This window comes from Apteryx mantelli, chromosome 12 (genome assembly GCF_036417845.1).
Source record: "Apteryx mantelli isolate bAptMan1 chromosome 12, bAptMan1.hap1, whole genome shotgun sequence".
NCBI classification, from domain to species: Eukaryota; Metazoa; Chordata; class Aves; order Apterygiformes; family Apterygidae; genus Apteryx; species Apteryx mantelli.
Window position 1 is genome coordinate 8,416,721 of NC_089989.1, and position 117,114 is coordinate 8,533,834.

The window sequence follows — 117,114 nt, forward strand, 5'->3', positions numbered from 1 at the left end:
TTAGAATTTAGAGGCCTTGAAAATTAAAAGATTTGGCAATACAAAAGGCTGGGGGAGTGTATTCTTTTTTCCATGCAGAAAAACAGCAACTTCTGCTTATTCTGCTCAGATATATGTATTTTTTTAAGGAAAAGGTAGCTTAAAACTAAAAACTAGTAAGGCTTTCTCAAGGCATTCCAAGTCTTATAAGATATTTGACACTTCCTTATAAATGGAAACAGAATTAGTAAGAAAAATCAGCATACAGGCCTATGCACTACTACTACTACTAAAAATGCAAATAACCGAGTCCAGCAATTTGTATGAGAACTTTGGAAATACCTTGTTACAGACTCCAGATTCACTTCATACCTGCACAGATGAATAAAGTCCATAAATAGTTTTAAAGCTGCATCTGCTGCTGAATGATAACATTATGGAGACCTGTCCTAACTCCTGCTGAAAATAAACAGTTGGAGATCTTGGAAGGATAGTGGAATTGTAATTTAGCCTTTGACTGGCTCATAAATTGTCACACAAGCAAATAGCAAAACCAAGTCACATTTTCCTTTATTCCTTCACTATCACTCCTTTTCCAGTCAATACCACACAAAAATTCCAATACAACTTATATCTGCTATTGGCACATGAATGCTGACAAGTCACTTTATGGCCCTACTAGCCATGTTACAGTGCGAGAGAGCTGAATAGATCCCCCCCAAAAGGTCTTGGGAAGCATTTTACACAATTACGAGAAGAAAAATGAAACATAATGGACAAATCATTTAGATTAAATTTTAATTTTTCATAGTAATGAATAGCCAAGAGTACCACAGAAAATGTCCTTAGCAATTGATAGGCTGTGTTTACACACATGCCCACTATAATTAAACAGAGTAACGTTGCCATTCAAATAATCTGAACATTGTATGTTCATATTTGTTCCGTTTAACCACCAATGATAATGTAATGATGAATTCCTGCTCAGTCATATCTACAGCTCTTAGCCACTCATTCAACCCCAACCTTTCCCAGTCTCAGGCCCTCCAGTATTTGCTACTTTCCTAGTTTTTGTTTTGTAAGTATAGGGGCTTTTTGCCTGGCAGAAGACAGGTGAGGGATATTTCCCAATAAACAGCTTTCTACATTCTCTGATCAAGGGTTCTTACCTGTGCCAGTGCTTTATCCCTGCTTGGTGCTTTTAATAATTTTTTCATTTAACTTTGTGCTCTAAAGGGCATGTGGCATTTATCATGAACCAACTCACAAAACTCCTACTATCTCCACAGTAAGTTACATGGGGAACTGGTTCCTTGAGAGGGAAATCCCCATGTTTCATTGTGTTTACCAGTCCATATTCACATATTTCTCTGGATGAAGTAAATATTGGATATGCAAGAGTAAGGGAGCACTTCTTTTCATACTATGCGTAGAAACAGTACTTCAGAAGCATAACAGTCAAAGATGTTTGCATTTGAAAAGTCAGAGGCACCAAGTGAACTGATGCAGCTTGTAGCCTAAAAAAGCTTGTTGAAATTAAGAGCTGTTCTTTATGCTGATCATCCAAGCCCAATTTTGCTAGGCACATATAGCTTGGCCAGTGCTGACTACAAGTGGCATACTGAAAAGTCCTATTCATTTTACAGGTACGCACAGTACGGGAGAGGAATGCCCCAGGGATTCCTTCAGGGAGTTTTCTGTGCTCCAGTAAGCTTCCCCGCCTTCTTTCAGCTGAGTTGCTGAACTTGTTTGTCCTTCTGAATACCTTGGGGAATAACGGGAAAGAACTCAAGGACGGTCAGTACTCACCCCATCTACCTGGCATCCTCAGGGCACAGGGGATAGTCCCAGCTACTTCAGAACAGCAGCGAGGCTGTGTGTGAACAGGGTGCAGGGGCTTTCAGGGCATCAGCCAGTTAAGGGCAGAGGGAACCTTAAGCTGTCTCAGCTTGGGTGAGAATAACATCATTTGTTTACGGTTAAAAAATTCTTTGTCTTGAACAATGGAGAGGGAAGAAATCCATTTTCCTTTCAGAAAGTTCCAACAAAACAAAAAAGAAAACAATCCCAACATTATCAGACAACAGAACAGAAAATAATGGAGCTATTTGAATAGACCTGACACTATAAAAAAATTGAGGCTGGAAACTGAGCGCGCCCTACCTAGAATGTGAAATTAGTCCTGCACATGGTAACAATTGCTAAGCACATCACTATGGAAATTGAGAGCTCACAGCAGGCGCAGGGAGCCTCAGAAATGTGGGAAATCAATGCGCTGTATGCTGTGGCAAAGAACGATTCCAGCAGAGTGACCTTTAAACAACTTCATATATTGTAAGCAAGTAAAAGAGAAACATAATGGGACAAGTGGCATAAAATAAAAGCACTAGGCAATTTTGCAGCACCTTGGCCAGCAACAAAAGGATCTCGAAGGGTTTTACAAATAATTCAGCCTCACAGCATTTCTGAGAGATAGGGGAAGAATAACAGTAAGCACCATCTACCCATTTTTAAGGTAAAAAGGGTAGCTATTTAACAGTAATGCTACATAATAATCTGAGAGGAGAAATAGAAAGTACCATATACCATGGAAACTATATAGCATATTAAAATAAAAAGAATACCATTGATGAGCTTGGTCAGGACATCAACATTAACAGCTCTTCCTTTTGGAGTGTGATGAGGACCCAAGGCCCCATAAAGTGGAAGTGCTCAGGGTGGCAGAGTGAAGAGGGGATGACATTATCATTCCCTTCACACAACCAGAGGAAGGACAAATTTAGCAAGCAGAATAGACCAGGAATTTTCTGGTGGGATACTTTGGTCAGAAAAGTGCACTTAAATTGAAACTTTCTGCGGTGATACAAGCTGCTTCATGAGCTCTGCAGTACAACCAACAGTCCAGCAGATACGGTACTCTCCCAGGAGGTGGAAGATTGAATATAATTGAGTAGGGACTTAGCTTTGGTCTCCCGTATCATATGAATTCTCTAACTGCTGCACTATTGACCTGCTGGGTTCTCGCTAAATCTCTCCTGTTGGAGCTGCTCCACTTTGCATAAATAATTGCATGTTACACAAGGAATTAAACCCAGTTCTCCCATGTCTTAGATGAAAGCCCTAACCAATGGAGTATCCACTTTGACTATACTGATTTATGTATATCTCTTGGGTTAAAGCAGTTCAGATCTGCAATTTTAATAAGGCATAGGAGTTGTTTGAGCTGGTTTAGATGCATCTTAAACAGATCTGAAATAAGCAATTTACATTCAATCTTCCCTTCTTGTCCGCAGAACAAGAAAAACTACTCAGTCTTTTGCATTGGTTTAATTATAGTGGTTTAAAATGAGATCTTAAATAAGAACAATGCAAACCGCTAGCACAGGAAAGATCTAATCTGAAATGAGTTGTCCCCTGTCCCCAAAACCACTACCAGGCACTGTTGCTTCCTCGTGCTCATTGTAAGAAGGGGGCCGGCTATTCAGCGGTAAGGAAGAGCACATTGCCCCTGCGTCCTGTGGTGTGGGGGATCTTTCAGGGCACAGCTGCGAAAGCTGAAGGGGAAGAATGGAAAAAGCTACTTGCTGAGGCCTGTATTTTACCTACTCTGGGTATCCAGCTCCTTCGTTAGCATTACACTTGCTTTTAGAAATCCAGCCACATTAACTCTTGGGAAAAATTTGAGCATATTTGGCTCACAGAATACTGGCAATGATAGCTACTGGCGTTCCTGAATGCTGAAGGATATTTTGTTTGTAATAAGCATATAAATAACATACCAAAAAGAGACATATATCAAAGTGGAATGAAAAGCTTTATATCTACCAAACAAACTGTGGGCAGGAGTGCCCATCATATTTTGTAAATAGACTGTTTAAAGGGTTTTTACACCTGTAAAAATTACTGTAGACCTCAGGAATACTTTCTGCACAAAGATTTATTTTTCTCCCCCCCACAAGTCAATTTTTCTGGTGCTCCTTGCTTCAGATACTTAAAATCACCTTTCTATTGTTTCAAATATTTTAAATACTTTTACCTTTCACTTACTTAACACTTGCTTGGTTTTACATTTCCTCTTGCCTATGGATTACGGGGTGTGCACAAGGGTTAAGCCAGGGTAAATGTTCATGAAAATAGCTAGTCATATAGAAATGTAATTTATTTAGATAGTATTTGTGTATTTCTCTTCTTATCAAGAACCCACTACACATATAGAAACACAATAAATGCTACCAGCAATCTTCAAAAAAGGTTATTGTTAGTATTTTCCTTTTGCAAATCATAGTAATTTAAAAGCAGCCTTTGTACTTTCATCTCCCTGTAAGAATATTCACCATCAGCTCATTTAATAAACATAAAACTTCAGTACATAAGAGCTAATAAAGTTGTACACTGTCTGATGTGCTACCATACAGAAAAAGAGTAGCAGACAGCCCTAATTTAAAATCAATCTAAGAAATTTTTCACAGGATTAGTAAAAGTGAGCTAACATCTTCAGCTTGTCTTTCTAACCAAAGGAAATGCAATTAATATTATGTAGTAACTAGCATTAGATACTTATCCAGAGAGAGCTTAAGTTGGCCTTGATTTCAGAGTGGTCATTTAGCGGTTCCTGAAAATTAGGACTGTTGTTGGCAATTTCTCATTTTAGATATGAAAAATGGTGGCATGAAAACAAGTAGTTTATTGTGAAAAAGTGTCTTCTGAATTATTTTGTTGAGGAGGAGAATGTCACTGTATTAATGTCAATAAAAGCATCTCTTTGTTGAAGCATATTACAAATAATAATCTAGAAATCCAGAAGTTGCAGAAGAGAGCAAACAGTCCCCTCTCCTTTGCTATTTTACTGAAAATGCTCTTGAAAGTAGCAATAATGTTTCATGGAAGTGCTGTTTGGGAAATGGATCTTAAATACTGTAAACAAAAAGTAAAATTTAAAAGTAAATTTAAAAGTAAATAAACTCAGCCACATAGAGAATATAAGACATGAAGAAGCTGTTAGAACAGGAACAGGTTTTGATCACCACTGAACCTCGCAAAAAAAAAGGTGTGGGTGGCAGGGTTTGGATTTCTTTACCCATGCAATTTGGTTTTGTTGAAAACCATAATGCAGAAGTAAAAACTAGCAAAAAGACCCCAGAGAGCTTTACAGAAGTAGTAGATACATATTCATATTCTACCTGTTAGCACAATGCATAAAGAGCAATCACCTCTAGTCTGAAAATAACAGTATAGCAAGAATTTATAGAGCTGAGAGAAACTTGCTCGAGACTTACAATATCAATATCAATGGTTTAAAACTGTCCAAGCCATTGAGCCCTTGTCACAGATTTTTGGCTGCAGAGGTGGGTAATGCGCTTATGTTGTTTTGGTGTTGGGGATATTGCTAAGGCCAAGGTGTGGGGGAGAATTCATTTTGTTTGCTTTTCAGACAGATTATACTATTCATTCTCACTCATATTCTGTGCACTTATTTCAGGAGTCTGAGACAGCCTGGTGGGAGAAATATCACAAGCCAACAGATTTAAAGCTATTTCAAATCCCAGTGCCTACTCACAGAGTTGTGCTACCTGGACTCAGTAGTTAATGCTGGTGACTTCCCTTAATGGACTACCTCAATAATCCTCCACGATCTGGTTTTATTTTCCTAGAGGAAGCAGACAGGACATGTTCTATTAGTTTCACCAATTCTTCATGGTGTTATAGCTATCAGGTCATGCGAGAGCTAGTACTGGCTAAGCCAATAAACCCATTCCACATGAGGCGAGAAACAGAATACAGGCTTTAAAACATTACGGAGAATGTCCTTCTCTCCTGCCTTTTTCTTTAAAGTAATTCCAAGATTTGGAATCATTATTATCATTATTAGCTACTCTGAAGATTAGTTCCCACAACTCCTCCGCAGTTGTCCCTCTGCGCAATTTTGTCAGCAAATGCCAACTTTCACCAAATCAATTTAGAGAATACATTTAGAGATTCTAGCAGATCCAGTAATTTGCATTATCAGCTACGTCTTTTGGTCCCTATCATTGCTTTACTTTGCACAGTAAACCGCCTCAGTTTGGGTTAGCTCAATTTTGCAAAAATAGGAATATTTCAAAGATGGGAGCCAATCTTTGGCTTCTATTTAAAAAGTTCTTGAACACGAATACAGTTTATACTGTTGAAGTTATCTTAGAGAGAGCTCACTCAATGGCATGTTTCCTTTGCCCACTTAAATCTAATGTGAAAATAAGAACAGATGGTTTTTTTGGCTTAAAGCCTGGCCAAGCAGAAGTTTTTAAGGCAAACTACCACATACAAAATACCAAATCTAAAACTGTGATATATTGGGGTTCACATATAGCAATATGTTGAGTGCATCTTTGCCGAGTATGACTTAGGTATGCTCTTAGAATATACTCCTACCAAGAGACTTTAACAGGGCTCTAAACTTTGACCAAGTTTTCTGGACTACTTACACGCAGGCATGCACACGCGTGCACACACATGTACGCACACACGCACGCACAAAATGAATGCTTAAAAGAATGAAACTAGATACACACAAACTGCCTGTTCTAGCAAAAGCAGTGCTGGAACAGGTTATTAAGCAATACAAACTATGCATCCTCTCCCAACAGGACAAGGCCTGCGAGATAAATTTGCATACTGCATATGTCTCAACTGAAAATAACGATAGGTTGAACAGATGGCAGGATGAAAGGGAAAAATTAAGTAGTGAAAAACATACATATATCTCTAATAACAGCAAAGTACTGAATTGAAAACCTGGAGAAGTCAGAAAGAAAAGCGCTCAGAAAGAATCACTTTAGAAATACAAGCCATTCACCTTTCTTTCTCTCCCCTATTAACTAAAGATAACTTGCTCTGATTCATAAGATGAAACTACTCTCATGTGTAGATATTATTTTGGAATAAGATGCCTTTTTCTTGTTCAGCTTTACCGAATATGTTTGGCTTAATGTAGAGGAAACACACTTTTTTTGCAGCATGTTTCCACATACAGAACTCATCAGGAGTAGCCGTTTCTGAGCAGGGCTGGGGGCAAACAAGACCCATGTAGTATGTGCCCATGCTAGTCTTTTAAAGGAGAAACATTTTTTCTGAGTTTATTTTCAATACATTTTAAATCACTTAAGGCCTTAAATGAAATTTGAACGACACCTTGGCTTTTGGCATGCGTTGAACATCACAGTATATCTACACAGCTAATTGTCTTTCCAAGGTGTGAGAAATGTAATGTTAGCTATTTATTTGGGGGCTCTCCCTTCTTACATTCCCAAAGAAGACAATATAAGCCTTTGCCACAGTCAGATCATGCCAGCAGTTTTACACACTCATCTGATCTGCTGCAGTGGTTGTGCAATGCCCTTGATGTTATTTTTATACTGTATGAAGAAGAACTCAGACTTTTCATTCAATGCTTATTTCTAAAGCATTCCACCCTTGGGGCTTTGTCACGTAAATGAAAAATGCTGTTAGCCACCCTGAACTTAAGAGAACTCACATCATGCCAACACCCCACTGACCTTTAAAACCTGTCAAAGATGAATCTCAAGAATATTTGCAGAGTCAGAGACGTTTTCAGCCTCTTCAAGACATCAGTTTATGCGCTGACCCTGAGCAAAAAGGCAGGTACTGAATTTCAGTTTACAGACTTCCTTAGAAATAGCTAAAAGCCTAAAAATAGGGTGACATCTGCACTGTTTATTAGTTATATCCAATATCCTCAAGGCTGAGAAAATCTCAGTCTTCACTGAACTGAGAATTAGTGTCAGTGCTTCCTCCCTCAGATGTTCAATTTATATTCACTAGGAACTCTGCCCTGAGTAAAACTGCTGACTGCTCAGTATGCTCTTTTATTCCCACCATTCATCACAGTCAACATAAGAAGCTTCTTGAACAAGTACTTTCCCACACAGGGTTTTGATGACCCTGCTTGACCTGGCAGGAAAAAAAAAAAAGCAATTTTGGAACTCTGGAAATTAACAGATTCACATTTTTCTTATCCCAGAGGGAATATAGCTTTTTCACCCATTTACCACAAATAATACACCTATTTACTGACTATAAATATGAAGGTGATTCAGCAGACCTGGCCTGCCTCTTAAGTCCTAGGTCCACCACTGGCTGTTAGTTTATTTCTCCCTTCCAGAAATCCCTGTTTCAGCCAGAGGTTGGCACATAAAGCCACCAAGCTTGAGAAAGTGCTTAGGTAAGAGTCCTAATAGGCACCGCTTTCCGTAACCGAACCTTGTGGGTGGTGGTGGTGGTGTAAGTTCATTAGTTTGAGTAACTCTCTTCATTATTTCTTTTTCCATACATGTATCTATTACTTTTTTATCATACTCTTGGCTGTGCAATAATCTCCCCCCTGCTTTTTTTTCTCCTGCTACCAGATATTTGAGTGTCATCTCAAATAGCACCTACAAGCCTCATAGGTGAGGATCTCTCTGGTCTATCTACTCCATTAAGTTTCTCAAGCACAGTTTTGCTCATAGAGGTAAAACACTTTCATCCTACTGGCTTTCAGATCAAGATTAATGGAGAATTAACAGAATTTTGATATTTTTTTCCCAACAGCCAGAAATGCAAACTGAGCAAAAGCTGAGATTCTGTTCAAGTGTGGCAGTCTAACAACAGTGACTACACTGGTGGTAGTATATAGATATTTAACTAGCCCCACATTCTGTAAAAGGGTTCTCACTACTGTAAATTGTGTCCTATTCATAGGCGTTTGTCAGAAATGCCACTGAGTTTAGAGAAGAAGAAAATGAAATACAATTGGATTCACTAGGAAAAAAAGTCAAAACACTCCAAAATGCAAAAGATGAGTAAAGGCAACAAGCAAAGCACAGAAGTGAAATTAAAGATGAGGGGCACACTGCTGTCATCTCACCAACACACTCTGGATCATAATGAAAGTCCCTTCTTAAAGCAGAGAAAAGTATAGAATACTTCTGAAGGGAGCCAGTGACAAAGACAGGGAAGGGAAAAGGCCTAGGAAGAGAAAAGGGAAGAGAAAAAGGGAAAAAGGAAGAGAAATCCCATGGATTTTTCTTTCTTCATCCTTTTATTTGAAACCTCCAAAAATTAGTATTAAGAAAAACTCATGGAGGATTCCTCATTTAAAAAAAAGGGGGGGGGGAGAGAAAAAGTAGATGAATTTTCTGTAGTGATAAAACCAGAAGGATGTCCTTTAGCTGGTGCAAACACAGCTGCTGCAGCTCAACCTGCAGAAGGCAGCCAGGCAGGGAGTGAGAGCGGCGCCTGGGATCTCAGCAGCATCCTGGGGCGAGCTGTCGACTAAGGGACACAGCCAGCTCTTCTCTAGTTCCAAGCTCCTGGGTTTTTCCCATTAGAGGCTGACATTACTGCTGCATGTTCTGTGTCTGTCAGTGCAGAGAGAATGACTCAATGAATGTCATTGCAGGACAGCATCAAACCATCAAGATTCATCAAAACTGATGTGGAAATGAATTATAAATAACCTCCAGCTAGCTCCAATAAATATAGGAAGTTTCACTAAGTATAATCATCAACACTGAGCTAGAGGGAGCAAAAGAGGGCAAAGAAAGAATCAGATTATGCAGGAAGAGACTTGCAGCATCTTTTAATGAATTTACAATTCTCCTCAGAGCAACACTGCTTACTTATGCCTTGATATATGCAAAGTGGTATTAGGACCATATGATTAATTCATCTGCCAGTTTGATAAAACTGACTATCCATACTATTAGTATATTAGGATTCAGTGATAGGAAATAATAGGATTCGGGCAGCAGCATAGCTCTTGTGATTTTATCACAGGTCTCACTCCATAAAAGATTTCCTCCAGAATCTAACACTTGGAGTCACGTGATCAGAGGTGAATCTCAGTTTTCATTAATAATATATCTAGTCCAAATGACTACGAGCAGAACTCACAAAATATGAACTTTAATGGCTCAAAACACCAAGCTCATTAAAAAAAAAGTTTAAAATAAGAACCAACATTATATTGCTTTAAATTGCAAATCATGTGCTTTGGGGGATATAATTCAAGAACTGTGGAAAATTGGTATCGACAATCACAGAATCACAGAATCACAGAATCACTGAGGTTGGAAGGGACCTCTGGAGATCATCTAGTCCAACCCCCCTGCTCAAGCAGGGTCACCTAGAGCACATTGCACAGGATTGCATCCAGGCGCATTTTGAATATCTCCAGAGAAGGAGACTCCACCACCTCTCGGGGCAACCTGTTCCAGTGCTCTGTCACCCTCACAATACCATATTATCTCACATATTAAAGCAAATCACAATAACTGGACACAGCCTACCCCACCCTCACTAAAAAATAGCTGTGAATATTCCTGGAGAGAGAATAAAAATTGACAGGGAATGCTCTCAGCACTTGCAACATTGTATATATACTTCTACATATATATACACATATATACGTAAAGACGTGTGTGTGTGTGTGTGTGGTTCCCCGTGAACGGAAAGATACTTAAACTGTACAAAGATAATTTTATGATGTTGTATTTAAAGCAACAGCACACAAAAACTGAAAACAGTTCTGAGCCAATATACAGTTCTTTAACAACACCTGTTACAGAGAACAGGTATTTAAAATTTAAACTCAGTTCTCTAATGCAAACTCAAAAACACTCATGTAGAAAAAAATCTGATTTTCTCCCTTCCCTGAGGTTGGAGATATCAGACTATATGGGGCATAAATTCCCAAACTGTGGTAACACAGACACTTTCTGAGAGCATTGTTCATGACTATCCTACCACGTGAAAACTGCGATTTTGGCAACATCTTCTACCTGGGTTAACCGGAGCACGCATTCCTGATGATCCATCCACTGTGCAGCAGAGAGGCAGCTCGAAGCCAGCCGAATCCTGTTAGTCCTGCAGTGAGTTTCTGTGGTTCTCCCTGTGTGACCAGAAGCCTAGGCAGAATTTTCTACAGTTCATTGTGGCACAAAGAAGCAGAGGGCACATTTGCAAGTTTTAGCAACAAAACCAGTATGTAAATACAGCATCAGTGTGGAAGGAGTAATTAGAACAAAGCTGCTCACATCTGGAAAAATGAACTCATCATTGAAGATGTATCCAGAGTTGACCGTTTTATTTCAAAAAATATGAAGTCATAGCTTTATAAATGGCAACATAAAAACCAATCACAGCAAGTTAAATTCTACAATGTATTAACATGGAAAACTCATCACTGACTTTTCCAATATAGTGTTTTACATCAGACAGTAATTAATTTCTAATTGATCTTTCCAAGAACAAGTGTTCCATGTGACTGTGAAGTTCAATTCCCTGCCTTCATGCTTCCAATTCTTTAAGCAGAAATAGCAGGGCTTCTGCTAAGGGGGCCAAAGACTGATTTTGTTTATAACCAAACTCCTTAAACAGAAACAACAATACCACAAAACTCAAGAGTGCTGCTTAATCTTATATATTTTGCAATCCTGCCACAACTATTAGGCAGTATCCGGTAAAAACACTTTAGCAGGTTTCACTGCATAGTTACCACAAAACTGACTGGCCTTAGCACAAGGTTCGCTTTGGGACAGTTCTGGGGCCGTCACGCTGGCAATACCTACAGTAGTAAACAGAACGGCCCAGTGGGTCTGGATCTGTCTAGCAAAACAGTCTGGAACTAAGGACACCGTATGCAACCACATATACTTGGGGAGGAGAGTTATTCTGGGCTATCTTTAGTCTGCTCCCCGGGACTGAACCCTCAGTAGCAGCTGGAAAAAGTCCGATGCATTTCTGGAGTGAACGTTATGGTTTAGTTTCATCCAAAAAGCATCCACGGTAAACAGGGAAGACCATGAGATGTGCTCCAAAAGCTCAATCATGATCCTAACTAAAATGCTGACACAGATGCAGTCGTCTGTTCTAATAGTTTGACTGAAACACTGTATTTGTATTTTGAATAACAGTAACTGTGGATAAAGAGCTAGGAGCTAATTGGTTTTAATGAGAGCAAAATATTTAATTTAACACTGCAAGCAAGGTGGAGCACAACTGACCCCATTTTACCTACCCAGCACCTCCAGTCAAGGTGGCAGCATGGCATTCAGCTAGTGAAACACGTGAAGGAAACATTGAGGATACTGACTGCTGGGTTCCCAGGTAAATGTTCAGAGTTGATTAACTGAACTGGGAGTGCAGGGAACTGCCTAGCTGCTTTCCAGTGGGAAATACTGCCTTGATGATATGTCTTTTAAAGATGATACCCTTAGATGTTCTTTCTCTATAAGCTTCCCCAGGTGCACTCTATCATTGCTACAACATAGCATAAATGATAATAATATTTTCCTGAGAACAGTTTGAATCCAAATCCTCTATGAGTATTTATTTTCATTAAGATGCTCAAGGCCCTGAGCCTTTCATAAAGCAAGAATGTGATCAGCTATCTGATTTACACAAGTTACTTAATATACACATTTTGTATACCTTTTGTATTTTATCTTGGAAGCTATAGAAAAAGTAATACTTTAAAAGAGTATTTTGATCTTTCAGTTAGTTTGAATTGATAAGTTATATATGAAGGTTGATCCAGATACTGTATGCTCAACATTTAACAAGAAAAACTACTTGAATGACACCTAGTGGAAAGATAAGTAATAGCTGAGGACAACGCAGTAACTATGTGACAGTGAAAACAGCAAGGAGAGAGATTCTTTATCAGAATGAGCAGGAGAAGAAAGAATAATTTGATAAAACGGGTCTAGGACAATTTAGGAGAAGAATTTCCTAAATCAGCAGTGTTTATCTGCCTGTGTAATAATCTTCCAAGGGAAGTGGGATATTTGATTTAACACATGAAAAAATTAAATCTGGCAAACCACAGTAAATATAGAGTAGAAAACAACAGTACAATAAGCAGAACATGAACAGGATGAAATTTAGTGTCCTCCTATGTCTAAATACTAAGGAGGCTTTATTAGACTAGCTCTCTAGGGTGCAGTAAGTAGCAGGAATATTTTGGTCCTGGGGGCTACAATAACTCCTGATGTGAGAGAAGCCACAGAACTTCTTTAATTCATTTCTGCAGGCAATATTCCTTGACGTGTGAATGGATTTCATGATCTATCTTCTTTTTTCGTTTCTTTTTTGTTTATTCACATATTTGCATAATTCATGAATTTCCAGTGACTCACATCCAAATATAAAGAAATATTTTGGTTAGATTGTTGTCACCAGCTCATTTGAAAGTATGAAAGAACAGATTTAATCAAGACGATAGAACTTAAAGAAAAAACACTCTTGCCATCTATTGACAAAACGGGACACGGTTATGGTAAGTTCTTTCAGCATAGGAAAGGGAAATGGTTCTTGAGAAGACTTCTGTCCTCATAGGTCAAGAGTAGGTCATTGATAGGAATGAATTACTATAATTCATTAAAACTTTCTATAAAAAAAAAAAGGCTTATTCTCCCTGAATGTCATCTAGGCAGTTCATGCATTTTATTTGCACATTTAGCTTTAACTTGCAACTTTTTTCTTCTTTTTTTTTCACTGTAAGGACGGTGAGTTATTACCTTTTTTCCTGTTCATTTTTTTTCTAATTAAGCAATCAGAAGCAGCAGCTATGTACTCTACTGGAAAAATCAAGGCGGCAAAAAAAATCCATCCAGAGTTTTTAAGCGTAACTGCAGGAAGCAAGGTAATGAGAGAGGTTTTGTTTGGAAAACAAGGATGTTAGAAACACCTCAAAGCTGAGAAGCCTGACAGAGCCTTTTTCATTCAGTAAAAGTTCAGACTGATCCACGCTGTAGAAAATAAGCACCTGCAGAGAACAACAATTTGTTCAAATTGGCTTTTATTAAATCCTCTTAAAAGCTGAATTCTCACTTGGCCTACAAGAAACTAACTATAGCCCTAAAATTATAAATGCAAATACCTAGTGTGTTATGCTCTACTTCTGCCAGATATTCACTGGATACATTTATGCCACTCAGACCTGCAGAAACTAGCCCACAGTCCTCATCAAATTGAATAGATTCAGGGGCTCAACGTAATCAGCTACTTCTGCAGCCATGTGTAGCACAGCAGCTGCAGGAACGTAGGACCACTTATGCAAGAATTATCTATAGATCTATAGCACAGACTTTGAGCATGGAGTCCAGAGGGTTCCAAATATTTTGCATCCTTTTCAATGCAAGAAGATGCAGCATTTGTTTTAACTATATAACAGCAAACTTTTTAGTCTGTGTAGCAGCATTCTTTAAGATATACGTCATAGATTGTGTGATACAGGAAACAAGTATGGGGTAAGACGGACATTTATGAAATTTATGGTCTAGTGATGTGCTTCACTTCCAAAAAAAATACATATGCTGTTAAAAGAGTCAAGAGGAAAAAAAAAATCATAATCTCATCTACAGATCTTTCTATGAGTGTTACCCAAACAACCAACACACACACAAGCACAACCCAAGCATTCTTCACGGAGATGAGCAGATACATGTATGTTATACACTTGTATGATCCTGAATTACTTGCATTCCCTCCAAACGACTGCCTTATGTTTTAAGATGTTACATCACTATTATTCAGCAATCTACATTCTCCAGCAACTTCAGAATGAAAAAATTTGCAAGATCATAGCACTTTTGAGCTACACACAGCTCTCAAGTGACTGGGGAGGCAGGCTATATATGGGCCCAAGGACATCCCCGTCCTCTAGGCTGTGCTAATAAAAGGGAGCTATACTAACAATGAGCGTGAGCCTTGTCCAGCACCCCCTTCTGTCTTTTTTAACTCATTTCTTAGCACCAAACCAAACTAGGACATTACAAAGAAATGATATTCCACAAAATATCAGAAGAACCAAAACAGGAACTGATCCATTGATGCATATGTACGTGCCCTTCTCACCTCCAATGCTGTGCCACGTGTATCTGCCTGCTCGAGTTGTTCGAAGCTCAGGTATTTCTGCACTGCTCTGTATTGATCTATATTGATATACAGATCTCTGATAGCCTCATCTCATAAGATAGGTTCTCCAAATCCCTATTTATCATGGAAACCTTTGTTTCACTTATTCCAGTCTGGCTTAATCTTTCTTGAACATGGGCGACCAGAATTACATACTGCGTTCTGGATAAGCTTTCACTACTATTTCAACACAATGTCATTAATACATCTCAATTCTCTAATGATCTCACCTGACTAATTTATTTTGATGCTAGAGCGTGTTTTAACAAATTTTACTTGTTCAGTGGAAAGGCAGACAAACGCACCTGACTGACTAAAACAAAACAAAGAACTCTATTTTATGGGCTAACTTCAGCTCCCTGGTGGCTTGCTTGGGCTTGCAAGTATCAGTAACTGAAGCTCAGGCTAACTTTTATACCTGTAGACTACAACAGCTGAAGAAGAAATTTGTCAGATTTCAGATGAGTCATTTTAGGGTTTCAAGAAACTGCCAGGCTTAATGGAAAAATATTAGTAATTAAAAAAAAAATCAAAAGCATTTCCTCAAGTTTGCAGAAAACATACAACCCCCCCAAGCACTCTGTGACATGGCACATGTCACCATTTGACATGATGCATCTTCCAGTGGGAATGGTTTCCTATTATGCATAGGAAAAAAATCATCTTCTTTAACCCATTTCCTTACTGAGTCTTTAAAAATCAGCTTCAGTTGCTGTATGTACTCCAACACTTTACCAAGCAGAGGCAAAGGAATCAGAGGGAAAAAATAAGGGTAAGTGTCAGTCAGGCAGCTCAACAGTTCTTCTTTTTTATATCTTTGTCACAGGTCTTATTTCTATTTGATTTGGAATTTCTTAGTGTTTATATATTAAATCACAAGAGATGACCTTTTTAATAGACATTGCTCAGCTTTTTATAGTCAGATGACATAGTCTGTTATTTTAAGATTTGTCTGCTTTAAAAAAAAACTATATTTCTTGAAAAATAGCAGATGAGTGTCTAGATTCAGACCAAAGATACATTATTTGCTAACAAAGTCATAAGAAATGGTTAAGATTAATATTTCAGCTTCTCTATGATGAAGTTTATAACTTTATATAGCACTAACTCCACTTGAAATAAAGGAAAGTAGTATTTAGACTAAAAATCTAAAGCTGTTTAACTTTGAGACGCTAATTATACAATCCTTGTAAATAAATTGAAGAAAATTAACTTGAAGCAAAATCAATCCATTGTGAGTTTTTTCCCAGAATTTTAGTCTTTATTAAAATATATTCTCAGTTTAATTTAAGTTTATAAAAGAAAACACTTTCTTTTTTGAGTTCTAGAAACTCTCCACATTTGAAAACATTATTTTTTAAGGTTTTTTTTCCAAATTCCATTCTACATACGTAACATGTAAACTCTGTACTGCCTTATGTATGTAAAAACCTCTTTTACTCTACATTTGTTGATGTTAATAGGTGTGCTCTATCTGCCTGCCATTTCTCATGCTCTGTCCAGTCTAATTTTAAACCACACTCCCAATGTGCATCTAATGTTTGCCTGCAAACAAAATTATACAATACAGCTTTTTGCCTTCTTCTATTCAAAAGCAAGTTTCTTTAAGTGTTTAGTGATATAAGAACCTGGCACTTTTCACAGCATCTGCTATTCTCCAAGTAGTACCCAGGACAATACACAGTCAGATATTTTTGCCTCGATACTTACTTATTGCAAATGAATTGGAAAAAAATGAAGAAAATACATTTTAATTATGAGATGTATGGAAGTCAAAAAGAGATGGTTTCAAGATACTAACTTCCCCAACCTGAGCAAGGGAATTTATATTTCAAATTCCAGTCTGATCACAAGGCTAGCCATATTTTACTAAATGCAGAGAAGTAGGAAATATAGGAAGGGAATAGATGTTTTTTCAGATGTTTTAAACTGCTAAGATGGAAGTCTAGTGGGAGCCACTCTACAGACCTGGGAGTGACATAGAAAAGGGATGATTACCTGCCAGCCCGAAGCGTGCTTATGTAATCCCTAAAAGACAAGCAGTATCAGAGCACAGATAGGCAAAATTTCCAATTCTTTACTCATTTTCAAATCTTAAACTACTTTCTCAGAGATGCGTGAAGTTACAAGGCAGGAAAAAGAACTGTTTACCACATGAATCTTCCTACTTGCTGCTTAGAATCTTAACATCCCCAGAGAGAAGGATATTTTTAAAAGTTTAGAATTATTCAGTCTTTTAAGCTCAGTTTCAAAGTCTGACTTCAAAACGCAATTTTAACAGTAGCCCTACAAAGATTTAGAAACTGAATCAAAGTTTTTGCCTAAAACTAACCTACTTTTTACCATCATCTCCTGATGACATTGTGTTCCAGAACTTTAGACAATGCTACATTTTGTACAATGATGCAGGAAAAGTAATAAATTAGAGGCAAATGGAATTACTGTGCTTTTTCCCAGTTGCACTTATACTACTTAATTTCAAGAAGAATAGCTCTGTGGGAAATGTAATGGAAGGTAATGACTGTCTCCCCAAAAAATAAGCCTTCCTGGTAATCCTGAGAAAGAAATGGAATACTGTTGTATTCCAATTCTGCATTTAGAAACATGCTAATTAATGAATCACGCTTAACAGATTATTATCCTTATTTTCTGGGTAGCTGAAGCATGAACAAGGCAGAATTCACCACTGCTGCAGGATTTGCCATATTATTGCTGTTCCACATGACCCAAACTGAAGTCTGTCCTCCTTCCTGCAATTGTACATCACTGGGAGAAATGAAGGGTTTGCAGATAGACTGCAGTTCGAGGAAGCTGAAGGAAGTGCCTGCCTTGCCTGTTAACACCAAGAAGCTTTATCTACAGAATAACAGCCTGACCACGGTTCCTCCTGGTGCCTTGGATGGCCTACTCAGCCTGGAGGAGGTGAAAATATTTGACAATCCTTGGAACTGTGACTGTCATATTCTTTATTTAAAACTCTGGTTAGAAGATACCTCTGAATCCTCTCTTGCAAACGTCAGATGTGCGACCCCAGCTCCCGTTAGGATGAAGCCCTTGAGGCAGCTGACTGGGAATGAGCTGGGCATCTGCAAGAGGCTTCTCCCAATCAAAAGTCTTGAGTTCTTTTGGCGAGACCTCATTTTAATTGCTGTGGCAATAACTACACTTATTTTAGTAGCATGGGCTCTGAAATTCTCAAAAAAGCTGGTCTACCAAATAAATGTAAGGCAATATGATTTTAGTGGCCCACTGTTGCAGAGGTATAGCTTCAAAAACCGTAAGTTACAGTGAGCTGTTCACTACCATTAGCTTCACCAGAAACATCAACCTACCCTACCACAAAAAAGCACGTGCACTGGCAACACTAGTTTTAATGGTAAACGTGATACAAACAGATCCCCGGCCACAACATCTGAGTCCCCAGATAGGCAAGTTTGATTTCATTTCATTTCCAAAACCAGCTTGGTGATGCATTGACTGGCAAGTTCCCACTCATATGGAAAATAGCTTCTAAATATTTTTAAATCACTTAATTTAGCATTTTTCCAGTGAATTCTTAGCTCTTCTAGCAAGAAGATTTACATGCCAAACAATCAACACTTTTTAATATATGGATATGAATACTGATTGTACTATTTTAGCAATTCATTTCTCATTCTGAAGCTGTGTAAGCTTGTAACCTGGTGTCCCTACACAGTGTCCTGTGGCCTCAGTAGACCCGGTCTTGCGTGCAAAGTCAACCATCTCTTCAAGATGGAGTTCAACGCCTGAACTTCAGGTTCAGGAGTTCCCTCACAGAAGAACCACTATGATTGTACAGGCTAGCCACTGAATGTATCCCTTAATGAATATGTTTACAGACTGACTGGTAACAAGAATATATCTGGCAAAAGTAATTTTAAATATTGATGAATTTCATAGAGAGTGAACAATAAAAAAGCGTTCTATGTGAAATTAAGAGTGCTTATTGAACAGTCATATTTGCCCAAGTCTTATCTCTTTCACAACTCCACAGACTTCTGATAATCATCCTAAGAAATTCCCAGAGCTTGTCTTCCAGGTTTACCAGTGACATTCAATGCACTTGACTCTATGCAGCAGCATTAAAGAAGGTGTCTTTCTCTCTCCCCTGTCTCCTCCTGTCCCCCAGACTCACAGAAAAATTGTTGTAGTGACTCAGGCTTACCATTTTTTCCCCTAACATGATTATCTGCAATGACTCCAAGTACAACAATTTATGCTGTGACCCTGTCTGATCTGTGAAGCTAGGCTGTATCTCTAGGCTACAGAAGATCTCTGAAGAACTTCTAAGATTAAACTCAACTGCCAACAATAGTTGTAAGACACATCTTGCTCAAAGTTTCTCACAGCTCAAAACCTGAGCTAGGTGTTGGAAGTTATATGCTGAAGACACTAAAGATTGCTTGGCCCTTTTAGGAAGGCCTAGCACCTTCTCACTTGAGTGAGATCCCTTGTTAAAGTACGTAATACCCCTAGCAAAGCCCGTTGTTTAGTCTTCATCTGACAGGTGGTCTTGCAATCACCATGTGCTGTAGTTTCTGTAAGATGATATTCATTCCTAACCACAACACCCAAATCAAAGACAGCAGAAGCTCACAGGGACATTTCAGGTTCCTCCTATCCCTGCCAGATTGCTTTTGTAGTATGAAGTCAAACTGTCAATGCCAACCACAAGTGCCATTTGCAGACAGCTTTAGAAAGATATGTTACTATCCTTCACCATCAGTCCTATCTCTCTCCTGCACTAGCAGTGACAGGCCAGTCTCAGACATCAACACTTTTTATCCTAAATTGGTATCAGTTCGGGATGACTTACTTGCTCCTGTCTGCGGTACAAGGAATGGCCACCAAGTATGGAGAGGCTGCTGAGAGAACCTTTCACGAAGTGTTGGTGGGTACATCTGGGGAAAGGAGATGCACCATAGGTAAAAGAGGGTTACACAGTTTAGTAACAAAGTGCAAAACAGGGCTTTAGACTGAGAAAAGGAAAAGGACAGCCTGAGTCAAATGTTTTCCCTATGTTACAAAATGCTTTAATTAATCATCTAGAAGATAATATGCACATTCTAATGTTAAAGTCTGCAAATGATGCACACTGGGGAATAACAAGAGAGAAGTCATATGTGCGGAGAGGTGGGTTACCTGGAGTGCCAGACAATCAAATGCAAGCTCATATATGTAGAAACAAAAGATAGGGTTGAGGACTCAGTTCAGAGAAGGAAGAAAATCTAGTAATCATGATCTCCCATATATGACATTGTAGCAAAAGGCTAATAAGATTTTTGCTTGTTAAAATAGGGGATGTCATTTAGGAACAAAAAGATTTATTTAACACAATGTTTAGATGAGCCCTAGTATTTCAGTACTAACATCTACAAATCGAGAAGGATCAGTTGCAGAAGGATCAGAAAAAAACGTATCAACAAATAAAGGATTGGAAAATATATCTTAAAGGAGATTAATCAATTCCTTTTAATAAAGAGGAATTTAAGGAACAGCAAGATCACAGCTTGTATGAATCTACATGAAGAGTAATTTGTTAATGAAAGGATTGGAAGTAGAAATTAAAACATCAGACTAGAAACAGAGCTCAAAATTTAACAGTGAAAATAATTAACCACTGAAACAGCTCATGAAATGTCACAGTGAATCCTACAGTCTAAAATCAACATTGGACATTTTTCAAACTGGCAGGCACCACCTAAAATGACAGTTATTTTAACAGAAGTCCTCCAAATTATACATAATATCTGCCTAAAACATTGAAACAATTCTCACTGCTTTGGTCATCTGCAAATTTCTGATGGGACACACCATGGCAGAAGAGACCACAGTGGCAGTGCATCACAGAGACACCCCTGCAGAGCACTGGCAATGCACCCGTGCAATTCAGCGCATGCTGGCTGAGCCACCCTCCTAAAATCCCTAACAGCAATAACAGGCCACTCATCTTTTTCCAACCGTGTATCATGCTCTTCACCATTAGTACTGCAAGTGCAGCACAGAGTTTGCTTTCTAAAAGGTGGTACATCCCTGCTATAGAAAATAAACTACATAATCTGCAAGGAACTGCATGGCTTAGTAAGGCTATAACATTCTCAGGTGCAGACCAGAGCAAAATTCTGTCTTCCAATTTATGTGTGCATTTCAATCAGCTGAACACAAACAATCAGAATTTGTCTGGCTTTATTAAATGTTATATCTCATGAATAATCTCTGCAGGAGAGAATTACAAAGAAACACATATGAATATAATAGTGTATGCAGTTATGTAATTATAGAATATTTTCTCTGCATTGAGCTTTTAAATTTTTTAAAAGGCAACCACCATTTTGTATTAATGCAAAACATTAAAGAAATGCACTCTGCAGTCTCTCACAGAGAGTTTCCTAAATGATTTTTCTCTTGTTTCCCCAATATAAAACAAATCATTAACACTAAAAGCATATCACTCTCTTTTGTGCCTATAAAGCTATATATGTATTTTTGCACTAGTCATAAAAACAGGCCATGAAACCCAATGAATTGAACGGATGTAGCCTATGAACCTATGGCAAAATAACATTTAACATGCAGGTGAGGTGAATGAAGTTATAACTATGCACTGGAATGTAATCAACTTGAAAGTTTGCTAATGTAGATAAAATAGTAAACTGCTTTACTGTACAGCTTTATTTGTACAAACATACATAAATGAGCAGTTAACAAATATTTCTGCTTACACCAACCAACACACTAAATAAGCTGCACAGTATATAGAAAAAATAGTATTTGATGGAGCATCAACAGGCTTCTTCAGGAAGACCTGTTTTCTGACCGCTTTGTCCAAGCATAAGAGGAAAGAAGAGGGAATCTCTTCCAGGGCAGTATGTCACATTCCACTAAAACAGCAGAGTGTTTACCACTTCTGAGCCATTTGGCTTTTATCTGAAGAAACTCTGAAAACTGGAAAGCTGGAACTGTTAATTAAAGCCTCAAGAGCAACGTTCAAATACTTATCTAGTAAGGCCACTATGTCCTGCTTAAGTCACATACGCCAAACTGCATAAATAATACTACAGTTGCTAACATCTCTTGTCACAACATGCAAAGACAAGAAAATATGTCAGCTATTTAAATTAAACATGCGAACAGTGTTCCCAGAGGAGTTTGTAAAGATCCCAGAAAGCATCATCATTTTCTAAGTCACCATCTCATGCCTGCAAGAATGAAAAATAGTGAATACATCTGTTTTCACATGCCCCTAGAACTTATGGTAAACAATGTATTTTAAAAAAGGGGGATGTGCTCTCTAGAAACATAAGTACAACTGCCGGGACTAATTGAAATTAAAAAGATTTGAGTTTTGGTTTTATATTTAGCAAGACAAGTAGTCACACTCAGCATAATTGAGCATGAATTAAAAATATTGATCAAATGAAGTATTTTAAAACAGTTCTTCACTATAATAAGCAAAGAATAGGATTGTGTAAACTGCAGTCCAATTAACATGGAAAATATTTGCGGACTTCATTTATTAGACAGAATAGCAGGTGAATCACCTTTTTGCTTGAAATGCTTAAGATTTTCTTAACACTGAAGTACAAGGGTAATTCAGTGTGAACAACTTTTGTTTATCTTAAGTAGGAGACCTACATTTGGTCTTATTACAGATTCATTGTTTGAATCCATGCATCATGTTGCTTATTTTTGCATTTGACACTAATAAACATACAGCATTGCTTGGAAAATAGCTACCAACATTTACACAAATAAACAAAAAGGAAGGCTTAGAAACCAGGCACTTTGTTCTGACCTCACGATTCCCTCCCACACCAAAACAACTTCAAATGCTACCGAAAACAGTGGGAGACTTCCTGTTTTTGAAACCTATAGTACCCATCCACAGCTGAAACATGTATAAATTCTCTCCTCAGCTGTTCTTGCCACATTTGATTTCCAAGTTTGACCAGTTCCCCCAAACTTGATGCCACAAACACAGTTTTGGATCCATAATAATCATTTGGACCAGTATAGGTTTCAATCTCCTATTAATATCATAAACCAAATGGGAAAAAAATCCTTAGAACAAGATGAAAACTCCCCCTAAAACAAATTTAATATATTTAACTGTCTAGCGCCTGAAATTTGAGTGTAATAAACGGTGGCTACAAACATATAGGACCCTTATGATAGAGCACACAATGCAGGAGCTCAGCCTGAAACAGAGGGGTGTCCATCAGCAGTTCTGCTAAATAAGACTTCTGTTATCTATGTACAGCAGGCTGCTTAGGTGTCCTCACAAAAGCACGAGAGCATCATATGGCCCTCCTTGATCTTGAAAGAGAAATGAATTTATACCCCTATACATTAGGGTATACATGTGCAATTGAAATAATATGAACATTGGATTCTGGGAGAAACAAGATATTGCTCATACTACAAAATAGGTAAGTAGCATTCTGGCGTTAGCTTAGACATCCATAAATAACCACATACAGAGCAAAGTACACGAAAATCAGTACCTGACAAATATTTCTGTCTATTACACAGCGCAACTTTCCAGTGACCTGCTCAACTTCCACAAACCAGTATTAGGAGCCTTCTCAAACACATGGCATGTCCACTACAGTGATGATGCAAAAGTAAATAAAAAAGAAGGAAAGAATGAGACAGAAGAAAAATTAATGAGAACTCATGAAATATGAAAATAGTGGGGAAAAAAGAACCCTGAACAATTTAGAATCACAGCACAGTCTGCAGGAAGAGTAAGATGATGTTGTTTTTTAATTAAATAAGCATGTTCAATAAGTGTTCTGTGCAAACATATTTTACATCTTGCACAACAGCACAGATAGGGCAAAAGGCACAGCTCTCACTGCCTAATTTAGTGAGAAGTTAGCTGAGTGCATTCAGACTTAGATACTGAAACGGTGCATTAAAGAATTCAAGTTTATTAATATTCTCAAAGGCCTGATGACAGTTTATTTTTCAGTTTTACAACTCCACAAGAGTTAAAAACGCCACTGTGTTTATTTTTTACGTGACAGTAGAAGCAAAAGAGCTATCTGGAATAGAAGTTACCCGTCATGATTTAAAAGATTATTACTCTCAGGCTTATGATAATTAATTTTTTTCCCCAGATAACAATTTGTGAATTATAACATCAAAACCATAAGCACTGTTCCTGGTAAACAAATAAATACAAATAATATGCATTTTCACCTGAGAATCTCAAAGCACTTAGGATCATCTGAGACTTTTGATGCCAATACATAAATATTAGTTCTGTTTTACACACAGGAAAATTGAGATACATACAGAATCACAGAATCACAGAATCACAGAATCACTGAGGTTGGAAGGGACCTCTGGAGATCATCTAGTCCAACCCCCCTGCTCAAGCAGGGTCACCTAGAGCATATTGCACAGGATTGCATCCAGGCGCATTTTGAATATCTCCAGAGAAGGAGACTCCACCACCTCTCGGGGCAACCTGTTCCAGTGCTCTGTCACCCTCACAGTGAAAAAGTTTTTCCTCATGTTAAGATGGAAGTGTCTGTGTTTCAGTTTGTGCCCATTGCCTCGCGTCCTGTCGCTCGGCACCACTGAAAAGAGTCTGGCCCCATCCTCTCGACACCCTCCCTTCAGATACTTGTACACATTGATAAGATCTCCTCTCAGCCTTCTCTTCTCCAGGCTAAACAGGCCAAGCTCTCTCAGCCTTTCCTCATAAGAGAGATGCTCCAGTCCCCTAATCATCTTTGTGGCCCTTCGCTGGACTTGCTCCAGTAGTGCCACATCCCTCTTGTACTGGGGAGCCCAGAACTGGACGCAGTACTCCAGATGGGGCCTCACCAGGGCTGAGTAGAGGGGGAGAATCACCTCCCTCGACCTGCTGGCAACACTCTTTCTGATGCAGCCCAGGATACCATTGGCCTTCTTGGCCACAAGGGCACATTGCTGCCTCATACTTAACTTGGTGTCCACCAGCACTCCCAGGTCCTTCTCAGCAGAGCTGCTTTCCAGCAGGTCAACCCCCAACCTGTACTGCTGCATGGGGTTATTCCTCCCCAGGTGCAGGACCCTGCACTTCCCTTTGTTGAATTTCATGAGGTTCCTCTCTGCCCACCTCTCCAGCCTGTCCAAGTCTCTTTGAATGGCAGCACAGCCCTCTGGCGTATCGGCCACTCCTCCCAGTTTTGTATCGTCAGCAAACTTGCTGAGGGTGCACTCTGTGCCTTCATCCAGGTCATTGATGAAGAAGTTGAACAAGACTGGACCCAGGACTGACCCCTGGGGGACACCGCTAGCTACAGGCCTCCAACTAGACTCTGTGCCACTGAGCACAACTCTCTGAGCTCTGCCATTCAGCCAGTTCTCAATCCACCTCACTGTCCACTCATCTAACCCACACTTCCTGAGCTTGTCTATGAGGATGCTATGGGAGACAGTGTCAAAAGCCTTGCTGAAGTCTAGGTAGACAACATCCACTGCTCTCCCCTCATCTACCCAGCCAGTCATTCCATCATAGAAGGCTATCAGATTGGTTAGGCATGATTTCCCCTTGGTGAAGCCATGCTGACTACTCCTGATCACCTTCTTTTCCTCCACATGCGTGGAGATGGCTTCCAGGATGAGCTGCTCCATCACCTTTCCAGGGATGGAGGTGAGGCTGACTGGCCTGTAGTTCCCTGGGTCCTCCTTCTTGCCCTTTTTAAAGACTGGGGTGACATTGGCTTTCTTCCAGTCCTCGGGCACCTCTCCTGTTCTCCATGACCTTTCAAAGATGATGGAGAGTGGCTTAGCAATAATGTCCGCCAGCTCCCTCAGCACTCGTTACAAACTTGTATTTGTTCCTATTCAATAATGTAAATGGTAACTGAGATGTCCTCAGCAGACCTAAAAAAATAAAAAAATCTTTAAGTGATCTTTGGAAGGTCACACGTATGTGTGACACAGATCCTAGAAGTCCCGACTTTCAGGCCTTGCGAGATCTCCATACAATAATAATGTCTCCTGCCCTAAAAATATTCACTGTTGGCGCAGTTCAGCAAGAGCAAAGAGCTTTCACCACTTGGCATCATTAGGCCCTTAACACTGTGTAGGGATCCTAAAATGTTAAGTTACAGAAACATCTAAACATTAAAAAGAAAAACAAATGATATTTTTAAAGTGAACTGACAAAATTATTCATGTGCAAATACTCACCGTAATCTCTGAATCCTCACTGATTCTCAATTTTACCTCTTCAAAATGCTTATCTGTCCACAGTTACTCTTGATTTATTTCTAGATACTTTCTATGCAAATTCCTGCCCCTTTCATTGCACGTGCTTTTCTTTGAATACTAAGTCACCATGGTGGACTGTAGCTTTAAAGACTTATAAATTCTTCCTCCTACACCTAATACAAGCCAAGAACCCTGCCTACAGCACACTCAACTGAAAACAGTACCTGCAGGAATATCTGACAACCTCTGAATCCTGAAAAAGATCATTTTACCTAGGAACCCATGGCACTGTGACTGGAAAATTCTCTATTTGAAAATCTAGCTGGAAGGCCAAGCAGCAGGTACGGTTACTGATGAAGTTATTTGCTTTGCTCCATCCCTGCTCCAGAAGAAATCTCTCTTTCTCAGCTAATCAGAAATGAACTTACTCTTTGCTCTAGTCACGGGAGTCATTGTTCTGACTTCTTGTTCAGGGGTGCATTCCCATTCATCAGTATTTTGCTGTTTTTTACTGATCTGTTGTGTCATAACTATAAAAATGTGTTAATAAAAAACAGATGTTCATAGCAATAGCATAGAGTTTCCTTTCTCCTTCAATTTCTAATCAGCTTAACAAAAAAAAAAAAAAAGTCACAGCTCAAAGCAATGTTCCAAACACTTGCTGAAATACTTGGCGGAAAAGCTCAAAAAGTCTTTAAAAAGTCTTTTTAAAAGTCTTTAAAAAAACAAACAGACAAAAATAATCATTAAGAAACAAAGATTGAAAATCACAGCTGAGAGCAGAATTTGCAGGAATTTAAACTTGAACTACAGTGTGCGCACTAACCAAAACTCAGCAGATAGGAATTTGGGACCTAATCTTGAAAGCCTTGACTAACCCCAAAGAAGTCATGGACAAGTCATGTCTCCCACTGACATAAGCAGAGCCAAGATGTCACTTCACTTCCAGTTCTCACTGCCTGGCTCAACTTTAATGATACTATAATAAGGGCTTCTAAATTTTGGACTTGTGTATCTAGTGCACATACCATAAGAACTGTATTTCACCACTTTTAGAGAACGCCAGATTAACCAATATTTTCAACAGCATTTCTTGTTATGGAACATACCCTCCCAAACTCCCATTCTTCAGTTACACATCTGTCTGCTTGGAACATAAAGTCTTTGGACTGTTATCTTCACATGTGGTATGTATTCTACAAAACAGAATTTATGTTGAGTCTATCAGCCTAAAGTAATATAATTTAGTATTAGAGAGCTGAAAAACTGTTCACAGTAAGTCACCAAGATATAATAAGGGTAAGGAGTAGCAGGAATCATTGTTCATAACATGGTCCCATCACATGGCATGGACCATGCAGGATGTGGCTGTATTGACAGGTATACTTAAACCACTCTCCTGCGTAATACTAGCCCTTAAGATTGCTTCTAGTCAATTCTGAAGAAACCAAACTTTATGCTGGTGTGCTCTCTAATGGATGAATTTTTTCATCTTCTCTTTTGCATTTACTGTTTATTATCACAAAGGGCATCATCAAAAGAATGAGTCACAAATAGTCTTTGGCAGAGCAGATTATTATCCTTCAGTGCCTGCCCCTACATTCACTCCAGAAAGGAGAAACCTGTTTTCATTAGGTATGTCATTAAGCTGTTTGCAGTTATTTTGGTAAAGCTAAACAAGAAAGTCAGTCTCCATTGCAGCCTTATTTTAAGTTCTCTACTGTTTCAAAATAGGGCAAAAAAAAGTATATCAGTGGAAAACTAATGAGCTTTAGAATAAAATTTGGTTACTGCATTACATGTGTTTTGGCTAAAGATGCTCATTTCAGGTTCCAGAAATTGAATAAAACAACTTTTCTAATTATGTCATTGTTAGGTGAGACAATTTTTTCATTTTAAACTTAAGTCAAAATGTATCCAGTTCTTTTATTTTCCATTTTAATTTATTTTAACATTGTTGAGCATTAAATTTAATTGCAGGCTACTAGATTATCCATTGACACCATTCCTTTCTTGAACAGCCTTTGCTGTTGCTCATGGATTTGCATGATTCCTATTCACAACAATAAGCCACCAAGGAGCAAGGTCTTAGAGTACATAGATCTGTTATGTAATAGACTGCAATCTTTTTATCCTTATGAGCTCATGACTTTGATATAATTATATTCACAGGTGATGAATATCTTTATGAGTGAATGAATAGGAAATAAATGTTGCTGTTTCATATAAAAATAATGTGATGATTTTATTCCATCACATTACAGGTTAGTTCTTTCACAAAACCCAGAACCACCCCTCTGCCTTATGGCACTGACAGGCCACCAGATGGAGTGAAGGAAAAGACAATCCTTCCAGTAACAGATAGGATAAATATTTTACAGCCATGTTGTGAAGTAGCGCATTATCCTTTTGTTGTTGTCATTGTCGTTGTTGAAGAGAGAACTACAATGTCCAAGTCTATCATATTAGGCCTCTTAAAATCTCAGCTGGCTTTACTGCATTAATAATTAGTACTTTATAGTCACATGAATCTAAATGACTGAGAAATGAAGATATCACTCATTAATTGAAGTGATCCTAAAAGCCCAATTAAATTACACCAGAGATAAATTCACTCTGAAGTGTTTGCAGTTTCATTTGGATTATGTTGCGAACCTTCACACTAGGCTTACACATACATCATGGAACACTATTCTCCATCATGCTTAAGGCCACAATATTATTAATGGAAGGTAATTATTTTGATGAATGTGCTAACAGTCAGCTTTGGAGCTACATAATGTAAAATAAACAGAAAAAAGCTCATTTTCTAAAAACTACCAGGTCTCGTGCCTTTCAGCCTACTCTGATTGAGCAAGAGTCCTGTCAAATACAACCGCCTCTCTGCATTAATGGAGTCAAACTGTGATATGATTATGCAGTTAATCAGACTTGGCAGTTTTGCTTTGCATCACTAAAGCTCTTGCTGTGAATACAGCCGCTTGGGATCTGCCTTCAGAAGCTGGCTAGAAATACTCTTTTCTTCAGCAGACATAGACTAATATCTAAGAATTAAAGCACTTTTTTTCCTAATCTCCAAGACTCCAAACAACAGGGAAGAAAACCCTCTGAAAGAACACCACAAAAAGAAAACAGAAGTGCAGCTTTCACTTGGGCAGCAGCAGCCCAATCGTATTACTAGAGCTCCTCGGAATAAGCCACAGTGACACCGCAGTAATCTCGGGAGGAGCCACACAGGGGACAGGTCACCCTGGAGGTAAAGGCTGGAGTTGCTAAGCAGGAAAGCACAAGGAGAAAACAGTGATATTTTCTGAATGGACAATTGAGGATGTGTCTTCATATTTTCTAGGACAAATACACACCTTTCTCCTGCACTCCCAGGTGGCTGGATAACGCCCAGCGGCATAGCTACAAGTAGGCTACGCTGAGAAAGGCTTACCACTTTGGGCTCAGCACCACGCAAGTGCAGCTACACGGCCACTAGAACGGAGCCAGCTCGTGTCTTTCTGGCTTGGCATGAGCGCCTGCTTGCCAAGAGAGAAGAGAAGAGCAAGTGCAAGTCTGCTTGAAACTGTGATGCAAGTTATTTTAAAACTGAAGTGATGCTTATTTACAGTAATATTACACATTTACCATAAAATACATTATTTATGCTGTGGATTAACTGAATTTGCTCAGTCATTTTTCCCTTTTCTCAAGATGCTGGTATTTTGAGACTACAAATTTCTCAGGTGTTTTAAATCCTAATTTCTGCAGCTGAAACAAGTGGGATCTAAAGGTACACAGCAGCTCTGAAACTCAACCATCCCATTTCCCACAAGGCAAGGAGGAAGCAATCTGAACACAATTTTCTTCCCATACTAATGCACATGCTTTGAGTAGCAGTCCATTGCTTCCCGAGAGTTCTGGAATAGCTGCATGAAATGGATACACAACATTTTACTGCTCTGAGGGGCTTCCCCGAACAGGAGGTCATTGTTAGAAATAGTTTTGGATTTGCAGTAATATCTCACATGCATATCTAACCTGAGAGGATTTTGACTGTCCTAAGGCTTGTTTGGCAACCTATATAAAATCAGTTGCTACTAACATCATACTAAAGACCAAGAACAGTCTTGTTCTTGGTAACAAAATACATACACTGCAAAGTCAATAAGCTTGTACTGTATTTGCCATTTTACCAAGCAGTTATGCATGAAAGGATCCCAATTTAGTGTCCAGGCCTGATTCAAAAGTAGTGTTTAAGTATACAGAAAATGGGTAATACTAAATAAAATATTTTTTCTGTTAGGTTAAAAGACAGCTGTCACACAATGATGGTAATTTTCCACCTTTAGCTGCACAACTACTGATTGCACTGACCAGATGTGGAATGGCATTAATAGCCGCTAGAGTAGCTGATGAGGAATAAAGATTCAAATAGCAAGAGTCTAAGAATAAGCAGACCCTAACAGGACTAGTAATAAACCAGAGATACCTTTCATTACTGAACTAATAAACATACATGGTAAGAATTAAATACTAATTGAACATATAAACATCTACATGTATAGATTGGAGAGTGAGACAACCTTGTTAACTGGTCTAAGATATTTTACTTGTATTCCTTAAGGTAAATCAATTAACCAACACAAACACATTCTAGTACTGGTTTTATGTGTAAATAAATGCTCCAGTTTGGGAAATATTATCACAGAATTTGAAGCTTCACAAAACTGCTCTTTTTCTCAGACTCTTAAAGCCCACATACTTACATGTTACAATTTATATTTGAATTATATAATGTTATTACTTTGGCAATTATAATGGTCACAAATATCAATTCCTCACAGGAGAGTAATGATTACAGGTGAAGTGTCACGTATTTAATAACATACAGGATCAAAATATATTTTTGTTTTTCAAAGTCTGATAACATTTCAGATCGTAGACTCGGTGTTTGCTCATGATAAGCAACAGATTTTCACATGCCTCGAGACTTTGCGAGCCTGGCTGGCAGCAAGGACACAGTTATGCTTGGAAGCATCAGGAAACACAGGTTTGATTTTACACTCGTTAATGTGAGACTTACCACTACATTTAATAAACATTGGACAGGGTCCATGATGTTCAGACAAGAAAAAAGTCATTACAACTAGAGAGAGCTAAATGAAATCTCAATGAAAATTTCTTGCTGTTACCTCAGATTCACAATACAATCAAATAATTCAAGTGTTGGATGATGAAAGATGCTTCTCATATTTTCCAAGTATATTTTTCTCTGACACTAGTATCCACAAAAAGTGATTTTGGGGACCATGATATAAGAAGACTGCTCTGGACTTTCTGTGAATGCACCTTCTCACAGAGGATGTTTGGTTTTTTGTCATATTCCTTTCATTTTCTGAAATAAGATTGAATTTTCAAGATAAAATAGACCAATTTTGAAGTGATCTGGTTTAAAAAGAGATCAATTTTTTATGTAACTATTACATTATTGAATATTATGGATTTGAGGGAAAATGAATTATATATTATTCATTTTAAATAAACAAAAGCCACATACTATTACTTATATTAGTATCATTCATTAAATACCTTTTCAAAAACCACAATATAACATAAATGTTATTGAAAATTCATTAAGAGTCTGATTTCACTTGCCAAATATTGATACCATAACTGGGTCTGCAATGACCCATATATAGCACTAAACTTCCAATTTTTTAAATAGACATCAGTGACTATATTGAAAAATTAAGAAGACCTATCTAATGATTACTTTAATAGTACTAAGTTTATCGCATTGCTTTCTCTCTTCAAAACACTACACAAAAAGCTCAGGTAAATATTTTCCTATTACATTAGTTCCAATTAAATTCAGATTACACTCAGCAATGGGTATGTGAGAACAAACTACTTCAGTTGCATAACGGCCACACAGTTGTTTATGCGGAGCTCTTTCCTGGGGCACTCTGTTCCCTGCCGTACCTCGCAGAACGCCTTCCCCAATGGCACATTCCCAGCGACTCCAAATGATTGCCCCTAGGCAGCAGGAATAACACCACTTTCGCAGGCACATGGTTACTGTCTGGGATGGCAAGTTCATTTTAGGCAAAATGAATCTAACGTATCAGGAATTTTCATTCAAATTTCATATAGCTTAGTTATGACTTTTTTCTTGTCTCAATATTCTGTATCTGGACTTATAGTTATTAAAGCTGAATTGCTCTCTTTTACCCAGATAAAATCTCTGGGAAAAGTGGATGGAGACCTATCCCATCTTCTCTCTATGAAAAGTTTTAAGAGACAGGGCTAAGGAGAATCCAGAGCACTCATATTTGTCTAGGAAAAAAAACAACAAGCAAAGCCCGTTCTTACATGGCCTTGGCATAAAGGGAAGGAAGTCTCAGCAGGGATGGATTTCAGGCTCTCTTTTCCTCTTTCAATTTTTTCTTGTCTCCTCTTTAGGGGCCAGGAGGTTTTTTGCCTCTGATACTAATAATTTAATTTCTGGCTAGGGTTTACATTCTACCTCTTGTGGCCACAGAGGAGTTTGAAATCTCCCACTGGCACATCTGTATAAGATCTATCTTGCCACCCATTTTATATCAGCAGTAGTAGGAAGTAGTTGAAGAATGGGGCAACCACCACCCCATCAGCAGTTGTCTTCTTTGAATGACGATGGAGCGTTTCAAAACAAGCATGTTTGCCTTCCCTGAGACTGCAAGGCACCTGCAAAACTGATAACTTAATTTTCAGATACACTTATAAAAAAGTGAATTATTAGAAAGATTAAAACCAAAATAGTAGCAATTACAACCTGAAGGAAAGGGTAACTGCAGTCCCCAAAAGACCACAAACTGTGGGTAATTGAACTCTAGAGACCCTAACGTGTTTCCTTTAACTTTAGTAACAGCTTTGCCAGACAAAGACAGCTCTGAAATTGGATCAACATTGTCACCTAGTGGTTGCTGAAAGCTTTCATGGGGAAAAACTTGAAGCTTGTCACCTTTTCAGACCAAGAGCTCAGTAATGGGATATGATAGACTGATTTGCCAAATAAGCAATTACTGTTATTTTTTTCCAGATTCTTAATACAGGTTTTCTGTCATGAAATGTGTCAGATGTTGCAAGATGCAAGTAGTTTTCTCTTGACAGAAACTTAAAGCTACTATACTTTTGGACATTGGGCATTATAGTCTCCATTTATTTTCCTGTCTCTGATTACTTATTTTTAGACCTGCCTTAAATTTTCTGCTACTACAACTGTAAAAGATGTGGCTCAATCTTCAAATTAAATCGTTACATAACAGTTTTTTCTTCTGTTCTCCTAACATCTTTAAGGACTTTACTGCAAATAAAGATGCCGCTAATCATTTAGGTGCCGTAACTCCATCCTATCAAAGTACAATAAAATAAAGAAGAACGTTTTCATGAATTAAATAACTAAAAATAATGGAATCAAAGCCAATAGCACTGTGTGTTTCTTTCCTGTCATTCCTCCCCCGTTCCTTAAAATCTGAGACAGATCTTACCAAGACTGATTGCTTCTAAAACAGGAATAAGAAAAAAAAAAGAAAAAGAAAGAAAACTAGTTAAAAATCTCTGGCAATCTATCAGCTATCTTCAATAAAGAAATGTTTTTAGATATATTTCAAGTTTAGAGATGATGACATCATTGTATTTTGCATAAAGATACACAATACAATTTCTCTTGAGCAGTTTCTTAGAGTAGATAGAAACAAGTTTGGGATTTCTTTTTCTTATATAAATCAACATTAACATTCTTAACATTCTTTACTTAAGTAGCTAGCTAACTTCAGCTCAATGCATTTTCCAGAAACACACAAGGAAAATGCTATCTGTATAGGGATGATGATAACGATATATTCATGTTACAGATGGCAATTTCACATTTACAACAACTTTCAGCCCAAGAACTCAGAGCTTCATCAAGGTCCTGACCGAGTGCATGCTGCTGTAGAAGCTAGGCCAAGACACACCGATTCTAAGACCCCAATCTTGCCTTCTGCACAATATAAGCAAATCCTTATGGCCAAATTGAGTCCCACTAGTCTAACGGGATGGGCTCTGCCTAAGAGGCAAAGAGAATCAGTGAGAATCCAACTGTAGGATCTGAGGCAAACCAACATGGCAAACCTGGAGAACAGAAACTAGAGCTTACTCTCCATTTTCCTGCTTTTTTCAAAATAGTTAGTTTATTTATTTGTTAGTCTTCTGGGTGAAGAAGGAAAACACCACAGCTTACTTGCATAAGTGAATTGTAGGCTAGTTTGGGAAATTCTGGTTTCAAAGTATTTTCTTTAAGTGGCATGATTTTTCTAAGGAGTTTAACTATGGTTTTAGGAGTGTGGACTGGTTCATATGGCAACAGCAGCAGTGAGAGTGCTGCGGTCCTGGAAGTGCCCCTTTTCTTGAAGCTGTTGCATTGCTCCATCTCCCTTATCCCTTGTGAAGGATACAACCCCTGTGCAAGTGTGACATTATTTTGTTTTCACTTTCTTCAGAGCTTTTTTCATTTTCATTTGGTTTGGTTTTTCACTACTCATTTATGGACTGCAAATATGCCCTCACAAGATGGATACAGGTAAAAAATTGGGATTTTTTTCTGGTTACCAAATTAAAACAGAAACTATTTTTGCAGCACTCCTTCACATGAACAAATGGACCTCAAATAAATATTTTAATAGTTTCTTAGATATTTAAAATAAAATATCTTGAAAAAAATAAATGCAAACATCTAGGAACCAATCCCTTTCAGAGCATTTGCTACTCTTCGTCATATCATAATGAAGGACTGAACACATCTCACATTCACATTCTATGTTTTGCACACTCACACATAGTCCACTTCGATACAGGCTCTCTGGGAAGGACAGGTCAGGAAGGTGAGAAGGGGGAGTTGCCGTTATATGAGAAGGCAGTGGGAATGCATGGGGGTCTGCCTGGGGACAGGTGAGGGGCCAGCTGAGAGCTGATGGGTCAGGGTTAGCAGGCGGACCAACATGGGTGACTCTGTAGTGGGTGTCTGCTACAGACTGCCTTCTCAGGAAGAAGAAACAGATGAGGCCTTCTTCAGACAACTGGAAGAAGCCTCATGTTTGCATGCCCTAGTCCTCACAGGAGACTTCAATCACCCTGATTTCTGCTGGAGGGACAACACAGCAATCCAGGGGGTTTCTAGAGTGCATTGATAACAACTTCCTAACACAGGTGTTACAGGAGCTGACTAGGGGAGGGGGTATGCTGGTCCTCATACTTACAAACAAGGAAGAACTGGTTGGAGATGTGAAAGCTGGGGGCAGCCTTGGCTGCTGCGTTCAGGAGATGCTGGAGTTCAGGATCCTGCAAGAAGGGAGTAGGGCAAAAAGCAGGATCACAACCCTGGACTTCAGGAGAGCAGACTGCAGCCTATTCAGGGAAATGCTTGGAAGAACCCTGTGGGATATGGCCCTGGAGGGAAGAGGGGTCCAAGACAGCTGGGTGGTATTCAAGGATCACCTCCTCCAAGCTCAAGAAAGTCCATCCCAACAAGCGGGGAATCAAGCAAAGGCAGCAGGAAGCCTGCATGGATGAACAAAGAGCTCCTGACTACACTCAAACATAAGGAAGTGTACAAGAGGTGGAACCAGGGACAGGTCACCCACGAGGAACAGAGAGACACTGTCTGAGCATGCAGGGATGGGGTTAGAGAAACTAAAACCCACCTGGAGTTGAATCTGGCCAGGGATGTGAAGGGCAATAAGAAAGGCTTCTACAAGTACATAAGCAGCAAAAGGAAAGCTAGGGAAAATGTGGCCCACTGCAGGGGCCCTGGTGACAGAGGACATGGAAAAGGCAGAGGTACTGAATGCCTTCTTCAACTCAGTCTTTATGGGCAAGACTGGCCCTCAGGAATCCCAGGCTGCTGGGACCAGAGGTGAAGTCTGGAGCAAAGAAGACTTACCCTTGGTGGAGGAGGAACAGGGAACATACACAAGTCCATGGGACCTGATAGGATGCGCACACGAGTGCTGTGGGAGTGGGCCAAGATCATTGCAAAGGCCACTCTCAGTTATCTTTGAAAGGTCATGGCAATCAGGAGAGGTTCCAGAGGACTGGACAAAAGCAAATGTAAACCCCTATCTTTAAGAAGGGCAAGAAGGACCTGGGGAACTAAAGGCTGGTCAGGTTCACCTCCATCCCTGGGAAGATGGAGTCACTAATCCTGATCACTATTTCCAGACATGTGAAGGACAGGAAGGTGACTGGGAGTAATCAGCATGGATTTATAAGGGGAAATCATGCTTAACCAACCTGACAGCCTTCTGTGATGAGATGACTGGCTTGGTGGATGAGGGGAGAGCAGCAGATGTTGTTTATCTTGATTTTTAATGATGTTTTTGACACTGTTTCCCATAACATCCTCATAGACAAGCTGATGAAGTACAAGCTAGATAAGCAGGCAGTGAGGTAGACTGAAAACTGGCTGAACTGCTGAGCTCAGTGGTTTGTGATTGGCACCATAAAGTCCAGCTGGAAACCAATCACTAATGGTGTCACCCAGGGGTTGATAATGGGTCCAATACTGTTTAACATTTTCATTAAAGACTGGATGATGGGACCAAATGCATCCTCAGCAAGTTCACAGACGATGCAAAACTGGGAGGAGTGGCTGATTCACCAGATGGTTGCGCTGCTATTCAGAGGGACCTTGACAGGCTGGAGAAATGGGCAGAGAGGAACCTTATGAAGCTCAACAAAAGGAAGGGCAAAGTCCTGAACTTGGGGAGGGATAACTCCACACACCAGCACATGCTGGGAGCTGACCAGCTGGAAAGCAGCTTTACAGAGAAGGAGCTGGGGGTCCTGGTGGAAAACAAGTTGAACATGGGCCAGCAATGTGCCCTCATGGCAAAGGCGGCTAACGGTATCCTGGGCTACATTAGATAGAGTGTTGCCAGCAGGTTGAGGGAGATGATCCTTCCCCTCTGCTCAGCCCTGGTGAGGCTGCATCTGGAGTGCTGGGCTCGCCAATACAAGAAATACATGGACCTGCTGGAGTGAATCCAGTGAAGGGCCGCAGAGATGATTAAGGGACTGGAGCATCTGACATATGAGGAGACTCTGAGAGAGCTGGAACTTTTCAGCCTGGAGAAGAGAAGGCTCGGGGGGGATCTTATCAATGTGTATAAAAACCTGAAGGGAGGGTATAAAGAGGATGGAGCCAAACTCTTCTCAGGGGTGCTCAGTGACAGGACGAGTAGCAAAGGGCACAAACTGAAGTCCTGGAAATTCTATCTGAATACGCGAAAACACTCCTTTACTATGAGGGTGGTTGAACATTGGAACAGGTTGCCCAGAGAGGTTGTGGAGTCTCCATCCTTGGAGATATTCAAAACCCACCTGGACACGGTCCTTGGCAATCTGCTCTAGGTGACCCTGCTTAAGCAGGGGGGTTGGACCAGATGATCTCCAGAGGTCCCTTCCAACCCCAACTATTCTGTGATTGTTTTTCTGTTGTTGGTGGTGGGTTTTTTTCCCCCTTTCCTCACGAAGTATTTTGCTTTCAAAGATCTGTGTATTAGTGAATTCTTTATAGCTAGAACTTGCCCATGAAGGAATAATGTTACATAAAACAAGTCTGAAGTCTGAACTTCAGTCTGAAATATTCCCTCTCACCAACAAGCATTAGAGATCCCGATCTACATCACACGCCAGCCACTTACCACATACACTTTCCTTTACTAGGACTTCTTTATTTGCCAGTGAGTCATGACCAATCATCTAACTAAATATTCTTCCCCAAAACAAGCAATTCTCTGAAATATGTCACCACAAGAAAGAAATAATATTTAAACTGGACATACTTTTTCTTTATTTAACTACATTTCAACAAAATATTTGATTTTGGTGTGACATTTTCCAGCTCAAAGCCAATCATTCCTCCCATCTTTTTCTGGCTGATCTGTGAGTCTCCTGAATTCTCTTTCTCCTAATCTGCTTTACCTACATTTTAAGAGCACGGCTGACTTCCCATATTGACATCTGTTAGTTAACCTTTAAATAGGTTTCAGTGGAGCCCATGCATTTTTCCTTGTAAGAGCTATGAAGCTCCAAAAACAGTTCACTAAGTATGCTGATACCTCATCAGTAATGAAGGAACTGACTAAAGAATTTTGTTGTATTAACCAGATGGGAGACAAATGAGGACTAATATGTTGTTTTAGAGAATTTAGGTACATGAACTACTCTGAAAGATGCACTGAATAAAATTTCAATTCAAATATTTAAAGACTGCTGAATTTGCCGTTTTAAGCTTAAACTATTTTCTATATCACATTCTAAAAAAAGCCTCTTCCTGATTTTTTTAAGGAAAACTACACTAAAAAGTAGAAAAAATTATCAGCAAAAATAACCTTACAGATGTCTAAATTTACTAAACTCACGTACCTGACTGATTTTATCTGATATTAAAACTATACCATACAACAGACATTACATGTCCTCTTTCATGGAAACAGTAAACCCCACTTTAATTAAATTACATAATGCTGCCTAATATTTACAACCAGTAAATGGCAAACCTTACTTTTTCTTACCATATTAAAATCATTATGAGCTAATCTAAGAGCGAGCAGTAGCAGTTTCAGTGACTATACTGAGAGAGAATTCAAAAATAAAATGCAACCCAAATGCATCTTCCCCACAAAATACTCCATGCAAGTCCAAATGAGAAAGATAAAAGAAACTACTGTTTCAATATATGTACATCTATACAGTTTCCACTTTAACTAAGACAGAATCCATATATTTGAAAAATTAAATATAAAGGCTTCCTTCTATTTAACATAAATACATGAAACAAAGGTTCCATTTTGACTAATGTGCCAGAAGCTCCTACCCTGTGGACACCCTGATCAGTAACTTCTTTAGTTTCTACTACCAAGGATAATACCTGGCCTTTATAAGCATGGCCTATAATATTTTGGCTCTTCTGGCTGCTTATGGCCAGCTCTCCAAGTGATTCAACTCTCATCATCAGTGACTTGTCAACTTGTTCAGCATTTACTTCTAAATTATCTGCAAGCTTTTTCAGAAAAGATTTTTTTTCTCCAGCACCATGGTAAACATGCTTATTGGAATTTGTAAGAATTGATTCTTGGCCTTTTGCCATATAATATATGGTATTATAAATATAATTATAAATTCCGGCAGACACACAACTGCTAAATAACAGTAAATGGAAATTCCTAAGACCTATACATTAACTCATTGCTTCTTAAGTAATTAAAATGTTTTACAGAAATTTATTGAGTCAATCCTTATTATATTTAAAACAAATTAATAATCTCACAAAAAGATAACATTGCTTGTCTCAAAAAAACCCAGAAAAATCTGATATTCCATCCTGCTTCTATGTCATTTATAATACTACCACTTTCACCCACTAATGAACCAAAGAAGCTCAGATTCTTCCTGCTCCTGTCCTTTCTTGTCCTTAATTTTGCTGGCAATTGATTTCTGAGTCACTTTCTTTCCCTTATCAAGTTTTACAGTGTTCAGTTTTTACTTTATATTCAATACCGTCAATTGTCCCTTTCTTTCACTTGTTTGCACACATACACGTGGCACAGTTGCTTTCACATTCTTGTTAAGCCAGTTTGCTGTATTAAATAGAATAACTTTTCTCTTAATTGTAATTTTTATATATTTGCTAAAATATTCTCCAGCAGTTTATATTATCATTAACATTTTTTCTATATAAATCCTTTGTTCTTATTCAAGTCATAATTTTTTCTATCTTGTTGCAATTTGTCTATTTTAAGCCTCTCTGTAGTATTTGTTAATGGTCTGTCTTGGAAATGGCCCATAACATGTGCTCCTATAGATTAAAATAACTATCATCTCCCTTTCTGATAAAACGGCATTAGTATAGGACTCCTATGTTTCTGGAATATTTTCATTGAACCTCCTGCATAGCAGGACATGTCTAGAAATTATTCTATATATACTCACCTGCCTTAATTAGAAAATACAGACAGTGACTTGCTGCCTTTCCCTTACTGCATTCCTTTGGGCAGATTTCTTTCTGTCTTCCAGTCTCCTTCATAACAGGAATGATAAGGTTCCAGACTTTTCCCAATGGTGGTGGTTTCAACAATCAACAATAGTTTATGATGATAAAAAGCTGTTTATTTTTTGCTGGTTTGTAATGAGGAATGCAAGAACAAATCTTTTTCTGGTCTTTGGACAAGCCTATGTCACAGACAAGAACAAGCTGGCTGAGATTTAATAGAGATAGAATGGAAATCATGGAAACTTATGGTTCTAGTTGTTAAGTTGTAATGTCTAGCCATAATGGTAAGGCTTTTACAGAAGGGGGGGGGGGTTGGGAGAGAGAGTTCACATGTGCTTACTAAATCTTGGTATCTTGATACCAGAAGACATCCACAATTAAAAATATATGCATTCAGATTATTTTTGTAATTCATAATGAACAAGTATATTATCTTAAAAGACTATTTTATATAAACCTGTGCTAGAACTGTACATATGCATTGTATTCCTGTTATAAGGCTACTAGGTTCTAAGCTGTTTGTTCTTGACTGAATAAGCTAGAAAAAGTCACTCCAATTACAATACTTTTTTCCAAGGAAAACTGCTGTAGAGGTAATCTGAAGCTAAGTACATAATAAACGAAACACAAACTACTACATAGTAATAAACAAAAAAATTAGAAAATTAGAGAAATGCAGAAATTAGAGAAGCAAAGATTATGTTCTATACATACTTCACATAAGAGCTGAGAACTTGCCAGAAAGTCTCAATAAATTGAACAGAACTGTGTGATGTAGCTACATGCATGTATACCCCACCTTTGCAAATTTGACACTGTACCACATACAAATCTGAACCTGCAAAGGTAGCAACAAAGCCACTGAGACTGAACCAAAACATCTGCATTGAAAATGATCTCAGGTACTAGTGACACAAAGAACTGTACTGTAAAGAAATTGTACTGTAAATGTCAAAAGAATGAGAGGGCTGATAAACGAACCAGTCTTCCAAGTTAGCTGTATCTGTTGTGAAAATGAATTTAATTACTGAGGAACCTATTTTTTAACCTTAACCAGTCTTAATTTCAGCAAGGATTTCTTTATAAAACAGCCTAAGTTTGGCAAATAAAGTAGGTAAATTTCTATTTCCCAACATAGAGATGCTACATGTAAACAGTTAAAGGAAGTATGACATATCTCTCTCCATCAGACATCTCCCACTCTCTCTCATGTCTCTCAATACCAAATGGGGATCTGCTTTGTCAAAATTTTGCTTGCAGAAATTGGCAAAATCTGTAAACATCCTATTTAAAGATTTTTGAACTATAATAGCAATGTAACACTGGTCAGCTTAAAATTTAATAATTTATCCTGTGGAAATACATGAAAGGATTCATTGGCTTTTGGGCCCCAATTCAACAATGTATTTGACTGCATCTTAACTTCACACATACAGATTAATCCCACTGACTTTTCCTTTGAGCAGAGTAGAAACAAACATGAGATAATACAGAGGAGAGATTGAGAACAGGAAAGAAGAATGAGCGTGCTATTTAAAGCAGCAGAACACCACCATTACAGTTAGAAAGGCAGACGTTTGCTGTAGTGCGGAGCTCTCACTGAACAGTCACCAAAGAGCAGAAGATAAATCAGTGGAGGTCTGAGGCCAGGCCTGTGGCCTGCGTTCTCACAGACTGCACACTTCCTTGGATAGGCACACAGCTGTCCTTGAGCTGTGCCCTTTCCCCACTACTTTTAGATATAAAATCAATCCTCAGTCTAGCTGTATGCACCATGCACAGGAAGATCTTCCAGAACCACTGCAGTATGTGTGCAAAGCAAACAAGAAGCCTTACACTCACTTAAGGGGAGTTAAACTGGGCTACTCTGCTGGTGATAAATTTTAATAAGATACTAAAATAAACTAATTAAATTTGGTAAGAATTTAAAAATGTTTAACTGAAAATAGAATGCAGAGGCTTGCATAATATACTTTTAGCAAAGTCGGATCATTCTGAACTTTCAAATGCTTGGCATCATAAATAATATAAAGCAAAGACTCACTGAGCTGAGTGGCAAATCAGTTTCACTTCATAGGGAAACCTTCCATCCAGTATTACTATCTGACATAAGACTGCTTTGAAGATCACAGAAGTACTGCCAAGTGTTCAACAGATTTTCCACATATTCCAAAACAACAGAGATATCTTGTTTTATACCAATCATGTGTAGAGATGAACTGCATTTGTGAAAATATTCATACAGATTGATAGTGTATCTATGACCATTAGTGAGTTCACACTATCTATTATCTCAACTGAGTAATAGAGAATGTTTCTTCATTCTTATATTTAATTGTTCAGTGATTCAAAAATGATGTTGAACTTGCTGCCTATGAAATTAAAACAAAAATATTATACCCATAAATGAATTTTTAAAATGGCATTTTCTTACCAGATTTTCTCCTTTTAAGTACGGAAGATCTTCTTCATCTTAATTTGTCCAAGTCCTCCAGAGGCAGCATAACTAATAGAAAAATCTGGACTGCATTCCATACTGGGCAAAGTTATTTCCCATGTTCGGATCCCTGCCGCACCTGTACAAATTCAAAGGCAACAGTTGGTACAAATATTATTGCAGACTGTATTTAGTCACAGCATTTTATTACTGATGACGGGGCAAAAGAAGTAACAAATCCAGTTTGCTCTCAGAACAACAAAAAAAATGTACTGACAGAGCTACAAATTCAAAGAGGAAAAAAATATTTTTAATTTAAGCTGAAAACATACTGAGTCAATGACATTTTATTTTCCTAGCACCATTTTTACAGTCCATTTTCAGATTCAATCATTTTCTTAACCCAGCTTTCTTAATCCAGAAGCTAAATTATAGTGCCATAGAAATATCACCATTTCAGTTGAGGAGGAGAACAGTGTTGGGGAGAATTCAAAGCTGGAAGTTCACAAGGCACTAAACTACAGGAGGGTTTGGGGAGTACTGACCGAAGCATGACACTGTGACAACTGCCACCCTTGTTACCTTCTCCAGTATAATGCAATAGTTATGCCAGAAAGGATCCACTACCTGCAAGTTTAAGAGCCAACGTTTGGAATTGTGAAGAACACTGCAAATGCCAAGCAGTTCTGTTATGACGAACTTCATTAACTGTCAGTGCTCAATTAGCACACTAAAAATCACACCAGAAAGTGAAGTCTTTCACTCCAGCTTTTAAGAAACATGTAATAGAACGGGCAACATTTAAATTGCATACTATTAATATGTTTTTAATAAATTGCTTGTAGTTTGTTTCTATTACATAGTATGATATATAATTGAAGCTAAATGAGAAAGGACAAAAATTTAAGAGAAAGATACAATTTTGGACATATTTCTCTACTGTCATATCAAACCTCTCATCTAAATTTGGGAAGAATGGAATTGCACTTGAATTAGAGCTTTGCTGGCTAGGTCTCAGTTCCATCTCCTAGAGCTAGCAGAATGGTTGTCGGTGTGATATATTCTAGAGTTATTCAAGTCTCAAGGCCAAAGAATCAGTTCTCAGGAAAAAAGTGAAGTATGATACACAGGACTTAATCTGGAAAGCCTCTACACAATCTCCATAGATCTCAAGTAATCATTACAGCACTAAAGGAAGCAAAATGGGAATACTGCACTTTTGGAATCTCACATGAGAGCACTGCAAATTCCCCATAGAAGCAGTAACAACAAAACACAAAAAGAAAATAGGTTGAAAAGAAAGGAAATGTCTGCAGTCACTACTTATTCTATTTACGCAATTCAAAAGGTAACAGAGATCAGTATATTTTAAATGAAGACACTAAACCAGAGAACATTTTCATAAAAAATTAAGCCTTTTAAAAAATATAAATACAAGATAAAGGAAAATGTGTTGAAAAGTGAATGCATAATTGCAGAGAAATGATGAAGTAAATTTCTCCTTTAATGAAGAGAAATACCAACAGTTAAGGAACTTTCAGAGAATAGGAGTACTGCTATGAGATGGCAGGCATTAGTTATAGCACTATATATAGGAATGATCTATGATTTAACTCACTGGAACCTCTGTTTTTAATCATGGAATATTTATAGAGCATCAATAGCAGGCATGCTCCTTTTTAGAGACGAAGGATGATATTTCTTACTTTTACAGTGTTTTTCAGAAAGAATATATATTTTTATATATATTCAAATATATACATATATTCAAAATATTCAGATATCATATATGCCCTTACTAAGATAAAGGCATCTAGGCTGACATACCGGAGTGTTTTACAAGCTTTAATTCATTTTATCACAAAATCCCTAAGACATTGCTAAACAGAGAGGAAGATGAGCAATGAAATTCAGTTACGACAATGGCAAAATAATAAATACAAGGAGGGTGGTTTACACTACATAAAGCTGACTTTAAAATTAAGTGCATCAACTCTGAAAAGACAACTCAGGCACTAGCTAATGTGCAGCATCATAATTTTTAAAGGCCCTAAAACATTACAGTTTACAATGATAGAAATTGTTATTTTGCTATGCTATATAGTGATGGTATGGTCTCATCTGGAAATGGTGTTGCTATGGTTATTTCTACTCAAAAAGAGTACAGGACAAAAAGAAACAGCTCAGAAACGAGCTATGAAGATGAATAAAAATACGGAAAAACTCTTATAAAGAAAGACCATAAAGACTGATATACTTTGGAGAGGAAAGAAAAAAAAAAAAGATAAAAGCGTAGAAAACAATAGCATGAATAAGGTAAACAGAGAATTTCTATTCATTCTGTTATAGTATAAAGGACAATTCAATTAAATCAAACATGGCAATTTCAGATATTTTTTTGGCACACTTTGTGGAACTACCCACCATACAGTATCATTGAGTTTCACAGTTTGTCTGACTGGAAAAGAAATTGAACTCTTCTATGGGTACCATTATATACATATGTACGTGCAGTTGCCAATAATAAAACGCCCCCAGATTTTTCAAAAGGGGATTATTCAGGCTCATGTATGTCCTACTGAGGTTCAAGGAAAAACTTCCACAGGGAGTAAGTTGTTCTATAGCGTACTATGACTGAATGTTTTGAAACATTCCATATATAGATTAGACAGATATCAGACAAGGTGAATTATGAAACTGATTCAGTTTAGAAAAAAAATGTATTTCTAAAGAAAGCAGATCAGAGTGGCCAGAGATGGAAAAACACTAGACTAGAGCTCTTTCTCTGATTCGACCAAGGTAAAACACATATTGATGCACCACATTTATCAAAGATTATCTATATACATTAGTCTGTAGCCTCGGTACCCAAGTATTTTCAAGGAAATAGGAATGTTACTTATTTGTCTGAAAAAAAATCTGAAATTCTGTGAGGATCAGATTCTGGTAAACTGAAACATTGACATGTTTGTATACCACATCCATGTTAAATCACTTTAAATAAATTGTTGATATCAATGCAAGACTTTTCATGTTGAAGGATCCAAAGAACTTCAAAAGTTCTGTACATTCACTATCACTGACATGAAGGGCCAAGCAGCCAGATAACACATTTCTCTCTGCAATCCATATCAGGGAAAGCAAAATAGTCATCAGGATATCCAGCTATCACGATAAGTATTCTAGGGAACTTAGACATCCAGAGACAGCAAGAACACTGTTGCTAAGATGACCAATAAGTTTACAGGTATTACATTAACCCTTCTCAGAAGACTAAGAAGTCAGCAAACTACGCAGATTTCCAGGTGGTGCTTGAGTATCTAGCATTTCAAATAACATTTCATGAAAGTGCAGTCAGAGGCCAGCTGGTAAAGCCTCAGTACATGTGCACAGTGCTGTTCTATAGGATTTTCACTGCTTCTGGAATGTAGAAGAGAAATATTAATGAACATACGCACTGTTCAAAGGGGTTTCACCCATTCCCCTTATCCTACATTCCTGAAGATGTATCTGCAGTCTACAGTGGCAAGATGAAATAACTCAAGGAACCACACAAAGATATCAGAAATTAGGGGACTGGCCCGTGATTGCCAAATAAACCTGACTGCAAAGAATCAAGGTTTTTAGTTTCATCAACAACTCTTTGGTGTCTGAAACAGAGATTAACAGATGTGTTTTAAGAAATCCATTTCTATTATTTGACACGGTTTCTGCAGTGTCATGTCTCCTCTTACAGTCTTTGAAATAAAAAACATGCAATGACTGGCTTTCACTCTCTACAGAATACAGACAAGGAAAATGGATGGGTGACTAAGATTGATAAAAACCTTTAAGAACTAAGTAGAGGAGAATTTGCATTTCATTCATATAGAAGACAATTAAGCTATGTATATGAATATAGTATTTCATATGGCAATGAATCCAGTATCTACAACTGAGTCATCTGAAAATAATCAGAAACAGCTTATGCCTTCTAATACTCAGGAGGAGTAACTTGGAAAGCCGCTTGAATGCAGTTAAAATTCTTATTACTAGCTTATTCTGAAACTTGGCTGATAAATTTAACAACCTCACTTTGGTTGACAAACACATCACACATAATAAACTCGCACACTTTGTCGAACAGCTGCATAATAGAATTTATTTCATTGGTAGGAAGCACCAATGAAGGAAACATTAAAAACTTTATTGAAGCAAAGTTAGGCTCTGCAAACTTACAAGGACAAGTACACAAAAAAGAACCTTGGTTGCAGAAGTTTCAGACCTCAAATTCTTCCCTTTTTCTTGGACAGCAACTTCCCTGTTACTTGCAGTTTCACTGCCACTGGTGCTAGTACAATCAGAGAACGCCAGGCAAAAGCAAAGTTTCTGCTAGAATAGACCACAAACGATACAAGGCCCAAGTGACTCCAGGAAGTCTAAGTGCTGGGACCTCCGCAGTTGTAAGGTATGAGCATGGTAAAAATACGAGCATGAAGGAGACACTCTTCGGGACAAACCCATTCTAAAACTATGGGGCATCCCAATTAATCCTGATTTTATACTATTACCTTAAAGAGCATCCCTACCTATATGCTGTTCCCCAATTATTTCTCACATGGAATACAGGCATATAGATATGGAAAACCAGTCACGCACAGCAAGAACATCTGTCAGCCAGTGACGGTCCTCAAACACCCGTTTATTTGTGCTGCCCTTTTGCAAATGAGTTAATATGCCTACATCTCATTCACAGGGAGGACAAAATTTTGTTCCTCCTGCAAACATTAACCACCTAGATAACCTTCCTAATTCTTATTTTGCTCCAAAAAAGCTTTAGAACATTAACATATTAAAAATAAGTCTACTAGCATTTTAATCGGCAAAGATCAAAAATTGCTAAACTTAGAAAGTCCTGGACACAAATAGCTCAAATCAGCGTATCCTTCATTTTACACTGAATAACTAAACAGTATTATTACAAAATTCTGGTTAAGATTCAGAACAATCCATTTTTGTAGAAGAAAACAGACCATCGCACTGAGGGCTTGGTTGCTCAAAAGACTCAGCTGGACAACCCTGCCTGTGGTAAGCCCAAATGCCAGCAGAGTCGAAGGCCCCTTCAGGATAAGCTGACACACACAGTCTGAAAGTACAAGGCCAGAGTCCACATGATTATAAAAACAGGTAAACTTTTGAAAGCTAAGGTATTTTAGCTCAAACAATAATACCAGGATCAAAAATATTATATTTCTAAAATGCAAGGACTGGCAGTTTGCTCTCATAAACAAAATAATATGCTCCATAGTCACAAAATGGTAAGTATGATTTTAATACGTGCAATCAAGAATTTATGTATCATAAATGCCCAGGGCCATGTCAGGTAATGGTGAATAAGAGTATAACTTTACAACAGAAACTAGAATATTTCATTGCTTGTGATGTATTGAAGAAATCAATCCATTCATGCTGGCTCAGCTATAAAACTGGCAGGATATAAAGCTGCCAAGAAATACAAATACTCAAACATTCTTTTAACCAAAATCTAACCAAGGAAAGTTTGTACCTCATAAGGAGCCTTAACACATGAAGTAATATGTCTCCATTATAAATATATGAGAAGGAGAGGTTGAACTTCCCTGAAAAATATATCTTGGGACACAGTATAAACAATGTACCAACCAAAGCTGTAATTCTAGTCATCTTGGTTTTCATTAACAATTTTGGCAATTGTTCTATATCCACACCGGAAGTTATTGAGAATGAATGCTTGTTACTATACAGAAATACAGTAGCCTATAAACTTATTATTGAGTCACTGCATACAGTTACAAAACTTACTTCAAATCTTTTCCATCCACTCCTTCAAAGAGAGCTGCAGAAGACTGGGTAATATATTTTAGGACTCCTCCTTGTGTTTTTTTCCTCAGTGCTTCATATAGGATCATCATATACATTTATTTAGAAGGTCAGAAATTAATTGCTTTGTATCTTTAAATGTGAAACAACTTCTTTGAAATGTAATACAATCTTACTACCCAAATTCCACTATCAAATGTTCAAATTTGTAAGCAACCTTCCACCTGCAGCAAAGGTCAACCTCTTTGACCTGAAATCGGCCAACTTTTCTGGTTAAACTAATTGAGTTGGCTGAGGGAACGGCCTTGTGTCCAAGGCTATTCTAGAGAGTCTCTACCATGTTTTGATATCAGTTTCTATCACTCTCTGCCCTTCTCTGATAAATGCCTCAAATACAGACAGAAACAAATTGCAACTGAATCAAACCCATTTTGCTTTTCCTACGATTTGCATCAAGCAGGTGTTAATCCCCAGTGGAGTTTGGGGAATAATCAAAGACAAGCATTTTAACATTCAAACTACTATTTACAGCTTTCACAACTTGAGAGAACTAACAGAAGATCTTTCACATAACTTGTCACATTATTATGCTTGTATCTTCTGTGTGGGCAATTGTTTGTTTTAGGATCAATTAAGGGCTCATAAAGACAAGCAGCAATAATGACAGTCAATGCAAAAGAGGTTGTAAAGTACAGCAAGGATCATAGAATACCTGATTATATAATTACTTTCATGAAAGTAATATGCTTAGTTTTCCACTAAAATTAGATCATACAATTAATTCTAAATACTTTAATAAAGACTGACATGTCTAGCAATTTTTCTTCCTAAGGAATCTAACTTCTGTAATGTGCTTTGCTCAGACACTGACAACATAAAAAGGTGCTATGAGAGCACATGCACAGCAACGTCATATTTCCTCTTTAACACTTCTGTCCTGCCTGATCAATATTCCCAAATTCAGTGGCCTATTTAATTCACAGTTGCAGGCTACTAGTAACAAAAAGTCTTTGTTCCAGCATTACAGAGTACTCATACCTCTGCTCTTGCTGGAAGGTTACCACAGATTCCCCAAAATACAGGGGGGCCTGAAAAGGAGTAATGATGAAGCCACCCAAAAATCTGTTGACTTAGAGCAATCCAAGGCAAGTCGGCCTGGTTAGTCTACCTTGGCTCAGTCATAAATCAAGTTGTCTTCCTACTGCACAATTACACACAGCGAAACTCAACTCTCTCTCTCTGATATATTGCCACCAAACACATTCACATTTCACATTTTTTTCATTTGAAACCATGAAGGGGAAATTTAGCAAACCTTATTTTCAAAAGCTTACTAGCAAAGCATGCCTTGTCAAAGTATTTTATTAGTAAAGCAGTTTTTATTAGCATCTGTACTCACCACATAATGAAAAAGACCAACCCGATAAACAGCAGTTTGTTATCATAATCTAGGTAACAGTTAAAACACAAAGAATTACAGATTGAGGAGACACATTTATCTCAATATATACAGCCAGTTTGTGATTTTATATATTTTTATATATATAAAAATATAAAACATATGCAGAAGTATACGTATGGCAAGATACGTAGTGTGATGCTAACAATTTTAAAGACGCGTCTGAGCAGCACAGCACCGTGCAAGGGTGAAAAAGCGTAGCCCCGAGCATTGGGCTGTGACTCTGGAGACAAACCGCACCCCAGCTCCGACCTAAAAATGAGCAGCCAGCAAGGCAGATCAAGTGCGCTTCCTGGATGACTAATGGTGTAGTTGCACCTGTGTATTTCGGTGTATCAATAACCGAAAAGCACATCGGAACACGCGGTGCTGCCGAGCGCTGAGGCCAGCGCGGGCAGGCGCCCCGCGCCGCGGCCCCGGCCCCGCAGCGCCGCTCCGCGCGGCGGAGGCGCCGCTCGCTGCCGGCCCCGCGGGCCAGGGCGGCCGCCGGGCGGGGGGGCCGCGGCGCGGGCGGGCATGCCCAGGAGGCGGCCGCGGGAGGAGGGAGGCGGCCGCGGGAGGCGGCCGCGGGAGGCGGGCCCAGCGCTGGGCTGGGCCGGGCCCGGCGCGGCGGGGGGCGGCGGGCGCTGCGCAGAGCCGAGTCCGGCTCCCCTCGGCGGCGGCGGCGGCGGGCGGCAGCGCCATGCCCGGCCCGGCGGCGCCGGGGGCGGTGGGGCCCGGCCCCGACGCGGAGGAGAGCTACGACTTCCTCTTCAAGCTGGTGCTCATCGGGGACGCCAGCGTGGGCAAGACCTGCCTGGTGCAGCGCTTCAAGACCGGGGCCTTCGCCGAGCGCCAGGGCAGCACCATCGGCGTGGACTTCACCATGAAGAGCCTGGAGATCCAGGGCAAGCGGGTGAAGGTGAGGCAGCGGCCCGGGCCCCGGCGCCGCGGGCAGGGCTGGCGCAGCCGCGGGCTCGGGGCAGCCGGCCCGGGGGGGGGGAGGAGGAGGAAGGAGAGGAGGAGGAAGGAGAGGAGAGGAAAGGAGGAGGAGGGCCTGGCTGGCGGCGAGCTGCGCCGCCCGCCCGCGGCGCTCCGCCTCCGGGGAGCGGGACCGGCGCCGCGTCGGGCCCTGCCGCCCGGTGTTTACTTGCCCGTGCAGAGAGGGGCCGCCCGGCCGCGGTGCCTCCTGCGCGGCATCTCCGGGGAGCTGCGCCCCGGAAAGCCAGGCGCAAGTATAACTCCCTTTGCTACGAGCAGGATCAGCTGTGTAGCAGCAAGCCGGGCTGCTTCCTGACTGGCGCAACACCGACACTGGTGAAAGCCCAACTGCAGAAGCCTCACTTCGGGACCCGCTGCGGTTGTGCTTTAACTGCAATGCCCCTCTGTTCAGTCAGGCAGTTGGTGATGATTTACAAGCCAGAAAGAACCTCAGCTGGACTGTTGTGTCTCCAGGAAAGCATGCAGAACCGGCAGATTCAGGGAAGCAGGGAGGACTGTTGTTAAATTAAGCACATGTAAAAGTTATCTTAAGATACTGTTTACAAGGCATCTCAAAAAGGGTCACTTTTGGAGTTCTAAATTTGACTTCTGTTCTTCTCATGCTGGAGAAAATCAGTTAATGGTTTAGGGTTAGAAGAAGGATGTCGCATTTACCCAGTGGAAGAATTGGTGGTACAAATTCCCTACACCTTTCTTGGCCTCTGAGCACAGAAGCGTGAACAGAAGGTAAGAAGTAAAGAGGAGGCACTCCGCAGTTTGCGGGAGGCTGCTGCAGCACGACCTGGGTGCTGGACCTGCTGTGAGGAATCCACTCACCACTGCCCTCCAGGATTAAATTATGCAGCCATCTTTACTTATCCACAATGACACTAAAAAGAACTCTATTGAGTCACTGCCTGGAAAAGATCATAAAACTGTAAAGCTTTCGAGATGAAAGATGATACAGAAATATGGTAATTGCAGTTAAATTTTGGTCTGTTTTACCAAAGTAGGGGCCAAAGTCCTCTATTCTATCTTTTTCTTATAATGTAACCTTGGTGAGGAGAATATTAAGCAGAGGAAATTGCAGAAAATGGTAGAAATGAAGGCACATATTTTAGGAAAGAGGAGGGGATTAGAAGTTTAGGGAACAGGGAAGACTTCCATACCTAGCAAAGGTGTTTACTTTCTGTGCAGTATTATACCTTTATTCCCATCATATAAGAATTGCTTGGGTTAGCAGTTGAGAGGGCAACTCATATTTTGTTTGTGCTATTAGTTCCTTTTCCTTGCTTTACAGCAAGTGAGCAGTTAGAAGTGGGGTTTCTCCTTTAAGATTGAAACCTGACTCAATTTAAATGCCAGGCACACACAAAGTGACAAATGTGTCTGTTGCTGGTGCTAAAGGTCTCAGCTAGGGACTCGAGGAGCAGGAGAACACTAGCCCAAGAAATGAACCAAACTCCCTAGATATTCTTTTTCATATTGTCACTACTTATGCCTGAGTACTCTTGTTTTAGCAGTCTGCAACAAAATTTGTGGAGGATTTCTAGGTATTTTACAAAAGACAAGTAAGAAATGCAAGGCTCTTGTTAAGAGACTTTCATTAGCTTTAGATGGTTCTGTACTACCACTTAAAAAAAAAATTTGGGATGCACAGATTGACGAAGAGTATTTTAAACATTACTTTAGGCAAATTAATCCAACTGTGCTGCTATTTACCTGGCAGACATTTTTGTTAGGTGCTGATTCAGGACCACAGCTAGAATATGAGAATATTTGCTTGTCTTTGTTTGTTTGTTTGTTTGTTTGGTCTCTTAAGATGTGGGGTTTATGTGAAGTTTAAATTCCAGTCAGGCTTTTTCAGTTTGGATTGAAATTTCAGAGTGGCACATCTAATCTAGATAGGTTTGTTCAGTGTTTATAGGAAACAGAAAATAAGGATGCATTTTGTTATAGTTTTGTGAACTCCCTTACAAAGTAGTTACTATCAGGTGTGTATATCTTGCATATTTTACAAATTTAGTTTCAATGTAGGTTATACTGATTCTTGGAAGAACACTTTAACTGTCCAAACAAATCATATTCTAAGCCAGGAGCAAGCAAGCCTGTACACGTGCTCTCTGAGAGATGCACTGTGTTTCTCATTGTTTCTGTGTACATTGCATAAGACATACTTGTTTAAGGAGTTTCAAAGAAACTGTTGATTGGGATGCCCAAAATCAGGAGACATTCAGGAAGTGTTTAAAATGAAGTTTGTTGTTTGACTGTTAAGATCCTTATGAAATTATGCTAGGTGATCCCTGTGCTCCCCATTTTCATTATGGATTTCTGCTACTCAAGAGAATATCTTTATAAGGAGTTAGAAAGCTTTTTGTTTGTTTTTATCAAATGCTGCAAGAATAAGAATTCCAGTTTTCATAATTATTTATAAGATCATCTTTAGAAGTCCTTTCAGAGCAACAGTGTGTACTAAAAAGTCCCATGGAGCATCTGAACACCAGTTGCTTCACATCCCCAGTGGCTTAAGCTTAATTTTCAGTCAGGCTAAGGATAGTATTACAACACAACTGAGTATGAATCAGACACTCATTCTGAGACAAACATTTTAAGATTGAGTTAATGTCCCTTTCTGTTTAAAACTTTGAATGTCTTGATTACAGTTGCATAATGTTTCTGAAACACTTGGTGCCCAAGGATTTTAAAAGTCTCACTTCCTTGATGCACTTTTGTTGGACAGGGGAAAAAAGCATGTTGGAGTAAAGGCAAAGGTTTTGCAAATAGCTTTTCTTTTTTTCCTCAAGTAAGGCTTTTCTTACGTCCTAAAGCTGTATTCTTTCAAATGTCTCAAATGACATTTCATACACTACTGCTTCACCAGCTATTGAAGCTTAGTCAGCTTCATATATAAAGAGAGGTTAGTGCTTCAGAAAGGTGTTCTTCACTGACAGTCCTGAAAACTGAAGCTTTCTCTTTAGAAGTAAAACAATAAAGCACTGGTACCATAAGCTTCCCCAATACATGTTTACCCTGATTTGCAGAGATTTACCCCTTCCATGCAGGAAGAATAAGCTCTCTGTGCCATCTAATCTTCTGTTTCTCTTCTTGTTCTTTCTTTAAGATTTCCAACTGCAATTTGAGATATTGTCCGGTGGGATTATACCAGCCAGGTGTCTCTGGGACAGGCTCCTGTGAGCCTTGGGCAAGAGCTTTGGGGACTAAAAGACTGGCAGATCAGGCAAGCTGGGTTCTAATAGAACTTTAAAGTCAAAACTATCTGTGATGACCATCTTGATTTCTGATTTACGAAGGCAAATTCTGACCAGTAAATATCCAAAATTCTTCTCTTTCAGCTTTATGAAATGTCTACATTGTCATTAACAAAAAGTGTTCCAGGACATGCTATTTAACAGGCTGAAAGTTGTGATACACCACTTTCTATATAATATATTCTTATTAGCAGGCTATACCCTACAGTACGGAGAATGTAGTTCCTAAAAATCACAGTTGTTGACTTAATGCATAGTGATTAAAGTCATATTGATAAAATAATTACTTGTTCTTTGACTGATAGAAAAAATCTGGCAAATAGAACAAAAATGTTTTGTAACTGTTATGTCACTATAAGAAATTATATTTACAAAATTGGAGAACTAAGTTTTTACATAGTGACAGGCAAGGACATTATTAAGTCCAAGTTCATGAATTGTGGTTAATAATGGTAACAAAATTCCTTTTATTTTCATTAATTTATCTGTTCACAAGAGGAAATTCATAGGGTACCTATTTTTAATGTCTACTTTATGCTGTCAATTGATAGTATTTTACATATAATGAATATTTTTATTTCTTTCATGCAGTAGTTTTTCTCTCTGACTGTATCTTTCAGAGAGCAACAGGAGAGAGGAACATTTGAAAACAAATTCCTTTTATAACAAATACTTCTCAAAAGCATTACACTTTTTAATTTACAAGTTTATTCAGTCCATATGATACCAAAACCCTTGGCTTTTATTCAGGCCTCGAAGCTGTAATTATATTCCTCTCAGAATGGACCAAAATGTGTCATTACCTGGCCAAATTGCAAGTAATCTAAAATTATGACTTGTTAGCTGTCTTGACTCATGACTCATTGGGAGATTGACTCTGAAACACCATCTCCTCCCCCCTGATTTAACATTAAATTGAATAGTATCATAAAAGGTAGAAGGAAGAAAATATGAAACATAATAGGGAAGAAATCAAAACAAAGGGAAGAAAAAGAAACAAAAAGTGTATTCAATAACAGTGCTGAACAAATACAAATTAAGCAACTGGTTATTACATGGCAGCTGTGTTCTTTGATAATTTATAATTGAGGCAATAGACAAACAGAAGAAAGTGTAGCCCTCTTCTCAATTATTTTGACAGTCATAATATTAGAGCAAACAGAAAAGCTGCATTCCCAGCAAAGTGGAATTCCTTATTCTTTGGAAATTTTGTAAGGGAAATAATTGAATGGATCAGTTTACCTAAGTGTTCTGTGTGTGAATATTATTTTAAAATGAAATATATTGCCATACAGATCTTGGTTTTGTTGCTGTTGGCAAAGATTGTACAGATTAAGTTGCAGAATTGTTTCAGTAATTTTTTTTTAGGAGTACATGTTGTGATTTGCCAGCATACAGAAATTATTGTCTATTGTTGTTTTTCATTTGAGATGACAGGATTTAAACACAGTTGGTGTAGAATCACTTAGCAGAAAGAGTTTTTGCATCCACCATTTCACTACGAGGAAATTTTATGGAAATTACTATATTCTGAGGAATTCATAGCACGAAAATGCCAATGCTATCTTTGTAAGGGAAATTATCAGCTCTAGGAAGTACTTACTTATTATTAATGCTGCTTCACAAATAAAAGTAAACCTGAACTCTCATGATACTTGGAAGAATCAGGGAGAGGAAAGTACTTTGTAAATTATGTAGGAAGTAGGGAGGGAAAAATTATTTAAAGTTTCTTGATGACCTTTGTTCAACATTATCCTTTGATAAACAGCATGTTTACCAATGCAAAAAGAATCTCCATCAAACCATTTGATAAATATTTGTTTACTATGCTGTTCGGTCAGTCTGTCACTCACCATTTTCAGTGCTTTGCCAACTTCTGTTAGTTGAAAGCCTGCTTGCTTTAAGCCTCATCAGTCAGCACCCAATGGTTTTCCAGAGAGCCACCATAAATTTCTCTACCTTCTGTTTTAAGGGCATGTATGATTTGCTGGCGTTTTTAGCTCCGTGTGGCTTCCCCCTCCTCCCCCGTCACACATTATGAGTTTGTGTTTATTTGTCAAGGCAGCACATTTGTGAAGAATTTTTAGACATCAAACTACCAGGTTGTTATAATGACTGCTGTAGAGCTGCTTGACATCCACAAATCTCAGAAAAATGGACACTGTGTAGGTACCCAGCACTGTATGTGCAGATGTGTTTTGGACATAGAGCACTTGTGCACAGGACAATCAAATAAACAGCACAGGTACTAGAGATCTGAAAAATCTATTAACATATACACAGTAAGTCCAAAGTGCCCATAAAATGTTTGGTTTACTGTATCATCCATGGAGCATGGCACAATTCATCTGTCATCCCAGGCTGAGTGAATATTCACTCATTTTTGTCTGGTGTTTCCTCAGCAGAAGTACAGGAGTCCTATGCATGTGCTCTCCTATCATGAGAGATGGCTGTGCAGCCCTGTGGGTCAGGGTTGATCTACTTTTCTAAGTGCAAAGCACATTTCTTTGAACTTGCCTTCTTAAACATGATAGCTCAGCATTACTGATTTGTGTGCAGACGTATGCATATTTCTTAATCTAAAGTCATAGCATTACAGAATAATTCAGGCTGTAAAGGACTCCAGGAGGTCTCTAGTCCAACCTCCTACTCAAAGCAGGGGCAGCTATGAGTTCAGACCAGGTTTTATCCAGTTGGGTGTTGAAAACTTCCAAGGATGGAGACTGCACAACCTCCCTGGGCAACCTGCTTCACTGCTCGATTGCCCTCATGGTGAAAAAGCTTTTCCTGATATCAAGTCAGAACCTCTCATTCCTGTTTTTGTCCGTTGTCTCCCATCCTCCTGCCATGCACTGCTGTGAAGAGCCTGGCTCAGTCTGCTTGATAACTTCCTCATACATACTACAAGGTTGCTAATAGGTCCTCTCAAAGCCCTTTCTTCTCGCATGCTGAATAAGCTCAGTTCCCTCAGCCTCTTCTCATAGGGTATGTACTCCAGCACCCAGACTATCTTGGTGACCCTCCACTGAATTTGCTGCAGTTTATCAATGTTTTTCCTGTACTGGGGCCCAAAACTGGATGCTGCACTTTAATTGCAATCTGACAAGTGCCAAATAAAGGGGGGTAGTAGATCAAGGGGACCTCCCTCGATCTACTGGCTTTGTGCCTGTCAGTACAACGCAGGATGGTGTTACCTTCTTTGCTGCCAGGGCACGTTGCTGGCTTATGTTCAGCTCTCTGTCTACCAAGATTCCCCTGCCCCTTCCCAGGTCCTTTTCAGCACAGCTGCTCCCCAGTCAGTCAGTCCCCAGCCTGCATCATTGCACGAGTTGAATGATATATACTCCCTGTGTATTTCTTCCCAACAGGAAAGGATGGGAAAGCAAATACGAAAAGATACTCTAAATTTTGTCTAATATACATCTGGAAAGCTCTGATTTTATAGTGATTCTATAGAGTCATCTAAAAATCTTACGGGTGTTAATAGTTGTTTTAGCAATCTGCTACTCAGCACCAGCCAGTGCTAAGGGCTGTGGTGTCCAAAAAATTCAAAATTAAAAGCAGATGAAAATAATCAGCCTGTGTAATTAAATGGGCATTCAACGGTGAAACAACTAGCACAAGGAAGGTGGCTCCTTGTCTTTGTTAGGGTATTCTGTCATACTCTTCAGAACAATGGAGATTTATTCTCTGCTCTTTATCCTGTGTCCATTTGTTACAGGTGATGGTCCCTCTAAAAGCCTACTACCAGTCTCCAATTTCATAGCTATTTTTTCTTGATACGCTCAATTGAATTTAATACAGTTCTCCAGCAATCCCAACTTCTTTCTTTCACCAAAATTGTTGTCAAGGTAATTACAAAACCAGGAGTTGCTTAAAAACAGTTAAGGTTGCTGTGCAGAAATTGTGGCTTCTTGTCACGTTACTTACAAAGCTCAAGCACTTAAACCAAGGAAATAAAAACTTTATGTAATATATAATCACACGGCTATAATACAAAGAATATATCATCATAGCTTTTGCCGTAACCTGCAGTACTACTGTTCATTTGTTATTTTGACTTTAGCATCTAATGTATTTAGGATGGCTTTTCAATGAGAAACACTAAGATTATACTTTTTTCATAGAATTTACAATTGCTATTTCTTCTCACGAATTAGACACTTGTAAATATAGTTTAAACAAGAGATCATTTGAAATTTTTACTATAAAATGGTGTTTTTAAATTCTAATTGAGATGGGTACTTACAGATAATTTTCATATTTCTTTTCCAATAGGATTGTCTGAAACACATCTGTTTAAGCCTACGGGAAAAAATAGTATTTATTTAGGATCAGAACTGGCATTTTTGTGACAACTTATTTTTTTTTAATCATATGGCAGAACGGTTTATGCTGTACTGAAATATTTTTTAGTTTTCTAAAGATGCTGTCAAGCAAATAAGCTATATTTTTGCCTTTAGGAATATATATATGTTTAAGTAATTTGGTTTATAAAACTTGCATACTCTGTGTGTGTGTGTATGTCTGTAGTGTGTGTTCTTAATGATTTAAAGGAAGACAGTTGTTAAAACTTCATACACAGGATAGATTTTCAAGCTTCCAAATTATAAGGAGTGAGCTGTATTAGTCCAAAAAAAGTAGTGTGCTCAGTGTGGAAAGGTACGAGGCAGAAAGATTCCTACTAGCTGAAGAAGCTACCATCACCACACAGCTCTGGGTCAGGAGGAGATTGTACAAGGACTCCCTATTCAGCTTCAGCAGAGGTCACTGAATTGGTTCACACCCACCTTCAGCAGTGAGTTAAACTGAAGGGGCATTTTCATGGTTCATTCAAGCCAACTTTGCCGTTGCTGAAAAAGATGGTCACGTCTTTCTCCCTGCAGTCTGCATGTTCTCAGTACCATAAGGCTGTGTAATTAGTACTAATTCTACAAATAAAAGCCCTGTTTTTCAGTTACATCCGTGAGTTAATGTGACTCACTGTACAGCTTCACAAGTGGTAGTTTCAATGCAGAAGGCAGGCAAGGATATGCAGCTGGGATGGCAGATCTTTGATGACAGTGTGGTCTTACTTTGGCTTAAGCAAATCATTAAACCATGTCCTTATTTGTCCTTATTTGGCTGACTTTGCCTGAAACAGAGAGTGAGCACCCACCTGCTCTTTCTGCCAGCAGGACTGATGGGAGCAGTGACAAACAGTGGTGTGTTAGTTGGTATATATGTTTTCAAAGTAAGTGTCCACTTACGGGTTAAGTCACACAGATAAGTCTAACACATTCTGTAATCTCAGCAATGAAGGCAAAACCACAACAAACTAAGGATCTTGTGAAAAGCTGAATGATTCACAGTCCTTATGCAAAAGAGAAGTGACAAGTAGGGGAATATGAACCTAGAGCATCTAAGGGAAAGAGCCTACCTGCAGGATATGGCTTCGGAGGAAGACTGCTGTTTGAGCTGCTCAGAAGGTCCGACCTGTGGTCTGTGCTGTTTCTAGCTGGACACCTGGGACTTCAGCAACTTTGTAGGTTCAGTCCTGCAAACACACAGACATAGATACTTGTGTATTAAAAAAAATAATAATCCAGGAGTGCTGCAAGAGCTAGCAGGTGTCATTGTGAGGCTGCTCTCTATCATCTTTGCAAAGCTGGGGAAATGGGTGATGACTACAAACAGGCAAATATCATACCCATCTTCCAAAAGGGCAAGAAATCCTGGGAACTACAGGCTGGTCAGCCTCATTTTCGTGTCTGGGAAAATCATGGAGCAAGTCGTCCTGGAAGCCATTTCTGGGCATATGAAGGAGAAGAATGTGACTGGAAATGGCCAGTATGGATTTACCATGGATGACCAACCAGATTGCCTCCTACGATGAAATGACTGGCTCTGTGGATGATGGGAGAGCAATGGATTTTGTACACTGTGACTTTAGCAAGTCTTTTGACATGGTCTCCCACAGCGTTCTTATATCCAAGTTGTGGCATTATGGTCCAGATGGCTTGGCTACTAGATGGGGGAAAGACTGTCTGGATCATTGGGTGAAAAAGGGTAATTGTTAATGTTTCATACTCTACCTGAAGACTGCATGGGTCTGTCTGGGAACCTGTCCAGCTTAATATTTTTATCAAAGACATGGAGAAGGAAATGGAATGCTGCCTTATCAAGATTGTAAACGCCACCACGCTGGAGGGTATAGTAGATAAATTCAAGGGCAGGGCTGCCATTCAGGGGGACCTACACTTAGTGAAGGAATGGGCTGACAGGTATTCCATGAAATTCAGCAAGCACACATGCACAGTACCTGGAATGAACTGAGCTTCTGTATCAGTACAGGCTGGGGAATGACTGCCCATGTGGCAGCTCTGCTAAAAAGGACCCTCTGGACAGTAGGCTAAACATAAGTCAGCAGTGTGCCCTGGCAGTGGTGAAGGCTAACAGCGCACTAGGCTGTATCAATGGGAGCATGGCCACTAGATCAAAGGGAGCGATTGTTCCCCTTTGCGTGATGCTTGTTAGACCATATCTGGAGTACCGTGTCCAGGTTTGGGCCTCCCAGTACAAGAAAGGTGTTCATAAACAGACCTGACTGGACAAAGCCCTGGGTAAACCAGTCTGAATTCAGTGTTGAATCTGCTTTGAGCAGGAAGTTGGCTTTGTCACCTTCAAAAATCCATTCCAACCTCAGTGATTCTATGAAAGTTGCATATGTACAGAGGTTTTCAAATTCAGTGTACAGCATAAGGCCCAAGACTGTCTTACTCAATCACCCTACAGATAAATCACTTTTATTTATGCCATGTGAAAAGTGTAGCCTAAAACAAGTATCTTTTATGAAAAAAGTTTATAATTTTTCTATATGCACAGTATCTCTCAGACCTCTCCCAAGAGTTGGGTAATTATCATTAGCTTTGTTTTGCACTTGACCTAATCTAGTACTGGAATTTAAAACTACATCAGACACAGAGGTGTAATGGGAGACACTTGAGTATAGAGAACACCATAAACGCACCATGAACTTCCTTGCCTCTAGTAATTGTCTGTTGGCTGCTCTAAATCATTAATTGCTCCATTAAAAATCATTGCCTTGTGGTTTTCTGTTTTCTGAGACCATTACAGTCCCTTCCACTTCTCTGAGAAAACTCTTATCAGAACTTAGAATTGTTTTTTCATTTGATTAGTTCCTTTCAAGCTGTACATATATCATTTGGGTTCTAAATGTTTAGCTAGCACAGGGAAGTAATCTGATCAGTACAGCCTTTTGCAAAATGAAAATTTCTGCCTAAACATGCAGCAGGGAGAGAAGATAGAAACAAAATACTAATATGCAAAATAAATAAATTGAAAATGGTTTCATATTACTAAGTATACAACATCATTGGAAGACTGTGTTAAGTTCCTTTCAGCTCTTTAAAGAAAGAGGTTCAGGGAGAGAGGAACAAATAAATAACAGAATAAATAACAGCTGCACAATATGGGAAGATTTAAAAAAAAAACACAGGAGTATTCACTTATGTTCTCTCTCAAGTAAGAGGAGATGCAGAATATAACGAATGACACAAAAAGGCAAGCAGCACTCTCTCATTTATCATCTGGGGATAGAAGGAAAAAAAGTGAAACAATGACATAAAATTAAAAAATGATAAAAGGAAAATCTTTGGTATTCATTGCTTTTATATACTGAGGCCAAGAGCTGTGAAGGATTCAAAAAGGATTAGAGCTTTATATGGAGAATGAGAACATCCACAGTTACTTTAGATTAAAAGCTTCTGGGATATAAGCTGTCATGTTCCAGGACATAAGACAACCTTTAAAACAAGAAGATTTAAAAAGAAATTTTCTCTAAGAGCAGGATATTTTGTTTGTCCACTCTGAGTTGTTTGTCTCCTTCCTCTGGAACACCTAGTACTGAGAACTCAAACTCTGATACTAGAATCACGGTTCTTATGCTAATGGATTTAGGCAAAAGTATGTAAGCCGAGCATTTCCTCTTCCTGTCCAGATGTAATGTCTGCTCTGTCACCTAAAAAAGGACAAGATGACTGACAGAATTTTTGCAACAACCTTGTATTCCTTATGTATAAAAGGAAGCTTTTATTTGCTATCTTTTTCTTAAAAGAAGATAAAACATGGGTATCCATTTGAAAGAATTGTTCAAGTTGCTGAGCATCTACATCTTTGACTGACTTCACTGAAACCTAGAAATCCTGGCACTACTTTTATACTATGGTTTTGTCTCACATTTCCTTATCAAACAGCCTTGGTGCTCTCAGATGATGCCACCACCTCCTATTCCAGGTCCCACTGATAAGTGGTTATTGCCCCTGTAGCAGAACTGGCAAAACCAAATCAATACCTCAGATGATATGCTAGTGAAAACCCCTCTGTAGTTTCGCTAAGGCACCAGATGTGTTAGTGTCTGGAGTGCTTTCTTAGCCCTCGGAGAGCTAACATCTTGTTTTGCTAACTCCACTAGAGAAAGCGGCAAAGGGCTAGGGTGGGACAGGTGAAAGTGAAACTGCCACAAAGGATGCAGCAGAGCTTACCGGCATGAACCCAGAGTGTCTCAGCAGCTGCTGCAGGTGTAAACTCTGGGCAGCCACATACAAAAAAGTTCTCTGGTGTACATTATTATCCTTAACTCATTAACAAAGGACTGGGGGGAAAAAAGTGACTGCAAAATGTATTACATGTAAGGGAGATTTTTGACAAGGCTATTGAATCAAATCCTATCTTCTTAATCAGGAAAACAATGTATTCTAAAATCTTTACTCTTATTCTTTATTCTAAAGAAAAGAGATACCTGAAAAGTGTAAAGCATAAAGTGTGTTTAAACTAGATAGCGTCTCACTACATGCTTTGTTTTATTTAGCTGCAGATCTGGGACACGGCTGGCCAGGAGAGATTCCGAACTATTACACAGAGTTACTACCGAAGCGCCAATGGAGCAATCCTAGCCTATGATATCAGCAAGAGAGGCTCTTTCCAGTCCATTCCTCGCTGGATCGAGGATGTGAGAAAGTATGCCGGTTCCAACATTGTACAATTACTGATTGGTGAGTTAAAATATTAATACTTAGCACTAGAGAGTACTGTACAATGTAATTAGTTGCAATACTTGCTTAAGATGAGTAAAAGTTTTATTTCTGATGGAAGCTAACATGTATGTAGTAGAGCTAATTGGAAATTTTCCAAACATTTTTAATTAGGAAGTGCTGATGTATCTAAACATTTTTTTTTTTTAAGCAGCCTATCTGTTTTGATTAATTTGTGTTAAAAAGGAGCCAGGTTTGTATCGGAAGCTTGATTTGAAATTCTTGCATGTTGCATAGTGGAGAGTTGGGTATCCAAGATTTCCAGGTTCTGAGGCAGATCTGTTCAGGAGCTATTCTGATGATAAGCCCAGAGAAGCTCCATCGTATCAAGCAGACGTGTTCTGGGGAACCGGAACACCCACATGCTTCTGCAGACTGGGATGTTCTGAAAGCCATTGGGGCTGTCAGGGTTTGTAGGTTCCCTGCTAGAAGTTCTAGCTCCCAGACCCAATGTTTGCAACTCAGGTATAGCTCTAGGGGCTACTAATATATCAGTATTTTAGATTTCCTTAGGAACCATCAAACTGCTGCTGTTTCCACTTTTGTCTTCCTTTTCTCTTCTCACAAAATGGTTTTAGCTTTGATTTCTAGCCTGATTTTCCTCCTTTAAGGTCTCCAGCCACTGCTCTTCAGTCCTGTCACCTTGGTTATGGACATTTGCTGTTCTATATATGAGTCATGCAAAAAATCAGGTTGGAAGGGGCCTTATGGAGATCATCTAGTCCAACCACCTGCTCAAAGCAATACTAGTGTCAGGTTGCTCAGGGCCTTTTCAGTTGAATTCTGAAAATTTCCAAGAACGGAAATTCCACAGATTCTCTGGGCAACCTGAGAACTTTCTGCTAAACACTTACTCTGGCATAAATACTTGTTATCAATTATTCTGTTTTTTTCTTCCAGGAAACAAGTCTGACCTAAGTGACCTTCGAGAGGTTCAGCTGGAAGAAGCTCAGAGTCTGGCTGAACATTATGATATCATCTGTGCCATAGAGACCTCTGCAAAAGACTCCAGCAATGTGGAAGAGGCTTTTGTGAAGATGGCCACGGAGCTCATGATGAGACATGGAGGCCCAATGTTCAGTGAGAAGAGTACTGACAGTATCAAGCTTGACAGCAAAGACATTGTAGAAGGCTGGGGGTGTGGTTGCTGATATGAGCTAGGTGATATCCCTAACTTTACTGGAATTTAGATGGTGCTTCACCCTAATGCTGAGTAGCACAGTAGCCATATTCTCCTCCTCCTGTGAAACCAGCAATTTTGTAGAAGTTAGACACAATCCTGTTTGCTTTGGTGTCTTATTTTTAAAAGGGGACTCTTGAGGTGTAGTCCTAAAAGTCAAGCCCTTTGGAAAACTTACTCTACATTTGTCCCCACTATTTTATTTTTTGTATCCTTCGTCTAACAAAAGTGGAGGCAACAACTTGGGACTGTTGATGTAGGGTGGGGAGATAGATGGCTGGAGGCTAATACACACACAAAGTTCTGAAACATTCAGTATGTGATTGTTGGCAAAGGAGGTCACCTTTAGAATAGGTAACCTTGAAATGTTTCTTTAAATCATCAGCACTCCACCAATGACCAGAAAGCCTAGAAGTGAGAGACACTGTCTTTGATAAAAGTATTTCAAGTGTCAAAATACCCAGCATTTTGATTAAAGGACCAAATAACAGTCATCTGTCCCAGGGCATATGGATTGCTAGGTAATACTGGTACAGGCCCTGGTGGGGCAGCCTTCTCTCAGGTTTTTTTTTCTTTTTTAAGTTATCATTTTAACAAATAGCAAAATCAGCCTGAGCAATATCACAGGACTTGTTGTCAAGCATGATTGGATCAGTTTAATTATTTTAAATACAGCCTTGAGGAAGGAATGGGTTAATATATTTCATTTCTTATTGCTTGCACAGTGATAGCTCCCTTTTCCAAGTGGGTGTCTTTGAGTTTTTGCCCTCAATTCTATTAATTTCATTCCATAACTCAAGACCTGCACCACTGGAAACGGGAACTGGAAAACCTTGAACTGCCCGGTAGCCATGACCTACTGGCATGTGTCTAATGGTCATATACAGGGTTAATTCTGGTCATACATTTGATGTTATGTTACTAGAGTGGTTATTGCCTAAATGGTTTAACTAGGGCTTGGGTTTTTTTAAACATTTCCTTAAATACAATCTGGGCATATAGTGGGAAAGAAAACTTCAGAATAGCTGAAAACTGCATGCATTGCAACTTCTTGTTTGTAAGAAACCAACCTCTTTTTGACTGATAACCTCCCACCTTGTACTCGTCTGCTTCCCTCTCCCTGTCACAAGTCACTAACTGCTTTTCATTTCTTAAAAATGCTCAGCAGGAAAATTTTTTCACTGTTGATGAAAAGTTTATATTGTTAAGTAAAATACATTTCCTAATCCAACTACATATAGTTGTCTTTCAAACACAGCTCTGTGTTGTGTTAGCATATGTTGTATATGCAGTTAAAGTACTGATGGCAGCAGTCCTCTCTGGATTTACACTCTCAAGCCCCTTACAAACTTGGATTTGCAAAGGGAGCAGTAGCAGGATTATTTTTAAATCTCCAGTTAAAGCAAAGGTGTTCAGAAGCAACAAGTGATTTTTGCAATTCTGATACTTTAAAGAAGCTCATTTTCAGAAGGCACCCACTTAAAACAAAATCACTTGTCCCTTTTGAAGATCTTGATCAAAAAGAACCAGGTGGACTGAGTTGTTATTAGGGCTACACCAGTTTTTGGCCATTTGGCATATCCAATGTCATGAAAATCAGGAAGATTAAGAAAGGGCTAATGGATCCTAATTTCAGTACTGTTCATCTTTCTATAGAAATTATTAACCATTCTTTCAGCTTTCTGTTTTTTTTTAAAACTATGATGTAGATTATTGAAGAATAACTTATGCTTTGTAGTCTGTTTGCTTCCAATCTAAAAGGATAGTTTTCAGGTTTCATAGTTGTAAGAGTGAAGGGGCCTTAAATTTTTCAATTAGTGTATTTTTCACATTCCTAATGTTTTATATGGAAGGGCAGGTTGAGGTGCAGTACTCAGTAGTATTTTTAAGATAGTTTTCCAGGACATTTCCAGCTCTCCTACATCCAAAGATAACAGACACTAAGCACCCAGCAGTAGCTAAACCCTGAAGATGAAAGTTACCCAACTCCAGATTCACTGTTGGTTAGCAGACCCTGTCTTCCAAAAGAAACCATGAAGACAGTCCAAGCTATAATTCAGTCTGATTACTATTTTTCCTCCGAGTTAGATAGTCCTTAAGATGCAAAATGCTAGCAGCCATTTCCCTGTTCTCATAACATATTATAGCTTACATATGTAGGTAACAGTCCTGCAATTCTGCATGATTGGACATGGACCCTCAAATAAGCTCAGCCTCCCAAAATTTGCAGGATCAGTGCCAAATGATATATTTAAGCCATGCTGATTATGAAGTATTGGTACTACTCAAATCAAAATCAGTAGCTTGCATAGTAGCTCATCTTAAAACTGGAACGATGCAAAATGAACATAGATCCTGCTTTCAGTGCAGTCAGTGAATGATTCTGTTTTTACTGTAAATGGAGAAATGACATATTGATCCATTTCCTTAATTCTGAGTTTTGTTTAGTAAATGAGTAGAATTAGACCAAGCACTACACTTGTCCTTAGGATTTGCCCTGCTCTCTCTCTTAAATGACAGTGTTGAAGGTTGAGACTCTGGCAACAGGTTAGTCTGTTTCAGTCAGAAAACATGAAATATAGTGTCCATTATTTGTTTACTGTGTTTTCAAATTAAAGCAAGAATTTAGAATAGTTTTCATTTTGCGGTGGAAAACTAAGACTATGGCTTTATGTCAGCTGTATCTTCTAATGCTCAGCTCTTCTACATTTTAACAACTGTAACACAAATTTGCATGTCCTACCCAACTGAACAAAAGGGAACAAAGAAAGATGGAAGACCTGGTTTATTTGTTCAGGTTAGTAGCACATACGAATGACAGTGCTTGGGCTGTAAGTAGAAAGCGGCTATTTCAATTACCAAACGGTTTCTTGGTCTATTAATAATAGTACAGCTGTCACTAGATTATTAGCTTCTTGACCAGAAATGCATTAAGCAGTAAATGTAATCTGTAGGTTTTCACTCCCTTTCTGAAGACCTTTATTAGATCCGTAACTCACATACATAGCTATATAATTTAAGTATTAGCAGCCCACTCCTGTTGGTTTACTTACAATAATCCTATTGAAACCAAAAGGATACCTGGATGAAGAGAATGAGTAGCAAAATGCCTGAGATTTACAAGTAAAATATTCTATTTCAAATCTTAGGTCAGGAATGTGCATTGATATATATCAAGTGAATAATTCAGTAGCACATGATCAGAATTTGTGGCATAAACATTTGCTAAGAATCCTGTTTACTGGCAGTTGAACATTAACAGACTATGATGCAGGAACTGCTTTTAAGCAGATCTCCTTGGCTGACCATGTATTTGCATTAGTATTTATCATTTGGTTTTGGCAGTGCCCAAAGTGCACGCATGTGCAACATGTTACAAAAACACAGAAGGGGACATTGATCCCTGCCTTGTAACAGTTAAGTGTGGAATGCAGGGGTAAATACTGAAATGAAATCATCAGCAGAATGTGGTTTCCAGTAGCGTGGGCATTGTTATTCTTTGCATTAGTTTTGATTTAACCTAATTTATCTCCAGTTACTCATTCAGTCCATCATCATGGAAGGAATTTGCACAAATATTTATAAATATGGACATGTAATTTCAAATAAATGTCAGCCCAGAAACCTGCTAACATTTGTTTTGTAAAACAAATTTAAAAAAATGAAAACACATACAAATGGAGGAAAAATGCTAACCATTTTATCACTTTCACTGTACTGGAAAGCAGGTCACTTTTTCTGGGGAATAACAAAGCTAAATGAAGCCCAGCTAACACTGCATAGAGTACTACAAACTTCATGAAAAGCTGAGCTCTTGCTCAATTTTTTTCTTTGCCTTTAGAGATCAGATTTATTCGAAGAATAGAGTTGACTGTCAGGTGGAGACATACATGTGATACAGCAGTAGTGTATTACCTTACGTATACAACTCAAGCAGCAGTATCCTTAAATAACATTAAAGCCTTTCCTTGATTCTCCTTTGCTATGTATTCTCCCACTGAGATTCACACTTCCATTATTTAATCTTATACTCCCAGCCAGAGTCCAGATGACTATTTGATTGTCTTTTGCCATCTCAGTTCCCATGGAATTGGGGGTTAATAACATTATTACTTTCCCTTCATAAGACTGTTTTATATTATAAAACTATAGTAATATGCACTCAATACTATAATGTGAGTTTCTTTAAATATAGGATGCATTTATATGTTATTTCACTAATAGAATTTTTTTTATCTTTATCTATCCTGCTTCCTCAAACATGCATATATTAGAAGACCACTGAAGTTTACCTTGTTGCATTATTTTGTGTAAACAGTGTGCTGGAGGAAAATCAAGTGAGAAGAATACGTGCTTTGTGAAACTGAAAAATAAAGTGACTCTCCTTTTGTTATCTTCCGACCCTGGAGAGTGCTCAATTTAACCTGTCAGTCATCCTCTGTGGAGGCTTCAGGGAAACAAGGCTCCAGGTAGAGTGAACAACCATTAAATAGATAGAGAAAATTCAAGGAAATTGGAGCAAATACGTGCTCTTTTATGAAGAGGTAGTTCTTGCTTAGCCCCATTAGCACCTGATCATTTTGTAGATTGTATTCCCACCCTTGTGGTAGAGGAAGTGAGGCAATTACAAGACAAAGGGCAACAGATCCAAGTACATATGTGTAGTTCTTAGTGGAATTGAAAGGAAATGAATCCCAAAATTTAGGCTAATCACCCTAACCACTTAGTTATCCTTTCTCAAATTACATTAGATTGTTTTATCAGCTAAAAGGCATTCTAGATTTAAAAATTTAGCAATGAAAGATGCCATATTGTTAACCCATATAGAGTAATAATTAGATTTTATTACAGTTGTGTGAAGTATGGTAACCTCGAGAGTCACAGAACAGAGCCTTCATAATTGGGCTGTTCTCAGATTTGACAATTCTTTGTTATGCCATAAAAAGTGAGATTCATAGGTTGGGGGAATATTGTCTCAGTTTTGATTTTGTACTATTTATTTTGGGTGCTGACCATCCTACTGAAGTTTTAGTCAGAGAACCAATCTCCTGGGTACCTTATTTTTTTACTGGTCAGGTAATGTTAGATTTCCTTTAACTCCACTGAATTAGGTTGTAGAGTTATTTGAAGCAGCAAAAATTCTCAGATTAAAGCATTTAAATGCAGTCCCCACGGTGCACTTTAGAAGAAAAATATTCCATGACCAGATGTTCTGATTTCCAGCACAAGTTTATCCTTCTATATCCTTTTATCATTTTGTCTTCGTTTACTCAGAAAAGAGCAGAGTAACAAAATTAAAACAAACACCAACCCACATGGATATTTGCTGTCCATGGAATTGTTGCCAGAGGTTAGATGAAAATAGCCAACATAACTCTCCTATCCTGATACTAGAGAGCATTTCTTTAATATGACTGACAAATTATAAAAACGTGCTTTTAAAAAGTTCTTTGAAATACAGAAGGATCAGAATTTTTTACTGTGTGTTTTCAAAAGGGATTTCTGTTACTTAATTACTGATAATGGCAATTACCTGTACTACATTCATAATTTTAGATGCCTTCCATGATGTCTAAAGGCTTCTAACCATGTTACCATCTCAACAATTGCCTTGTCTTTCCATTTGATTTAGTAGCCCAGTGGGAAACAAATTACTAGAATGATTTCACAGGAATGAGAAAAGTGAAGCCTGAGTAACAGTCAGGGAAGACTTTCTAGTTAGTCTTATTAAATCTTGTAGGTTTTGTAAATGCTTACTCAGTTCAAAGAAAATTTCCTTCCCAAATGTAAAACAATATACTACACAAATGGTTACAGTTTTTACTGTTTGCTCTTTTGCAACAGAAATTTAACTGTTGTCTATCCTGAAAAAGAATGGACTGCTAAACATATAGTAACAGAACAGTTTAACATTTGGGGAGTTGTTAAATTGGTTTAAAGCTATATTTAACACCCCCTATTCCTTCCATTATGAGGTAAAAGTGGTTAATGTGCATCTCTCCCCTCCAGCACAACCTTTGAAAATCTTGAAAAGATCAGATACAATGTTGCCAGGATCATATAATGATAAAAATTTATTGATGCTCTCTATCATTAAAAAAAAAAAAAGCACAAGTCACTTTCCATGTTTCTTTTGCAAGACGTTTTTAGAGTTCAGCTGAGTTATTTTGGATTTGATTATCCAATGAAACTACTGACCCTGATTTCTACTTTCTTTCAGCCTCAACTTTAGCAAAAAAGTGAGGAATGATCTTCCTATCACAAAACTCTGAAAGGCCATCAGATAGACTATAACCAGCACTTTTTTTTTGCATGTGTACAACTATTAATATACTGCTTCTGTGGTAGTAATTTAAGATCTGTAATGTGTAATATATGTAATACTGTACTCTGAAATCAATCAAAATTAAGTGTGATCATTCATCTGAATAGGTAGTGCAGGGCAGGGTAAAGTTAGGTAGGTACGGCAGCTTCACAAAGCTGCTTCTATCTAAGCCATTTCCTCTGTCTAAGGCTTACTTAACCCATCCAAAATTTGGTATTGCACCTGAGTAACTACAAATGGACTATTTTCTTTTGTTTTAATTTAGCCATAAACATGATATAAAATAAAATTTTTTATCCTATATGTACATTTTTAACTTAGTTTTTTAAGATCTTGTTTAGACTAGGATATCAAGAACAGTGGTCACCTATTTTAAGCTTTCTTTAACACTTTTAATAGTGTAGTGAGGGGAAAGAACATATATCTTACCATAGACTGCACTGTAGGAGTTTAAGCCTTAACTCCCCCATAAACTAAATCAGACATCTTGAAGTACACACTGTTCACGTCTAGTAGCTAGTTAAAAGCATCCAAGTTTCTGTAAATCTTAGCTTAGAAAGTACCTTGCATACTATCAGGATTGTGGAAGCTAGTAGTTTAGGCATAACAGAATTTGGGAAATTCTGAGCGTGGTTCTGGTTCTAACCACCCATTCTGTGGCTATTATTTCCAATTTTTCAATTGATACCCCCCCCCCAAAAAAAACTTGTTTTCTTAAAAAATAAAAAAAAAAGAGATACAAGGACTAGCTTCTCCAGATAAAAGCAGAGGGAAGAGATAGATGGGATACTGTGTATATCTTTCCTTAGATTTTGTCTTTTTGGGGTACATGACCAACAATCCCTTTACTCCCCAAAGCCAGTATCTTCATAGTAACTACTAAGTAACAGCCTATTACATTGCATGCACAATGGGTGATGATCTACACCCATTTTTTCTGCAATAAATTCTCCAAGCAATATAGACTCATCTGAAGATACGAAGGTGTGATTTTGGCATCTAAACTATTGTACGTGAAAATAAGGGTGTGAAAGATTATCTTTTGAACACGACATGCAAACTTGTTTTGACAATTTGAAGCTGCTTTTAAAAAGTGAATTTTTAAGAGCCTAATTTTCAGAAATGTTAAGGCTGCAGATAGTGCCTACGGATTTCCTCAAAAGTATGTGATTACCATTGCAAAAAAGCACAAAACTTGTGTTGAACTAGTTTTGCACTAAAGGGAAATAGTTATCAGAAAGACTTATATTCATGCAAAAGGCAGAGCTTAAAAAGGTTCATGATCATTCTGTATTTTTCATGTTCATTCCATATTTCAGTGTTGTGTATAATTAAGCATTTTTCCCTTTATAAATGGTATTAAAACAGAATGTTCTAGTAGTTTGATACTTGAAAAATAAAATATAAAATGCTATATACATTTTCTTAATAGACTGATATATTGATGAGAAGAATAACTTTGCTAATTAATACAGTTTGGTGGTGTGATATAAGGGATTCACCAGAGTTAAGCATTGGAATGGTTCTACATACACATACCATTTCAAAACCAGGGCTACACCAGCATGGAAGCCAATGGATGAGATTAGACACTGTCCTGCTTGCCAGACATGAAGCAGATTCAGTCATTTCCTGAGCAAAAGGTGAGTTTAGTTATTTGTAGCAGTTTTAAAAGTTTTTTTTTTAAAGTCTGTGTGGAGAAATGCTAAGATTTTTGATAGTCAGATATGCTCAGTGCTGTCTACCAGCTTTTCCCTCTCTTGTAATAGTGCCTCACTCACTGATATCTGATGGATATAAAACCCAGTATCCTGAGGATGCACAACCCCAGGGACTATATAGCATTCAAGTGAGTCTGGCTCACACACCTGTTGGGGAAAAAATACAGCTCTCTAATTCATATTGAATTCATTCACTGCATTCCAAAATGATTTAAGGGGTTTGGAAAATACCAGTGTTAAAATTATTCTGTGTTTTCTAGGAAAAATACGTTGCTGTTTTTCAAGGTTTCTTCAAGAGACACAGGCTGCACATTTCTAATCATCAGTAACAATTTTACTTTTAAACTTTCTTATCACAATACTGACTAGGTCATTTGGAATATGAGGAGACAAGGGAGTAAGCTTGCATACTACAGTAGTTTTTTATACTTTACCTTCATCTATTTATGAATTTATTACAAAAAATATTTTTAAACAGATATGGAACCTGCTTTTTTGTTGTAAATTTTAGCAAAGTAGTGGATACATTGTACTGTGCATCATTAAAAAGATTTAATTAAATGTTTGGCAATTCATGTATTTTGTTATTATTTTATGCATGTACCTTGTCACAGTTTACTATCAGAAACATCAAATCAAGATCTTAAGAAATTATGTATCTTCTTCTACAGTGCAGCAGGGTCTTTATTTTTATAAAGATACAATCAAATGTACTCTTCATTAAACAAGCAGTGTTTAACTCTCTTCCTCTTACCCCTACAACTGCCTGTCACTTACACAACGTTGTTTCAAATTAGAAAGCTATCGAAAACAACTGTCTGGAAGACTAAGAATGAAAACCCATGTCCTCCATCTTGGAAAAGTGAAGATAACCTTTTCTGGTGGTTACAGTTAAGTGTAAATAATGTGGTTACAACTGTACCTTCCACTGGGAACATTCACATCCTGGATTTTATCTAATTCCTGTAAACTAAATAAAGCAACTCTCTCTCTGCTTGGCTCATTAATTCTAATGTCAGTAGAAGAGCTCAACAACTTTTTTAAAACCTGCCCTTTCTGATCAATAGGAGCCTAATACTGAGTTACTCAGTTCTACGTTCAGCCTACTACTCCAGTAAGGGACTCAAAACCGACAATCAGAAGTTTGCAATAAAATGGCCTTGCACTAAGCTGGTTCCTCGGAGTGCTGGGTACAGCAGAATACATTAGTTAATTCTCTTATAATGACACGTTCTCTGCTACTGAAACATTGTGGATGTGATGATTATACATGCCACTGCTGTGCAGTGCTGTGGAGACTTGGTACAACAGGCAAATAACGCAAGTGTCATGCTTAACAAAATGTTTCAAGTCTTTGTGAGTATTGATCCTTTCATTTTAAGTGTACTTTACATCTATAGTATGGTTTCTAGATCTGTGTAAAATAAAAAAATTACCAAAACAAAAATATTAAAGGGAAAAGCAAGTTGTAAATGCCAGGGCTGTAACATCAGACTAAGAGTTAATGCAAAGTTGGGTTTCAGTTTTGTAATTACCACCATTATTATAATACAGTCCTGGAACATAACATGTAGAACAGTTCTCTATATTCCCTGTAAAACACAGGGCCTTCAAAAGCTAATTATGCTTTCACTGAACATACCAATGATGAGCAAGTCATATGTCACTTCCTACAAAGCTCACAATATGTCTGTCTTGCTGCAAAAAAGGGGTCTCAATATTTCCAGAGCAGAAAGGACGCATACCCGTTTCCATACAACCGACAGTTTGTAGCCTACTTTCCAAGTCACTGAGGAACATGTTCCAAAATGCCATATGACACACACAACACAAACCTCTGATTGATGAGGGAGCAAGTAACAGGTGGCCAGAATCTCCCCGGGACACCTTTGTGCACCCTTGAGAATATGAGCAGGCTAATCTAATAATAAAAGAACATGCTGGAAAAAAAAAAAAATTAAGAAACACTGTTCTGGTATGTGCTGCAGTATCATATGTAATTGTGCATGGCATACAAATTAAAATAGGCAGAGTAACACAACTTCTTTGGTAACTAACTTAGGTTTCCTGTGGAAAACAACCATGACAACTTACATGATGTTTAGCTGGCTTGTTTATTACAGGTGTATTGTTATTGTTTATTATATGACAAACATTTTAAAGGGACTTCTTTTATATATATATATATATATATATATATATATACACACACACACACACACACACACATATATATTTCTGGGAACCTTTTCTTGAATTATCTAGGAACATGGAATAATTTGGATACAGGAGTATATTTACACACATCACAACCCAATTTTTTTCTTATAGTGGGGTAAACTGGCCTCCATTATGTAGCTTGTACCTTCAAAAAATACCCTTACTTTTTTAGAGCAAAAGTTCACTTCATTTTTTTTTTTCCCCTATGGTCAGGAACTTAGTTGTTAAACTAGCAGAAACCGTACCCATAGACATACTTCCATAAAACAAGCAATGAGGCTCAAGTCCTGTAGAAAATTCATTTCTTATTCTAAGAAACATTCTTACCTATACAACAGGCAGTGCTTCTGTTGCAGAGAGGGTACGAGGTGAACCTGCAGCAGCTGTGCATCAAACTGAGATGAGTTTAGCGCAACCTTGGATTCTGAACCAGGCATACAAGACTAACAAAAAACAAGGAGAAAAACTTTTAATCAAGACCAGCAAGAGATCCTGGCCCAGCTCATCTAGAGTCTCAGATGGCTGTGTGTCTACCATTTGGGCTATTTTGAATAACTACTGGTTTATTTTATACACAGAACTGACCACAGAAATACTCTTTTCCGAAACTCTTGGTGTGCCAGCTTTTTCAGTTAGTTCTGAGAACAGGATGTATTTCCTCACCCAAGGATCCATCTTTCTATACACAAGGATTTGAATATAGACCATATTTGAGTATAAAGCATATGAAGTGATACCACTGAATAAAAGATTAACTTGAAAAGAAATAGCTCCTAACCAAACTTACAAGCCTGGGTTTTAAAGAAACTCCTGTAATTTTGGCTTCTTGATTATGACACTGAAAGCAGCAGCTTTTCACCTCTCTTTCAGCAACTCCCTTGTGCATGTAGTGTTGCTCAGGTCACTATTTCTATCTCCTGTTAACCTCTAGTAAGACTAGGTGGGGGACAAAACACCCGCACTGCTTTTAACTAGCAAACAGAAGACAGGGAATGTAGAAAGCTCAGTCAATTATGAGGATGAAAAGTCTGGGCAAGCCTGCGTACCTTCAGGAGCCTGTGCAACTAGTATAATTTAATGTACCATATATATGTGTCTTTGCACTTCAGAATACAAAACTATCTTCACTAACTAGAAAGGTGGACTGTGAGGTCTTGCTGTCGCTACATGCAAATATTGTGCTTGGAACCTGAAACTGCACTCTGGAAATAATTGTTTTTAACAATTTACTCAGTTGAGATTCCATCCTAGTTTTGGGGAACAAAAATAACTCAGGCTGGCAACATCAAAGTTCAGCATAATGTTTCTGCAAACTGTTTTGTTAGTATTCCTTTCCATGCATCATTTAGAAACATTTTTTTAGACAAAAAAAATAGCTGACAAATTAAAGTTCCAAAAATCCAATGCACAGAAACCACTGGTGTGATACCAGCCACTCTGCAAATCAATCAACTGATGAAATAATACCCACATGCTCAGGGGCCTTTCGGCTGCACATCCTTCCCATGTTGTACATAAGCAGTATCACTTGTGTCATTTCCATGTCCCGGCTGCTTGTTTGCTGAAGAAAGCCTAAACAATTGTCAGGCTTTTAAAACACAGAAACACACAAATCCTAAATGTAAAAAAACCTCTCTTACATGTTAAAATTGCATGCTTCAGATTCATTTGCAATCATCCACAGCAAAGTTGGGGAGTAAACTTCTCTTCCCCAGCAGCCAGGAGAGCATGAAGGAGCACCAGCTCCCACCTCATTGCTCTTACACTCCCAGGCCAGAAAGCCTCAGTCCCCCAAGGCAAAAATTTACCAAAGTGAAGACTAAGTCAAACTGCAAGGGTTTAAGTGCTTAGCACTTGTGTGAAACCACGAGGCGGTGAGAACGAGATAAAATTGTGAATGGACACCTTCTCCTGCTCCGTTTCAGCAGTTTGGCTCATCAGGGCCTGCCAAGCCCGTGTTACTACTTACCAAGATGGAGCTTAATCCACAGAGAGGGAGAACCTGAACCACCCTAGGCCTCGGAGAGACGCAGGGGGCAAGCGTTTTGCATTTTATTGCTTTTGTTAGCTGAAAAAAGAAACCATGAGCCAAGAGGAGGGAAGAGAGTTGCCGCCCTCCCTTCCGCCGGGGCCGCCGCGCACCGCCGCCCCCCGGCGGCCCGCGCTGAGGTGACACAAAATGGCGGCGGCCGCCGCCTCCCGCGCGCAGGCTGTGCGGGGCAGCGCGGGCCGCGGCCGCCACAGCGCGTTCGCGCAAAGCGCCAGAGCCGCCGGACCCCGACGCGCAAAGCCCGCCCGAGCGCGCGGTCCTTTGCGGGCTATCCGCATGGGTGCGCTGGGGGAATCGAGGCGCCTTGTGCTTTGCATCCTCTGCTCTGCTCCGTGCGCACCGCAGAGCGCTCATCAGGCACGCGAGGCGGGCGACGCCAGCCCTCACGGGGAGGCGCTCCGCACTCGTGCCCCTGATCCGCACGCGCACCTGGCGCTGCAGCGCGGCCCAAGTCCTCGGCAAGGCCTGCTGCTGCCGAGCGCGTGGGGCGGCTGCCGCAGCCGCTTCCAGCAGGGCCCTCTGCCGCACCGCAGCCCGCGGCGGCGAGGTAGCGCGAGTGCTCTCCCGAAAACGGGTGTCAGCCGGAACCTCCCCAGGTGGGAGAAGATACTCCCACACCCTGGGAGCTGCCACATGCAAGAGAACAGCCTTGTCTCAAAGAAAAGTCCCCTCCTCGCTCCTTTCAGAAATCCAAACTGAATGTCCACATCCAGAAGATGACGTCAAGCTGAAAGTCCTAGTGTGGCGGGGGGCTTTCGTGCAGCTCCCGGAGAGTACCTCAGCTCTCCAAACTGGCGTGATACAGCGCTGCACCAGTCTCTTCATCACTTCAGCTCCCCTCGCGCTTGCTCGTTCGCAGACAGAAAGCATCTCCAGTGCCCGGCGTGAAAAACAGGCACACTGAGCTCAGGACTCCACATCACAGCATAGGAGGCAGACATCTAAAAAACCCAGGATGTTTCAAAATACAATATGCTGTGTATGTCAACGCAGTACAATTTAGTGCCAATTCAAGAAAGCTGCTGGTTGAACACAGAAAGAATTCATAGCAGCAACCTTAGAAAGTTCTAAAAAGGATACAGCCAACAAGAATATTTTTCCTCATGCTCAGCAAAAATACTCACTGTAGACAATCATCCTCAATATTCTTTCTAAAAATTATCTGCCAATCCCAACACATTGTTGAGATTGCATTTCATGGTTTCATCTTACTACTATGAATTTTTTTTTTTATTTTTCTACATATGACTCGATTACAGCATATCACAGTATGTAATAACATTCATCTTCCTCAAGACCATAAGAATTTTATGAGAGCTGTCTCTGAAAAAAGTAGTTTATGAAAAGAAGTAAACTACTACAAAACACAGCAACAGATTATTGTGGATTACTCAAGAGAAGTTGCCTGGATATAATATTTTACTTTAAAAAATGTTGCAATTTAAAAAGATTATTCATTAACAAGTAGTATCAATAGGCATAGAAGACTGATTTCATAAATGTAGGATGTTCTATAAAATAATTATTCCTTTATGTTTAACATTACTTCAAGTTTTGATACATTAAACAATTTTATATGCAAGTCTTTTGTTGATACGGAAGAGATATCTAAAAATGTTTTCTTTAAAATATAAGTCTCATGCATTTCTGTAACTTAAAAAGCATTTATCAGTTAAACTAAAGAAACACACGATACCAAAGACAATACATGATTGAAGTTTAACATTCTTAACAATTCTTTCCAACAAAGAATCAACGAATTTCAAAGTATCATTTCTGACTGTCACAAGAGCACAAGAGAACTGACACAATGTCTTATGACACTCCTTTAAAAAAAAGTTCTCATTTGTACCACTTCCTGAGTGGAGAGGAGGCACAAAATTCAAAGGGTTACAAGTCTGCCAGTGAAGCACCTTCATTTGTAAGGCATTATATAACAAACAATAGTGCCTCCTTTTTGAGGGGTCACATTAATAAAAAGATTAAAATGTCAAGTCTTTTGCTGGTATTCAGTCTAATTCAGTAAAGCAGGTGGAATGGAAGGTTTGTCTGAGCCACAAAAAAAACAAAAAACAAAACAAAAAACCCAACCAAACAATTCACATACTAGCATCTTAGCACAAATACATTTTCACCAGAAATTTAAGAGAGCAAACTGGACTGGGACTTGCTGAGAGGAGCACACATGCATTTCTAGTCATTCTGCAAAATGTCTGAACTCTGAAGAAGAGTTTGCTATACCACTAACATAAGTAATATTTGAAAATTCTTACTGCAGTGTTAAATGCCCAGTATACATAGCCGTTGTAGCATGACACCAAGGAAACAGTTTGCTTTCAGGCTCTATAGCTAGCTCCATGCTAGGTGTGGTTGCAGTGCTAATTAGGGAAATACACAATCCAATTCCCATGTACCTACCTGAGCAACACTGCAGTGAAGTTGTGGCAGGAGCTCTAGCAAGTGGATCCTGTGAGGTCCTTCATGTTTGGCAAGACCTACAGGTAAGCATCCTCAAAGGTAACTCACTATATTACTTCAAGTCCTTCTTTAAAATTTGTTTTTCATGATATCTCACCAAAATACATTGCCTAGCTCACTGGTATACCATGACCAGTGCCTACCGTGATACTCTGAAACACAAAAGGCAAATGTTAATTCCCATATATATATTAATCATCATTGTCCACCATCTGTGGCAACAACTGCCACTTTCGTGTTCTGTGTTCATACAGTTCTGAATCTAGTGGCACCCTCGTCTGCTAGTAGGACTCCTAGTCATACATGCCTACAAGGAATTGCACTAAATTACTAATAATTCAAAGTAGCTCAAGCAGACCCATCAGTGTAACATTTAAGCCTCCACAACATAGACATAGCCTAAATGATCTCTAAGAGGGATGTAAGCTGAAAATTTAATAACCGTCTCCCTTTCAGTTAAAAACAGCAGTCTTATCAACAGAACAGTATTCTTCTACATATACATTAATGTTTTCATGACAGATGAAGTTTAAAAGTATATACACAGTTCTTTCATAGACTTTTTGAAGATGTGAATGTTCATATAGTTCTGGGAAAAAAGAAATCGAACAGTTTTCTGTTTTTCTTCATTAACTTCCACATCTTTATTCCTTGCTTCATGGACAGCCTGAGTCAGCTTCCAGTAACAGAATTAAAGAGCTCTGCAACATGCTTCAATATTAAAATGACAGAACTTTAGTAAGTCCGACATCTTACAAATCCTTAACTACAATCTTTACTTAGAAATATCTGGCCTACTTGGCAAGTATTTGGCATACTACAGAAGAGTGCTAAAGAAACAGATATCTATCTGTTTATTAAAACAATAAGGCAGGCAAGAAAGACAGGGCTGCTTTACTATTTTTCCAGTGAAGGAACAGAAATACACTGCTTACAACACTGTCCTTGACCTTAGAATAGTGGATTCAGCAAGACAGGTTGAAAGCTGTGTATGAAACATTATGAATGAACGAATCAACAATCCTGATAATAGAGCCGGGATTGGAAGAGTTTGCAAAGGGCAGTGAAAACAAAAATCTGCTTTCATCGGAGCAATGATCTCTTTATGATCACTTTTCAGATTTTGATTTCAAGACAGTAAATGAAGAAGTTGGCCAGGAAATCATTTCACTTTATGTCACCATGTGTCTATCAATGTATTTAAACTAGCATTCTGCTAGTTCTGCAAGAACTTAGTAAAATTGAAGACCCACGGATTTTTGTTTGTACAGTTTCTAACTTGCAAAGAAAAAGCTAACTAGCCCAAGATGATGTTAAGTAATATTTCTGTGTATGTGACTTTGTTTTTAAATACACTTAATTGGCTTATTTTTGCCAGGTAACAAAGGACAGGCTCAAAGCTTATATCAAAAGTACATTTGTATGCACAAGTATAATCAATTAACATACAAATATTCTCAAAGACACCTTTGATTTAAACAGACAAAAATGTTTTTACAAAAATAAGATAAAATAAATTATTTCTAAATGAACAGTTATAGAATCCATGAACCATAACGACAAACATAACATTGACACAAGATGAAATTTGTTACTCTAAGGGCAAGTTAAATACCACAGTTGTATGAAGCTTCAAGTAAAATACTAGGCACTTTTTGCCCAAATAGCTGTCATGTGCATTCTGCAGAAAAGTCCAATTGACAGAAATGCCTGAAACATACTTTCTAAAGCACACGAAAATTCTAAATTCCTCATAAGAGTCCAGGTAAAAAGGCAATGACAAAAAGGCCAGGTATGCCACACTAGATAACTTTCCTTAGATGACTGAGTTCAGGTGAGCTGCAATTCCAAAAAATGGTGTTAAACAACTCAGCCTTCCCCATCTTTCAGGGGCATTTCTTTAAAAGCTTTACATGTCAGAGAGAAAACATGGTGAAGTAATGGCAGCTCCCAACACATGGGAAAACAGATAAAAAGAAAGAAAAAACTGCAGAGTTATATGTGAGTATGAAGAGGCAGAACATATTTGAACTTGTCTCTAATTTGAAACAACATATTTGGAAGAGAGCTTATTACTTGCAGAATACCAAAAAGTAATACATATTGTGCTCTGTACCAGCCAATTTGTAATCATGTGAATGACTCCAGCACCACAATCTGATATGCTCAAGACCCCCAATAAACTAGAAGCTAAATCTTTCAGCAAACAGAAGAGTGAACTGATATGTGAGAATTTAAGTGACAGTTATATGCAGAAGTTATGAAAAAATACTATTAAAATCCCAAAAATAATGAATAGGACAACAATGAACTGCAACTAAAGCAAGAACTTAAGTATTTCAAAATATCATGGTTAAAAAGTTAAAAATTTTATAAAGCAGCAGTTTGTGGCATGCTTTTAAAGCACAGATTGTTTGGGGAAAGAGAAGCATAGCACTGAATAGCCCTTAAGAAATCCTGTCATCTCAACTAGGTGCAAAGTTCTCCAGCTGGAAGATCAGGTCTACAGCAGCATCAACATCTGGTACAATGTGATCTGGTTCTACTAAACCAGGATCAAATCTAAAATCTCTGTGGCCATGGAACACTGTGTCAGAGATGCTCTCCCTGGTATCAGAGGGTACCTCTGTGTGAGGGTTGTAAACCCCAGTACAAACAAGAACAGACCTACAATGGGTAGCAGCAGAAGATGCTAATTCACTTTCCCAGCTGTTGTCTATTTCATCATCCTGAGCAAGAGTGGCAGGTCTCCTGCCACTGGCAACTTTGGCCTGAATTCGGGTTTTGGAACCTTTTCTGGAGTTCTTCTCTTCAAGATAGCGATTGTAAAGATTAGCACCATAGACATCGGTCATGAGATTATCTCTGGAAATATAAGAAAAAAAGTTTAGTCAACAGGGCAATTTAAATTAGCAAATTTCAGTTGTATAAAAAACATTTTAGGGGTTTGATTTAACAGTTTATTTGACACTGTGCAGAAGTTTATGGGGAATTATGTAGATAGGAAGAAGTCCAACCCTGTAGTTATTTTATCACACCATTTTCATTAACCATGACATATGATAGAACTGAATAATTCTCCATACTGAAAACTGCAGATGAGGCTGGCAGGAGAAGACTCAAGGATAGGTATTAGCAAGTCCATGAATGAGGTTATTATATTTCCAAACATCTTGGAGATTCTGGAACAGTCCTTAATACAATAGAGCTTTATCTGTTTATGAAAAGGTTTCTATGATGTGACTGCATGCAGAGTAGCATATGACTGAGCTTAATGACCCCACAGATCAATTCCAGTTCTACATTCTCTAATATCCCATTATCTACTCAAAGCTTGTAGATATTATACCAGTAACCTTGAGAGGAAAAAAAAGAAACCTTTTTGTTAAATATTTACACAGCCTATTTCAGAAATTAAAAAAAAAAAGGGGGGGGAAAAAATCTTAGTAGCATATAAACCACTTCTTGTGCTTTTACAGAAATTACACACAAAAAGACACAAGTATTAACATTTCAAGAACAGTAAGCCTGGAGAACATCATAAAAAGTACAACATAGTGCCAAAAATATTAGGTGGTCCCAATAAAACTAGAAACAAACACGTAAGAGTTGTGTATTTTTCTTTGCTTGTATATATACTACGAGTAATTTCCTGACATACTCATTAGACTTATAGTATCTTACCCAACAGCATAAAGAGTTTGAATAGGCTGCTTCCATTGTCTCTCTGCTGCTTGAGCCCTGATAAGGTATTCTGCATATTGATAGGTCAATTCACTAGGTTTGCCCATTAAGGCTTCATATTTCAGATCTTTGCCAGTGATCTTCTTGTAAATGTTTTCCAAACAAACCATGAATGTTCCATGCCCAAACCTGCAGAAATATAAAGGTTTGTGACAAATCAAATTATATTAAGTACACAAAAAGCCGTTTCTTTCTCTTGTTCCACAGACTTCTGGGAATAAATAATATCCTGTTACTATTAAATTTTCCTCAGTTTGCATGCAACATTTCCACAGCTTTTTCACTGAAAATTAACTGCTGATTAGCTGAACAATAAAGACCATAACAACAACATGCAATTGGGACAGCACAGCACACTGGTCTATTTTAAAAGTGAAGTAAAGCATAATAATGATTTGTGTTAGTGTTACTTGCATTTAAGCAAATAGCTCAATTTGCAAAAAAGTGATGCATTTTGAAATAATGTCTATAGCCTGTGATCTACTCTATATTTTGACCTAGCAGAATCAGCTGAATTTCAGAATTAACAAATAGGATAAATAGAAAAGGGAAGTTGGAATCAGACATAAGGAAAATTACTCTCTCCTTAAACACACGAGTATACCAAGCCCATTCTGTTATATGGAAACAAAAAACCTCACAGGTTTCTCTCTCAAAAATAGATGCAAAGGAGGATCAAGGAACAACCTATAATTTTAAAACATGCTTTTAATAACTCACTCAATCAAGGCAAGAACAGTGATGATGGGTTATCAACTAAGCTAGTAAAATAGCAATTTAGAATATGTAATCTCAGGACTAAAAAGCAGTTTGACTTCACTACCAAATTCAGGGCTTGGGTTTAGGGATGAACTAATATATATGCCTGAGAAATAAGGAAGTATAAAATATCAAAACCACCTTAAGAAGAATAAAAAATAGCTATACAACCAGTCTATATACAATAAGTTACACGTGAATACTTAACAAGAGCAGCTAGATAACTTCTAATGCACATAGACATTTATAGCTGTTTAAACCAAGTAACTACAGCTTAAAAAAACACCTAAAACACCAGTATAATGAGAACCAGAAGCCAGCAGATATATATTAGGGGCACTAATAAATAAATTAAACCTCTAGTGGCCTGGAAAACACCAAGAAATCAAAATCATCAGTTAAGGAAAAAAGCTGTGGAGAAAGAAGCAGCTGTAGCACTTTCAAATGTGATACAGAATTAGCTTTTCTGAGTTTTAAATTAGCACTTCACTCCCTCTCTCCACCCTGTTTGTTGTTTTAAGAATAACATATAAATCAGCATAAAATTATTTCCAGTAATGATTAGCAACAGCTTAAAACAACCCAGTCATGGCATTATAGTCAAATACTGAAGATAACAGCACTGGCAGATGCAAACCTGTCATACTGTCAAACCCAAAGCAAAACCAAACTTTATTTCTGTTTAAATACAGGATCTTTCCCAAAGGACATACCTGAAACTATGGATCTTATTTACTGTAGACATATTTGTTGCCTTACCTTAAACTACCAAACATACATATTTTGCCAGAGTGCTATTAGAGATGTTCTTTGCATCTAAAAAAGGATCTCTGACAAGATCTTCTCCCTAAGATCAAGCCAGCAATCAAGTCATGGTGACAAAAATTTCTACTTCAATATATGTCCAAATTTCAGAGTAGGGGAAAGAGAGTGAAACAAAGCAATTAAAGAAATACCTTTTATTAAAAAAAAAAAAAAAAAAAAAAAAAAAAAAAAAAAAAATCAAACAAACACTACCAGAGATCACCCTGTTCTCTGTGTTCTGTTTGGCTTTTCTTATGTTCCTTGAACAGTTTACTACAGTGTCATTAGTTCAAAAATGACACTGCTTTTAACTAACAGGGTCAATTCATCATCCTACCAGAAGCTGTAGGGTGGAAAAGAGGAATACCAAAGGAGGACCTGATGAAATGCAACAAGAGCCTTGATAATTTTTGTATTTTTTTTTCCTCTGGACTGAAACTCTAAGGCTCTCAGGCGAAGAAGTATCTTTCTCTGGGGAGTAAGAAAACAGACCTGCTGTAAAGCTACAGCAAACATTTTGTATGAAAATACTGATTTTCAATTTTACTGAAGCAATGATTAAAAACGTAGGATATCGCACTATATATGCATGTGTTATAATTGCATTTACCTTGGAGACTGTGCTTCAGCTACCCACATCAGATCCATATTACAAGCAAGTACAGGTATATGAGGGTAATTTTCATGGTGATACGGATTTCCAGGATAGCCACTTGTCAGCAGAACATCTATTATCAACTGAAGGTTGGTTTCCCACCTGACTGGCTCCCCAAACAAAACAACAGCTACAAGAAATAGAGTTATGGGATTAGTTAACAGAGCATCAAATCTCTAACACTAAAGAGACTGAATAATTAGTTTTAATCATAAACTGATGAAATAGTCACATTAAGTTATGTTTTTAATATATTACATACCCATTTACAGAAAATCTCAGAAGTAACAAGACCTCACTGCAAGACCCACAGGTTTAAGAAATTATTTGATTTTTAAGTTGGCTAAATTGCTCTGTAACAGTGCAAAATACTGACTTCTAAATTCTATTTCTAAGTCTTCTATACCTTGTAAATTCTATGATATATTTATGTACAGTATTAAAATAATATATCAGAATTGCCATTTATCCATTTTAAAGCAACATTTGGATGTTGTTTTTAGGTAATCTTCTGGTTTCCAGCAATAATCTCTCATGGCTTTTTTAAACCAGATGGAGTGCTTCCTGTACTCCAGCTCTGAAGTGATCCTCCTGACTAGTATAAGAACAAGACCAATTATTTCTGAGTGTACGGCAATTCATTCTTCATTTTCAAAAGGAAGGCAACAATAGGCTGTTAAAGAAAAATGAAAAGCAACACAGACCTCACCTGCCTTCTAAAAATTCAGACACATATGGCTGAAAACTGCACACACAAAAAAAAAAACCAACAAAAAAAACTATTTTACCACACTTTATACATTCTACATTAATGACCAATGTCCTTAACAGGGAAATTTTAGAAAGCCGGCTGACAGAATTCTAAGGTGGCCAGCAATCTAAAAATGGGTTATAATTATAATGAAAAATACAGTAAAGATATTTCATGCGTTAATGGATAGTTGCAAAGTGAGTAAAGATAACTTACCCTCAATCTTGGGAAGCTCCACAGCAGAAGGGTACTGCAGTAAGAAAAAAGTAAGTTTTCTACAAGATAAAACATCCACTACTATTTTAACAGAATAAATTCAAGCATCTCTTCCACAGTTGCCTTCTGCAACACTGACAGGAAATGCACTCTATATTCTGATGTAGCTACTGCTCCAGTTCTTGATGTCCCTTTACTAGGAAATTTGTATTTCAAGTTCTGAAGTGAAATCTAGTGGCAAATAGACAGCAACAGATTACAGCATTCTACAGTCTCAAGGCTCCTACATCTACTTAAATCTGACAAGCCATTAAACTTCAGTTGCTTAATTTACTTGTGTATGAAGTAGTATGTTTATTTTTCTACAGGAGAAGACAAGCTTCTAGCAGACATTTGAAAAATATATTTTGAAATATATTTCTTTAGCAATATATATTTATATATTATATAATTATATATTATATATATATTTCTTTAGCACTGTTAAGAAAGAAAAATGTATTGTATAAGAACTGCTACACAAATAATAGTTTGTGCTTCATTATTTATTCTCCTCAGTGACAAATACATTAATATTTTCTTCAAGTTCTACATCTGCATGGTTGAGTAATAAGGCAAAAGGTGATATGACTGAGTTATGGAACCACAACAATGATTTTCTTGACTTTACATGGGAAAAGTCCACTCTATCTACTGATGGTTCCTTTGATGGTAATCTTCTGCATTTGTGAAAATATCTAAGCTAAACAGAGGCAAAATAAGATGAAGTACACCACAAAAGTTATTAAATACCAGCTCTCTTTTCAGGAGTGTGAAACACATGAATTCTTTTTCCATAAAAACAACCATCCTAAGGCTTAAATATTTCCTGCTTCATTAATACATTACTAATGGATCCTCCAGAACTGATCCTGAACATGTACAATACACAGATTTGTTTGGCAAGAGAATGCTTCTAGACAATAACTTGCGTTTCTAAATAATGCAATTTCATACTTCATTTTGCTCCATATTTTTCTCAGCAGAAGGGGCAACTTACCTAAGGTTGCTCAACAACGAGTTTTATAGGTTGGTTTTGAATATTGCAAAGGAAAAAGACCTTTTTATTACATTTTTTAAAGTAACATTTGCTGATGACAAATGCACATTAATTGGCTCTGAAAGTTCTATGTTTAGCAACACAAGGTACAACACAGCTGATACTCAGCTGCAATTGCAGTCCAGATATATTCAGCAATCAGCAAACAAAATCAAATGAAAGAGATTGCATCTCTATCTTGCGATCATTTCCCACTCAGTTAATTACTGAGATTCTATGGAGGCAGACAGCAAGAACATGAATAAGCAGTGAAGTTTCACAAAATGCAAGACAGTCCTCACCGCTGTTCTGCAGTGAAGTAATATAGTTGTTTTCATTAGCAATGTGAATAGCTACAGTTAAAAAAAAATTCCTACAATATTTGCACCTCTCAGTACAACATTAGTCTTATACCCCTATGTGTAGCAACTGCCTGAATTGCTTACAAATACCACTTTTCCTTCTTCACAGCAGCTGCTGCAAATGCTTTATGTGGACTGTATTACCTAAGACTGTTTTATAGCTAAAATTCTTGTAAACATTTCCTCAACCATTTCATACGCTTTCTCTCAATTGCTGAAATCTAGCATGTGAATAATAAACACTAAGTGAAACTGAAAATAAGCCATATCTCCACAAGTCTTTGTGCTGTACTCACAAATAGTGACTGACACTCCATACAAGGAAAAGAAATATAGGTACTGCTTTCTGAAATTCTGCAATATTCAGTTGAAACCATACTGTTTATATAAACTAATAGTCTTATGTTATATTTAAATATATTTAAGTAATGGAACAAGCAAAAAGGCTGTCCTTTGGAGAAAATTTAGTTATGTGCAGGCATTAATTTACAACCAAGGCAAGCTCAGAGCCTAGAAATAGTACCATGAAAATCCAAAATGGAGGAAAAAAATTATTCACTCTCCCACATATCTGAAAAACCTTTCCAAGACAGATTTTAAATTCAGTATCTGTATTAAATTCTAAATTTCCACAATAGTAAGTTACAAAATCAAAGATTATGACAAAGAATTACCACTGATAGGGAAAAAAAAAAGCTTACACAGTTGCACTTGAAAATGTAGGAAAACAAATACAGAAGCAGAAGAGAAAGGTAAAGTCAAAATACAACGTAGAAACAGCATTAGCTCTGTAGTTTAAATATTGGCCTCTATTGTAGAACGTTACCTAATAAGCAAACAATCTGAAAACAAAAATACACACTCACCAGAGTTTTAGGTCTTCTGTCATGGTCAACCACATCTAGCAAAGGGTATTTCTCTCGCAAGGTTTCAATGGTAATAGGTTGACAGAAACCCAGACTGAGAAAGTACCAGTTAAGGATACAGAATTGCTAACCTTAAAAGATTAAAAAAAAAACCAACAACCCTGTAATTCAGTTTTAGCAATTAATTTTCACATATGACGTTTATCTGGTAAAGCAAATTATTTAGGGATAAAAGCAACATACCAAAGACTGACTTTTTTGTGTGAGGTAAAAAGATGAACATTCCATTACTTATAAACCGAAATATGTTCTGAAATCCTAGACAGAAATGATATAGAAAGCTTTGCTCAAAATATGAGATGAAAAGGAAGAAATCACCCCACACACCTGCAATGCTCCAAGATTATCTGTACATAAGCACAACAGAAAGCTTATCCAATGATAAGACAACACCTTGTGCAATTACTACAGGAAAGCTCATCTGAAGGAAAAATACCGCGCCCACAAACTGTGCTTTCCTTAGGCCATTGTAGCTGCAATTCTATTGCTAGTTAAACAATCATTTTAAAGCTCAGCCTATTGTTAAACAGTAGGCTGCCCAATAAAGTTTGTGTCCTGCAGGCAGTTAAGATAAATATCAAAATGTATTAAAAAAAAAAAGTGCAAAAGAAGGGAAAAAATAACTTACTGATTTGCATAGCAGTATTCTTAAATGCAAATATATCCCATTAAGTTAAACTTAGTTAATGGAGACAATCAAACTAAAACTGCTTGCTGGTGTAAAAAGTAGCTATGATGCTACTATGCTCAATAATAATACAACTTATTCTTACAATGCATATGAAAATAAGAGCTATTTAAATATATCAATTATACAAAAAAGGCCACCTGATTTTATATCAGAATTAACAATACAGGCCATTTGTAAAGTTATTTTAAAATATGATTATCCCACACAAGAGTGCTATCTAACTGCACTTAAGTTTGCAACATGGAAATACACTTTTTATATTTTGTATTCAGTCCTGTAATATATCTCTCTCTTAACATGCTTAAATTGAATTTTGACAGTTATCCAGGATGTTTCTTCAGTAACTTTTTCCCCATCTTTTATTTGAAATAAAGCTTTTACTTGTAAGTTGGAAAAAATGTATATATAACTTTTAATTTATTCCAACTTTAATCAAAATTAAAATTCCAATAAACTGAAGAATACAGAAGAGAGTTATTGAAAACAGGCGATAGATTATGCAAAAGTCAGGGTCATTAAATTAGAACTCAAAGCTTATATACCACAATTATATCAACATAGTTCTTTTTGGTAGTTAATACAGAAGTCACAAAGCTTTTTAAAGTATAGCTCTACTCTAGACACTGGTTTCAAAAACAATGTTACCTAGCTTCATGCCTATAAAGAGCAGGAAAAACAAAAAAGGAACTTGCACCTCTAGCTGGTAAAGCTAACGTGATTAGCAGGTTATTCACTCGCACTGTCCTTTATAAGGCACTTCTCAAGCTGCTGAGCTAGAAGTTAGATATGATAAATCCTGGACAATAACATCCCACTCCAGTAAGAGGGAATAACCCACAGGCCCATGACCTGAGCAAGCTGACTGGAAGAAGACAACAGGAGATAAAAGAAACAGCTGATGCCAAGATGGATCAAGGAGTCATTTGAATATACAATAATCAGAACATCAGTTAAATTATTAGTAACATTCACAACTCAAGTCTGTAAGAGACGTTTGACCTTCACAGTACTAAGTATCAATCATATATTTCTACACATAGTCATGCCAAGTACACGCACAACAGTACATTGCTGATTTCTGTTACAGCTTCCCATGATAGGAAAGAGCTACCAGTAAGGGTTAGTTATCATGGTTGAATTCACTTGTTAGCACTTACATGTTGTACAAGGTCATTCATAAAATAATGAATTAATTAAATATCAACTCTCAGAAAAAAAATTTGCTTTTTTAGGGACACTTCGAGGTACTCATTTTACACCAACTACTCACCTTTCTTTATTACATAGTTTAACTAGGACTTTACTAGTGAGCTGTTTACTAGACAAAAACCTCAAGTGTCTGCAAAATTGTTTGAGATAAGCCTAACTACGTAACTTGCTACAGAATATTGTAAAATCTGATGTTCTCATTCTCAAGAGAGCACAGACCCTTTGGAATGAAATGTCATTTTCATCTAAAGCACAGGAGTAATTCTTTCTCTTTTCTCCTTCCCTATTAACAACATATATGTAGGTGAAAGAATAGAATAAAATTGAGCAAGTATCAGCAAACCAACAACTTAACAATTCTTAATACATAAACTTGACATTATAGTAGGAACTACCATTGCTTAATACTGAATTTCTAATGCTGAAATACTTGGTCTTCTCTTGATCCACAGGATCCTCTGAACTCAATTAAGGAAGATACTTGAACAGAAAGCATTTTAAAGGATACTCTTGAGCAATATCAAGAAGTGGTCCCTGTCCAGATACGAGCACACATTTTTCATGATAACGCTTGAACATTCGCAGAGGACTATGTGACATCATCACTTGGTCTTGTGAAATCTGTTTGGGATTAAAAAAAAAATTGTTTTTTTTCAGATAAGTTATTTATATGGATATTTACAGGCATGACAAATTATTTAAATTACTAAACAATCACACATAAAACTTCATGATATCATTTTCTCCTAAATTTCATAGTCAAAGTATTGGGTTTTTTTTAAAAAAAGTATATTATTGACAAATTGACATAAACATCCCTTTCAGCTTCCAGAATTCCTCTACTCAGTAAGAACATAAGCTTTTCTCTACTAGTTTTACACAGTGACCAAATCCATTTAGAAAACACAGAAGGAAGAAGATTCAGAATTGTCCTAGGTCCGATTATGGTACCTTTGCTAGACTACAGCAGTGGTTCTGTTGTATCACAAAACCTTAATCTTTTAGTTTACATATCGCATCCCTTCAATGGGTACAAAACAGAAAAGTAATTATGCTGGAAGGGTGATACTATGAATCACTATTTACTACCTTTACAGATCTAAAAAATTCCAAAAGTAATTGACATGTCATATTTTATCCATGATACATGAGATTTTATTAATGCAGATATGCCCATGTCCACTCACTGGCCTTTACTGAAACAAAAGGCACTACAGAACTAACTTTATGGTTTAATCTTAGTAATGTTTGAAGGTAGTCACCAGCAATGGAGTGGTCCTACTGCCAGCAAAGTCCACAAATCAGAGGGGAATAAAGTTCTACCACTTATATCAAAGGAAGGCAGGAAGCTCCAGTCTTGCACGTTATCACAGAAGTCATTCAGCTTGCTAGAGCAGAGTTACATGTTATTGGTACAAACTGTTTCTTATTCAGAAAGATCTAAGATTTATTCCCACAGTAACAATTTTGCAAAGAAATACCATTACCAGTTACAGCTTTGGACAGTATTTCTCACTTTTATAGTACTTTCCAACAAAGTATTTCAGAGGACTTAAGGCAAAAACTGTTTAACTGAGCAGCTGAAATGCATTTAATGGAAGATGCTGCATTTGACATGCACACCATAAATGAATAAATAAATGAATGAGTTTTAAGCTACTCACTGGAACTCCCAATATGTGAGACAACTGATCAGCTTTTTTCTGGCGAAGGCAGTTCCCTGCATTGGTGACAAACACTACAGGCACAAAGAACTGTCCCTGAGAATTAACTAGCTTTTGAAAGGCCGTTTTTGCAGCAGGAATCGGAGTCTTTCCTCGTACCAGTACCCCATCAATGTCAAAAAGGAAACCAAAGGAAGGCAGTATGTTGAGCTGTAGTGAGGAAAGAAAAGAGAGTGCACTAATTATTTCCATCCTTACACATTTGATAGAGCTTATAACAGTTTAAGTCCAATTAAAACCCAAGTTCCACAGGGAAGGAACGGATCTTTTATACTGCACATTTTAATGTGCCCAATAGACATATTCATATATTACAATATTTACTGTGAAGAAAGGAGGGCTACAACTCTTTTTCCTTATCCATACAGCCTCGAGAGTTCTACCTTGTCTCATGAGTAGTTCCAGAACACTGGAACAAAATGAGTTAAACTGGTAAAAAAGAGGTATAAAACACACACTGCTGAGCCAGTGAGTCCCATTTTTGCTTCAAATCTAAGTATTTCACAGGTAATTTCAATGGAAAGAATACTAACAGAGCCCACTACTAACAAAATAAATGAATTTTTCAGCAATAGGTAGGTCTTGATTACAAATACTGTAGACAGCTCTCTCCTTACAGGATGCTTACCTGCTAAAACTTTCCCTGCCGACATCTGCGCTCTTCTGTTCCAGAACAGGATCAACTATAGCTAGATATGTGTTGTTGCTCCTTACACATCACTTCACCTGATTCTTGATTGTATATATGGCAGACTAATGCCTATAGGTTAAGTTAACAACTCCTTAAATAAAGACCCTGCTTGGGTTGCTAAAATTTTTCTAATTGCCCTTCTTTGAAAAGGCAAAGAACTGGATTTCATGAACTCAGAAAAAAAAGAGATCGAGACTGCCTGAAGCCTAAAGAGCAGAGAACGAGAGCTAGGACTCTGAAGCAATTAAACTGTTACTGAACCAATTTGGAAAGGATGAACCAAAAGGATTTATAATTTAAACTCCGCTTCCTTCCCAAGCTGAAAGTGGAATCCAGGGCTCTTGGCATTTATGATCCTCTCTTTCATCATTTGATGAAAAAGGAGTGCAAGAGTAAGTGCTAGAACTGAGCACAATGGGGAGAACCAGGACCAAAACCCAGGGAAGCTGGGACAGCTTTTGCTCTTCAAGCTCTTCCAAAGGGCGTGCTGACAGCAGTTTAGCGCACTGTTTTTCCCAGTCATCGAGAAGGGCATTTCAGCTACTTAAGCAGCACTTTGTTCCTCATCATTAATTCATCTGCTACTTTTTTCCTGTAGCTGCATATAACATAGCGCAGATCAGATGCGCACTGCTGCCGCCACCACCACCGGGATGTGAAAGGAGACGTAACCAGAGGTACACTCCTTGCTAAACTTGCTCTCGCTGCTGCCTTTTATAAAATCCTGATGCACGAACCACATTTGAACCACCCCAAGTATATTCCCCTACAGAGGCCCATTTAGTAAGGCCAATATTTTAAATGTATTGTAGTGTAATTGATTTTAATAAGATAGTTGTTTACTGCTCAGTTTAAAGTTTTACATGTAAGGACGCCCCTTCCCCCCCAAATCCTCCCCTTTACACCATATACAGTCATCAATCCTTTATTTAAAAAGGAAGCAAAACCCTCAAACCATTTTCTCTAAGGTGTATGTCAACAGTTTAAGGAATGCCAGATTGGGGGGGGGGGGGGAGGGAAGCTGCTCCACAGCTGGCAGCACAGACTCGCTGATAAACATACAGCACAGTTTTTTAAAGTCTTTTTTAACAGGTACATGAAATTATTGAACCAATATCGTAACAGTATCGCAGCAAACGTTCCTCACGCTAGTTTTGCTACCTGTAAATACTGCAGACTAAGGATGTGAACTTTACAGCGAACAAGCGTGCAGCAAAAAAACTTTTTTTTTTTTTTTTTTTCAAAGCATACGGAGAGCAAAGGTATCCAAGCAGTGAATTCGCAGCATATCCAACAGGGAAACGGTAAGATTAACAGCGGCTTCTCTCCTCTCCCGATCGCGAGGGAGCGCACCTCACGACACTCCATTTCCGCGGGAGACCCCGCGCCCAGCGCGCCCTCCCGCAGCGCCCCCCCCCGCCCGCCCCGGCACGGCAGGCAGCCGGCGCCCCACGCTGTTTCGGTTTCGCTGCGGCTCGCCCCGCACCCCGGAAGGGCGAGCCGGCGCCCCGGACCCCCCTCCGCCGGCCGCGGGCCGCTCCCGGCCGGCCGCTTACCTCGCCGCCCCCGCTCCCCTCGGCGGGGGGCGCGGCGCCGCCGGCCGGCGCGCTGCGGAGCCCGCCGAGCGCCGGGGGCCGCCCCGCGGCACCGCCCCCCGCCAGGAGCGCGCGCAGCGGCGGCAGCGCCCGCCGCATAACGGCCGCCAGCGGGAGGCGGGGGAGGCTGGGGCGCCCCGGCCAACGTCCGCCCGGCCGCGAGGAGCCGCCGACCGGCGCCTCGCACCTCGGCCCCGCCCCTCCCTGACGTCAGCCCGGCAGGTGCAGGCCCCGCCCCCCGCCCTTGTCCCCGCCCCCCGGGCGGCATTTCCCCCCCCCTCCCGCCCCGCGCTGAGCAGGCAGCCACGTGCCCTCCTCAGGCGCTCCAGGGCGCGGGCTGCGCCAGCAGCACAGGGCAAGAGCCGCGGAAATACTCAGTTTGTCTTTAATGACATGAATCGTCATCCTCCAGGAAACCATTCTCAAAAAAAGCAAGCAAGCGAGCGCATGGTGCGCACACAGAAACGCTGCAGTAGGGTAGTGGTGGGGTCTGCACCGTGACAGCCTCTCCCAGCTCCTAAGACCCAAAAGTGACAAAACAAGCCCAAAATAGTTAATTAGTGGATACACTGCAAAGCTGTCCTTACAGAGCTCGCTCATCTGCTACTAGTGACGAGGCAAATCCCCTCACTTTGTGGTGCTCCCAGCATACATTCCTCACCAGGGAGAAATGGATCCTCCCGGGATTACATGGCACTTACCGAGGCAAAGAGTGAGGAAGGTTTCTCTCAGTGCACATCACTTAGGTGGCTGGCATTAAATGAACCAAAGGCGAATGCATTTCGGAATCACAGAAGCAAGCAGAAGGCAACGCGGAGCGGGGAACAGCGAGAACAACATTTCGGTCACCCCCTCAAAGCTCAGGCCAGGGCTGCGGGGGGCAGAACTCTAGAGCGGGCAAGAGGACAAACCACGTGGAAGCAAGCCTAAAATTATTATTATAACCCAGACATGTTCCAAGCTATCTGAGGCAAGATACAAGACTTGTGCAAGTCATGAGCCCTGCAACACGCATCTCCAAGTACAGCTGCACACCTAAAAAGTTCATGCAGAGGCTATGCACTGTTTCCTTCTCTAGGACAAGCTACAAGACCAAACCCGTAGCTTCGACTACAGCAGCATCACAGCCCTAACGTCACCAGCAACGCACTGGCCTGTAAAGCAAGTGGACCATGGGCATTGCACTGCAAGCCACTGCGGGCAAACAATTACTCCCCAGTTTGTTGGCTCAGATGCAACTAAAGAGATCATGCAGCTTAAAAAGCCTTAGCAGGCGTGCAGAGCTGCAGAATGAGTGTTCAGTACAGAGGGTTCAAGCAGCATCCATCATCTGCACAGCACAACTCCATAGTGCATTTTTTATTCATTTATTCCACTTCTGTTTGTCAGCATTTGCTTTTAAGACTTCTCCATTTATTTCAATGTATTGATCTTGCTCAGGTCTGCTAGTTACTTCTTTGAACATGGAATGGAATTAGTGTCTTGTCTTGATTTTTCTTTCATTCTTTCCAACTCTATTAATCCGTATATACTTTTATGCCTTTTCTTGTTCTCATTAACACTTTCTCCCTAATCTGACTCTGCCCTTCTGTTTTCTCTAACTTCTATGTTTTTAGACACATACAGTGACAGAAGAGATTAACCACAGGTATTACCCACCCCCAAAACTGAAGAAGGCCCTAAAAACACTATTTTTTTTAATCCAACTTGGTTATCACCAGTGTGTAGTTTAGCAAAACTACAGCAGAACTGGCATCTTTGTTCCAAGCACTCTTCCACCAGACAAAAATAGCTCTTGTATGGAACAAAACCAAACAAACATACAGTCTAGCAGAAGCATGACTGGCAAGGGTCTGTTTACAACAGAGCTCTAACTCTGCATTCCTTTTTGGAAAGCTCATTTGGCTGCTCTATTTTTTTGTCATACTATGGTTTGGTGACTAAGACTAACATTCTCAAAGCATGATAAGGACTTAACAGACTGCCTGCCAATTTATTAAGCTCCAGAGACTCAGTTAGTGGCTTACGAAGCAGCAACACAGCCTTAGCCATCACATACTGATCTTTTCCACAGGTGAAGTGCCCAGCTAGCCTGATCAAGTGCTGCTGGTCCATAAGCCTGTAAGCATTTGCAGCACATCCAACGAGAAAGGAGCCTATTCCTTCATTCTTGGTGGCCAAAGAGGCTCCAGGGAAACAGTATTGTCTTTCACAGCAGTACAAATAACACGAGAAAGCATATCACCTTCCATAAATTCAAAAACAGAAAGCAGTCAAGGAACAGAAGCAAAAACTGGAAAAAACTTGGGAAAGATACTTGCAGCTCAGAGCACATTTAAAACATTATTAGGCCAAGTCAGAGATGTACTAGTTTGCAACTTAATTACAAAGCCAAGAGTTCATAAAGCAAGTGAAAGTTTGTATTACAGGTGTGTTTGCAATATTCATTGTCTGCTTGCTATCAGTGCTCCAGTTTTGGGCTTGTTCTGGTGCTTTTTTTAGACTCAAATTTGGCAGCCATGTTTCCTACTTCCTCAAGGCTTTTTGGATATCATTTACATCTAATAAGACAAAGTTTGTCATGATAATTTAGAGCTTTGGCAGTTCTAGAGTGGATTATTTACAAAAGATAGAGCTGAATATTAAGAGCATCTAGAAACACCAGATAACTAAGTAGCCACATCTGGGGCTAAATACTATATTCTTTAGATAGCACTTCTGCTCCTTGGCTGCTGATTTCCAATTTAAAATTTCATTCATACCTGTATAACAAAGTTAGTCATCCATAAGACCCTAAATAGGCTCTCTGCTGTAGTTTGCTCCTTGTCTCATGATACACAAGCTGAGAGCAATCAGGGATGACAAAGCTCAACCCCCTGCACAGATGCCTGTTCATGACCTCATTCTTTGGGTACAATCAGGGAAAGAACACAGTCCTTTGAGCTAGAATGAAACAGAACATCAATTTGTATAAAAGGTTTACTAAAAATATTTTAACAAGTCATTACAAAGGTGAAAGCATTTACAATAGCTGCTGAAATATTCAGCACTTGAGCAATCCAACCAGGCATGGTTACAAATCATAAAAGGGCTGTTGCTTTTAGACATACTGCATAAAAATGCACTGTCAGATAAAGAACCAAATCAACTTCAAAGTCATTGATGATATCCACCAAACCATCTCTAAACAAGTTTTAAGCTTTTCTGGTAAGCAGATGTGGTGTAACAGAATAAGCTTTGGAGCCCTGGTCTAGAGGTAATCAAAAGGACAAATGTGTGTACGCTTCTAGTCAGGATGTAGGAGACTCAGAATAGCAGTAACAGGCAGATTTCCCTCAGGTTTTAAGAAGTTACTGCTTTTGCTGTTCTACCCACAAGAGGCACCACTGCACAAACTGTTTAACGAAGTGAAAAGTATTGAAGACAGTTATTGAAAACATAGAGACCAAGTTAATCTAGGCTTAGTCTTTTTCAACACTGAAGAGCAAGTAATTTCAGAAGATAAACCAAAATGTTCTTTTGCCTTTTAGACAATGTACTATAACTTGATCGCTTCTTATTTGTAACATCCACAGGGACCTTCCGAGCTACACAAGATTGCTACCAGAATATTTGAACCTGCTACCAGAATATGCGAACCTATTGCTTTAGGATGGATTATATAAAAAAAAACAGGACATACTGATGCAATGTTACAACCCTAGAAGTCTTTTTGCTTCTTCGCTCTGGGCCATAAGAGTTTCACTAGCATACTTCTGAAGAAGCTCCATCTTCTTTCTCCGTACAAGAGCTTCCTCAATCTGCAAATATAAAAATATGAAGACATTCAGCCTAATTGAGAAGCTAAAACCTAGCATGCTCAGCTATTAAGACAGGAGGAAGAAAAACACTGAAAGTTAGAGATTTGTACCAGTGTAAGATTAGTGAAATTAGAAGATGAACCCAGAGTATTTTTCATAACACCCAAACGAAGTTCAAGGAAGTCAAAGTAAGCAGTAAAATGGATACCTTAGAATTTCAGATCTCTGCTCCTACCCTTTTTAATTAGGAAGTTAGCTGCAATTTTGTTTTACTTTTAGTACAGTCACTTGAATTTCTTTTCAAGCAATTGTCTCAGATACAGCTTTAACAAATACTGAACAAGTGGAGTTATGCCACACTAGTCTACAACCCTAGAATAACAGTTTATTGATTGTGCCTTTCACATTATAGGCGTTCACAGCCTTTACTGTGTCAGGTTTGTATAGAAATGCCAGCAATACACGATCCTTTAATAAACACGAAATTTAAAGGTCTATTAATAGCAGCCTGCAAGATTAGTTTTACTTTCAGTAATGATTTTATATTTGTCTGAATGGGTGAACTGGGCATGTAGCATCTCTCAAAGATAAGTATGTTTTGAACTGTAGCTTTTTGTAAGTTAGAATCTAGAATGCAAAATCTCATAGGCATAAGGCATGGAGTGATTTGCCAACAGAAGAAAAAAATACTACAGTGAACTACAGTGACTGTTCTCTAAGTAGGAATGATTATTATGTCAATCAGTGGTTAAGTATTAACAAGCTAGTCTTGAGTCTCAGTTATGCTCTTTTCATTAAGAAAATACCATCAGCCAGAGAGCAGTGCTTTTAATCATTATTTCTCCCCACAGTTTCAACATGCCATTATACATATATTGTTATTGGATGTGCAGGACCATGAGGATAAAACATTGTTATCTGAGCACAAGACAGGAGGGAACAGAACACTACACGGTATCTGTGTGATGTGAAGGCATACCTACTAAAAGGCAAATAACTCCAGAACCCTCTGGCTCAAGTTGTATTTCAAGAAAGCTATCAAAGTTAAGGTAATATATACCCTAGAGTAACTTCAAATCATAGCAGTGATTTCAGGATCATGTCACCCCTCAAGTCATTTTAAAAGAGTTATGAGCGCAAATCCAGCAATTCAGAAATAACTGCATTAGCTTAAAAAAACCCTAAAAAACAAACAAACAACCCCCCCCAAACCTTCAGCAGAAAAGCACTGTAAAGATACAGTATGCAATAGCCAGGGTTCTCCTGATCATTACACCACACACTCCAACTTATGTAATACTTAAAGGTTTTGGAAATTCTCAGATGAAAAGGGTTATAGCAATAGTACCATAATTCTGGCCAGTTTCACAGCATTTGCAAGATTAAACAATTGCAGAGAGGCAGTGAAGCCACATAGAGGACATTTTTTTTAGTTATCTGCTCTAAGTCAAGATCTGTCTTGCAAAAGCTGGTGTGCATCTCTGCACTTTTATTTTCTGATGTCTTACCTCCTGTTGAGATGGCACCGGAACATGTGCAATAAACTTCTGTTGGCCTTCTTCACCTTCTTTTTCTTTGCCACCTTCCTCATCAGACTTAAAAAAAGAGTCACAACAAGTTTACTTTCTGAGACAGTAGTCACAAATACCTTTTCTCTTGCTCTACCACAGGAATCAGATAGAAATTTAATGAGGCTACAAATACAAGAAGTAGGCAAATGGAATCAAACGACACAGGAATGCAACAAGCATCACATTTAGATCCTGCTCCTTGAAGCTTTCAAGATCGTTGCTTCCATTCTTTATATGGCTTTTCCTCTGCTGTTGCATGGGCATGAATGTAAAGCTACATTCCCTCCTTTGCCACATACCTCTGGCTGCCACAGCAAAGTTATAAACAGAAGAGAGGCGCTAGTCAACCCAAGCAGAAAGCAAGTGCCTTAAAAAAAAGTACAGCTCTGTAGTGCCTTTTTCTCATGCCTCAGAGCCAAGCTTATGAATCACAAAAGATAGTTCATAAGGTAAAAACTGTTGTTCCTCCAGTACTTTGTTTTATTTGTACTATCTTCTTTTTACTCTCATGATAAACTCACTTAGGTTTGGACTGAGAAATACAAACTGGTTTCCAGTACCCCTTTTACAGATTTCAGCAAGCATCAGGAACATCCCTCACTTCTCTTACCGGCTTTGGAAGCAGGGAGAAGGAAGAGGCAAGAACAATGTCACAACAGTGCCTGCAGCATCAACCAAACCTTGCTATACCATGATTCACATATAAACAAGACCTTGGCTATAAAATGGTCCTGCTATATATTGACAGTGTTATGTCATACTGTACACAAAACTGCTTGCGTTATTGCTGGTGAAGATCATACTTAGAAGCAAGACTCAGCAGTGCTCAGTGACAAAACGTTACCCTACCAAGACTAGTATACCGGCGCTCCAGGCAGTGACAATTCATCACAACAAGGTCTCAGCTAACCGTTAACTGTTTCTCACTCTAGCAAAAAGCTTTTAACTGTCACCTTCCATCACTCTCTGAACTTAACTTAGACAAGAGTTCTCATCTAATACTCATTTTTATTATCGGGGACAATTGTGCAGTAAATTACGCAGAGAGGTGGGCAGAACGGAGCAGCAGCAGCAAAGTTCTCAGTGAAGTGAGCTTTCCAAAAAGGCAGCATGGAAGACATCCAAAGTGTTACATTACCTTAGCCATCACATACCTCATCATCATTGACAGCATAGATGTTTATTTCCTCTTCCTCCTCCTCATCACCTCTCGCAAGTCGTGCCTCTCTCTCCATTTTCCATTTTTCCACTGCTTCTGCTATAACTGGTTAGGAAAGGAAAACAGACAGAAACTGAAAACAGCACGGTCCAACAGCAGGCCCAGTTCCCCAAAAGCAGTCCTCCAGCTACTAAAGCTAGAGCTTCCTTACACGTAAGACAATGTCTGCTCTTGATTTGTCTCCTGTTTAACAAGGCCTTTTTCAACAGACTTAACTCTACTTACTTCTCAATTACATCTTCTACATCGGTAACACACACTTATTGTACAAGCTTAAGGTAGTAACTGATAAAACATGTCAATGTAATCTAGCCATTAACAAGCAGAATCCCACTCTTAGCAAGTACTGCACTGTAACAACACTAAAGCCTTGATTTTGTGTACGTTTTAGAATCTTTAAATGTCATGGATAAATGTCAATCTACTTTCTGAACTGTATAACAGCAAGGGACTCATGACCAGGCTAAGTGGCTCTTAAGCTCTCTAGCATGTCAGCAGCTACAGGAACACTGGTCACCCCATAGATAATTAAGCATGCTTATGCTCCTCGGGGTGACCACCCACATAAGTCACTTTCTTTTCAATGCACAGTGCATTTCTTTTATTTTGTAGCATGTTCCTAGTGATTCAAATTCTGTAATGGCTGCTAGCTAGCAGGTCAGGCTGCTGTGGCTCTCTACTGTATAGTAGCCATATTAAGAGTACTAACATAAGTTTTAAGTCTAATCAACAACATTGCGAGTGCCTAAAAATCCAAGAAGGTGCAAGATTAATGCAACTATAGTTGTAGGCATTTCATGCTATCCCACAAGTCAGCAGGTACTCCCCTTGGCTCTCAAATGAAAGCATTAAGTGCTTTACCTAAGAAAGCAAAATCTAACTAGAAGCATACAGTTGTGTTGCTGTGTGGCTTCATAACAGAAAAGCTACTCCTAATTAGAGAAGGCTTTTCAACATTTAATGTTTCAAAACAGTTTAACTCTTCTGCTCACATGCTAAAACCAGAAGAGCCTAGATAGCAAGTGATCCTTAGAGAATCTTAGATATCATGTGTTAATAGGATTGGAAAAAGACATTCCTTGTAATGTGCAGTGAAAACAAATTCAAGTTTAGATTAACCACATTAACTCAAGTCACAGTTCTTTTTGCAAAGTTTCTTACTTCTTTTATTTCCACATATTGGTTTTGTTAGCATCTCTAGCCTTGTTATTTCAAATGGCACAATCACTTCCCAAGATCATTTCCTTAAAAAGTCATATGAATCCAAACAAACTACCTCTCCCATCTGTAATTAGCAGGATGCATAAGATGAACATGGAGTGGCAGGCATTAGTGGAGTACTGCACCACACAACTTCCCTTCTTACAATTGTCTGCCAACCAGCTACTGCACACGTGGGATAAGGCTCCAAGCTATGCTACAGGACACAGCTAATATTTCCTTATTTTTCCTCCTTCCTTGTCCTATAACCTAACCAACGAAGCATGATCTCCAACACATGAGACAAACTAACATTCAGAAGGGATATTTATAAGAAATGGATGACCAAACCAAGAGCTGTTAAGTATTGACAGCAATTAGATTCTCAACTTGTAATTATTTAACAAACCACTTCCTTCTCAGCTTTGTTTACAGCTCTTTCTCTAATTTCAGAGATAATTGTGTACAGGAAGGAACACTCAGAAATGACAAAATCATTCAAGCAAAAACTGATTGTTTTATCTGCTGTGTTCACCATGGAAAAGCCTGCCTAGGGTTCCTGCAACAGAACCCTTTCTTATGGAGCACTTTGAGGATCTGTCTGCTGTTGAAGAGTCAGTAGAAGAGATTATAAAACAAAAATATGAACCAAACAGTAAAAAAATTAGCAGGATCACACAGTGTTCACCAGAAGATCTAAAGGAACTATTTATGAAGCAGCTGAGCTATTAAAAGCAGCGCATGACCTCTTGCTTAAAGCTACACAAATACCCAAAGATGGCAAACAATGCTGAATTTTAAAGAGGGTTTCAGGAACTAGACTGATAATTCTGATGTCTTTACTGGGCAAGTCAGTAGAAACAAAACTAAATTAACAGACACATGGATAAATATTACTTACTGAGAAAGCATGGATGTGGCTTTCAAAGGGAAATTATAAATCTGTTGAAGTGGGTAAGTTAATACAGGTCACCTGAATTACAAAGAGGTTTTCCAGGAGGTTCCCTCAAAAGCTCTAAGAAAACTAGACAGCTTTGTGATAAGGAGGAAGACCACGGTATGGATAAATAATTAGATGAAATTCGACAGCTAAGTGCAAGAACATGCACATGGGAAAAACCAGAAAGTCTTAACTTCAAAGTTCATCATCACACCTGCTTGATCCCATTTACTACTCAAGGAGGAGATCTTGGATCACCTACAAAACATGTAGTTCAATGCTCAGTATCAGTCAAAACCAGATTGAACATTAGGTAATTCTAGAAAGGGAATAGGGAAGATAATTGATAAAATACCATTGTCATTGTAGATAAAAAGTCCATAGCAGGCCTACGTCTTAAATGCTATGTGCGATCATCTCCACTCCTCATTTCAAGAAACAGTATAATTGGGAAAGGTTCAGAGAATAGTGACAAAGTTTATCAAAGATAAGAAATTATTTCCATACATACACAGAGATTGATGTGTACATAAAAGTAGAGCAAGACTCTTCAGATCTGGGCAAGAAACAAGTGTTTGGGGTGGAAAGGAGAAGGTATAAACAAATCTTTAATGGCATGGGGAGGGAATCACTGTTTATAGTCTCCTCCAACACAAAAGCAAGGGAGCATCAGTCCACCTGAGCTTAGATTTGAAATTAACCTAAGGCAGCTATTCTTCAAAAGACAATAAGCAGTTAATCTGCCAAACTCCTAGTAGCCACATCATCTTGTGGCAAGAAGTATATATGGACTTAGCGGAAAGAAACCCACGAAGGGTTATTAAATACAAAATAACTACTCTGGCTCAAGAAGATCATGAGCCACAAAAGGAGGCTGGGAAAGAACTCAAATACTATTACATATACTTGCCTGTCTCCCCTAAACATTCATCTTTAGCTTATGTTTATTCCCATATACCTACACTTGTTCCCATGGATTTGAACAGGATTAAAATGCATGCATCTGAATTTCAAGTCCCATCCCTTAACTACTCATCATAAGCATTGGGCCACTGGAGCTGAATTTTTAGGCAACACTGAACTAGATAAGCCTATGCCTAACCCAGAATATCCTTTCCACTGTATTCCACTCTTTTCATGTCTGTAAAGACTTCCCCCTTTTAGGGCAGGCACCCACCCACTACTGTTTCCAGATGTTATCAGATGAGCTGGACCTGGGCAAAAGATGAGATTGGAATGAGTGTGCAGAGTGTGTAGGTTGGAAGTGAGAGAAGTAACTAGAGGAAGAGCAAGAAGGACCAAAGTAAGGGAGACCTGATGAGATTGCTGCTGCTTCTCCACAATCAGCTTTGTTATTGAACACTATAGGGGAAAAAAAACACATCTGGTTCAAAAGATGCATTTTGTTTGGACTTATGACAGTATGGGATATCAAAACAAGCATCAAATCCTGTTATTTAACAAGATAAAGCTCTGCATAATTTTGCGCTGCCTGTTTTGGAACTCTAAGCCTCTACTTGGAATTAGGTCACCCCAAGAAAGAGGGTGCTAGATCCAAAATCAAAATTTCAAAAGGACATACCATGAAGAACTGTGCAAGCTGAGAAATGATGTGTCATGCTGTAAGAACTGCTGTACAGCTTGCCAAACATAAGCCACACTAGCTAAGAGCATACTTCTAAGAGGAAATAAAAACCATACTAACCAAGAGTAGCGAAGCTAAAAAGGCACTATTTCATGACTATTTACAGACTTCCTCATAATCAATTACTGCAGCATAGTTACTTCCTTTAATATATTGTCAAAATAATGAGCCATAGAAAGTTATTTCCCTACCGCTTTGTAACTGCAGAAAAAGAGAGTGTCCTAGGTACATTTGAATTAACGAGTCCAGCTGGCAATTTAATTTTTTCTGCTCTATGCAGCTAGTCACTCTGGATCAACAAACAACATGTTTGTTTGTATAGAATTGCAGTGGAATTCATCAGAATTTAATTATAGCTATAACTACACACAGTGTCAGTTTTAAGGTGATCTTAAGATCTTCATTATCACTGCAAAAAGAGATGAAGAGTGGCTTTTCTCTACATTAGAGGTTACCAGGATATTCTAATGTCTACATACCTAATTCTAAGTAAAACTAGATGCCAATTTAGGCAGGTTATTGAATCTCACATACCCTTCCTCTCATGTTCTTGTTCCAGTGGCTCCAGAATACCATCATCTTCATCCCTGTAGCCATAATATTCTGCATCGATGGATTTCATAAGCTCAGCACGAGTTTTCCGGGGTGGTGGGAGGGCTGGGGAAAAAAAAAAGAAAAAAAAGGGAAAAAAAACCACATAACCATCATTCAACCAGCTGCATGACAGCTTGCTATGCATTCCTGGTTCTCATCAACCTCACAGTAACTACAACTACCTCACTAGGCTAATACCCAAAATGCATGACCTGAATTACTGTCAGTGCCAGAAGTACTGATATTTTTCTCTAGCCTGGACAATTTAGATAGTTTGAATACATAGCCCTGATGCCTCAGGTTGTGGCAGTTTCCACCTTTGGGCAGTTCTATGCTCCATCATGCCTTTTTTTGTACTGGTGTCCCAGTATCGAACAAGACATTAGTCTTATGAAAGGGACTAGAGAGGTGTCCCAAGCTCCCCCAGATCATGCAGTACTTCCCATCCTTTTTTCTTTGCAGATAGCAAATAAGAAATAGCTGATTCTGCAGGTCTGTCTCACTTTCAGGTCCAAGTATCTGCCACTCGTTCTTGACAAATCAATAGATAAGGTTTTATCTACTTTCATCTAGTTTTTCCTATTATGAAAGCTGATTCCTGCTTCAAAATTACGTTCAAACTTTTTTTCCCCTCCAATCCTGAACTCACAGGATACTAATTATAACTTACCATTAAAGTTAACCTGTTGTGATGGACAGTTTCTATAGAATATCAGTCCTTGCTATTTTGAAGTCATGGTAGAAAACACAGTTTACTTTTTCCTACATTTCTTTAATCAAGTTGCAGACAGCCAAAGGTGCTCTTTGCTCAAAGAAATAGCATTTAATGAACTATTTGTATTCAGTGTTTCATTTAACTGATCTAAGGCATAGGCCCAAACATTCTCTTACTAACATTCACCATGTATTGCAGTAGATATTTTACACAAGAGATACTACTGTGCAACTTCAAACCTGGAAAAGGTTGCTGTTTACTTACGCTCCTTTTCGAAAAGTTCTCTAACACCTGGTAAATCCTTTGCAGCTCCAAAATATTTGTAACCTCTGTTTCCTGGAACTTCTTTCCCTTCATGATCTAGCATTTTAGGTCCAATTCTCTAAAAAATAAAGTTAGAGATTTTAAATGTTATTTCTCTTGAATCTTGTATTTCCTATTTTCCTGGGCATGTTAATAGATTGGGATAGGAGAAGGGAGATCAAACCACCTTACAAGTAAAATGCCCTCATAGCTCAGTTTTATGCAGGTCTCTACTTTTATCAGAAATTACACAGTTAAAAGGACTGTGCAAACCATAAAGTGCCTAACCGGATTCACCTTGACAACACATCTATATTTGTCTTATTCCCTCTATTAATATGTTCAGGTATCAGATAAACATGCACTACTAAGTCTGACAAAAAGCATACATTTGATGATTTGGCAACTGAGAGCTAGTCTCATTATTTCATTTTCAGCAGTAATTAGCTGACCTAACTAGAATCATTTTATAGACTCATGCACTACTGAATATAAGAGCCACACTTTGTGATGTGTAAAATTAAAACATTGTTGCAAACCCTGAACAGGAAGTTAAGACCACCTGAACATGAGTTGCAAATGAAAAGCCAGACTTGCTCATCTTGGAAACAAAATATTTCTTTTAACATGATCAAAATTTTTGGGGGGATGAATACAGTTCATCTCTAATAAACACTGGCCAAGTAATATTTGCTAAGTGAAATGCTGTACAGACTTTTCTCATCAGTCACTTTAATTGCAAGCAGAGCAACTAGGTAGTACACCAATCCACACTTACAGCATAATCGGGACCTCCTAGCTCCTTTATCCTGACTTCCCAGTGTCCCTTCTCCCTCAGCAGCTTGTTGATTTCATCATTCAGGTCCCGAATTCTGAATTCACCTAACCCAGCTGTTAGGAAGGGGAAAAAAAGAGTTAATCAGCTTGCTAGAGGCACCAGAACAACTTCAGAATTGGCGCAAGGGAGACAGTTTAGTGCATACAGTATGTTGTGATTTTTATTGTAACTGCTTAGGACTGAAGTTTTGTACAAATGGAATGTAATTAGAAAAACCTTACCATTCTGAATCTGTGCCACTTTCTTGGAAATTTCCCCAATGATCTAGTCAAACAAGAACATACAAAGAAGTGAATTTCTCTCTCTCTCTCTCAAAAAAAAAAAAAAAAAAAAAAGCCAGAAAACTTAGAAAAAGGTCTTCTCACATTCTTTTGAACTAGAAAACAGACCTGAGACTGTCAATTTCAAATATCCATAGAGATTTTATTCACACACAAATATTGTACCTCAGAGGCTTAAAATACAAGGAATTTGTTTTATAACTGTAATAATAAATAATCCATTTCCTAATAAAGATATCCAATAACTTCATCTCTGGCTTATCAGGCAAAGAAGGGCACAGAGGAGTATCTGGGGAACAACAAGCCAATCAGCCCCATCACAGTCCCCAAGAAGAGTCTGGATCAAATCCTCCTGGAAGACACTTCCAAGCACATGAAGGACCAAGAATTGGGAACAGCTAGGATGAATTTAATACAGGATAATCATGCCCAACCAACCTGATTGCCTTCTAGGATGAGCTGACAGGCTCAGTGGAGGAGGGGAGAAATGGTGTTTACCTCGGCTTTAGCAAGGCTTTCAGTACCATTTCAGTACCAGAAAACTGCCTGGACAGCCAGGCTCAAAGGGTTGTGATGAGCAATACAAAGATCAGCTGGTAACTAATTACTAGCTGCAGCCCTCCACAGGCAATATTATTTGAAGTCTCTAACAGCCAGGATGATGCGACTCAGTGCACTCTCAGAAAGCCCAAAGATGACTGCAACGGGAGGGTGCAAGGCTGCTGAGAGACCTTCATGGGTTGGAGAATGGAATGACAGGAGCCTCATGAAGAAATAAAGGAAAATTCAAAGGCCACATCTGGAACAGAATAAACCCATGCAACAGTACAGGCTGACTGCTGAATGGTTTGAAAGCAGCTTTTGCAGAAAAGGATTTGGGTAGACAAAGAAGTTGAACATGAATCAGCAATATGTCACTGCAGCAAAGGCGGCCAACTTCATAATAGCCTGGATTTCCAGCAGTGCAGCCAGCAGGTGGAAGGAAGTCATTCTTCCCACGTATTTGCCAATTGTGAGACCACATCTGGAGTACCATGTTCAGTTTTGGGCTCCCCAGTGCAGGAAAGACACTGACACATTGGAAAGAGTTCAGGAGAAGGCCACCAACATGGGGGGGAAGGGGGGTGGAGAATGCAATGTTCAAGAAGAGGCTGAGAAAACTGGGTTTGATTGGCCCATAAGAGGGGAAGAATAAGGGGATATACTTTATTGCTGTCTTCAGCCACCTAATGGAAGGTATAGAGAAAACAGACTCTTCTCAGAGGTGCACAACAATAGGACAAGAAGCAATAGACAAGTTGGACCACGGGAAATTCTAATTAAATTCAAGAAAAAAATATTTTCATCAGGAAGGTGGTCAGACACTGGAACAGGGGCCCAGAGAGGTTGTGGAATTCCAGTCCTTGAAGGTGTTCAAAACTTGGCTGGACACAGCCCTGAGCAACTGTACGTGACTGGATCTGCTTTGAGCAGTGGGGTGGACTACACGACCTTCCAATCTAAATTATTCTATGATTTAACTGTAAGCATACAGGACAAGTCCAAAAAATTTAGCACTTCTATTTCAGACAGCTTGTTTACAAAAGTTCTACCTACTATAGAATTAGAAAAATCTATAGCTTGCATTACCTGTCGCCTCCATTTCTCAGCTTTAGGCAATTCATTACACTCTGATGCAAGGAAAGGTCTTCGCTCCTGTTCAACAGAAAGCCACATACCATAAAGTTTTAATTTAGCATCATAGAATACATTCATAGCACTTCATGCCACCTTTACACTGCTTGGTTAACCCCAAACTATGGCAACAAGCTTCAGTGCCTGCAGCTCCCATCAATGTTTAGTAAGTGAAAAAATGACTTTTTACAGTCCTGCCAAATTAAGCTGTCACAAAATATAACAATCAATTTAAAACCATCTTATTGAAAACAACCCATCACCTGTCTTTTCAAATCTTCCCACAATCCTCTCTAATAGAAATACAAAAATTTCCTGATAAAAGTTTAGGACTTTCCTCATTGCTACTACCTAGGTGCTATAATTTTTCTTCAAGATTATTTTCATTTGAGTTCTCCCAACTACAGTTCTTCCAAAGCATCTTTTTCACTATTAAAGTCTTTTCCCCAACTGGTTTGCACTCCACTGACTGGTTTACACAAGCTATTACTTTATCTTACCTCCAGGCCTCTGGATATAGTTATTTTGTCCCTTCTTATTCCTCAGGTACCTGTACAGCTTTTCCTTTTATACATTAAAAACCTTCCTTGATACACCAGGAGTCCTACTCCATCTTATTCTCTGGTTGTTCAAAGACCTTTTTAGTTACAGTTTCCCCTAACTAATTGTTTTTCACTTTACTGCTTCATAGTGCTCTCACTTGTGTTTACAGCATCACTTCTTAGAGATGCAAACATAAGACACTTCACTGTATTTGCAAATTCCTTTGTCACTTATCCAGAACTAAAAATTTTAAACCTGTCCAAAAAGGTTGTTGGAAACACTCTGATACCTACAAAAATATTCTTGCAATTTGAGTTACACTGCACTGAAAAATGCACAGGAATATCCAGAGAGTGCCTAAGGTTCCATATAGGTTTAGGAGTGCTATTTATTGCATTGTAGTTTTGTTTTGTTTTTTAATTATAAAGTTGCTAACTCCATTTTAGTTCAATCTAATGCCAATCTAAAGAAAATAAAACATCTGGGGGCCAAGTTAACTACATAAAAAACGACAATTATGAACAGATGCACAGATATCATGTGTTTGGCTAACGACATGCCAATGTTGTGTCATATTCAAGCCTTGAGTTCAGAATGATCCCGAAAGTACTCTGTTTAATGGTTACTATTTTGTGAGGATACTACCAATGACTAAAAAGTTATGAAAAGGACTTCTCTAGCTTTTCTGGGAAGAAATTCAAGCAAACCCTGTGATTATAATCAGTAAAAATAAGTTCATGTCCATCAATTTGCATAGATTTTTGCAGAAGGAAATAACTTAATTCTCAAAAGTCATCTTCATATTCTTTGTCTTCTGCCCAGCAAAGTGATACTGTAGTTTTAGAAGCTACTAGGTATTCTACCTATAACATTAAATAAAGATTTAAGTGATGTTCAATTTTCACTTTCCTCTCAGCAGCCAAGCCAACATCCCTCCCAAATATGTATTTTTAAACAAGTTATTTGAGGAAAATACTATTTACAAATTTTATTTTGCATCACTGTCAAAGAGTCCCTACTTCATCTGCTTTCCAGATGACTAGTCCATAGTCTTGTATGATAGCTGTATCTGGTACACAACCTTTCTGGAAGCTGTCATACAGGTCTGTAAGTGGTTTGCACTCCACTCTTAATTACAGCTAACAAAGCTTTAATTTTTTTTACATCGTACCTTAACCTTTCCTTCTTCAAGCTGAGCTTGACGAAATCTTGCCAAGGCCGTCCTAAAGAAAAGGAAGGAAACAAGTTTACTTTTACACAACTACATTCCAATAGTAGCCATTTGTGCTCTACCTGTTTATTATTGACTTAAGTACAGTCTGTAGAAAAGCCTAGACATATTCATCAAATAGCTCTTCTGGCCAGTGACTTATTCAACACTAAAGCATCCCCAGTGGTTACTTTCTTACATCAGTAAAAATCCTGTTATTAGATTCTTTCACAATTAGACAGCTAATTAATATTTCTATTTAGCATACTCCAGCATGTTAAAAATTATCAGCAAAAGGATGTCACAAATTATAAGCACAAGCACAAGGTTTACATATCTTAGCAGGGGATACATCAAAAAGCAAACAGAAAACTCAAGAGAAAAGAGCGTCAGTGAAAGAAGGGCTGAAGTTAATAAACAAGTTTTTTTAGCATTACTAAAATATTTCAAGAGATTCTTACAACTGAGCAGACACTACACAGACTACAGCTATTTAATACGCAGCTTTATTAATTTACAAAGTATTTAATAGTTAAAGTAACAGAAGACAATTGAGAGAGTATTTAATAGTTTTTCTTTAGCAGCATACCTGTACCCAGCATCTAAGCCAGTTATCTATGCCCCATCTGTTTTCATGGAACAGAGAGGCATTTCCAGAAAGAAATTCACACCATCCAGTTCAGTATCCAAGATGCACACGGTGGGACCACCATAAGAGAGCACTTCACAAGATACCTAATAGCTGTAGTCTTTTTGCTCTTGAGTTACTATTATGAACTCGAGAAACATTTTTCGTAAAAAGAATAAGCATGAGATAAACACATGAGAGAGTATCTAATCTAGTGGTTTTAAATATGTGGTCTACAAACCACTTCAAAAAGTGCTTAAAAAAAAGCAAGCCAATACAAAAATAAAGCTGTTAAAAAACACTGACTTAGTCCAAGCCACTCTCCCAAGCAAGAAGAATTACACTTAAACCAAAGCTGACAGATGCCTGTTCCAGAGACGCAAACTGCCTAAAACCATAATGGGCCATGAGAATATATCACACTGCATTTATTGTCAATTAGAACAGCATCACACAGTGCAGCTATGCCAGCTCCAGGACACAGGCTACCTTGTTCACAGAGAGCTGGTATCTCTCCCAACTCCACTGTCTTCTGACTAACATAACACATGCAAGTAAGCGCTGAAAAGCGTTACCAAACTCCCAGTGCTTCAAAACAGGCTGAGCACTGAGTGCCACCGGGCAAGCACGGCCCTGTGGACGTGAGTCACTGCAGACAGAGCACAGGTGCCTCAGAAGCCAAATAAAGGCAGAGTCTCGGCGGCGCGGGACGGTGCCACACGCGTGCTCACGCTGCCTCCGGGCTAACGGGAGGTAAAACAGGCTCGCTGAGGGACGCTGCAGGGCCGGAGGGCTCCGAGCAGCCGTGGGCAAGCGCTGCTTCTACGAAGGGACCAGAGCTGGGGGTGCCGACACGCAGCGGGCTGAGGCCCCGCGTCAGGCAGGGAGCCGTCGCCCGCACCGGCGTCCTACTTACATGGCCTTCTCCGCGTTTCGAGCCTGAAGGAGGGAGACAGACAGACAGACAGACACGTTATTACCCAGGGCCCTGGCAGCGCCTCACAGCGCAGCCTCCCGCCAAGGCGCCGCTCGCTGCGAAGCGCCTGGGAGAAGGGAAATGGAGACCGGGAGCGGCCCCTCGCCCAGGCCCCGGCACTCACCATGGCTCCGACCGCGCCGCGCCGCCTCCCCCGCGCCGGCCACCACCGCAGTCGTCGCCGCCGCAGGAAGGCGCAGCGCGGCGCCGCCCCGGAAGCAGATGCCGCTCACCCGGGAAGTGGAACCGCCCCGCACGCCCACGGCGGGCAGAAGCAACGCGCGTGCGCGCTCCGCCCACCGGCAGCCGGGGCGGGGCCGTGCGCCCCGCGCCACCGCCCCCCCGCCGACTCCGTTTTTCCGTTTGCTCCGTTCGCCCCGCTTGTTTTTCTAAATGTACCAACTCTGCCGCCAAGGCAGGAGAGCGCCACCGCCTGCCCGCAGCGCGGGTGGCGGCTCAGGACACCGCCTTGCGCAGGCACCTCGGCAGGGAGCCGGGTGACGGGGACGCTACAGCGCGGGGACGCGCGCCCACGGAAACGCCCCTTCCGTCCCTGGCTCCTCACGGCCGTCTGCGAGGGGGTTTCACTCTCCGCGAGGCGGGCGGGCACCCTCGTGCCTCGGCGCTTCCAGCCGTGCTGGAGGCGGCCGCTGGGTGCGTGTGGGCGCACACGCGTAAGCGCCCTCGCAGGGGCTGCACGGCGCCCCCCGGCTCTCAGGTGGCGCCCACCAGAGCACCAAAGAGGTTTCGGGGGGGCCGGGGGCCGCCGCCGCAGGAGCCTGCCCTCGGGCAGCCCCTGGCCACGCCACACAGCATCCGAGTAGGAAAACGTATCTCCCCTGGGGGCTGTATCGCTGGAAAAGCGATGATGAGACCTAATCCAAGTTCAGGTGCCACGTAAGGGACACTTCCCTGGCTGCAGGGGCGCCCGCGCCAAGGCCTGGCTGAGGCGGCCGCGCCGCTCCCGCCCCTCGCGGCCGCACAGCACCTCTGCGGCGGGAGAGCGGGCGGGCGGGAGAGCGGGCGGGCGCCTCAACCCACCTCGCCGCCAGGACGCGTCAGCGCATTTCGCGAAACGGCGGAGGCAGCGCGAGGACAGGGCACGGCTGCCAGCAGCTCTGCGAGGTAAGCCTGAGGTCTCGCCTCTGCCCTGTGCAGATCCCAGGGTGCTTTAAAAAAAGTTGCTGGACCTCGCCGAATTCCACCTAAAGTAGCTATTATGATATTGAAACCCCTAGTTAACTAACATCATGCTAGGAGAAGAGCTGTGGATTTCACTCCTCACTCAAAACATCCTCTAAGAAATTACTGCAGGTAGAAACTGAAGATCAAAATCTAATAATAAATGGTCAATGGGAGTTAGGCACCTAATTATCACTTATGCTTTGATGGTCTCCCTCACCCCCAGTCTAATACTCCCTTTGCTCACATTAGAATTGCATTAGCTCCTCTGTACAATATTTTGAGAGATGTTACAGAAGTATTATAAACCTGTACAAAAACCCCTCAACAATCCCATAATAAAATTACCATGGCACAAAAAGCATCAAAGAAGTCTGATTACTACAAAAGCTACATCTGAAAAATAGGCAGTAATGCGGTGAATATATGCATATCTCAACCTTAAATTAGCTAGACTGCTTACCAGCAGCAATCTAGCTGCCGCATTAAATTGCTGAGAACTTCTCCATTTTACATCTATTTCTTCATATTTTCTCACTGTAAAAACATAGAATCCAGGACACAACTCCATTACATGCTACTAATAGTGAGGGAGCAAAACTTTTTTCAACATGCACAATATACACACACTCTGCATGAAGAGAGCATGCCTATTTCATACCTGATAATCCTCTGTCAAACCTGAAATTCCACCTCATTTGCTGAACACTGACATACACCCAAAAGAATTCTGAAGTGGCTGCTCAGATGAAACTGCTCACGTGTGCCCACACATACCGAGCTGACTGAACACCCTGTTCATTCAGAGGTAACTGTAACAGAATGCCTCCATGCACCTGGAATTATAAACTTACTACTTGGCCAAATCAGTTCAGTAGAAAGCAGCATTTATTGTCAACAGACAAATTACATCTGTGAGTTTCTTATCATATTTCTTTCCAAAGATGCCAAAGTTATTCACAGGGTGGGAAAATCTGTATACTTCTGCACCTCATCATACACCAAGAACTGATCAAACCCATTATGTGGTATGATTATATACACTGTCTATCACAAACTACAGTTTGTAAAAATAACTCTACCCATCTGAAGACTGCAAATTTCCAGATTGCACATCAGTATTTCTAAAATGTATTGCCTTCTAAGTAACAGTTTCCTTTCTAAATAACTGGACTTAAAGGTATTGCTTTGTTCTCCAATAAAAACGTGTTGCCAGATACAGACCTCATTCACAGTTAGGAGAATACACCTCTCATATATAGGTTTGAGTGTATTTAACAACAGATAAATAAGCTGATTTTTGCTTTGAACAGCTTAATGGAACCAGTACCTGAAATTCAACATATCAGAATATACTGAAAGGGCTCCAAACACAATTAGCTTGCCTGGCTCATGCCTTTCAAAAAACTTGCAATCTAAGTAAATCATGTGTAAAATTTGTAATTCCTAGCTACAAAATTCTGTATTATACAACCAAGGTAAGAATTATCTTTTTTTTTTTTTCAGTCTTACATAAAACAGTAAAATTTTCTGTTGCTAATTTGAAATGCAAGAGTTTGTCTTGAATACTTTGGATGTTATCCAACATAAAACCTGGTTTTAACAGTTTCTACAGTTGTGCATATTAGCCATTTCTATGTGGTAGCATGTTAAAAAACTACAAGACACATTAACATCATTTTACCACATTCAATTCTCTTCTTACTCACTGGGACCCTTCAGATGTAAGTGATGGGGATACACGAGAAATCCAATGCTTATCTCTGCAGCAGTTACTGTTACTGCAGCAGTTTCAGTTTACAAAATAAAAAATTAATAAAAGGCAATAGAAATTACTTTTATACTCTTCCGTATGCTACGTTTCTCTGCTTATGAATGGAAATATACCTTTTTGGAGGCATTTCACACATCACATTCAAGACCTCCTGCATACCCGCAGTATTGCAAAATACATATTAAGAAACTGGCACACAGAACAGAACCCTCTTTTTCATCCAACATGGTCCACAATTTTTAATGGGAACATCCATACAGATAAATTCCCACAGCATCTGAAACCTATGGCGTGCCTTATGAACTCCAAACACCAACAGATTTTCCTGTTGTCCAGACTTCTGTGGTCCACTGACCAAAGCCTTCTGTATTTTGCTCTGCATAGACTGCGCATTTCATTGTCAGTGCAACAACTCAACCAATCCTCTACAGGTGATCAAGAAACCACATTAGGAAGACTCATTTTCAGTGAGGATCTATTCAGGGACTCCCCTACAATAAAATGTCCTTTTCCAGAAAATGCTAGCCTTTCAGAGAACCCACTCTGTAGAACTTAAATATACACTGATCTTTTTGCCTTCCTGATACATATAAACCACCAGATTTATTAAAAAAAATTACACTAGTTTGTCATGGGTTTAAGCTTTAAAATCAATTGAGAGATGTCTTGGTTTAGTGAAAAAATCTAACATGGAAAAAAATGAAATATTAAATTTGATTTTTCAGAGTCTCCACAATTTCTAAAATCAGTATTTGCTCATTCACCTCAAGGTTAACTTTGAAAAAACTGACACTTTAGAACATTGATGCTGCTACTTCATGACATCTTAATTTACAAGTAGCCCAGCCTTAATCCTCATCTGTTAATTCTAGCAACACATTCAAGTGGCTACAAGGGAGCAGATGATGCTGAGTTATGAGGTAGCCCAAGCCATCCAAAATAAACTCAAAGATTAGAGAAAAGTGGTTATCAGCCATCAATTGCACTCCCAATGCACAAATTAAGTCTGTCAATTCACCTGACCAACCCCCCTCCCCCAATTCATAAACAGAAGTCTTCTCCCAACGTGTATGTGCCGATTCAACTGGTGGCATGTGGCTTTTCACTCAACTCCTGCTCAGGCTCTGGGCCTAACACACACAGCTCATGCTAAGGCCTGGCTTATGCTGGGAGCAGCACCACTAGGCTAAAGTGAGAGCATGACGTATGCCAGATACACGAGGACAGAAATAATGAGATCTGCTATCCCTCCAAGTTCTGCAAAAGAGTAAATGCTGTGTAGTTTCTGGTAAGATTGAAATTCTTTAGGATAAACTAAACCCTTGCCCAGGACCTGAAATGACCAATAGGGATGGTACAGCCCAAACGCCAGAGGAAGGTACAAATACTGTGTCAGCTCCCCCAAAGAGCCCGTGAAGCGCACCCACCAGCTGCTGCGCTGCTGAGGCTCTTGTGCTTCCCCGTGTAGTTCAAGGAACACCACCATCCTGACAGAGGAAGGTTGCACACTCTCACCGTCTGTTAGGTAACTATGTTGCTCATAAGCACTCAAACTAAAG

The 117,114-nt window shown here is 39.0% G+C and overlaps 4 protein-coding genes across 11 annotated transcripts; 2 read left to right on the forward strand and 2 right to left on the reverse strand.

Moving 5' to 3' along the window:
• Window positions 1–15,638: 15,638 nt before the first annotated feature.
• GP9 (glycoprotein IX platelet) lies at window positions 15,639–18,858 on the forward strand. Its single transcript, XM_013947458.2, has 2 exons — window positions 15,639–15,706; window positions 17,592–18,858. The coding sequence occupies exon 2, from the start codon at window positions 17,599–17,601 to the stop codon at window positions 18,223–18,225; it is 627 nt and encodes a 208-aa protein (XP_013802912.1). The 5' UTR covers window positions 15,639–15,706; window positions 17,592–17,598; the 3' UTR covers window positions 18,226–18,858.
• Window positions 18,859–50,630: 31,772 nt separating this feature from the next.
• On the forward strand, window positions 50,631–73,070 carry RAB43 (RAB43, member RAS oncogene family). Of its 7 annotated transcripts, none has more exons than XR_010885463.1 (4): window positions 50,631–50,863; window positions 63,061–63,244; window positions 64,184–68,932; window positions 70,684–73,070. XR_010885463.1 is itself a non-coding variant. In XM_067303837.1 (4 exons), exons 1-3 carry the CDS (start codon window positions 50,645–50,647, stop codon window positions 64,432–64,434), a joined length of 654 nt encoding a protein of 217 aa, XP_067159938.1. In that variant the 5' UTR covers window positions 50,631–50,644; the 3' UTR covers window positions 64,435–64,444; window positions 68,782–73,070. The 7 variants fall into 7 exon arrangements, 4 of the variants coding, with proteins under 4 accessions (XP_067159938.1, XP_067159939.1, XP_067159937.1 ...); XR_010885464.1 differs by having other exon boundaries at window positions 64,184–67,260; window positions 68,738–73,070; XR_010885465.1 differs by having other exon boundaries at window positions 64,184–67,260; window positions 68,782–73,070.
• A 6,607-nt stretch (window positions 73,071–79,677) lies between these two features.
• Window positions 79,678–97,368, reverse strand: LOC106488797 (haloacid dehalogenase-like hydrolase domain-containing 5). 2 transcript variants are annotated; one of them, XM_013947845.2, is made up of 9 exons: window positions 97,225–97,368; window positions 92,117–92,326; window positions 90,961–91,073; window positions 88,493–88,586; window positions 86,187–86,220; window positions 85,175–85,349; window positions 82,942–83,130; window positions 81,925–82,122; window positions 79,678–79,968 (listed from the first exon to the last, which is right to left on the reverse strand). In XM_013947845.2, the coding sequence occupies exons 1-9, from the start codon at window positions 97,243–97,245 to the stop codon at window positions 79,914–79,916; spliced, it is 1,089 nt and encodes a 362-aa protein (XP_013803299.1). In that variant the 5' UTR covers window positions 97,246–97,368; the 3' UTR covers window positions 79,678–79,913. The 2 variants fall into 2 exon arrangements, with proteins under 2 accessions (XP_013803299.1, XP_013803290.1); XM_013947836.2 differs by having other exon boundaries at window positions 79,678–82,122.
• A 57-nt stretch (window positions 97,369–97,425) lies between these two features.
• Window positions 97,426–112,812, reverse strand: ISY1 (ISY1 splicing factor homolog). Its single transcript, XM_067303847.1, has 11 exons — window positions 112,724–112,812; window positions 112,540–112,562; window positions 110,957–111,008; window positions 109,198–109,263; window positions 107,509–107,551; window positions 107,228–107,340; window positions 106,411–106,528; window positions 105,372–105,494; window positions 100,988–101,097; window positions 99,771–99,857; window positions 97,426–98,262 (listed from the first exon to the last, which is right to left on the reverse strand). The coding sequence occupies exons 1-11, from the start codon at window positions 112,724–112,726 to the stop codon at window positions 98,155–98,157; spliced, it is 846 nt and encodes a 281-aa protein (XP_067159948.1). The 5' UTR covers window positions 112,727–112,812; the 3' UTR covers window positions 97,426–98,154.
• Window positions 112,813–117,114: the final 4,302 nt, after the last annotated feature.

What these genes read in the sequence shown, in the direction of transcription:
- GP9 (XM_013947458.2), top strand. Translation starts at nt 17,599, where the DNA reads ATGAACAAGGCAGAATTCACCACTGCTGCAGGATTTGCCATATTATTG.
- RAB43 (XM_067303836.1), top strand. Translation starts at nt 50,645, where the DNA reads ATGCCCGGCCCGGCGGCGCCGGGGGCGGTGGGGCCCGGCCCCGACGCG. An exon ending in TCCAGGGCAAGCGGGTGAAG is followed by an intron (nt 50,864 to 63,060) that starts GTGAGGCAGCGG and finishes TGTTTTATTTAG; the next exon opens with CTGCAGATCTGGGACACGGC. An exon ending in CATTGTACAATTACTGATTG is followed by an intron (nt 63,245 to 64,183) that starts GTGAGTTAAAAT and finishes TTTTTCTTCCAG; the next exon opens with GAAACAAGTCTGACCTAAGT.
- ISY1 (XM_067303847.1), bottom strand. An exon ending in AGAACTTTTCGAAAAGGAGC is followed by an intron (nt 105,495 to 106,410) that starts GTAAGTAAACAG and finishes TTTTTTCCCCAG; the next exon opens with CCCTCCCACCACCCCGGAAA. An exon ending in CGGTGCCATCTCAACAGGAG is followed by an intron (nt 98,263 to 99,770) that starts GTAAGACATCAG and finishes TTATATTTGCAG; the next exon opens with ATTGAGGAAGCTCTTGTACG.
- LOC106488797 (XM_013947836.2), bottom strand. Translation starts at nt 97,245, where the DNA reads ATGACTAACTTTGTTATACAG. An exon ending in ACAGAAGACCTAAAACTCTG is followed by an intron (nt 86,221 to 88,492) that starts GTGAGTGTGTAT and finishes TTCTTACTGCAG; the next exon opens with TACCCTTCTGCTGTGGAGCT. An exon ending in GCTGAAGCACAGTCTCCAAG is followed by an intron (nt 83,131 to 85,174) that starts GTAAATGCAATT and finishes ATATTTCTGCAG; the next exon opens with GTTTGGGCATGGAACATTCA.